The following is a 144,179-nucleotide window of genomic DNA, read 5'->3' on the forward strand; positions in this document are numbered from 1 at the left end:
GGCCACGCGGTCTTTTGACATCCCGTGGAATCCAGTCGGTAAGAGATCTAGTCCAGCGGTAGTCTTTAAATCTCATTACGTGATCAGCCGATCTGATTTTTGACACCTTGGCAAACGAGACAGCTTCCCTGATTCTTGATGGTCGACAGATGTCGGAACTCAGGAATCTTTCTCTCATTTGAGTGAAACGTGATATTCCAAGCAGAGCTCTTTCAATTCCTCTTTGGGAGACCTGAATAGCGTTCTCATTCTGTTTGCGTAGGGCCCAGGTCTCTGAGGCATATGTTAATGCAGGAAGAACAGTGGAATCAAAGAGATGTGCCCAGAGCCGGAGGTTATTCGTCGTCTTAGCTATTTCTTCGACGTTCTTGAAGGCGTTCCAAGCCGCTCTCTTCCTCCTGCGCAGCTCGGGTGCCAGGTCATTTGTCATGTTGACTTCTCGACCTAGGTACACATAGCTGTTTCATTCAGAGATGGTTGTTCTATTGAGAGCGAATGGGGCATCAGGAACGAGGCTGTTTCTCATAAACATTGTCTTCGTAAGATTCAGCTGTAGTCCTACCTTTCCACACTCACGGTCAAAGTCGGCCAGCATTTGTGCCGCTTGGCTGATGCTTGGTGTTATTAAAACAATGTCATCAGCAAAGCAGAGGTGGTGTAATTGCCGACCATCTATCTTCACTTCCATTCCTTCCCATTCTAGTTGTCACAGGATGTTCTCGAGGGTGGCACTGAAGAGTTATGGTGGAATGGTATCACCCTGCCGAACCCCTCTCTTGACATCAATGATTACTTCTTTGTAGAATGGTGAGATCCTGGTAGTGAATCCGCAATACAACTCACGGAGGATCTTGATGTATTGGGCTTGAATGCCCTGATTGGCTAGGGCTTCGATGACTGCTTCCATCTCAACAGAATCAAAGGCCTTCTTTAAACAGAAAGTTAAACAGAGCGGCATCTTGAACTCCCGAGAAACCTCAATGAGCTTGGTTATCGTGTGGATATGGTCGATGGTGCTGAATCCTTTGCAGAACCCGGCTTGCTCGCATGGTTGTCCTTCATCTAGTGTTCTGCCAATCCTATTTAGGATGACTCAAGTGAACAACTTGTAGATGAAAGACAATAGGCAGATAGGGCGATAGTTGCCAATGTCATGGATGTCTCCCTTCTTGAACAGTAGTACGGTCCTGCTGGTTTTCCATTGGGACAGAACCTTGCATTCAGACAGGTAGCGTGTGAAGAGCCGAGCCAGTGTATTGATAAGTACTGAAGGCAGGTTCTTCAGGTGTTCGGGTCTGACCTTGTCTGGGCCGGGTGCTGTTCATTTCTTTATGGACGAAATGGAGTGTCGGATTTCTGAAGGGAGAACATTGGGAACAACATATCCATCCTGTGGAATTTGGTATGTCGGCAAGTGGACATGGCTATTGAAGAGATTTCAGTAGAAGTCATGGATAATCTTCTCCATTGCCGTTCTGGAGGATGTGATGGATCCATCAGGATGTCGAAGGGCAGTCATCTTGGTCTTGTACTTGGCAAATGTCTGGTGGGCGTTATGAGTACTTTTCCCGGCTTCTGTCGCATCTACCAGCACTTCTGCTCTTCTCTCTTTGAGGTCTTCCTTGATCACATCTCTGCACTGCTTTGCGAGCTCGGACGTTAGCTTGCGGTTTCCAGAGGCATGCACCAAACCACGCTGGTGAATAAGCTCAAGAGTTTTCAAAGACAGGCGTTTTTTGTGTGTGGCTAACTCTCTCTTGGCGTTCCTCGCACATTCATGGAGGTGCTGTACCAGTCGATCGTATTCCTCATCAATGTCGTCAACAATGGCATATTCCCATGTTGCCGCAATAGTGCCAAAGAGCTCCCAGTTGGTGGTCGTTCTGGGAGTTCTCTTTTAAATTTTCTTTTACTGATGTATTTTTGATAATTCCATTAGCTATTTGGCTGTAACAAACAATTTAAAACAAATTAGTTTATTCCTGATAAGAGGGCAGGCTTCCAGGGTGTTTATGAAAATGAGTGGTGGAGGTGGTAGAGGTAAGGTCACTGGTGATGAGATTGGTGTTGGAATATGTAGAGCCCATAAAACTATATTATGAACAACTTTGTATGCCACAGTGCTTACATAAAGTATTTTATTAAAAAAATTTTCCACACTGACATTATGTTTGCAAAGAAAGGTAGAATGATCCTCGAGACAGATGATCAGATGAAGGGTCTACAAGTCTTTCATAGTAGAGGTCCTAGTATTAGCACTAAGAACACCTGCCTTCTATTGTGCCGTTATCTAACAATTAATACTTGAGAATTCAATTATACTAGACCCGGGGTTAGACACAATATATAACTTCTGGTCCAAAATTAAATTGAGTCTAATGGAGACAGAAAATACAATATTTGTAACAACAGGGATGGAGACTACCAAAATGATTGGGTTACTGGGGAATTAGAACGAACAAAAATGATCTTGTAATCAAGAGATAGATAAACAGACTGAATGTACACTCTGCATGCAGGAGGCCAGAGTTTCACTCTATCACCATGTGGTGTCCAAACATTGCTAGGTGTTACCTCTAAGCACAGAACCAGAACTAGCTATCATGCACTGCTGTGTGTGCCCCCAAACCTCAGAGTTGAGTTGAGACTCTGAGGATAAGATAGTTAACTTTCTTAAGCAGTAGAAATAAAGAGATGGTTTTGGATAGAAGTAGAATAATAGTAAAAATATTCATAAAATTCTTAGTTTCTTCTAATACATCATATAGTATCTATTACTCACATTTTAAAATCAAATGTATAAAACTCTATATACTAAAAATTAAATAGAACTATTATATGTTCACTAAACATAGAACCATTTAAATGATAAATGGCAAATGGTTCATGCAAAGTAAAATTTTTGTCATTTGAAACAACTTTGAAATGCATTTTTATAAAACTTTCCCCAAAGTGACCCTTCTTCCTCCCCTGGGAAAAGCAGATGCATGGAAAGTTTTAGATTTTAAATTTACTCAGTCTTGGAGTTATTCATGTGCAAAAATAATCTTAAATGGTTTTTAAGGCATAAACTGAGGGTCAGCTTCTTTTTCTTCTTCTTCTTTTTTAACTGCCTAAGTGTCAGAAACAGCTGAACAGATGTTTCTCTCAATAGTCAACAACCAAAAACCTCACCTTTGGGATGAAATCAAGCATGAAAATATAAAACCCAAAGGATACTTTTTAAACAAGTTCCAAACAAGTGAAACAAGTTTTGGAGGCCAAACTCTGAAAGCTCAAGTATACGATCCCTCTTTGGAAAGAACTTGATGATTAATCCAGGTCAAGTCACTAGTTATTCAGTATGTACAATGTCTATGTGATAAAAATGGTCCCTATGCCCTGGACTTCTGGCTTCTAATAAACAACTGAGCAGTAAAATCATTTGGTAAAGGCAAATTTCTATGTGCTTTACTTCAATATTTTTGATTTTTGAGTAGTTATATGCAGATGTGTAAGTTATAACTCCTGATCAGAAATATTTAGAAAGCAGGGTCAAGAAGGCTCTGCAGAAACTGAAGAATATTCAAGGTAGTACCATGTAGTAAGCATGACTTGATGGATATAAAGTATAAGTTGAAGGGTGATTGAGAATTGTACTATGCATGAGATACATTGTTCTGTTTCTGGGTGTTTCTGTGAGGGTGTTTTGGAAGAGTAATGTATTAATTGCTAAAGCATATTGGACTCCCTAATGTGGGTGAGCCTCATCCTATAAACTGAATGCTTGAATAGAACAAAAAGACCAATCCAATCCAAAGTAAAAAAGTATTCTCCAAAAGACTGCCTTTAGATTTTATCAGCAACATTGGCTTTTTCTGCTTGATATATACACACCACACATATATTCTATCAGTTCTGTTTCTCTGAAGAACTATAATAATGATGTTAAAGAAATACATGTATTTTGAGCAAAAGTTAAAGGCTATCTTCGCATCATGTTCTTCTTTCTCTTGACTATCTCCATACCTTCAAATGATTTCCAAAATCAATTCAACTACCATGAATATTCCACAATTAATGATCCTTGGGCTATAAAATTAGGGCGCATCTAACACAGTAAAGAAGAGTAAAGCAAGTAAAAAACAGGTATTACTGCCAATATTTGCTTGTGTTTGTTTTCTTCCAAATTTCTATTTGAAATATCATAAACCATGAACAAAACAAAACCCCAGGGAAATATCTAAATGCAACAGAAATAGGTAACTTACTAAAAAAAGTGTTCGAAATGGTGTTTATTAAAATAAATCACACATCAAAGGGAAAAAATGGTAACTACAATAGAATAGAGAAAATATGGGAAAGGTGGAAATAATAGAGCTAAAGAACACAAAAGGCATACAGAAAAATACAATAAAGGGGCTTAACAGTAGGCAAGTAGCAATAGTTGATATAATCAGCCAACTGGGACAATGAAAAATACCCAAACTGACCTGTATTTGTTTATAAAAGAAAATAATTTAAAAAATAAAACAGCATAAGAGCTTTACAGATTTTGTTCAAAGGGAGTGAATTCTATACCATAGGTTCCAGAAAAAGAGGAGTTGAAGGGGGTTGAAATCTCATCTAGGAATGAGGGGAAACAAAGGACAAAAATATATGAGTATGGAGTGCAGTGCTGCTAGCAGGTCAACCTGTACATGTGGAAGAAGTGTATCAGCATCCTTATAGTTCCTTCAGGCTTCCTTATACCTCAAAATTGCTGTTGTGCCTTTAGCTAAACTCCAACAACTTGGGACCAACTTTCCCAAGAAACTAAATGGTCAAAACTTAGGTATATGGGAGCCACATCCACAAACCACTTCTGGTTTACCTATACAATCTCATTTATCAGCCTTGCTTCAGAGACCCACAAGTAACTCTCGAAAGAGATGAAACATCTCAGTTAATTTTGGACCCATTCAAGACTCAAGAGACCAGGATAAAATGGAGGTGGGCAGGTCAACCTGGTGCCTGCCCAAGCAGAGCCCCTGGCAGCTGCTTGCTCCCACAATCCAAAATCATGGCCACGCCCCCAGCCAAACACCACTATCTCAGGATGGACTTGAGATGCAAACTGCTCAAATTCGGGTGTGCAGATTTCGTGACTTAAATCTCCAGGTTCACTCGAGCTCAGGATAGGCTACCTCTCCCCACTTCCCTGTATTTCTCAAAGCCTCAGTAGTCATTTCCATACCCCAGAGCTGCCACCCAATTAAAAAAGCTACTCCATGGCTTGGAGGCCAACCACACATACTAGGGGAAAAGGGAGCTCAGATAGAGAAGGGAGCACCAAATAAAGGGTGTTGGGATGATCCTCCCAGGATGGGAGAAGCATGCTGAAAGTAGACTATAGCCCAAACATGATTGTCACCCATTGCCTCTTTCGCAAACCACAACACCCAATAACAGAGAGAGAACAAAAGGGAATGACCTGCCACAGAGGCAGGGTGGGTTGGGGGGATAGGGGTGTAGGAGGGATACTGGGATCCGTGGTGGTGGGAAATGGACACTGATGGAGGGATGGGTATTTGATCATTGTATGATTGAAACCCAAGCACAAAAATTTGTAATTCTACAACTGTACCTCATGATGTCTCACTAATAAAAATTTTAAAAAAGCTACTCCAGTCTTACCCTCCCAATAAAATTACTGAACACCCTGAACAAACACAATGACCTTTAAGTACCTGAACTGCAAACTATAATGCACAAAAGGAGAGAGAGAGAGAGAGAGAGAGAGAGAGAGAGAAGATCCTGCCATACTGCCATAGAGCATAGAGGCAGGCTATATGTGTGTGAGGGGAGGGGTAGAGATGGTGGGAGGGTACAGGGACATTGATGGCGGAAAATTTACACTGGCAGAGGATTGAGTGATTGGTCATTGTATGACTGAAACCCAATCATGAGGAGCTTTGTAATGGTCTATACCACAAATTAAATATTTAATTTTAAAAATATTTAAAGTAATAATGCCAGCTTCAGTCAGCTTAATCAGCTGAAAAAGTAGCAGTACTCCTACATTAAAAATATATATATATGAGTAAACATTATTAGAACTGAGCTTACCAGAAGACAGGACAACAAGAGTATGTAAATTATGGTTTATATTGTTTTTATTAGTGCTATTTTAATTTTAATAACAATATATTCCCAGAAAATATTGCACTATTGGGGAAAAAAGAAATGTGGAGCTATACTCCTAAAACTTACATGGTACTGTAAACCAATGTTACTGCCAGTGGAAAATGAAAATGAAAGAATTTTCTCTTAATACGAAAACTGCAGAGACTCAGAGTCAATCCTGGAAGACAGAAGCTCACCGAAGATCTCTCAGACAATGTGTGGAGACAATTTCACCAGGGACCTCAGATGGAGCAGGTGTTCCAGCTCTGCCCACTCAGATGGACCTCTGGTGGCCACAAACTTTCAGAAGAAAAACCCAGGTACATGGGAACATGGTCTGAAGATACCAGGCCACATGGTGGCGGAAACAGGCAGTCCCGTCCCTTCACTCCTCCTTCCTGTTCAGGGTGCTGGCTGTAAAGCCCACAAACTGCGTCCAGGCCATATTTTAGTGTATCACCGGCCTTGATCAAGAGACTCACAAATGAATCTCAAAAATGGACTAGCTTCCTATAGAGATGTCTCTAGACCCCAATCATTTACATATTTAGAATTTCAGGAGTATGCGGCCACTTTCATGGCTGTGTGACCTCACATGATATTCATAATAAGCAACAGAAAATAAATTATCTACAAAATGCGTGTGGCAGGCAGGCTTGAACATGTGAGAAAATTCGAAATGGTGGTCGGAAGGTGTAATGGTGGTGGGATTGGTGTTGAAATACTGAATGTAATCAATTAATGTGAACAACCTTAAAGGTAAAGGTAAAGGCCCTCCTGTTGATCGTCGATTTGCTCAAGCGGGCCCAGTAACGTCTCCATTGGAGACTTTGTTGTTACTGTGTCTGGCATATTGAATATGAAAATAAAATTAAAAAATATATACAAAAACTGCAGAAGACACAGTTCAGGTACATGAATACAAATTCAATAATTCAAATACACAATTCTATTGTCATGGCCCAGTAGAGAGGCTTCCGCAAGGAGCAAGGACAGTTCTTGGAGATCAGAAACTTTAAGGAGGAAGCTGTTTAGGGCTGGAGAAATAGTATCGTGGGTAAGGCATTTGCCTTGCATATGCCCAATCTGGGTTCAATCCCTGGCACCCTGTAAGGTCCCTCAAGCATTACCAGGAGTGATTCCTGAGTGCAGAGCCAGAAGTAACCCTGTCTGTGAAGATGTAATGGAGGCATGACTGGCCTGGAAGGGGAATGGACTGAAAACCACTGTCACAGATTCCTAATAAGCCAGAGGGATCCTGAGAGAGTAGGTACTGGCACCACACAGAATGGTATTAGCTACATGGGGTATAATGTTTTATGTGAAGGTCAGGCCAAGGAAGTTTAGAGGAGATCACATTGAAAGAAAATAGGATTGTGATGATGATTTCAGAAGCATAAAAACTGAAGAATCTTGCTTTCCGTACAGCAATGTTCATGCACATAAAAGGGGTAAAAATTTCGAGTTTTCCCCATTTTTATTGAGTGAAGTATTGTGATTCACAATGTCGCTAAATGATACTTTTGTGCGTACATCATACCAACACCACATGTACCAACAATGCCTGCTTTCTATCCTCAGTGTTCCAAGGACCCCTGCCCCTACACAACCAGCCTCCTAAATCACTCCAAGCTGCAGTTCTATAGATAAAAGCTCTGGTTCTGTTGCCTTTGGCCATTTGTTGCTCCCTTACTGTTTCTCAAATTTCTTGTTTTTCTTTAATAGGTATAAACATATTTGTTGCATTTTGTGAGGTTTTTGCTTTCTATTACTTTATTTTTATTGTGATTTACTATGTGGTTGACAATATAATTTCAGACAATATAATTTCAATGTTCCCACCTTCAGTTCTACCATCAATGACCACCCAGACACACATATTTCAGACATACAATATTCCATCAATCTCCAACCTATCTCCTTGATGGACATTTTTACATTTTAATAATTGTAGTCAGTACTCATCAATACACTGGCTCGGCTCTTCACACGCTACCTGTCTGAATGCAAGGTTCCATCCCAATGGAAAACCAGCAGGACCGTACTACTGTTCAAGAAGGGAGACATCCATGACATTGGCAACTATCACCTGATCTGCCTATTGTCTGTCATCTACAAGTTGTTCACTCGAGTCATCCTAAATAGGATTGGCAGAACACTAGATGAAGGACAACCATGCAAGCAAGCCGGGTTCTGCAAAGGATTCAGCACTATCGACCATAACCACACGATAACCAAGCTCATTGAGGTTTCTCGGGAGTTCAAGATACCGCTCTGTTTAACGTTCATTGATTTAAAGAAGGCCTTTGATTCTGTTGAGACGGAAGCAGTCATTGAAGCCCTAGCCAATCAGGGCATTCAAGCCCAATACATCAAGATCCTCCGTGAGCTGTATTGCAGATTCACTACCAGGATCTCACCATTCTACAAAGAAGTAAGCATTGATGTCAAGAGAGGGGTTCAGCAGGGTGATACCATTTCACCAAAACTCTTCAGTGCCACCCTCGAGAACATCATGCGATGACTGGAATGGGAAGGAATGGGAGTGAAGATAGATGGTCGGCAACTACACCACCTCCGCTTTGCTGATGACATTGTTTTAATAACACCAAACATCAGCCAAGCGGCACAAATGCTGGCCGACTTTGACCGTGAGTGTGGAAAGGTAGGACTACAGCTGAATCTTACGAAGACAATGTTTATGAGAAACAGCCTCGTTCTTGATGCCCCATTCGCTCTCAATGGAACGACCATCTCCGAATGCAACAGCTATGTGTACCTAGGTCGAGAAGTCAACATGACAAATGACCTGGCACCCGCGCTGCACAGGAGGAAGAGAGCGGCTTGGAACGCCTTCAAGAACGTCGAAGAAATAGCTAAGAGGCCGAAGAACCTTTGGCTCTGGGCACATCTCTTTGATTCCACTGTTCTTCCTGCATTAACATATGCCTCAGAGACCTGGGCCCTACACAAACAGGATGAGAACGCTATTCAGGTCTCCCAAAGAAGAATTGAAAGAGCTATGCTTGGAATATCACGTTTCACTCAAATGAGAGAAAGAATCCGGAGTTCCGACATCTGTCGACGATCAAGAATCAGGGAAGCTGTCTCGTTTGCCAAGGTGTCAAAAATCAGATGGGCTGGTCACGTAATGAGATTTAAAGACGACCACTGGACTAGAGCTGTTACGGACTGGATTCCACGGGATGTCAAAAGACCGCGTGGCCGCCTACCTACCAGATGGTCAGACTTCTTCATCAAGATCATGAACAATTGGTTTGAGGCTCTTCATGTTCCCAGAGCGAACAAATGCCTTTGGGCTACACTAGCACGCGTCAAGGACAAATGGAGATGTTACTGGTGCCCGCTCGAGCAAATCGACGACTAACAGGAAGTTAAGTGATTAATTGATTAAGTGAATTATTGTAGTTTGGGTGACATGCTTCCAGTAGTATGGTCTAGTGATTTAGGTGCATAGAGAACCCTGGCTTGCCTCTGTTGCACAGGTGAGCCAAAGATGCTGAGTCTTGCCCTTATGTTACTTCTGGACTTCTTCTCATTTCCCCCTCATCATTTACCTTCTTCCCTAGCACTTTTGTTTCTGTAATCTAGAGCCAATGTTTTGTTCATATTTAATAGCTTCCATTCCCTAAACATATTATCTATATACCACAGAACATTGAGAACATCCAGCATCCATCTTTGTCTTTCTGGTTAACTTAATTTAACATGCTTTTTCACAGAAAATATTCACCTATAAAATTGCTTCCCATCCTTTGACTTTGAGCCTGTGTTAATTTTGGCTGTTCGGATATGTCTCTTATAGACAAGAAAAAGTTGGGTTTAGTTTTCTGGTCCATCCTGTCACTTTGTGTCTCTTGCTCTTTGGGTCACACCCGGCGATACACAGGGGTTACTCCTGAATCTGCACTCAGGAATTACTCCTGGCGGTGCTCAGGGGACCATTTGGGATGGTGGGAATCGAACCCAGGTCAGCCACGTGCAAGGCAAATGTCCTACCAGCTGTGCTATCACTCCAGTGCTATTTTGTGTCCCTTGATTGATAATTTTAGGTCATAGATGCTGAGTGAGATTATTGAGATAAAGGAATTTTTTGCTACAATTTTATAAATGTTATATATTTCTGTGGTTTGTCATATCTTTTTAAAGAGTTCCTTCATTTCTTGCAAAATTCATTTCAATGTTATAAACTACTTAAACTGTTGTTTGTCCATGGAAACCAATTTTTTAATTCGTATTATTCATTCATATATAAATAATAATTTAGGTGGATAGAGTATTCTTGATGAGATGTTCATTTTGTTGAGTCATTTTTTTTTATTTTTTGTTTTTTATTATATCCCACCATTCTCTCTGGCCTACAGAATCTTTTTTGATACACCTGCTATTAATCTTATGTGATTCCCTTTGTATGTAATTTCCTTCTTTGATCTTGATGTTTCAAATTTTCTGTCTTTGACTGTCTTTTTCATTTTAATTACAATGTGTCTTAACAATACATTTTTCTATTTGGATCCATTTCAACTGAGATACTTTGCACCTCTTAAATATGGGTACATGCACTCCTCAGCTCTATTTTTTAAAATTAGTGTTTCTTCATTGAATTTGCCTTCCTATGGCTCAGTTACTCTGATGATTCTTAGATTGTTCCCCTTGAACTCAACCCATAGTTCTCTGATGTGCTCTTCATTTCTTTTCATAACTTTTCCTGTCTTCTGCTATTTTCTAGAAAGTTCCTAAATATCATCTCTGAGGCTCACCACATTTTTCCTTGGCTGTTTTTACTCTGTTGCTAAGGCCTTCCACTAAATTTTTTTCCCGCCAGCCATACTATTTAGTTCTATCACTTCCAACTGTAGTTTTCCATTTCCATTCTTATACTTTCTCCTGCTTTATTGACTACTTTTACCATTATTTCTTTGAGTTCATTAAACACCCTGCTGAGGATGAGTCTCTACAGTGACTGAGAATTTATAGAGCTGGTTGATACTGGTAGAGTCTTCTATGCTATTATCTTAGCTCATTTAGCTTAGTGCCCTTCTATGTGACTTCCCAACTTTGTTTATTGTGCAGTTAGGGTGAATCTTTACATTTGCCCCTGTAGGTACTCACTGAGGGATTAGGCTGAGTGTTGCTCTTTTCTTTTCCTACTGGTCTTCACTTAGTGACAGTGGCAGTGTGTGCAGCAGGAGGTATAACAACAGAGGTTGCGCACAAGCAGGGTATAAGCAATCACAGGGACAGACAAGGATCTGCTTTTTGTTCCACAAAGACCCTGGAATTATCTAGGATGTTAAACTCACCTAGGAACAAGAAGGCATAGGGTCCAGGTTGTGGATTTGGGCCTGCAGAGACAGCAGAGATGCAGAAATTTAGCAATTTGACTGACAAACCAGACTTCAGAGTCTCACCCAATGACAGGGAAACAGGAAGTAGAAAAAAAGAAGATGAGAATCTTCTTTTATTGAAAGAGAAGACATTCCACATAGAGATGTTCTCCTCTTGTATGAAGGGGAAAATATGAGACAAAAAGGAAGTCTTGCATATGCATGGGCAGGCCACCAGGCAGGCAACCCCATGAACTATGTTAGTCACCAGAATTTCAGGCTTAGATGTACTTCTGAAAGAGAGGTGGCTGGACCCTCTTGGAGGAAAGCTCCACCCTGGTATAAAAGGCCATGCAAAGAATATCGAAGAAGATCAACAATAGTTCCAAGCTCATCTCCTTGGTAATCACCCAGGCAAAGGTCTGGGGTGGAGGGAGTTCATTTTTGAAAACTGTATATAAACTAATTTGTACTGGAAAAGTGACCTTGTCTCATTTGCTAACATTTGCCTGAAATGTGTACTTTCTTTCTTTAGGGAGCATTTCCCCATTAGAGGTACTGATTATCAGAGTACTGATAAATTTACTTATGTATAAAAAGCTATAAAAATCAGTGGGCAACTAGTTCAGTTTCCTAATTTTGTCTACTCAGGGACTTTTTATCTGAAAAATTTTTATTTGACCCTGGGTATAGCACAGCGGGTAGGGCGTTTGCCTTGCAAGCGGCCAACATGGCTGACCCGAGTTCGATTCCTCCGCCCCTCTCGGAGAGCCTGGCAAGCTACCGAGAGTATCTCGCCCACACGGCAGAGCCTGGCAAGCTCCCCGTGACGTATTCGATATGCCAGACACAGTAACAACAAAGTCTCCAATGGAGACGTTACTGGGCCCGCTCGAGCAAATCGATGATCAACGGGAGGGCCTTTACTTTTACCTTTACCTTGGGTATATAGGCAAATAAAATAGGTATAGAGACAAATTAAAAATTCATTGACAATAAATCATAAAGTTCATTTTAAAACAAATCATTGAGCTTCTTCCTGCCCCACTGAGGCTAAGAGTTGGCCCCCACGAGCGTCTATCTGGCACAGCCATGGCCCCAGAGGCACACGGACCTAATTTGGAGCCCAGCAGCCATTGGCAGAAATGTGAATGGACTATACAATGAACTATGGCGCTTTGCCCCCTAGGGAGGGAAAGGGTGTCTGTTTCTTCCTTCCTCCCTCCCCAGAGTGTGGTGGCCGCTGCCTCAGAGCTTATTGGACAGCCAGGTATGAGCTGGCAGTGAGGGGGCAACTACGGCCTCATGGGATGGAGGGTGGAACCGGCACATCCTTCCTGCCCTGCCAAGGCCAAGAGTTGCCCCCTATGAGCGGCTCTCCAAAATGGCCATGGTCCCATAGGCACACAAACCAATCTTGTAACTATGCGGCTTTTGGCAGAAATCCCTCCAGACTTAATTTGTAAAATATCGGAAATCCAAAATCATTAGCGGCTGCGCTAGATCATTTGGCCTTCATAACCAGCAATAGAAAACAAATTGTTTCACAATGCTTTTTCAGTAGGTCTCATTGTTGGGGGGGTGGGGGGGGGGAATTCCAAATAATAATGGTGCATCTTTTGTTGAAATAATGAATGTAATCTATTTCGTTGTGAACTGTCCACCTGGAGACTCCCATGTCCAACATTTAGATTCAGCCTTCTGGAATCTTGAGTTACCATGAATGGTCTTGGTCGACATGATGAACTCAGTCTCTCACCCTGTTCGTTCCATTCTAGGTCATGGGTCCCGATGTGGAGTTCTTCAGCTGATCTTCTTGGTCCTATCTGGGCATTTAAATCACCCACAATGATCTTGTAGAATGTGTGGTCTTCTTTATAGAACTTCTCCAGCTCCACGTAGAACTTCTCAATTTCTCAATCTAAACGTTGGACATGGGAGTCTCCCGGTGGACGGTTCCACAACAAAATAGACCACATCATATTCAATCGATGGTTTTGCCTGACCGATGTCGCTGTTGTCCCAAAATTCCAAACAGGATCAGACCACCGTCTCCTTCGTGCAAAATTCTACTTCACAGAGCAGGGAGAAAGGGCTGAAAAGTTTGAGAAGAGAACTCCCAGAACGACCACCAACTGGGAGCTCTTTGGCACTACTGCTGCAACATGGGAAGATGCCATTGTTGACAACATTGACGAGGAATATGATTGACTGGTTCAGCACCTCCATGATTGTGCGAGGAACGCCAAGAGAGAGATAGCCACAAAAAATGCCTGTCTTCGGAAACTCTTGAGCTTATTCACCAACGTGGTTTGGCGCATGCCTCAGGCAACCACAAGTGAATGTCTGAGCTCACAAAGCTGTGCAGAGATGTGATTAAGGACGACCTCAAAGAGAGAAGAGCAGAAGTGCTGGTAGATGGGGCAGAAGCCGGGAAAAGTATTCATAATGCCTGCCTGTCCTTCGCCAATTACAAGACCAAGATGACTGCTCTTCAACGTCCTGATGGATCTATCACATCTTCCAGAAGGGCAATGGAGAAGATTATCCATGACTCAGATCTCTTCGATAGCCATGTCCACCTGCCCACATACTAAATTCCCCAGGATGGATATGTCATTCCCAATGTTCTCCCTTCTGAAATCCGACATGCCATTTCATCAGTAAAGAAACGAAGAGCACCCGGCCCAGACAAGGTCAGACCAGAACACCTGAAGAACCTGCTGTGAGTACTCATCAATATGCTGGCTCGGCTCTTCACACGCTACTTGTCTGAATGCAAGGTTCCGTCCCAATGGAAAACCAGCAGGACTGTACTACTGTTCAAGAAGGGAGACATCCATGACATAGGCAACTATCACCTGATCTGCCTATTGTCTGTCATCTATAAGTTGTTCACTCGAGTCATCCTGAATTGGATTTGCAGAACACTTGAGAGCAAGCCGGGTTCCACAAAGGATTCAGCACCATCGACCATATCCACATGATAACCAAGCTCATTGAGGTTTCTTGGGAGTTCAAGATGCCACTCTGTCTAACGTTCATTGATATAAAGAAGGCCTTTGATTCTGTTGAGACGGAAGCAGTCGTTGAAGCCCTAGCCAATCAGCGCATTCAAACTCAATACATCAGGATCCTCCGTGAGCTGTATTACAGATTCACTACTAAGATCTCACCATTCTAGAAAGAAGTATTCATAGATGTCAAGAGAGGGGTTCGGTAGGGTGATACCATTTCATCGAAACTCTTCAGTGCCACCCTTGAGAACATCATACGATGACTGGAATGGGAAGGAATGGGAGTGAAGATAGATGGACGGCAACTACACTACCTTCGCTTTGCTGATGATATTGTTTTAATAACACCAAACATTAGCCAAGTGACACAAATGCTGGCCGACTTCGACCGTGAGTGTGGAAATGTCGGACTACAGCTGCATCTTACCAAGACAATGTTTATGAGAAACAACCTCGTTCCTGACACGCCATTCACTCTCAATGGAACGACCATCTCCGAATGGAACAGTTATGTGTACCTAGGTCGAGATTTCAACAGGACAAATGACCTGGCACCCGAGCTGCGCAGGAGGAAGAGAGCGGCTTGGAACGCCTTCAAGAGCGTCGAAGAAATAGCTAAGAGGACGAAGAACCTCCGACTCCAGGCACATCTCTTTGATTCCACTGTTCTTCCTGCATTAACATACACCTCAGAGACCTGGGCCCTATGCAAACAGGATGAGAACGCTATTCAGGTCTCCCAAAGAGGAATTAAAAGAGCTATGCTTGGAGTATCACGCTTCACTCAAATGAGAGAGAAAATCCGGAGTTTCTACCTCCGTCAACGATCAAGAGTCAGGGATGCTGTCTCGTTTGCCAAGGTGTCAAAAATCAGATGGGCTGGTCACATAATGAGATTTAGAGACGACCGCTGGACTAGAGCTGTTACTAACTGAATTCCACGGGATGTCCAAAGACCGCGTGGCCGCCCACCTACCAGATGGTCAGACTTCTTCATCAAGATCATGAGCGATCGGTTTGAGGCTCTTCATGTTCCTAGAACGAACAGACGCCATTGGGCTACACTATCACACGACAGGGACAAATGGAGACGTTATTGGTGCCCGCTTGAGCAAATCGACAATTAATGGGAAGTCAAGTGATCATGAGATCAATTAATGTAATCAAAGTAGAGAGAGAAAGTTAAGTGGAAATCATCTGCGTCACAGGCATCGAGAGAGGTGGGATGGGGGATATATTGGGGTTCTTTGTGGTGGAAAATATGCACTGGTGAAAGGATGGGTGTTTGATCATTGTTTGATGGAGACATAAACCTGAAAGCTTTATAACTTTTCTTACGGTGATTCAATAAATAAATTTTTAAAAAGTTCTCTATTTATGTGCCCCAAATGTTTATAGTCACAGGAGCTAAGATTGGGAAAGCACATATCAACAGGTGAGTGTGCAAAGGAGGTGCAGTTTTTCAGGCCCTGTGGATAAAATAAATAAATAAACAAAAATTAAAAAATAAAACAAATCTTTGAAAAGTTACATGATCAATAGAGCTATGAATCACAGTTTAGGAACTAGAATCTTGCATAAGAACCAAGCTGTACTAGTCAGACTTAGAGTGAAAAAAAGACAAAATTTATTAACAAAGGCACATTATCTCTAGCATTGTTTATTCTTTGCTTTTTATGGTAGAGAATTCTTAGGCATAATCTTGAGAAGTAAAAAAAAATTCTGGGAAAAGTTTTGTATGAGTTTTGTGGCAAAATCTGGGGTTTTCCCCTTGCCTTGGATCCCAGTCACTTCTTCTACCCCTCTGCAGAATCTGCCATGGCACACTGAAAAATCACTCCTCTCCTGGAGTAAAAATGTCAAAGAGATGGTTCTTTTCTTGGTTTTGTTTTGTTTTGTTTCCAAATTCTATGCTGGACTTGGTAGTTTACAGACCAACCTGTGTTTTATGTCCTCAATAGAAAAATAACACTAGACAAACCCCTGCTGCCATGCCTTCAGGCAATTCTTAGAGAATAAATTAGGTACTATGAGCTAAGTTTCTAAGAGAAGAAAGCAGGAAGGGGATATGAGTGGGCAACCTAAAAGCCAGATTTTGACAGTGCCAAAGCACAGGCAGCCTGAGTAAAGCGTGCTGCCCCATACCCCTCGGGCAATCTCCTCGAGAACAGAGTTTGTTTGTACATTCAATATGGGACAGGACGTTTTCAGATACAAAGGATGAGTTAAGAATGTGATTTATCTGAGGATGGAAAGAAAAATATGGGTGATGTGTAAACTCACACAACTTGGGGGGCACGGCACCCACACGGCGGCGGCTCTATCTCTCCCACCACCCGCGTTCGGTAGTCTCACCCTTCTACCACCCCGGAGAGGTCGATGGCGATGGTCAGGCGGAGGAAGGAACGAGGGCCAGGCTGGTTGGTATTAGTCGTAGTTTATTCTGATTCTCTCCTCATCTCTCCTTCTGTCTCTCCTTCTCTCTCTCTGCTCCCATCTCTCTCTGTTTCTCCTCATCTCTCCTGTCTCTGCTCCCATGCTACTTCATTCTCCTTCCCCATCCCCCTTCATCCTCCTCTTCCTTCTGATCCTCTCTGAACTTCTGCTTCTTCCTTCTGCCCCTCTCTGAACTCTCTTCTTCCTTCTCCTGCCCCTCTCTGAACTCTCTTCTTCCTTCTCCTGCCCCTGTCTCCCTCCTACAGTACAGTTAAATCCTCTCTCCTGAGGAATTGGGGGAACAATTACACATAGGTGTGGTCACAATCAATAGGGGTGGAGATGAACAGGGGTAGAAATCTTAGCCTCAGGGAAGACCGCTCCTAGGACAGATCCTTCCTTAGCAGGAGGACCCACCCTAGAGCAGAATTCCATGGGCGTGCCTCTCCTCTCCTTGTCCAACAAGCATATAAAATATTATATAAATCATTTTGTATGGATACAGTAAGAAATATCTTAAACTTATAGAATTGCTCTCCTAGGGCCATCTCGATCTCAGACTACGGTGCTCAGGCCAGATAGTCTTTCCCACCCCTAGCAGGATCCTAGTCTTGTCGTTACCTTTGGATCATGACAGCATTTGTCTATGATCAAACTCTTAACTTATAGTTAAGAATCGTGGCACTTTGGCCTGGCCCATTTCGCTGCCAGGGTAGCTCACTGCTTGCCCTGGGTCCATTCAGTCCCTCGTCGGGACCCTGCTTTTGGGGTGTTAGGAACTATGGGCAACTGAGGCTTAAGTCGAGAAAGATGCCCAGGAGTGAATAATATTCAAGGCCAATCAAATCCTAAGTTACAAAGCATAATGTCAACGTTCTTTCTGTATCTATACAAAAGGATATTACTTTAAAGTAAACTGTTCATAAGGCATAAGGAGAGGAGAAAGGCAATATTTCACTCATACATATAAAATCATAGATTTCTGGGAAACTGATCTTACAAATTAACAAAGTCTGATTAAGGGGAAAGCTGATTAACTGGGTAGGAAGGAGAGCATAGGAAAGACTGTTTACATGTTTACATGTAAACACAATGGAAGTGGAAGTGCCTCTGGAGCACTGTGGTGGGTGTAACCAGATAAAACCTAAGCTTCTTGAAGGACAAAGCAATGTTACCCAACAGGTGAAATAGCTTTTGAAAGATCAACTCTTCTATATGACATAAACTCAGTGCTTTCTCAAGCTGAGGAGTGCAATTTAATTGTTCTGAACTATATTGACTTGTCAGAGCAAACAAGCTTCACCCAAGACAGCCATCTGCTTTCCTGAGGTGTTTGGTATCACAAGGAGTGACCTCTGTCATGTGATTCCTCATTTCACAAACTTTTATTTTTCTGATTTGCTGACAAATCATCTCATATAATGAGTCTTCCACCCTCCTCTCTACTTCATACATTTTCCACCCAGAAACATCTTCCTTATTGCTTGAGAGTTAGGGTATGATTTTTGTATTTTAACTTATTCAAAATCACTGAAAATAAAACTCAATAACTAAAGTCATGCAACTGCCTCTGAATACAATATATCCTCTTCACATTGAATCATGGTTTTTTGGAAACTTTAACTTTTGGCTTTCCTTTCTCAGAAAAGCATCTAAGGTAAGGTAAAGGCCCTCCCGTTGATCATCGATTTGCTCGAGCGGGCCCAGTAACGTCTCCATTGGAGACTTTGTTGTTACTGTGTTTGGCATATCGAATACTCTCGGTAGCTTGCCGGGCTCTCCGAGAGGGGCGGAGGAATCGAACTCGGGTCGGCCATGTTGGCCGCTTGTAAGGAGAACACCCTACCGCTGTGCTATCGCTCCAGTCAGAGAAATTTGCAAGCCCACATAAGTTATTCTAAAAGTATATCTTTCAAACTAAAGTCCTTGTGTATGTACTTACCATTCTTAATCCTCTAACTCTATCCTGTGAATTCCATCTTCAAACTTATAGTTTGATAAGAGAAGGTAGTCTGGCATCTACTTGTTTTCAGAAATAAAATAATATTGGAAAATAACTATTTTCATTTGTTTATGCAATGTTACGGGTTTCATTAATACAAAAAGGGTAGGGTTGATTAGTTAGAAAAAAGACTGCCTGACTTTCAGAGACAAACATTTACTATCTGGCAGCAGGCCAAATCCTATATCCAAATGTAGGATGACTGGAAAACTTCTTAACCTCGACATATCAGAAATTTAAATCTTTCCCTTTTTCTCAATTTTCCATTGCTTCTGAATTCATGAAATGTCATTGCCATCAACCCAGTGATCTACACATAAACACTGGAAACTGAGAAACTGAGAAACTGAGATACTCTCAGTTCTCTTATCCTCAATACATTCACCCACTAAGTCCTGGCCAAATCATTCCCCCACTCTGATACTAGAATGATCCATCCAAAACATAACTGTAATCATGTCACCTCTTCACGTAAAATATGTCAAGGCTATTCATTCTTATTGGCCATAAAGACATTTCAGTATTAATGGCCTAATTTATTGAAAGTAAAACATGATTTGGTTCTTGATTCTGGTTCCAATTCTCCTTCCTACCAGTCTTCTTCATATCTATCAGTTCCTTGGGTATCTCATTCAGGTTCTCTATAACATATGAGATCTCTAGATCACCATTGGCTTACTTAGAACTATCAGTGCTTTGCAAAAACACTTTCTCAATTATTCTAAGAATCCAGATAAAAATCCATTCTTTAAGGTACAATTTTCCTTACAAGATTAACTCTTTGAATGCTCCCTTTGTTACACTATAATTCTTTTATTATAATCTTCAAAATACCTCACAAATGCCTATTGTCTTATTAGCTACACTGAAGTCTATTGACACCATGTACCTTCTCTGTATCATATATCACCAGAGTGCTTAGAAACAGAAAGTTTAGTAAATATAAACTTACAGAATGAGTAAATATATCTTTAAAAAATTAACCTGTCCAGACAGAGAAGCTAGAAAGAGTAAAAGGAATACAGTAATAGTTACACAGGAAACTCAGAGAGGTTTTCCTCCCCGCTTGTAACACCTTTCCACAGAGAATAGACTACAAAGCTGAGTAAACAAGTGTATGCTCGAACAAAGAAGTGAACCAAAAACATATCATCCTCATCCTCGGTAGGGTTTAAAAAAAAGGATGCTGGACTGGGCTCAGCCATAGTACAACAGCTTTGGCATTTGTCTTGCATGCAGCTGATCAGGGTTCAATCCCCAGAACCCCAGATGATCCCCTGAGGACAGACATGAGTGATCCCTGAATATAGAGCCAGGAGTAAGTCCTAAGAATACTAGGCAGGCCCAAACCCCTCTCCAAAAAAAAAAAGGAAGACTACAGAAATAAAAATAAAAAATTCTCAATACTATATTGGCCAGGGGACGTGAGTAATATTTTCAGTGATGGCAGTATTATTGTTATCTTTCATAAATTTAAGGTTAGATAATTTATAAACAAAAAAGATGACTTTAAATATAAATTTATTTTAATTTGTAATTTTCTCAGCTAAATTTAATTAAAATAGAATTAAAGTATAAACTTGAACTTTTAGTACAGGAAGGGTGTCAGCTAATTGTGCTTGCAGTATCCAATGTACTGCTAAAAATCCTAGTTTGTCATAGGATTGTCATGCTAGAACTATACTTGGGAAAACTATACTTGGGAGAACTATACTTGGACTGGAGCGATAGCACAGCGGTAGGGTGTTTGCCTTGCACGCAGCCAACATGGCCAACCCGAGTTCGATTCCTCCGCCCCTCTCGGAGAGCCCAGCAAGCTACCGAGAGTATCTCGCCTGCACGGCAGAGCCTGGCAAGCTCCCCATGACGTATTTGATATGCCAAACACAGTAACAACAAAGTCTCCAATGGAGACGTTACTGGGCCCGCTCGAGCAAATCGATGATCAACGGGAGGGCCATTACTTTACTTTACTTTTATACTTGGGAGTTAAAGTTATTTTCCAGGGAATATAGGTAGGAGTAATTCTGATCTATTCACTTAATCATTTATACCTACATCACTTTAGACTTTTAGTTTAACAGAGTAAACGAATTATTTTTTGCTTTTTGGGTCACATCCAGCATTACATAGGGGTTACTCCTGGCTCATGCACTCAGGAATTACTCCTGGAAGTGCCCGGAGGACCACATGGGATGTTGGGAGTTGAACCCCGGTCGGCCGCATGCTATCGCTCCAGCCACAAGTAAAAGAATTTTTAAAAAAAAAAACAAGACAAATCAAATCAAACAAACAAGTAATGGATATACAATTTTGATTAAGCAGCAGTGGAAAAAATAATTATCTGAAATAGAACTGTACCTTTTAGAGTGAGTAATCAGGATACAAATAGAAGATTCATATATTAAACAATAGTGGTATGTATAAGCATGTCATTTAAAGATATTGAAATCACTTCTAAAACTAAAAGGTCTCAGTAAGATGTTTTGCTTTATAAAGAAACTGTATAATTAAATAATAGGAAAAGCATAAAGTTCTTCTTCCTGGTTCTCAATTCCTAATATACAAACACAATAATACAAGGGCATTTAGAAAAGAATAATTTTATATCTCTATTCATTCATAGATAGGGTTGGGATAGAACCCAAAATGGTAAAATGGTGATCTGAGTTTCCAATAATCAAGTCTTCATCACAAAAATCCTGAGATCCACAAATTCAAATATCCTAAAGAACCACAAAGGATGAAATTCACTTCAGGACAGAGGAACTGTACTGTTACTAATGAACAGAATGAAAGATCCTCTGAACAGTTTATCCTAACAGGGAAGATTTTTGAGTTTCTTTTTGTGGGACATGGGTTTTGTCACAGTCACTCCATTTATTTGGGTCTATTTGATATGCAGGCAAGTTTTTCTAAAACTCTTTATGAGTCATAATACTTTATATCACTGGTTTTCAACCTATTTACACCTGCAGAACAGCACTGATCTATAAAAAGGTGGTTGAAAACCACTGGTCTAGATGAAACAGGAACATTTTCAGGACAATGTTACACATATATATGAAACACATATATGTATATATCTTTATACATACATACACATTCCTTCAAACCCTGTGTTTAGACTCTGAGCACTAATCTGTGTGATCAAGTGGAGCAGAAGAGGCCATCCTAGTGTGTTAACTCTTCAACAAAGACTCCTACACTTCTATCTCACCTATTTTCATCAATTCTATGTCTTAGATAAACTCTTGGCAAAAGTAGCTTTGTCAGATTGTTCCCCTAATTAATCGTGGCCCAGACCAATATAGCAATTTTTCAATTCTTGACTTTTCTTAAAAATGTTAATGTTGGTTAAAGAATCTTTGGTACATCTACACAATGGAGTACTATGTAGCTGTTAGAAAAGATGAAGTCATGAAATTTACATACAAGTGGTACAACATGGAAAGTATCATGCTAAGCGAAATAAGTCAGAAAGAGAGGGATAGACATAGAAAGATTGCATTCATCTGGGGGATATAAAGTAACAAAATATGAGATTAATACCCAAGAATAGCTGAGATCAGCACCAGGAGGATTACTCCATAGCTTACAGGCCAGCTGGGCATTTTAGGGGAAAGGGCAGTTCAGATAGAGAAGGAAGCACCAAATAAAGGGTGTTTGGAGGATCCTCCCAGGAGGGGAGATGCATGTTGAAAGTAGACTATGGACTGAACATGTTTGCCACTCAATGCCTCTTTTGCAGACCACAACACCCAAAAGGAGAGAGAGAACACAGGGTATTGCCCTGCCACAGAGGCAGGGTGGGATGGGGAGGATGGGGGTCGGAGGGATATTATCCATGGTGGTGGAAAATGGGCACTGGTGGAGGGATGGGTATTTGATCATTGTATAATAGAAACCCAAGCACAAAAAATTGTAAATCTACAACTGTACCTCATGGTGTTTCACTAATAAAAATTTTAAAAAATGTTAATGTTGGGACTCACTCATAAATCCCATGTGATCTGACAGAAACCAGGATGAATTAGAGATTCTTAGGTGTCATAGCCTCTCAAAGTATCTCTCTCTAGAGAGCTACTAGAGCTTAATCAAGGAGGCTGAAGAATATCTGCATTGCAAAAAGCAGAAATATAAAGATACCCAAATGGGTTCTCCCAAGTAGGAACAGGAGTGATGCAGAGCCAGGAGCACAGCCAGGTGTGGCCCATTTCCTGCCCCTGCCCCCAAAGATATCTAAATGTAAATGGAAAACTCTAAATATAAAGAGGCTTTACTTTCCTAACTATTCAGGAAGCATAACTTCCATTTATTCAAGAAAATTATTTTTCAAATTGGGAACATAATCTGTTTGTGGGTCATGATTTGGAAGATCTAAGTGAGCTTGTATATTGTAGCTTATTTTGCTTTCTCCTTTTAAGGATGTTTCTATGTCAATATATATTAGATTTAAATTACCTGTTTTATTTTTACTTATTTTATACATTTTCAGCTACCACAGCTGGAGTGATAGCACAGCGGTAGGGCGTTTGCCTTGCATGCAGCCAACATGGACGACCCGAGTTCGATTCCTCTGTCCCTCTCGGAGAGCCTGGCAAGCTACCGAGAGTATCTCACCCGCATGGCAGAGCCTGGCAAGCTGCCGTGATGTATTCGATATGCCAAACACAGTAACAACAAAGTCTCCAATGGAGACGTTACTGGGCCCGCTCCAGCAAATCGATGAACAACTGGAGGACAGTGGCAGTGACAGACGATATACATGTATATTCATATATATGTGTGTGAGTGTATATATGTGTGTATATTAGGTTCTACCATAAAACACAATGATTTGAGATAATTCAACTAAGCTGTTAGATTATACATTAAATTATAGTGGATCCATCTAGCCACTAGGATCATGATCAAAGAAAGTTGACTTGATATACTTTTTAAGTGTGGCTGAAAACTCCTGCTTCCTAAAACTTCAATGTCTTAGTTAGAATTATTATGGAGGGCATAATGCTAATGTCACTAGATCAAGGAGTGGAGAGATGTTCTCAGTGGAAGAGGGGAAGAAAACAAGGGAACACCAGCAAGTTATCTCGCTAGGATTTGGTCATCTCAGGTGGCCCTGAGACATCTGTGGGGAGAACACTGGAACATATGTAAGGAGCATTGTATGGTAAATCCTATTTAAGTCCTCGAGTGATTGGAATGAGAATTTTGGGGGGTGTTTTAAGTGATCACTGTAGAGCTAACAGAATGCTATTTATGGTTAATTATTCCTTTTTTGAATGAGAATCCAAGGTTCCGACCTCCGTCCATGGTCAAGAATCAGGGACGCTTTCTTGTTTGCCAAGGTGTTGAAAGTCAGATGGGCTGGACATGTAATGAGATTTGGAGATGACTGATGGACTAGAGCTGTTACCGACTGGATTCCATAGGACATCAACAGATCATGTGGCTGCCCACCTACAAGATGGTCAGACTTCTTTGATCAACACCCTGAATGATCAATTTGAGGCTCTTCAGATTCCTAGAACAAGCAGAAGCCATTGGGCTACACTAGCACGTGACAGAGATGAATGAAGATGTTACTGATGCCCACTCAAGCAAATTGATGAGTAACGGGATGTCAAGTGTCAAGTGATATAGATTGAATATAAGAGAAAACAAATAACTCATGGATGAAGCTAGTATGTTTGAGTGAATCTTTAGATGTGGTGATGAGGACCACCACTATGGTCTCTTTCCATTTCCCCTGGAAATTCCAAAATCCTCAAATTCCATCTGGGAATCCAATGGACATATGTGCTTCCTATTATTTTTCCATGCAATGAAAGAAAATTGGGAATGAAACTCAGGAAAGAATACAATGACCTCTAGGTTATCGGTTGGATGAGCAGTATCAAAAAGTAAGAATCATTTTTTATTACCTGAATTTGTTTTCACTCATTTGCTTTCTTTCCACACTCCATTTTCACTGACAGAATTATTTACAAGGAAGGATTTTCAAAAGCATAAACATTTTGTACATAATTTAAGAGCATTTTTAACATATGTCTTTGATTTCATTCCAAAACACCCATTGGCATCGTAGTTTGAAACAAGTATACATAATCATAGCCATACCATATTATCATTGAATTTTAATGTTCCTAGAAAGATCACATCTACTTACTTGCAAAAACTATGACATGTTTTTCTAATTACATAATGACTCTATAAAGATTTTCTTACTTGTGTCTAGGAAATTTGTCTTGGAAGGATTATTATTTGCTACAAGCCCTTCCTTATGTGCTATTTGATATAAAACCATATATACATATATATTACTTTTAATAATGAAAAAAGCCCAAAATTTTAATTCTATCTTAATTCAAATAATGAAAATTTAACCATGTATTTTCTTTAACTGGACATCTAAACAATAATTTTTACATTTCTATGTAACCATATAATTGGAATTTAAATCTTGCATTATTTTAAGGAAATAAAATTTTTATATTATTTTTGATGTGTCACTTTCTCTTGATATGTAGAGATATCACTCTATATATTATGTACATAATCTTTTCTTTACCAAACTTTGACTTTTATATACTAATTTCAAAATTTCCTGTGACTCTTCCAGAAGACTAGAGCAATAGAATCAATCAGTCCATAACATACCTTACCATCTGCACAGCAGGTAGGGCGTTTGCCTTGCATGAGGCCAATCCAGGTTCAATTCCTCCGCCCCTCTTGGAGAGACCGGCAAGCTACTGAGAGTATCCCACCCACATGGCAAAGCCTGGTAAGCTATCGTGACGTATTCAATATGCCAAAAACAGCAACAAGTCTCACAATGAGACGTTACTGGTGCCCACTTGAGCAAATGATGAACAAAGGGGGGACAGTGCCACTCTGCTTATATATGTCACCTAGTGGTCAACAGGTACCAAATTCTCCAGGTAGTAGCAGGTGGACAACATTAAGGTCAAAAATGGTCCTGATGAAAATATTGATAGTGTCATATCCATAACCATAAATGTCTGGGAATCCAATGGACATAGGTGCTTCCTATTATTTTCTATGCAATGAAAGAAAATTGGGAATGAAACTCAGGAAAGAATACAGTGACCTCTAGGTTATCAGTTGGATAAACAGTACCAATAAAAATAATATCTAGTCACTAATTTTAACAAAACACTCTCTAGGAAAATGTCAAATATTCTAGATATCATCAATCAAAATATACAATACCTCATTAAATTTTATATCTCAAAAATAGTTGTTTTATTGCTGTGATCGAAGGTAAAGGTGTCAGTGAGGGCCGTTGTAGGAAGTGGATGAACACAATCACAAAACTGAAATCCTTTAAAGTGGTTTCAAGAAACATTTATTTATTTATTCATTTATTTTTTTGTTTTATTAATGAAACACCATGAGGTACAGTTGTAGACTTATAAGTTGTTGTGCTTGGGTTCCAGTTATACAATGATCGAGTACCCATCCCACCACCTGTGCCCATTCTCTAACCTCACCAATCCCAGTATCCCTCCCACCCCCCAACCCCCATCTCACCCTGCCTTTGTGGCAGGGCACTTCCTTTTGTTCTATCTCTCCTTTTGGGTGCTGTGGTCTGCAGAAGAGACTTTGGGTGGCATTTATGTTCTGTCTATAGACGACTTTCAGCATGCATCTCCCATCCTGGGCGGATCTTCCCAGCACCCTTTATTTGGTGCTCCCTTCTCTATCTGAGCTGCCTTTGCCCCTACAGTGTGCGGCTGGCTTCTAAGTCATGGAGTGAACAACCTGGTATTTATCACAGCTGCTCTTGGGTGTTAGTCTCTTATTTTGTAACTTTATGTTACCCAGATCAGTGCAATCTTTCTATTTCTGTCCCTGTCTTTCTGACTCATTTCACTTAGCATGATATTTTCCATGTAGTACCACTTGTATGTAAATTTCATTACTTCATTTTTTCTAACTGCTACATAGTACTCCATTGTGTAGATGTACCAAAATTGAAAAATTTATTTATTTTTAATTCCTTATTAGGCATTACATAATTATTAAATAAATTTATATCCATTCATTTAGCAACTATATTTAGAGTAAGTACCCTGTGACAGGCATTCTACAAGATGGTGTTCAGACAGAAAATGGGGTGTCTAAAAGATATTCTCTCGATCATTATTTCAGTGCAGGAATACAATAAAAAAGGCAGATGATAATTTATAAAATATTTTTATAAGGGGATAGATCTTATCAATCAAATAAGGCTGGGTATAGCAGGATAGAGGATAATGGTGGGAGAAGAGGGAACTCTAAATTAAATCCGGTGAGCTAGTGAGGATTTATGAGAGATGGATTTAAGCGATTGTCATGTAAAACAGCACAGAAAAACTACATAGAGAAGGGGCATTTTAATGGTAAGAAAATTACTTAAGCTGTAAAGTAGTAGACTAGATCAGCTGCTGATCTAGTCAGCAGTCTGTCTAACTGGATGGAGAGCAAACTTCAAAGAGAGGAAGAGGCTCTGATTTTATGCCCAGCAGAACTAGTATGACTTAATAGTATATGCATATTCTAAAACTTTTTTTTTTTCAGGAAACTCAGGCAGGAGGAAAAAGATAAACATGTGCATTCAGGAATTTACAATGGGCATAGATTGCTCTCACAGAAAATGGCAGAGAAACATTATCGTGGGTTTTAGTTTATCCTATACAAGAGAGAAGGTGGCTGGACATCAAGAAGTCCCCCGCTATGTAGTCTCCACTGTCTGGGGACCCTACCAGTACAGAAGTGTTACTAGTTTCTGTTTCCATCCAGTGAAGGACAAGAGAATATAATGAGGTAGCTCGGAAGGGCATGTCACCCCCTCTAAAACAAGCCTCAGAACAGCCTCATTTTGATTTCTCAAACCCCAGAGTAACGTCTCCATTGGAGACTTTGTTGTTACTGTGTCTGGCATATCAAATACTCTCGGTAGCTTGCCGGGCTCTCCGAGAGGGGCGGAGGAATCGAACTCGGGGCGGCCATGTTGGCCGCTTGTAAGGCGAACGCCCTACCCGCTGTGCTATCGCTCCAGCCCAGAGAACGCTAAGGTAAAGAAGAAAGGATAAAGCTCCAAAAACTGTATTCAAGATAAAACCAAGAAACAGAATCATGTGAGTAGGGATTGATAATATCTCTCTCTTTTCTGAAAAATCACTTTGACCATTTTGTGCTGATGGGAAGAGAGAGACAGTATTTGCGGCATCAGGGACATCAGTAAGGAGCTCACTGATGTTGCAGAAGTATTTAAAGATATTCATGGTTAGAAATGGGATCCCAAGGGGGTATTGTGCCACCAGCAGGTCAATCTGAGCCTGTGAGGCGAGTGCATCAGCAGCCTGATGGCACCATCAGACTTTCAGATACCCCAAAATTGCTATTGTACCTTTGGCCAGACCCCAAAAACTTGGAGCAAAGTTTAGCAAGAAAGTAAACGGCCAAAAGTTAGGTATGTGGGAGACACACCCACAAGCCAACTCCGGCTCAGCTTTATAATTGGAGGCATGGCTTCTCTGGTTCCTGATCGAACTGCTTAACGGCCATGATCCCAGAGACTCAGAAATGAATCTCGGAATCCAAAGGCTTTGGGCAGAAATGCGTCCTGTTCCTGCAGTAGGTTACTGGCGCTGGGCCACTCCAGGTGGGAATAGGTTTTGTGCCTTGGCCTGTTCCCCCTGGCGGCCTGGTGATTGCCATCCTCCAGAGGTCACTGGACAGTCAGGTTTGGGCCTGCAGTGATAAGACACGCGGGGCCTCACCAAATGAGGGTGGAACTGGCCCTTTCCACTCCATCCCAACGAGACCCTGAGTTGCTGCCTACAAATAGCCTCTCTGGCTCCTGAACAAGCTGATTAGCGACCAATGATCCCAGAGACTCAGAAACAAATCTCAAAACCTAGTGGCTTTTGGCAGAAATGCATCTGGACTGCATACAGGGTGGCCACTGCCTCAGACCTCATTGGAAAGCCAGGAATGAGCCGGCAGTGATGGGGCAACTGAAGTCTCACGGGGAAAAGGGTGGTATTGGCTCATCCCTCATGCCCTACCGAGGTCATGAGTTGCCCCCCACGAGTGGCTCTCCAGCACAGCCATGGCTCCAGAGGCAAAAGGACTTAGTCCAGAGCCCGGAAGCTTGTGGTAGAAAAGTGAATGCACCATGTTTTAAACTACGGCACCATGCCTCCCCAGGAGGGAAAGTGTGTTGCTCCCTTCCGCCTTTTTCCCGCACCCAGCAGCAAGGTGGCCGCTGCCTCAGAACTTATAGGAAAGCCATGTATGAGCCGGCGGTGACAGGGGACAACTGCAGTCTCATGGGAAGGGAGGTGGTACTGGCTCATCCTTCACATCCTACTGAGGTCACAAGTTGTCCCCCATGAGCAGCTCTCTGGCACAGCCATAGGACCAGATGCACAGAAACCAATCTCGTAATTATCTGTCTCTTTGCAGAAATTGTCACCGTGTGACATTATATGATTCTCATAACCAGCTATAGAAAACAAAGTATTTCACAATGCCTTTTCAGCAATTCTGATTGTTGGGGGGGTATTCTAAACAATAATGGTACATCTTTTGTCGAAATAATGAATGTGATCAATGTAAAGAAGAGTTAAGTAGAAATCATCTGTCTCACAAGAATTGGGAGGGGTGGGAGGAGGGTATATTGGTGGTTCTTGGTGGTGGAAAATGAGTACTGGTGAAGGGAAAGGTATTTGATCATTGTATGACTGAGACTTAAACCTGAAAGCTTTGTAACTTTTCCCACAGTGATTCAATAAATAAATATCACTTGATACCCCGTTACTCATCGATTTTCTTGAGCGGGTGCCAATAACGTCTCCATTCATCCCTGTTGCGTGCTAGCATAGCCCAGTGGCATATGCTCGCTCTAGGAACATGAAGAGCCTCAAACTGATCATTCAGGGTCTTGATGAAGAAGTCTGACCATCTTGTAGGTGGGCGTCCAGGCAATCTTTTGACGTCCCGTGGAATCCATTCAGTAATGGCTCTAGTCTAGCAGTTGTCTCTAAACCTTGGCAAATGAGACAGCGTCCCTGATTCTTGAGCATTGACGGAGATCAAAACTCCGAATTCTATCTCTCATTTGAGTGAAGTGTGATACTCCAAGCATAGCTCTTTCAATTCCTCTTTGAGAGACCCGAATAGTGTTCTCATCCTGTTTGTATAGGACCCAGATCTCTGAGGCATATGTTAATGCAGGAAGAACAGTGGAATCGAAGAGATGTGCTCAGAGCTGGAGGTTCTTTGTCCTCTTAGTTATTTCTTCAATGCTTTTGAAGGCATTCCAAGCTGCTCTCTTCTTCCTGCGTAACTCAGGTGCCAGGTCATTTGTCATGTTGATTTCTTGACCTAGGTATATATAGCTGTTGCATTCGGAGGTGGTCGTTCCATTGAGAGTGAATGGAACATCAGGAACAAGACTGTTTCTCATGAACATTGTGTTTGTGAGATTCAGTTGTAATCCGACCTTTCCACACTCACGGTCGAAGTTGGTTAGCATTTGTGCCACTTGGCTGATGTTTGGTGTTATTAGAACGATGTCATCAGCAAAGCAGAGGTGGTGTAGTTGCCAACCATCTATCTTCACTCCCATTCCTTCCCATTCCAGTCATCGCATGATGTTCTCGAGGGTGGCACTGAAGAGTTTTGGTGAAATGGTATCACCCTGCCGAACGCCTCTCTTGACATGGATGATTATTTATTTGTAGATTGGTGAGATCCTGGTAATGAATCTGTAATACAGCTTATGGAGAAATCTGATGTATTGAGTTTGAATGCCCTGATTGGCTAGGGCTTCGATGACTGCTTCCGTCTCAACAGAATCAAAGGCCTTCTTTAAATCAATGAACGTTAGACAGAGCGACATCTTGAACTGAGAAACCTCAATGAGCTTGGTTATCGTGTGGATTTGGTCGATGGTGCTGAATCCTTGTCAGAGCCCGACTTGCTCGCATGGTTGTCCTTTTTCTAGTTTTCTGCAAATCCTATTTATTTATTTATTAATCCTATTTATTCGATTTGATTCAATAAATACATATAAGAAGAAAAATAAATAAATAAAATTGCACAGCGGTAGGGCGTTCGCCTTACAAGCGGCCAACATGGCCGACCTGAGTTCGATTCCTCCGCCCCTCTTGGAGAGCCCGGCAAGCTACCGAGAGTATTTGATATGCCAAACACAGTAACAACAAAGTCTCCAATGGAGACGTTACTGGGCCCGCTCGAGCAAATCGACGATCAACGGGAGGGCCTTTACCTTTTTACCTTTTTATGAAAAGAAAAAAAAAGTAGGTTGGATTTCATGCTCAATTCAATCAGCTAATCAGTGGCTGAATAAATAGCAGTACACCTACATTAAAAAAAAAGAAAGAACGAAAGAAAGAAAGAAAGAAAGAAAGAAAGAAAATGGGATCACAGAAGAGAGTATGGAAAGAGTCAGATTCCAGAGGTACTTTTAAGATAATACCAGTATAGCTCCAGCCTGGAGCGATAGCACAGCAGGTAGGGTGCTTGCCTTGCAAGCAGCCAACATGACCGACCCGAGATCGATTCCTCCGCCCCTTTCGGAGAGCCCGGCAAGCTACCGAGAGTATCTCGCCCGCGCGGCAGAGCCTGGCAAGCTACCCATGATGTATTCTATATGCCAAACACAGTAACAACAAAGTCTCATGATGGAGACGTTACTAGGCCCGCTCGATAAAATCGATGAACAACGGGAGGACAGTGACAGTGACAGTGACCAGTATAGCTTAATGAAAGACTAAATTTGGTAAAGGAGAGAAGAAAAGGAGCCAAATTTGACAAAATTTAATCCATTAAGAGGGATTGCTAAAGGAACAGAGTATTGAATAGAGAATAAGGGGAAAGGTTTCAAAAGTTCCAATTAGCCATGCAAAGTTTCAAGGACTTACTAAAACCCTTTCTCACCAACTACTATAACGATCCTATAACTAGTGAGTGAAATAAAAAAAAAAACAAGTTTTTACTTCTTCAGATTACTTCTACTCTCCTGCTGTACTAAAGAATGCCACATTGTATAGAATTATAGAAGTGTCCTCCTCTCCACTAGCATTTATCAAGACTTCTATTAAGCTGATGACACAGAAACAATAGAGAACAGTTTATCCTCTCATACAGGAAATAGATACAAGTCAGATGATCTCACAACTGTTCAAGTAACATCTGTTACATGAAAGAAAATATGACAGCTTCTGATCTGATTTGGAAGACTAGGAGAGGTGTTCTCAAGTAAGAGATGTTTGAGCTGCCATCAAAGTACAAGTCACCCTATAAAAAAAGCTAAGGGAAGAGAAGCAGAATCAGGGAAAGGAATACAGTATAGATCTTTCTGGGGAAACTGACAAAAATGAATGTGACTAGAATGTTTAGCGATGTTATTTAAAGTAACAGACTGGGCAGAGACCAGAGCATACTTAGCCCTAGAATAAATTGAACCATTTTCTTAAGGAGAGTAGGAAAATAAAAACAAGATCAATTCTTGATTTAAAAACATTATTTTGATACATTATAAAATATAGATTAGAAGTAGGGCCAGAATCATGCTTTTACAAGCACAACTTCCTAAAGTAATAAAAACAACTCCAAAACTGACTTCCTCCAACACAAACACAAGCACACCATGCTGCAGTGCAAAATGAAATAAACCTTATGTAAGAGATCTCACATAACTGAAAGAATAAAGCTTTCACATGATTCAGTGATTCCCCACTTCTTGATATCTACCCCCCAAACTCAAAAATGATAGAAAGATTTATGTCCATTGTATTGCTTAATACAAAATCCAGGATACGAAAGCAAATGCCCAGAAACAGATGGATAAATAAAGAAATTGTGGTATATAAACACAATTAAATACTATGACAGTGAGATAAAAGATGAAGTCTAGCCATTTGCTGTGACTTGGACGGTACTGGAGAGTGTCATGTTAATGAAAATAAGTAGAGGATGACAGATAAGTACTATGGGGCCTCACTCATTTGTGGAATATATAGAAATAAAACAAGGTGATAGTATTAAACAATGACGGACCTTTGGCTTTGGATTCAAAAACATACGACGTCAAATAGAACAAGAAGAAAATAGAAGGCATCTGAGGTGAACTAGAAATGACATTGTATCATCACTGGTAAGTCCTGGGCACCTTGATGGTGTTGATGGGTGATATCAAGATACATTAAGATCACAAATACTACTGCCAAAATATTATATACTTAAGATAATAAAAACAGTAAAAATAAAATATTTTTAATATTTTCCAAAAAGTCTTGGTTTCCTGGATAAGACATTATATAATAAAAGAAGCAAAATAATAAAAAGATTTACTTCATCTATAACATTTATAAAATGTTAATCTTTCAACGATCTAATTATACATGGATGATATTAATAATATCAGACTTTATTTGGGTGTGGGGTCGCACCCCGCAGTGTTCAGGGTTTACTCCTAGCTCTGTGCTCAGGGATCACTCCTATCAGTGCTTGGGGAACTATATGTGGTACTTGGGATAGAATAGGAGACAACTATGTGCGGCATGCACCTTAATCCTTGTACTATCCCTCTGGCTCTAAAGTTACACTTTATTTTAATGCCTTTTTCATTCTCACTTGTATGTTTATGTGATTAGGGAAGAACATGTCCACAACTTATTGGTACACTAAGCACATGTTTAGTGCACCTGTGGGTAATGCATTGTTTAAAAAAAAAAAAAGAAACATGCTCAGGAGGGAGATACTGTTGAATCCAGATGATGATGGCAGTCATAAACTATGATATAAGTAGTTCTTTGGTGATGAATTGCTAATGGGAGGAAGAGGATAAGAGGAGAACAAGAAGGACCCTTAAGAGAATGGACTGGGGAATGGATAAATTAATGTCATTCAGTGAAACAGTGAAGAGAGAGGAAGCTATATTTAGGAAGGGCTGTTTGTCTGGTGTAAATTTTAAAAAATGGAAGGTTTAGAGAACATTTCTTACTCATGACAGATACTGACTGGTAGTGACCACAACAAGGGACCTTTGTGGCTGTCTTATTAGGCTTATTTATCATTAGGATCAAATATATACCCCTCAGAAGGTAAATGAATCAAGACCTAAGATTAAAAAAATAGAAACACTTCCACAAATAAACATTTTGAATGAAGGCATAATTTAAATCACCTTTGTAAATTAAAATTGTAATGAAAACATTTACTCCAAATGCTGAGTTATTTCCTTGTATCTCTAATTTAAGAAACTTGCCAGATTCAAGCAATTATGAAAACAATAAGAAATAGATATTAGATGAAAGGAACTGTGTGAGTCAAAAAAAAGATGTAAATGAATAGTTTTCTGCTCCCATTTGATACTGGAAGATTTTCTAAGACAGTATTTTGGTCCGTTACTTTGAAGACTGAAAGGGTTGAGTTTCAAAGAGGTGACACTTCTGGCTCTAGGTTTCAAGGCTTGTGAGCAGAGGCAAAAATCAGTGTCTCCTGATTCCCAGACCATCCCCTTTTCTCTGAACAGACAAATGCACAGACAAACCCTTACAAGAAGACAAATACAAAAACCTTGGGAACAGTTGATTGAGTGAATTTGACAAAATTCTTATCAATTTCTATTTTTAAATGCCTGTAAGGTGATATTATTTGAACAAAAATTTTTCTTCATTCTTTTTATTACCCTAAATACCAAAACCCCAAATCAATACCTTCATGTCCAGTGTAATGAAATAAGAGGGTAACAAGATTTGTTCCTTCATCTTCTTATAGTTTCTAAGAATGGAGGAATATAAAAAATAATGGATAAGAATAAAACTCCACTTAAATATTTAATATTCATGTGTCCAAACTTACCAGAGATAAATTAGAGGAGATTACTCATATAATACCAGACTTTCTTATAGGTTTGCTTTTAATAGCTCCATTAGAACTTTCTAAATATTTATAGATCATTAAGTATTTGACATGAAGATTGGGGGTGGAGGCAGAGAGCCTTAAAATTAGAGTGTTAAAATATTCAACTGATGCAGAGGAATTTTAAAAATAAAAATCTCTTTCATTACCTTGTAAAACAATGGAAAATATAATCTCAGGCATCAAAATAATCCCATATGAACTAAAAATGCCGGTTCCATGGGAGAGAGGTGGATGGAAAATTGATCATATGATCCTTGCTTTATGCCCCTCATCATTCAATGAGTTTAAACTTTGCTTAGGAGAGCTCTGGAGTGTCAGAAATTTATTGACGTGGTCTTCGTGTTCACTTTTGGAAACTCAGCTTTATCCTGATTATTTCAAAATTAGGAGATAAACTTTCTTCAAATACAGTTATATTTGACACAGAATGTGGTGATTTGATTAGACAGTTTACTAAGATTCCCTCTGTAGTGTTATAGATACTCACTCTAACTCACACTCAAAACTATTCATAGCATATTTGGTCTTCAAATTAAATTCTTTGCTTTTAGTTTTGTTGAACTCAACACAGCTTTTAGGCAAAAGATATAAATCATCTTTGGTATGTATTAGAGTTTAATAAGTTGTATAACTAAGCCAGAGGTCATGTAGGCCTGAACTAATGCTTTGTAAACAGGAGGCCCAGGTTTAGTTTTCATCAATTAAAATCCCTAGGAGGGAGCCTTGAGCACCAAGCAGAAATAGACCCTAAGCACCAATGGGTGTGGGCCCCAAACAAACAGAAAATTGGTTTATAACAAAAAGTTATGGAGGATCAACACAAAAACAAAAACCTGACCTTGACTTTCTGATGCATGTTTTCGCTAGTGGTTTCTAAACATTTGAAAGAAATTTCAAGAAACAAGAAAGAAAAAGTGGATCATCTTCAGAAGGAAGAAAACTTGAACTTTAGGAATACCTGTAGTTTGTATTTCATTGTGAAAGATTTCAAATTACTTGGAGGCAAGAAAGGGACAGAAGAGGATTAAGAGGTCTAAAGGGCTAGAACAATATAGTACAGTGGGGAGGGTGTACTGGCCAACTGGGTTTAATTCCTGGCACCCCATCTGGTCCTGAGCCCACCAGCGGTGATTCTTGCATTGCTGGGTGTGGCCCAAAAAGTGAAAAAAGAAAAGGGGATAAGAACTCTAAGTTAGATGAAAACTAGCTTAGATGGGAGAGAAAGTCAATATTTGTGGATATTAATGTTCAAAGCAAGGAACAAGTCATGAAAAATAAATATAAAAAAATCTTGAAATAGAGCCCTAAAGAGAGAAAGAGACTGAAAACAACACATAATTATTAGGCTAAGTCCCAGGATCTATAATTCAACCACATAAGTGCTAGAATCAATCAGCAAGTTACAGACCAAGTCCAAAGAGAGAAGACAGATATCTCAGCTCTAGAATCATAGGCCAGAAGAAAATTCTGTCTTGTTCAGTATTTTGTCCTATTTAAGACTTTAGTGGATTAGAGAAGACCTGTCCACATTTGGAGAGTACAATTTCAGATACTACTAATGCAAATATTAATCTCATCCATAAAAATGCTCCCAGACACACCCAGAATAATATGTAATCAAATGTTATACTCCAATCATGTTGACATATCCATTGAACCTCCACAAAACATTCAGAATTAAAACTTTTCCTAGTACTAAATTCTAAAGCTTTCATTCAGGAAGCACTGAATATCCCAGAGGAAACATCCTAAATAAGACTTCTTCTATAGATAAGAGTTAGAGATTTGATTTGGCTTAAAAATAATATGCTGTCTTCTGACAAAAGGTATAGGATTGCCATTAAAAAGAAAAGTCACCGAGTTATAATTCTGAAAGCAGCTAAGGTAAAATGAGTTCAGCCATGTATGGTTCTGAGAATAACTTGATCCAAGAATAGAACCTGTACTATCTCGAGAAGTAAATGAACAGCGTATCCTTTGAAAATTCTTCACAGACACCACTTCTCTTAAGAGGGCTCTGTGAAATATCAAGAGGCAGGTAATTAAAGACTGTTCCCTCTGTCCAAGGCCCAGAATGCAGATGTTCTGGTCTTCTTCTGCAAAGTGGAACTTTATGTTTAGGAATAAGGCCAGGATAAGAGTAATTATCTCCTTAAATTTCAGGCCCTAGGTGCCCGTATTTAATACCAATTCTGTTAAGGAAAAGCAAATGGTCAAAAAATCTTAGGACCAGAGCAATAATAGTACAGTGAATAGGACATTTTCCTTGTCCATGGCTACACCTGAGTTCTATCCCGGCACCCGATATGGTCCCCTGAGCACCAGTAGGAGTAATTTCTAAGTTCAGAGCCACAAGTAATTTCTGATCATCACAAGGTGTGACGCCAACCTGCAACCCTCTCCAAAAAAAAAAAAAGAATCAGAACCCATAACATGTTTTAGGTATAGTTCCATAATTTATGTATGTGGAAGTTTTAGAAAAGTACACAATGACCCTCCACCAAAACAAAACTTACTAAGAGAGCAGATGGTGGATCAAGAAAATCAACCTGCATTTAATGAGTGCATTACAGTGATAACTCATTTCCCTATCAAAAATACAAGTGCTCTCTAACTAATTATCATTATATTTATTTTTGTTAGTATGTGTGTGTGCATGTGTGTGTGCGCACGTGCGCACGCACACACATATGCACACATGCACTCTGGCACACAGTGTTGCTCAGGAACCATAGCAGTTGTTGGGGGACCATGCTGGTGATCCAACAGGGATCCTATATGCAAAGCATGCACTCCAGTCTTTTGAGTCATCTCCTAGCCCATTGTCACTTTTCTTCACAAGAGCTCAGAAGATCTAACATGTTGCTTGTGAAGAAAACTGTCTGAAACCACACATATCACACATTGGTAAGTTGCTTCAAAGTCAGCATTCTGTGTAAGGAAAGCAACTGTACAACCTTACAGCCCTGGAGATCCCTCCCCATCTGGAACTCTGAAGCAGAGGCTTACGGCTATCCTAACTACCATCTTGCCTAACACACATGTTTCATTGAAGAGGGGAGTGAGAGGGGAGCAACATGGAAACACTGTTAGGTTATCTGAACTATCCGACAAGCTTGCTTTGCAGAGTCTAGCAGGGGAAGTGCATGCTACTTAAGCCTATCTCCCTTTTCCAGGGCCTGCATCCAAGATGCACAGGTTTTCCAGATGGTGAAGCAGCACTCCTGTGGGAAAAAAGTTCTGATTTGTGATTTTGAGGTCCTAATGGAAAATAAGAAAAGGAATTCAGCTTTTCACATCTTTGAAAGACTTTTGTCAAAATTCAGAGCTTTAAACCTTTGGTGCAACATACACTGGGATGTTGTAAATGTGGTATCATAAATACCTTTATATTTATTCCAGATTGCTTTAGGGAGAATTTTAATGGTACAAAGAAATGCTATTGCCCTCATATTTGTCCTAGATGGCAATAAGGAACCAGCGATTTGAGTTATAGTTTCCATAGATTAGCTTTTTAGCTAGAAATTGTATGAGAGTGTATGTGTCTTTATGTGCTTGTTTGCTTTCATTTATTCAGATCATTTCTAAATATTGCCATATGGTAATTGAGTTGTAATGTTGCAGCCTCTCTGAATGGAAGACTGAGTATGAAACAGGTCTCTGAACAATTCCGCCTAGCCAGCACAGGCCATAAAGGGGAGGGAAGGGGAGGGAAGCAGTCTATTTACCATCTCTCCCCTTGGAAAAATGCCCTTTTTAGGGAGGTCAGAGTCCTACACTCCAGTGCCAGTCAAAATGAGAACAATCTATTCAAATGTCCTTTATGAGCCCAGAACAACTGTTGAAGCTCTATAGAAATTGTGTGGATCAGCATGTATTTGAAATAAAACAGCTGTGCCTGGTGGTTGCTTGACTCAGTTAACACCATTAATGGCTCAAAAACACAAAAAATCCACGAACCTAGGAAATACCTTCCTTATTTGAAAGCCTCCTCCAGGCTGCAGTTGTGAAGTAGTCCTGTGTTCGCACAGGTGTAGCCCATGGTTACCAGGGGCAGGAATGTGCTGTTCCCCTGGACTGGAGAGTTGGTGCTTGTTTCCGTGGACTGGAGAGTTGGTGCATGTTTTGCTGTGTTTCTCACTTGTTATATTCTTATTCTCACTCACCTCCCTGCAAAATCAGAGAAACGTGGTGCTTTTTATTTAGCAGAAAATGCTGGCAGAGAGAGAGAGAGAGAGAGAGAGAGAGAGAGAGAGAGAGAGAGAGAGAGAGAAATAACATTGTAAAATAATGCTTTTTTTCTTTTCTAGTACATTCCTTGTATCTCACAGTGGAACCACCAACTTCCTCCCAAAGGCTGACTGGTTTCAAAAGTTCCTGTCAGCTTAAGACTTAAGAATACAAAAGGCAGAGCAGTTTTGATACTTTTGAAACAGCAACCACCACCAAGCAGCAAGACCGACATAAAAACAGCAGCTGGGGTGAGGAGAGGCATGGAGAGCTGGGGTAGGTCAGGATATAGGTTCCAGAAAGATTTTCCGAGGAGTCCTGTTGTACATATACCAATGTTTCTGAGTGATAAAATGCAAGCTGCAATAAAAGGCACTCTCCCGTGCTTTCTGCATGCTAATGAGTTTCTGATCTACATTCTCTAAAATCTGAAGGAAACTCCCCACACCCAGGCTGATTCTTCTCAGTAGCTGCTGACAAATATTTCAACTGGTAGATTTGATTAAGTAGTCATTGCTAACGGGCTCTGAAAGCCTTAATGTGGCTTCTACAAACAAACAGGAAACTAGAAAGCTCCTTGATTGCCAAAGCAGAAGACACTCCCCTCCGCATTAGACAGGTCACCTAAGAGGACACTGCAGATTTGACAGCTGTCCTTAATGATTTTCTTCCCATGACCTTTGGAACAAACCTCCACAAAGTGAATGAAAGAACTCAGCAAACTTACTCATTTGTGGAGTATAGTACTAGAGCAATGTAGCACTGTTGTCCTCTTGTTCATGCATTTGCTCAAGTGGGCACCAGTAACGTCTCCATTGTGAGACCTATTACTGTATGCCATGGCGAGCTTGCCAGGCTCTGCCGTGCAGGTGGGATACTCTCCATAGCTTGCCAGACTCTCCAAGAGGGACAGAGGAATTGAACACGGGTCAGGTGCGTGCAAGGAAAACGCCCTACCCGCTGTGCTATTGCCACAGTATAAGGTAACATAATAGGAGACTAATACCTAAGGATAGTAGAGGTAAGGGCCAGGAGGATTGCACCACAACTTGGAAGCTAGCCTCACATGATGGGGGGAAAGGCAGCTGGGATAGAAAATGGACCACTAAGTAAATGATGCTTGGAGGGATAGCTTGGGATGGGAGATGCATGCTGAAATCAGACTATGGACCAAACATGATGGCCTCTTAGTACCTGTATTACAAACCATAACACCCAAAAGGAGAGAGAGAGAGGGAGAAAGAGGGAATGTGTCTGCTGCAGAAGCAGGGGGTGGGGAGGGGTGGGGTGACGGGAGGGATATTGGGAACATTGGTGGTGGAGAATGGGCACTGGTGGATGGATGGTTGCTTGATCATTGAATGACTGAAGCATAATCATGAAAGTTTGTAAGTCTGTAACTGTATCTCACAGTGATTCAATTAAAAAAATCAGAAAATTGGCCCCTAGTCCTGTCATTTGTACAAGGGCAACAAGGATCAAAAAAGTACTAATCCTCCAAGCAAAGTCATTTGGACAGGTGTCTGTCAATTTATATAGAAAACCGGAGTTACATAAGAGCAAATAAAAAGGCCATAAGGGGAAATAAAATGAGTGACAAAAGCACACATCTTTTCTTCCTCTGACCAAATGTATTTTTAGCAAAAATCAACATCTACCCACTCACATTCAAATATATTAACCTTGAAATCTGTGGCCTCATGTTTTCTCTTGGAAATTAAAATAAGGGATGTTTGGGAGAGTCCGCTGTGTCCAGTTCTGTTTCCACTTGTTTCTCTTTTCTGTCCCTGCCATTACTTTTATTCCTTCTTTTTCTTTCTGTTTTTTTTTTCTTTTTTTTTTTTTATTTTGTTTTGAACCATACCTTCCAGCGCTCAGAACTTACTCCTGGATTTGTGCTCAGGGATCACTCCTGGCCATGTTCAGGAGAATATACATGATACTAGGGATCAAAGAAGGGTAGGTGGCTTGCAGGCATGTGTGTTAACCACTTACACTATCTTTCCAGACCTTTTTCCTGTATCTTTTTCTCTCTAGATCATTCTTGCTGGGGCGTGTACTTAATAAGAACTTGAGCTTTCAGATATTCTTAAAGCTAGGGACTGTTTGTTTGCAGGAACTAAGGTCAATCATCAAAATGGACTTGTACAATTTGAAATTTTTTTTCAACACTGTGTTTATTAAAGGCATATAAATTAAAAGCAAAATGAGATACATAGCTCTCAAGTATGCAAAAATCTTTAAAGATTGATCATACTATAAGTTTATTTTTAATGACTAAAGGTAATAAAATGACTACAGAATTAAATTGTTACTAAAGTTGGTCTAGGAAGATGAGAACATGTGGTAATCAGTATCAAGCAATCAGTATTTAATTATACTGAGCCCACCCTCTCTTCCTCTTGAGTTTCTCTTCCACTTGGGTGCAAGTGGGTCTAAGCTGAAATCCTTCTAGTTATTTTAGTCTTATACTTTTCATTTTCTACATCTAGATGTTTAACAGAATAAATTCTGCCTTCAAACTATTTCATGGTGATCCTACTGCATCATCTCCATAGTAGAGTCAACTATAAGAGTTACATATGGGACAGGGCTGGAGTGATAGTACAGTGAGGAGGGCATTTATCTTGCACCTGGCAGACCCGGGTTAGATTCCCAGCATCCCATATGGTCCCCCAAGCACTGGCAGGAGTAATTTCTGAGTGCATGAGCCAGGAATAACTCCTGTGCATCTCTGGGTGTGACCCAAAAATTTTTTTTTAATTTTTTTTATTAAAAAAATTTTTAATAGTGAGACATCATGAGGTACAGTTGCAGACTTACACATTTTGTGCTTGGGTTTCAATTATACAATGATCAAACACCCATCCCTCCACCAGTGCCCATTTCCCACCACCACGGATCCCAGTATCCCTCCCACCCCCCATCACCTCCCATCCCACCCTGTCTCTGTGGCAGGGCATTCCCCTCTGTTCTCTCTCTCCTTTTGGGTGTTGTGGTATGCAAAAGAAACATTGAGTGGCAATTATCTTTGGTCTACAGTCTACTTTCAGCATGCTTCTCCCATCCTGGGAGTATCCTCCCAACACCTTTGTTTGGTGTTCCCCTCTTTATCTGAGCTCCCTTTTCCCCTAGTATGTGTGGTTGGCCTCCAGGTCATGGAATAAAATAATCTCAGCCATTCTTGGGTGTTAGTTTCCTATTTTGTTACTTTATGTTCCCCAGATGAATGCAATATTTCTATGTCTATCCCTTTCTTTCTGAGTCATTTCACTTAACATGATACTTTCCATGTAGTACCACTTGTATGTAAATTTCGTGACTTCATCTTTTCTAACAGCTACATAGTACTCCATTGTGTAAATGTACCAAAGTTTCTTTAACCAGTCATCTGTTCTCGGGCACTCAGGTTTTTTCCAGATTCTGGCTATTGTAAAGAGTGCTACAATGAACAGACAATTGCAGATGTCACTTCGACTATACTTTTTTGCCTCTCTGGGATATATTCCCAGGAGTGGTATTGCTGGACCAAATGGGAGCTCAATTTCTAATTTTTTGATTATCATCTATACTGTTTTCCAAAAGGGCTGAACCAGTCAGCATTCCCACCAACAGTGAAGGAGTGTCCCTTTCTCACCACATCCGCGTCAGCACCGGTTGCTTTTGTTCTTTTGGATATGGGCAGTCTCTGTGGTGTGAAGTGATATCTCATTGTGGTTTTGATCTGCATCTCCCTGATGATTAATGATGTGGAACATTTTCTCATGTGCCTTTTATCCTACTGCATCATCTCCATAGGAGAGTCAACTATAAGAGTTACATATGGGAAATGGCTGGACTGATAGTACAGTGAGCAGGGCATTTGTCTTGCACCTGGTCGATCTGGGTTAGATTCCCAGCATCCCATATGGTCACCCAAGCACTGGCAGGAGTAATTCCTGAGTGCATGAGTCAGGAATAACCCCTGTGCATCACTAGGTGTGACCCAAAAAATTTTTTTAAAAATTGAAAAAAGAGTTACATTTGGGGCAGACCTACCTGAAGTCATTGGCTACCCTATTGAGCAGTTGCTACTTGTTCAGTGTTTAAAAGCTTCTTAATCATTTTGTGTTACCATGACATCATAACATAGAGCAAAAAACTCATATAACATACAACTCTAGTGGCAAAAGTTAAAGGTGTCGGTCGGTACAGTGAGGTTCTTCCTGAAATCAGATGTTGAGTTTACAGGTGGTTGCTGTCTTCTCTCCTAGTATCTCTTTAAGTCATGAAGAGAGAGAAAGAAACAGAAAGAAATCTTTCTCTTTGATAAAAACAGCAATCCTGTTATCTTTTACACTCACAATCTAAATACATCCCAAAGCCTTCCACTTCCAAGTACCATCACATCATGGTATGGACAAAAGTATTTTGAAGGACAGTGGACAAATATTCAGTTTACAGCAATAGAAAGCTATTAAAAAATGAAATAACTTTAAAATGAAATAATATCTTAATCTTATCAAAACCCGTAATAATTTTCTAAGGTCACCACAACAAATTACCATAGACTAGACTGCTTAAAGGAGACAGATTTAATTTTTTGCAGTTATTAAGGCTACAGTCTGATCCCAGGTGCTTTCCTTCTAGGCCTCTATCCCTACATTGTGTATGACCATATTCTCCCTATGCCTTTCTTCTCTGTCTTAATTTCCAATTGTTCTAAGGATACTGAACATACTGTATTAGGATATCCCTTGTGAGTTCATTTTAACTGAATCATCTCTTGATAGTCCTCCAAACAGTAACATACTGAGGTATTGGAGGTCAGAACTTCAACATGTAAATAGAAAGGGACATAACTATGCTCTTAACAAATTTCTTTCATATTTACTTACTTACTGTCTTTAATTTTTGTTCGCAAATGTCTTCAGGATGATTTCCAAAATCCAAGCAAAAATTAATATTGGACTGATTAGAAAACTGAAACTCAGAAAGGTGGAATGATTTCCAAAGTCACCAGGGCATTCCTTCTCAGAGCCTAAATTTGACCTTTCTTTATCAAACAATGCCTTCTTTCTCCATCACAGAATAAAAATCTGTTGTTATAACTTCACACAATTGACTACATTAAACTCTATTTCTTGCTTCAAGCATCCCTGCTATCTTTCTAATTGTGATTCTTGAATTAGTCCTCAGTCCTTTTCTATGAATTTCACTGCTTTTCCATTTAACGTACTTGAACTATCCACCCTCTCTCATATCAAATTTCAAATAGAGCATAAAGTCAGCATCATTTTATCTGTTGTTCTGCTTCTGTGGTGTTATTGTTGGGAAAGCAGCTTATAATCATAGTGTGTTACCTATTGAGAGAGCCTACAGCCTACATGCTTAATCAAGTTGTATTCAATTTCCCCATTAATCCTCCCAACTCCTGGAGGAGGAGGAGCTGACATGCATTATGAATCCTATTTTCTGAATGGAAAAGCAGATCAAGAAATTTTATCTAATTTACCTAAAACTATGGCTCACAGCCAAGGTGTCAATCTGCTTAGGGGTGAAGGTAGGGCATAATATTTTTGTTAATAGTGTGTACAATGGCCAAGGATTCTTTCAGCTCTTTTTGTATAGAAATTTGGAGGTGAAACTGATACTTTTTCAGCAGAGATTGGCTGATCCTCGCATAATTTGAATAGAAAGACAATAGGAAAATAACTGTAAAAAAACTCACCGAATAACTGACTAATACAGGAAGCATAATAGATTATTGTGTAGTTATTATCTGAGTTAGGCAAGGTACTAAACATTTTATTTCTTTCTAACCCCTGTAATACTCTGATAAGGTTGACTACTATCGTTTAATTGTACAATTATTTTACAAGAATATAAACTGGTAAAAATGCAGGACTATTTAGTTTTTTTCACTACCTTAGAGATCCTTCTGCTCTAGACCACTATCAGCTTTACATTGTCTCAGGATCTTGTACAAAATAGAATGAATAAATTTAGAGCTTATAAAATATTAATAGAAGTATAGTACCCACAATCAGACTAACACTAGGGTTAGGAAACTATCTTCAGATAATTGCTTAGATAAAACCCCTATACTTAGAAATGCCTGATCCACCATAGGTGATGAACAAATTTTTAATCACTACTGTGAACAAGTGAGCAAATCCCTACTTGTTTTTCATTTGTTTGCTTTCAGAGGGTTTTGTTTGGGGTTTTTTGTTTTGTTTTGTTTTTTGGACTATACCCAGCAGTTCTCAGGGCTTACTCCTGGCTCTGCAATCAGGAATTACTCCTGGAGGAGCTTGGAGGACCATATGAGGTACCTAGGATTGACCTGGGTTGACCATGTGTAAGGCAAGCACCCTACCTTATCTTTCAGCCCTCCAGATCCTATTTAGTCTAGACTGATAAGCAATAAGACATCATCTCTGTGCATGTGGAAAGTAGACTATAGGCCAATGGCCATTCAATACTTGCATTGCAGACCATAACACCCTAAAGGAGAGAGAGAGAGTAAAAGGTAATGTACCTGTCACAGAGGCGAGGGGTGAGGTGGGGGAGAGCGGGAGGTAATGGGGGAGTTAGGAGGGATACTGGGAATTTTGGTGGTGGAGAATGGGCACTGGTGGAGGGATGGGCATTTGATCATTGTATGACTGAAACATAAGTGGGAAAATTTGTAAGTCTGTAACTGTACCCCATAGTGATCCATTAAAAATAAAATTAATTAAAAAAATTCATCATCTCTGTTAAAATCCCATATACTGATACAGGAAATATGGTGATTATTGCCTTTAGGAGAGATAGCACAGTTGTAGGGTGTTTGCCTTACATGCGGCTGATCCAACTGACCCAGGTTCAATTCTTCCTCCCTTCTCGGAGAACTCGGCAAGCTACTGAGAGTATCCTGCCCGCCTGGCAAAGCCTGGCAAGCTACCTGTGACAAGTTCGATATGCCAAACACAGTAACAACAAGTCTCACGATGGAGATGTTACTGGGCTGCTCGAGCAAATCGATGAACAACGGGAGGACAGTGATAATGACAGTGATTGCCCTTAGAGGCAAAGGCAAAGTAAAGATTTTAATTTACATGCCTTAATTTTTACCCCCAAATCTTTTTTCATTTCTAATAATCACATTTTAAAACTATCATATATAAAGACAGAAAATTTACAATGACATTTAGAAAGATTCAGAAACTGATTAGAGAAAAGTTTTTGTGGCTGAATTTTGCATTAAAAAAAGCAAACTACTCATTCAATCTACTTTCTGCTCAGCCAAGAAAGATCATTTTCCAAAGTAAGAGCTAATCACTGATCCCTGCACAATTAGTTCTGCACCAAGAATCCTCAGGAAAATAAGAGAGTTTCAAAAATATTTCTAAAACTTTCTGGCTTGATATAGAACGTCTCAAGAAAAATTAACATGGCAGTGATAAAATCTTAAGTGTAGCATTCCTTTGAGAACAGAGCAAGTAGAACACTGCTTGCAGTTAAATAAAATGAAAAAAATTTAAGTTCCCTGTGTGCACAGAGAAATGAATAGCTCAAGATGGGTAAGCATGCTAGGAACAAAGTCAAATGCTAAGCCAGCATCTCTCCATTCATTTGTTTTCTTGAACAAGATCATGTAACTCAGAAATAATATGCCACATCTTCAACAATTATACTGCATGAATAATAAGCAATCAGATGTCGCTCTGTCCATATGCAAAACAACAATCTTTCATTTATAAGCATTTTGATTGAATAAGAGACACTTGAGGAAACTGCTTCCAGCTGTTCCTCTTCTTGATTCCACTTCTAGGTCTAACTTTTGGTTCCACAGGTCACTTGGTTAAGTCAGGGAGTTTCCTATTTTGATGAGCATTGATCTGGAGTTAGAAAATCTGGATCTTATGAGTTCTCTATCTTTAGGAAAAGAATTTCATTATTCTTTGATTCACTTCCCACTTTAGTAAAACAATATTGAGTCAACATTTTCTAACACGAGTGTTACAGACAATTAATAATTGCTTGTGGTGTAAGGAAGGTCTGCACATGTCAGGAAGTGTAACATCTATGGATTCTGGACATTATATCATTTCTTGGTCATGGTGATGACCCAAAATTACTCTCAAAATCTCATTTGATGTGGAAAACTGAAACCTATGTCTTTAAGGCCTTTGCCAGCACTAACTTTACAATAGTTCTTAAATGTACAACAACAGATTTCAAGTCTGTTTTATGTTGGTTATGTTCTTCACTTGTTCTCCAAAGTCTCCAAAATGGTTCTATTTCTCTAAAGAACCCTTACTACCTCTAACCCTAACACAACAAAAAACCTAGTATTAAATTGTCTGCCCCATCTGTGAACATTGATAAGTCACTTGAACCTGTCAACTGAAGTTGCCCTGTCTATGAAATGGAGATATGAAAACATCTATGTTTCAAGATTGCTGTTAGACTTGAGACCACACACACACACACACACACACACACACACACACACACACACACACACAATTTGTGCGTTTCCAAGGTTTACTCCATCTTATTCCTTGTATCACATCCACCTTTAGTCACTGGACACAATCACTTGAAGTCTTATCATGTGGAAAGTGCATGAAGACTGACACCACTCTTGAGGATGAATTTAGATCAAACATTCAGACCTTACCAAGTATTCATCTCCTGGGATAGTTTCTGTTTTTCAGTTGAAAATTACTTAAGAAAACAATTACTGGGAACCAAAAGAAAATAAATAAAAGAAAAAGACAAAATAAACAAGCAAAAAATCACTGAAACAACAACAGGCATTTCTCTGCCAAACCATAAGTATTGACATTTTTTCCAATCGATGGAAATAGTCCAAGAATTTGAAAAACAAATCCCAATGAAAACTGACAACATCAAATTGGCAATTTCTTCTTTTAGATTTTTTAAAGATACTTTAAACTAGAAGATGCATTTTTTAAGTGAAATTCTCATCTTTCAGCAGGAGCTATTATTTTAGTAAGACAATGCTTACTGCTAAAAAGAGAAAGCTTAATGGATGAATATTGTGGTAAAAATGAATGTCCCTCTAAATAGATTTTTAAGAGAAAATTACAATTCAGTAAATTCTTTTTCCTCTTGTGTACTTTTTGCATTTCTATTCTTTACTGTCACCAACTCTATAAGACACATTTCCATTCCATTTATTATTGTGTTCATCTTTATAACATGGATGTCTTTTTTACTCATGAGACTTTATTTTGTAGGAATAGAGGTTTCTAGACCCTAGGTTTAAAGTCTAATTTGAGTGCAATTTGGAGCCTTCCTATGTCAAATTAATCTATCTCTAAAAGTACAATGTAATAAAATAGTATAGATATTATTAAATCTCAATAACCCAGAGCTATACAAATGTATAAGAAGGGGCAAAGTTTTTCCCTGAGGCTGATTGTTCTGAAACAATAATACTTTTTTTTTTATTAAAGTCAGTAAGTCAATACAGAAAAAACCCTGTATTTCAAAGAAAGCATACCTCTAGGGGATGTTTATCAAACACTATTCATAGAATTGTAGCAATTACCATAATTGATTTCACCCATGTAAAGTGAAAAAAAATCAAAGAGCTTTTAGAATAGCATTCCCTAAACTAAACTACATGCTGCATGTTGTTACATAATAGATGTTTTAAAAAATATTAATAGGTACTGGCATTATCTCTGAAAAATACTAATTGCATTTTGAAGGATTATATTTCATATGTCACATTAAGAGTCTGGAGCAATAGCACAATGGGTAGGGCATTTGCCTTGCACACAGCCGACCCGGGTTCGATTCCTCTGTCCCTCTCGGATATCCTGGCAAGCTACCAAGTGTATCCCACTTGCACAGCAAAGCCTGGCAAGCTAGCCATGATGTATTCAACATGCCAAAAATAGTAACAAGTCTCACAATAGAGACATTACTGGTGCCAATTTGAGCAAATCGATGAACAACAGGAGGACAGTGCTATAGTGCTATATCATATTAAAGGAACTTTGAAGACCTGTGTAAAGTAGTCTAACTTTATTACAACAATGTTTGTTAAAATCATAGTATGGGACCTAAATCTACTTGTTAGCTACCTCATCCTGGTGCACACACACATGCTAGTCCACATGCATACACACACACACAAACACAAACACACACACTCACACACATCAAGATCACTCATTTTATAAGTACAATGTACACTTTCTAGTACAGCTTTCTAAAGGAAGCTTCTCATACCATTAAAACATTTTAACTCTATCTTTACAACCTGGAGTCACTATTATCTGAGAAGAGGCAACTTACCACCTACTTGGAAATATCAGCTACTTTCTGAGTTTCCATACTCAACTATCTGGCCCCTAACAACGCCCCCACCCCTTTCTTTTCTTTGCCAGGCTTTAATGAATAATGCACATCACCAGATTATGTTTTTTACCCTATGTGCTTTCCCATAATAACATGCCCCATACTGCAATTTTATCTCTCTCTGGAGCCTCACTAAGGTGACCGAATCTGCATATTTTCCATTCTTTCTCTGACTTTTGCCACCGAACATATTGGTTTCTTTGTTAATAAGTGACTGGTATAAGAATCCTCAAACCTCCAATCTCATCCTCACATACATACACTTTACACATACATCTCTCACATATAAGTCGTACCACCCTCATGGTAGGAACACCTTTGCTTTTGTGAACAAATTTTTATAAGTTAGGCCAGCAGGGAGCTCAGAATCAGATTTAAATGGATTCAAGAAAACATAACTTTTATTTGTTAGTACAAAGCCACCAAGGTATGAGGATTTTCATTTCTGAGGCTGCAGCTTAGAGAACTAAAGTAACTTTCCCATAGCCACACAACCAGGAAATGACATGACTAGGGTCCAATTCCTAGATTTTGTAACTTTTAAACAACTCCCTTTGGATTTTCATAATATCATCCTATCTTAATTAGATATCATGCCAATCAAAAATAGAACACTCACAAAAAAAATTGAAATACAGCTATATCCAGACAATATGGTATGTATCGGTGCCAGCAGATCAATGCCATCTATCTAGATAAGAAAGATGAGGCTACAGATAAAACTGTATATCTATCAGGATGTGGTCATATAAAACACAGAAATTCTCTGTCCCATGATGCCCTTTCAATGTGACATTTCACAGCCCTGGAAAAAGCTCAGACTCTGACTCAGTCAACCTTCAGTTCAAATCACTGCTGTCTCTTTAGTTTTGTATGATTGTCAGTCAACTGCCATTCCAAACCTCAACATTCTATCTATAAAGTAGGAACAGAGTACTATTTCTTTAAGGGTAGAGGAGAATCCAGTGACTTAAAACATATAAAACTGCTTCCACATATCTCGGGAACCCAAATGATATTCCTTTTGTTCCCCTACTTCAGGACCCATTGTTTCTGATGAAAGAGCTATCTTCTTAAGCAATGCCTAAGTTTCTGGATGGGGAATATCCCTGTTGCTTGATGCTCGCATAGGGACTAATTCTGGCTAACAATGACCTTAAGAAAAGGTAGAAGGTTGACAGGAGATGGTAGCCTATCCTTCCTCCAATCTGGTTTTGAACTCATGGGCCAGAGATAACAATGAGCTTTGTGCAGAGAGAATGCATGTGGTCTAATGTGGGCTAGAGCCAGACCATGGAGTCGAAGGGGCCTCCAAGATGTGAAACTCAACTCCTTTTACCATCCCCAGAAATATGCTGGTAGCTGTGTGGTCCTGGACAGCTATCATTAAAGTATTTATCTCTCTCTGCCCCCAGAGCTCCCAAAGTCAGCTAAAAAACCAAACTTCCTGGCAAGGCTCAAATAGAACATTAAGATAGGGCCCATAATTTGGAAATGTGAGGTTTGGTAAAGACCCAAAAAGGGAACAAATGGGAGCCTCATTCATTTAATGTTCTTTCCACTAAAGGGATATCTTCGCTGCCACAGTTCTCTGGAGCAACCTAATAAAGCCTCTGTAAAGTAATCTGACTCCACACATTGAATGCATATTGATTTCATCAGTAATTATTTAAAAGATTCAATTAAAGGTGAAAAGGAAAGCAAGGCGAAATTGTATGAAAATACTAGGAAACCTCAGATCGAAACACTACAAAACTGGAATTTTCAACCTTCCTCAAGTGTGATATGTATCAGAATGTATAAGAGCCTATCAATAATGTCCTTAAGAAAGTTCAACAAGAATAAAAAGAAAATAAGGTTTTATTGAGAAATGTAAGAAAAACAATATGCAATAAAAATGGTGCTTTCTCGGTTCTTTAAAAAATATTTTCCCCCTTAATGTTCATATATATTAAATTTTTTAAAAAGCTACAGATACCAATAAACTGGATTTTATGATTCCTTTATTTATTTAAGGCAGTTGCTTATATATTCAGTCTTAGGTCTTATGCTGAGCTACAAAAAAGAGAATAATGAACAACAGTAGATATCCTGCTATCAGAAAGCTTAAGGCTTTTCTTTTTTCTTTCTTTGTGTGAGTGCATTACCAGAGATCTAACCCAGGGCCTCACACATGTAAGGCAAGTGTACCCTATCATTGAGTTATATCCCTAGCCAAGAAAGTTTGAATTCTGGAGCTGGAGAGATAGTACAGTAGTTAAGCCTTGCACACGACCGACCTAAGTTTAATTCCCAGCACCCTGAATGATCCTCTAAAAGTGATCCTGAATGCATAGACAGCATTAAGCCCTGATCACCATTGGGTATAGCCTAAGTCTGCATGTGTGTGTGTGTATATGTACACATACACACACATACACACGCATACACACAAAGTTTCAAATTCTTATTGCAAAGAAATATAACAATCAAACTATAATTTCTGTAAATCTTTTATTATAGATATGTGAGTGTTATGAGTAAAGAGGACTTGATGAGGGGATGAGGGGATATTGACCAATATGAGACCAATATGAGAATCAAAGCTTTGTGTAGGCCCAGGGATGTGACTAATGTGCATGAAGGAGACCTTAGTGACAATGCTAAGTAACAACAACAATAATAACAAAAGTAATGATAGTGTAGAAATGAGAAAAAATCTACAGTATCTCTGATTATCAGGGAAATACAAATGAAAAAAATTAATTTTACCTCAGACTGCTGAGAATGGCACATATATGTGTGTGTATATGTATAGATATATATTTGCTTTTTTGGGTCACATCTGGTGATGTACAGGGGTTGCTTCTGCCTCTGCACTCAAGAATCACTTCTGGCAGTGCTGAGGGAACCATATGGGATGCTGGGAATTGAACCTGGGTCAGCCACGTGCAAGGCAAATGCTCTACCCGCTGTGCTATCACTCCAGTCCCTGGCCTTTATTTTAAAAGCCAGGAACAACCAGCCATGCCTGACTTCTGCATATCAGCAGGCCTATTTGCACATCTCCCAAACATGTGCTTGGCTCTTCCACCCACCCAGGTAAGATTAATCTCCTGACTGACATCTCCACAGCCATTTTGGAACCATGGTTAGGTCATGGCAGCCTCTGCGCCAGACCTGTGTCAAAGCAGCAGGCCCAGCTCCACATTTCAGCATCCACAGCTCTTCTCATCAAACATCACAGTGCTTCCAGTTACACATCCTTTCACTAGTGATGATGGGCAAGGAAGAAGCAACTCCCAGACTAACCCTTAGAAACTCGCAGGGGTCTAATATAAAAATCCACCCTCAGAACAGCAGGAACACAGCAATCCCAGTTGGGAAGATTAATACAAAGAGTTCAACCAGCACTAACCAACTGTGAATTCTCGGAGAATGACTTTAGTGACACCATGGTGAGGATGTTCTCAAAGAAACAAAGGCATAAGCAGTCAGCCAAGATGCAAAAATGCCAAATGAAAAAATTCAGGAATGACAAAAATGAACAGTTTAGTAGGTGATATAATAAACTCAATAGAAAATCCGAGAGGAGAAAAACAAGAGCTGAGTTAAAGATCAAGGAGCTCCAAGGTTAGATGGAAGAACCCTTGAGAAAACAACAAAAGACGGAGAAAAGAAAATAAATGAAAGACATACTAGAGAACTACAGATGAGTTCAAGAGGAATGTAAGAATCACTGGAGTCTCTATAGAACAGAAGGGCAAATTCAGTGAAGTAACAATAGTTGATAAATCACAAATAACAAGTTCATAGAGTTGAGGAATACAGGCACCCAGATACAAGAGGCCTAAAGTATCCCAGAAAAAAATAGACTCAAGTAGGAAAAAACTCCTATAAATAGTGTACTCAGGATGACAAAAGAAAGACACAGAGAAAGAACACTGAAAGCAGCAAGATAAAAGAAACTCACGTACAAAGGAAAGTCCATAAGATTCACAACATATCTATCAAATGAGACTCTAACTTTCCACATAGCCACGCAGAATTCAATTTCTGGCATCAAGCCCCACAATCTCTGAACTTATAGTCAGGAGTGTGCGCTGAGCACTGCCGGTGTGACCCCAAAACAAAACAAAACAAAAATTAACCCAATATAGGAAAAATTTCTCAGCACTTGGCATTGAGTATGGTACTTATGTTTCCCCTGTACTAGATGAGAAAGGTTTATTATTCCAAGCTTGTTAAGAGATTTTATACATTTTCAATAATGAATAAATTTTCATACTTAAAGCATGTAATCCAATATTTTATAATATAAAGCCAACATTCCCTTTTGTATGGCAAAAAATTTTTATAAGTATAAAAAGCTATTATGGAGGGTGGCTGCGCAACACACCATAAGACACTCCCTACCCATTTTTCATAATTACCATACCATATTCGTTGGGGTTCAAACAGTAGGTAGCAAATTATATATATATGTATATATATATATATATATATGAGCCTGGCAAGCTACCAAGAGTATCCCGCCCACACGGCAAAGCCTAGCAAGCTGCCTGTGGTGTATTCAATATGCCGAAAATAGTAAGAATAACAGGTCTCATTACCCTGACATTGAAAGAGCCTCCAATATAAGATGAGTAAGGAGAGGCTGCTAAAATCTCAGGGCTGGGACAAATGGAGACATTACTAATGACCGCTCGAATAAATCAGTGAACAATGAATGACAGTGACAGTGACAGTGACAGTGATTAAAAACTATTCATATTTCCCCTTTTCATTTCATTTCATTTCATCATCCTGTTATTCGTCGATTGTCTCGAGCAGGCCCCAGTAACGTCTCTTTCATCCTAGCCCTGAGATTATATTCAAGGCTATTTAGGAGAGTGAGACCCATCATTGTTACTGGTATTTGGCATATTTGGTACGCCACGGGGAGTTTGCCAGACTCTGCCCTGTGGGCAGGCTACATTCGATAGCCTGCAAGATTGTCCAAAGTAGAAATAAGACAATAAGATGTCATAAAAAAAGTTCTCTTAAGATGTCTCTTAAGATGCTCGACTCCAATTTGAGTAGGCTTGGAGGTCTCGGCCCCAGAACCCGCGTGGCTTTGTCCCTCTGCCAGTACCTTCATGTGTGCGGAGAGTGGTCTCAGCATGGTGGTGGCTGGTCCTGGAGGTCTTCGGCTGCCGTAGCCCTGGTCGGGGCAGGGAGGAAAGCTCAACCCGCTCCCCTCCAAGGGACTCCGGGAAGGAACACCCAGGCGCGGGGGCAGAGATTGCACTGTTCTCATCCGGGATCTGGATTTTATAGTCTCTGAGTCTTGGCCGCTGATGGGATTACACGGCGCCAGGGGGCCAGGTGGTGGGTGTGACCCCGCCTACTGGAATTTGGAGGATCTGGGTGGAAGATGCTCGACTCTAATTCGAGTAGGCTTGGAGGTCTCGGCCCCGGAACCCGCGTGGCTTTGTCCCTCTGCCAGTACCTTCATGTGTGCGGAGAGTGGTCTCAGCATGGTGGTGGCTGGTCCTGGAGGTCTTCGGCTGCCGTAGCCCTGGTTGGGGCGGGGAGAAAAGCTCAACCCGCTCCCCTCCAAGGGACTCCGGGAAGGAACACCCAGATTTTCCCCTAATATTTTTAATTCTCTTGACTCTTGGGACCCGGGGCTGGAATCTCCAAGCCTGCACGGTTTGGGACTGGACCTGCCAGTAGCTAGACAGTTACACCCACCAACTGCCGTGTAACCCCAACAATGGCCAGGATCCAGAGATTATCACACTCAGCTCCCGGGAGAGAACAAGGCAGAGTCTCCTACCCTGTGCCTGACTGTCCCCACCAGGGCCCAACAGCTGAAGACCTCCAGGCCCCAGTCAAGGCCATACTGGGACCACTCTCCACACACTTGGATGAGCCTCACGCATAAAAGAACTAGCAGAGGAACCCAGGTGTGTGGGACCCGGGGCTGAGATCTCCAAGCCTGCATGGTTTGGGACTGGACCTGCCAGTAGCTAGACAGTTACACCCACCAACTGCCGTGTAACCCCAACAACGGCCAGGATCCAGAGATTATCACACTCAGCTCCCAGAAGCGCGACATTTGCAGCCGCGCGACATCTTATCATCTCATTCCTACTTTGGACAAACTGGCAGGCTACCAAATGTAACCTGCCCACACAGCAGAGTCTGGCAAACTCCCCGTGGTATACCCAATATGCCAAATACCAGTAACAATGATGGGTCTCATTCTCCTAACCCTGAAAGAGCCTTGAATATGGCACTTTTTAAAAAAATCTCAGGGCTAGGACGAAGGAGACGTTACTGGGGCCTGCTCGAGGAAATCGACAAACAACAGGATGGTCGTGATCGTGATCGTGACTCTTATTAAAATTTGCATTTTTAGAATCTATTTAATACAAACTTAAAATACATGAACACAAAATTATTTAATTTTTTAAATTTATATACCTGGATAAATATATAGTTGAAAATATATTTTATCCACTTATCATTGATTTACAATTTTATGTAATTTCAGGAGTTTAGATGTATTTCCCTATATGTGTGTAGTGTCACTCCACAATAAATTTTTTAAAAAGAGAGAGATCTCTTTCATATGTGGGATAAAAGAAACAGTATGAGAAGTAAACAAGTAGACAAAATCATTAGAACTCAAGATTTTGTCTAAGAACTGAAGTTACACTGGAGTTGTGAGGTGTGTTCTCGGGACACTGATGGAACAAAGGGGGCTTCATGGTAATGGGTATGGTGTTGGAATGGCATGTGCATGAAAAGTATAATTAACTGTAACGTAAATCTCAGTACCCCAATAAGAATGTCTTAGTTTGTGTTTTTGAAAGTCCAGAAATAACCAAAAACCTCAGGGATAAGGAGAAAAAGGACTCCTTATTAATTGATTGAAAAAATGGGAATTGGTTTAGTTTCTGAGGAAACAGTATGAAGAACTTCTTTAAAAACTAAAAATGACATGATCCACCAATTTTACATCTAGGTTTCTATCCAAAGAATACAAAAATATTAATTTGAAAAGATACATACACAACTATGCCCGTTAAGCACTATTTACAATAGCCAAGATCCAAAAACAACACAAGTGCCAAGTGTCAAATAAGCATATCAAGAATATGTGATATATAAACATAATAGAATAGTGCTGGGCTATCTATAAGGAAAAATAAAATCTTGCCTTTTACTATAATATGGATAGAACTGGAATGGGGTCAACACAAGTGTAAGAAGTCAGAAGCAGGGGCAAATACTAGATGATCTCCCACATATGGAGCATATGAAAAAACAAAGCAAAAACTGAAATAACCAAGTTATCATAAGAGACCCAGTGGATTCTGGTGTTGGAATATTTGTACTTTGTTGGTGTCTATAATGTGGTAATATTGTAATTTTAAAACATAAACTTTTATATGCTTGTAAATGCTATCCTAATAAATATTTTTAAAGAGAAGTGACTCATGAGCTGACATTAAAACCATAAGCATATTATTAAAAGTATACTAAAAGAAACAGGTATTACAATAACCCATCAAATTGACAGAAGAGTGAAGGAGAATTTTCTGAAAATATGGGAAATCAAGTGAAGTTAGCAACAAAAATGCTTGGAGTTAAAGCCACCTTTGTTGAATGACACTCCACTGAATTCACCCGCTAAGTCTTACTGTCCCTTTGTCTTTTTGTTACTAATTACAGTTTCAAAGTCTGGTGTGAGAATCAAAACAAAAAACACTGTCCTCCCGTTGTTCATCAATTTTCTCGAGCGGGCCTCGTAACGTCTCCATTGTGAGACTTCTTGTTACTGTGTTTGACATATTGAATACTCTCAGTAGCTTGCCAGGCTCTCCGAGAGGGGCGGAGAAATCGAACCCGGCTCGGCCCGGCTGGCTGCACTCAAGGCAAACGCCCTCCCGCTGTGCTATCACTCACCTGTGTGAGAATCACAGAGAGTCACAGATGAAAAAACTTAGACCAGTTTTCCAAAAAGGAGGCTCCTCTTCTATTGCTTCATACAATGAGAGTCTCCAAACTTGGAAGTGTAGAGGGAGATAGAAAAAAAATACTATTTTTAAATTATGTCTAACAGAGAGAAATGGACTAGAGCACTGCTGAGAATAAGAACCAAATGTACAGTGTCCCTGTGCCTGAAGGACTGTGCATCTCAGAGTCCTCATTAATACTGAGGCATCACTGCACCAGTTATAAGAGTATTGGTTGTTGACAAGTTATAATAAAGCTGCTCTCTGAGACTAGCAATGAGGCAAGGAGGTGGTCACAGCTTAGGTTATTTCCTCAGACAGCTGCTATCAAAAAAGTTATCAATTGTGAAACAAATTCTTCCATTTGTGGGGGCCTCTGCAAAGTTATCTTATCTGTAGACCTCCCTTTTGTATCAATGGGGCCTTTCTTTTGGCAACATCACAAACGATCCTCTTCCTTCAATCCTGTTATTCAGACTCATAGGTAAGTAATCTCCAGGACACTCCTCCATAATCCTCATACACATAAAATCCACCTCAAAGTTTGCTTCTCTGGGAATTCAACTCAACTCAGCTGGGCAATACAAAGGATACAGGAGTCTAACAATGGAAAATACTAGCTGCATCCATAGTGATGCTGGATGTTGGAGAGACAGGTGTAAATCATTTTAAAGACTAATGTTCCCAGAATAACCATGAAAGCACAGGCCTTTTTCAGAGACAACGAAACAAATTCACTAATCCCTTCCTGTAGGTAAAGGTAAAGGTAAAGGCCCTCCCATTGATCATCGATGTGCTCGAGCGGGCCCAGTAACGTCTCCATTGGAGACTTTGTTGTTACTGTGTCTGGCATGTTGAATACTCTCGGTAGCTTGCCGGGCTCTCCGAGAGGGGCGGAGGAATCGAACTCGGGTCGGCCATGTTGGCTGCTTATAAGGCGAACGCCCTACCGCTGTGCTGTAGAATACTTCCAATTTATCTAGTGTTATAAAGGAAGTCATTCTTTAGCATACTGGTACCCAGTAAAATTGAAAACTGTGTTCTTATTTCAACAATCACCACTGCCCCTACTGCAGCTACCATCAGTACAGAGCATGAATTCCTGTGAATGGCTGCATCCAGATTCCAGACTCATAACTAGAGAAGATGCCTTAGCTCAATTTTCCTGTTTGATTCTTTGTGGCCATATCACTAAATTTCCACAAGTGGATTCATTTTATGGCCTGTCCCCTAACCCTACTCCCTCCCACTCTCCTTTGGAAGCTGCTGTCTCCCGCTGAAACTGCCAAGAAGCTTGATTCCAAGAGTGGAGCTTTTCAAAGGTGACAGATGAGATGATGTCATGGCACTACGGTAAAAAAGCTCTTTTTCCGAGAGAGTGGTTTAACTAATAAAATTAATTTGCCCGTTTAAAATTTAAAATAAAGACAAGATGTCTCGATTTTTCAATAAAAACTTGGCAGGAACAAAAAGAGTTATTTGCATGTTGATAGGGATGGTTGGGAGCCAAAGTGCAGGCAGGGCTTCCTGACACCACTAGGAACGACTTGCTTTCCTCCCTCCTCGACTGGTAGCAGAGGGAGCTTCTGGGATGCTTATCTTTCAGGAGAAGAATGGACAAGGCAGTGTGCAAACCGGTAGGAGTTTCCTGTACTGGGCACTTGCCTTCTTGGATAGTTAATGAAAGTCATCAAATCATATCCATCCTCAGTAAGGATCTGGCAGGGACATAACTGAGTCCCAACTCTCTTTTTTTCTTAAACTTTACAGGGTTTTTTTTTTAATTTCTTTTTTTTACTAGTTGAAACACCATAAGGTACAGTTGTAGACTTAACAAACTTTCGTGTTTGTGTTTCAGTTACACAATGATTAAGTAAGTATCCATTCCTCCACCAGTGCCCGTTCTGCACCACCAATGAACCCAGTAGCCCTCCCACTCCTCCCCCCCACCCTAACCCACCTCTATGGCAGGGCATTCCCTTTTGCTCTCTCTTTCCTTTAGGGTGTTGTGGTTTGCAATAGAGATACTGAGTGGCTATCGTGTTCGGTCTATAGTCTACTCTCAGCATGCATCTTGCATCCCGAGCGAGTTCTCCAAACACCCTTTACTTGGTGCTCCCTTCTCTGAGCTGCATTTTCCCCAGCATGTGCTGCCAGTTTCCAAGCCATGGAGCAGCCCTCCTGGTACTTATCTCAACTATTTTTGGGTGTTCGTCTCCCATTTCACTTAGCATGGTACTTTCATTTCACTTAGCATGACTTGTTTGCAAATTTCATGACTTCATCCTTTCTAACTGCTGCATAGTATTCCACTGCGTAGATGTACCAGTTTCTTTAACCAGTCATCTGTTCTCGGGCACTCGGGTTTTTTTTCCAGGTTTTGGCTATTGTGAACAGTGCAACAATGAATATACAAGTGCAGATGTCATTTCAACTGTACTTTTTTGCCTCTCCGGGATATATTCCCAGGAATGGTACTGCTGGGTCAAATGGGAGCTCAATTTCTAATTTTTTAAGAATTGTCCATACTGTTTTCCAAATGGACTAAGCCAGTCGGCATTCCCACCAGCAGTGAGGGGAGTCCCTTTCTCCCCACATCCACACCAATACTGGTTGTCATTGTGGCAACCATTCAACAGAGGAACTTGTCTAAGCCTCATGCATGCTTCTTTGACAGTTGCTCTACAGAGTTCTCTATCTCTAACTTTTTCTTCTCAACTGACTCCTTGACATTTCCACTACAGCCACCATGGCAGAGCTGGGTTGCGAAGAGAGGCATTCCTGTTCCCCACCAATTAGCCTCTCCCACAGCTCACTTTCGAAGTGATGGCTATACATTTCTCCCAAACAATGATGATGACAATAAATGTTCATACAAGTCACAGAACCATGAAAAACCCAGAGATGTGTAAAGGCTTAGCAAAGGCAGTGTTTCCCATAATATTCCACTTATCACAGTGGGTAGGGTGTTTGCCTTGCATGCAGCCGACTCAGGTTCGATTCTTCTACCCCTCTCGGAGAGCCCGACAAGCTGCCGAGAGTATCCTGCCCACACAACAGAACCTGGCAAGCTCCCTGTGGCATATTTGATATGCCAAAAACAGTAACAACAAGTCTCACAATGGAGACATTACTGGTGCCCGCTACAGCAAATCGATGAACAATGGGAGGACACTGCTACAGTGCTACATCTACAGAATACTCTTGAAAGTTTTATGACATATTTGACTTCCAGATTCATTTCACAGGGATTTCACATTCACTAGTTTATGTGATGTACATATTTTTGTCCCATTTTATAGATGAGAAAATTGATAACCACAAGGAAGTTGAAGATGAAACTATCAACTATTTTTTAAAAGCAATCTACATATTAGAAACTGTGTGGAATTTTTTCTATATTATCTTTAGATCTACAGAGTAACCCCAAGACATAGGAAATTTAGTTCCATTTCATAATTCATAAAAGAATCTTGACATTGACAAGTCCAGTGAACTCACAAAATTGGCCTCAGAGCTGTACTTAGAAGATCAGGTTGCCTTCAAACTCTTACACTTTATGCCTGAGGGTTTACTTAATTTGTCCTGCAAATGACTGTTGCATTTTGGTTCAATTACTCCTAAACTGCCCTTCCAAATTTGAGTGCCTAACAAATTCTCTCTAAAAGTATATTTCTTTTGCCCCTGTCATAACCACAGCATATCTTTAAAACACCAAGAAAGAAAAGGTACCAGAGTTCACATTTTCATTTGGCATCAAAACAGGGAAAAAGTCCAATACTGTTATGACCATCATTGCCATCTTTATTACTCTGCCATTATGATCATCATCATTATCTTCATCAAATCCTGTCTTTGGGGCTCCCTCAAGCACTTCTCCTTCCTCAGTGGGCATTTTTCATATGCCGAAATAGATACGGTCTTTGCTTTTGAGTTACATTTTGTGGTGATGTTCATTAAGAATTTGGTCTCGAGAGTTAGTTGATATTAACATTTAGAATGAGAGACAGGAAAATTCAGTGGTTGAACCAAAGTAATAAGAATCTGTTTACAAGACAACCTTCAAAAATAGCATAAAATGAATACGTTGCTCCCTCCCCAAAAGAAATTAATATTCAAGTATTGAATCTACCTATTCACTAAACATCCTTACAAATGGTCTGTGGGATGGACATTTGTCCCTGTTCTTTTGGTTTTCATCACTAATTATAGGAGTTAGAGAGAAAGATACTTACCACTTAGTCAAAACTTAGTAAAGTCCTATCAGAAATTGACCGATATAAGGGCTGCTATGGACAACATAGACAAACATAGGGCACTTGTCTTGGCTGTCCTGGGTTTGATCCCTGGCATCGCTTATGGTCCCCTTAGTACAGCCAGGAGTAATTTCTGAGTATAGACTGAGGAGCAACCCGTGAGCATTGGTAGGTGTGCCCCTCCCCCAAGAAAAGAATGTTATCAACACATAACTGAATATAACCCTTTCTTTATTTTGCAGGACAGATGGTCTCTCAAAAAATACTTATAATTATCTTGCATTCATAACAAGACTGTGTTCTAGCATCTGGATAATATCTTGCTGTCTTCCTTCTATCTGGGACACATGTAATAAGTAAATGTTGAGTTAATTATATACTTATTAAACTCACCTATTCTGATTACTCTCTGCAAACATTTATCATTTTTTCTAATTTCTACTATTTTCCCTGAAAACGAGCTTCAAATATGTAATGAAGAAATAGTATATCACTATTTCATTTTCAATCATTTTACTGTTTTATATTTATAAAAATAGAGACAATAACTTAGATTTGTTCCACTTCATCAAACACCCAAGAGATGTTTTATTTTCCCTCCAGTGCCACAAGTTACTCTGTTCCTCTGATAACATTAATAAAAGGGAGACTACAACATAGTAGAACTCTAGATACTTGTGTCTAGGATTATGTAATGTGTCTTTGTGGACTATTCTTTTGGGGAAGTGTGTGAAGCCTCCTAATTAGTGTTCAAAGGACCCACGAGCCACTTCCTGAGATACTCCATCTACTGGGCCAAGCCAGAATTCACTACTAGGGCCTGCGGATATGGTCATGTGGAATAGTGTGGAATCCTGCTCAGATAGTGCAGGGACTACCAGGGTCATCCCAGAAGTAGTAGGGAATATCCAAGGACGCATACTCAGAACTGCTGGAGAATCATCAGGGTTATATCCAGAGGTAGCTAGGAATACACATGGGTGTCTAACCCAAACATAAGTGGTCTAATCATTGTACTCTTTCCTGGATCCCAGCCTATTTATTAATGGAATTAAAAATGCTTGTTAACTGGAGAGACAAAAGTGGGACATTCTTTATTGTGGGTATTTGAGAGGCAGTCCTTCCCAGAAATAGGAATGGCCTCAATGTCTATACACTGATCTGATCTGCCCAAGAATCTACTCCTCCAACCAGCAGAGTCAAGAATGAGGAAGTCAAGTCTGCAATCCAGTTTTGCAGACTGTAAAGATGTAAGGGGTAACCCTGTAAGCTGAGTTAACTGGGCCCACATCTCAGTATGAATTTTTAAATTGGGGGAGGGAGGAATATAAAAATAAGGCCATCAAGAGGCCCTGTGGTTTTGTGGGGAATAGTGAGGTCTGGAAGGCAGGCAGGGGAACTGATCAGCACCATTTGCCTTACATTCAGAAACCCACCGGAGTTCTTTATAAGGAACCAAGTTCTCCCTGGCCAAATTAATTTGTTTCCCAGGTTAGACTTTGTGGTGGGTATCTGTGCACACATGTGCAGCAATAACTGGGAGCCTTTTACCTTTATGCTGCAGGGTCATGAAATAAGTGCCTGGGACTCATTACATGTCTGAAAATCAAAAGCAGCTGGAAATTCATGGGGCAAAAAGACAGATGCCATTACCAGAAACATTAGAGACATGGTCCATTGGGAGGTAAATTGAATGATGATAAATTTATAGAATTATTTGCCCTTTGACCTTGTCGACCACCCTCTTAGATAAAAAGCATTCTCGTTTTCTGGCATCTACTACCCTAATATCTATTGGTTTTCTTCTTGTCATTTGGCTCCCTCTTTGCTCAAATCACAGTTCTAGATCTACCTCACCTACCTTAATACTGTAAATGCAGTGCAAATTTACATGATCAAACATCCATCCTCCACCAGTGAACATTTTCCACCACCAATGTTCCCAGTATCCACCTCCACCCCCATCTCAGTCCTCACTCTGCCTCTTCATTTCATTTCATTTCATCATCCTGTTAATCGTCGATTGCCTCGAGCAGGCCCCAGTAACGTCTCTTTCATCCTAGCCCTGAGATTATATTCACGGCTCTTTAGGAGAATGAGACCCATCATTGTTACTGGTATTTGGCATATTTGGTAGGCCACGGGGAGTTTGCCAGACTCTGCCCTGTGGGCAGGCTACATTCGATAGCCTGCAAGTTTGTTCAAAGTAGGAATGAGGTAATAAGATGTCTTCGGGTGCCGGAGCCCCGGTCGGGGCGGGGAGGAAAGCTCGACCTGCTCCCCTCCAAGGGGTCCCGGCGAGGGACACCCAGGCGCGGGGTCAAAAGACTGCACTGTTCTCGTCCGGGATCTGGATTTTATAGTCTCTGAGTCTTGGCCGCTGATGGGATTACACGGCGCCAGGGGGCCAGGTGGTGGGTGTGACCCCCGCCTACTGGAATTTGGAGGATCTGGGTGGAGGATGCTCGACTCCAATTCGAGTAGGCTTGGAGGTCTCGGCCCCGGAACCCGTGTGGCTTTGTCCCTCTGCCAGTACCTTCATGTGTGCGGAGAGTGGTCTCAGCATGGTGGTGGCTGGTCCTGGAGGTCTTCGGCTGCCGGAGCCCCGGTCGGGGCAGAGAGGAAAGCTCGACCCGCCCCCCTCCAAGGGGTCCCGGCGAGGAACACCCAGCATGGGGGCAGAAGACTGCACTGTTCTCGTCCGGGATCTGGATTTTATAGTCTCACTCTGCCTCTATAGCAGACAATTTTCCCAGTACTCTCTCTACTTTGGGGCATTATGTTTTCCCCGAATTTCCCCACCACCATTAAAGCCTGCCTGCCAGGGGCAGATGCTAGATAATTTATTTTCCATTGCTTATTTTGAATATGAGAGTTTGCACAGCCACAAAGCAGCCACACACTTCTGGAATCCTAGGTTGTAGATGGTTGGGTTCCAGAGACATCTCTTGTAGGGCACTAAACCATTTTGGGATTCAAATGGGAGTCTCTGGACCAGGGCTGTTGTTGTGTCAAGATGGTAGTTGGTGGAAACTTATGGACATGTCAGCTAGGCCATGGAGCAGACAGAGAACCAGGGAGTGACCACCCAGTGACTCTGCCACCACGAAGCCTGGAGATTTAGTCCTGGTATCCACGTAGCTGGGCCTTGCTTGTGGAATCTTTTGGGTGCCAGGATTCTATCTGGAGTAGGCAGGGAGACTGCACCTGCTCTATGGGGTGCCCCGGCAAAATTGCTCAGTATGGGGCCCAGAGGGATCTCCAGTGTTGTGGTGAGCCTCCTCCCCTGTGCTGATAGCTGACAGGACTAGGAGAATTCCTTTCTGGTGAGACCCGGGAGGGCTTCCAGGAGGAGGTGTGGAGGGAAAGAACAGTGGGGGCGGGAGGGGAGAGTAGCAGCTGATGAAGGGTTTAGGGCCAGAGGGATAGGAGAGAAGGAAAGGCGCTGGACTTGCACATGGCCCACCTGAGATCGCCCCACCAGGAGCTTATTCCTGAGAACAGAGCCCTGAGCACAGTGGGGTATGGTCCAAAAGACAAGAAATGCTTTGCAGGGGAGAGGGCAGCAGGGAGGCATTTACTGCCTTGTATGCAGCCGCCCTGAGGTCCATCTGCAGCATCCCATAGGCTACTCCAAGCCTGGCAGGAATGATTTCCTGGGTGCAGAATTAGGAGTAACCACTGAGCATTTCCAGGTGTCACACAAAGAGTCAAAAAAAGAAAAAAGAAAAAAAAAGAAATTCTGAGTTGACTGGGGGGCCATGGGGAGGGGCAAAGGGAACCCCCCTCCCTCCACACAAGGACGAATTTTTCAAATTACATCTCTGACCTCCTTCGAGGGTGCAAGATCAACATACAAGCTCCTAAACACATTCTTCCTCCTCTATTTTTTTTTATCATTCAATGGCACCAGCATGCATTCAGTCTCCGGAGAATCCTCTCCCTTTCCTCTTGCAATCCTGATCTATGATCATGTGAAATTTACTATTATGAATAACGGTTTTCTCTTTAACATGCTCCTCAGATACAAGATACTCATTTAAGGCTTACAACCATGTAAAGAAGACACTAAAACTATCATCATTTCGGAGGTAAGAAAATTGTCCTATCAAGAGAGTAAGCAATTAGTCCGAGGTCATAGAGATCAAAGATACCAATTGGTCCCAGCATCCCTGCTCTTGAAACATAGGTTGTTGTCACTCTACTGTTAATTTCATGACTAGGTAATTGTCCCTCAATTAATAGCCATCTCTTTATTCCTAGATCTACAAAAATTTTGCTTTCTAAATTACAAACATCTGTTCTAGTATATTTGATCTAATATGATTGAACTATAATATTACTAACTAAAATCTAAATTTCCCAGAACATGCAAGATCCTGGATAGTCTACTTCAACAGAATTTTTATCTCCTACCTTGTGCCTTTTTTCCCCACACATTGTTTGCCCCAACAAATAGTGGGGCAAAATAATAATATTTTATAAGGATTATTTTATATTTACATAGTATAGAATATAGTGTTTTTACTTTAATATTAATTATTCTGTGAATCATATGTTAAAAATAAATAATTTTATGTCTTGGTAGTACGCACATTTATTTTTCTCATAAATCAGCATAACAATCTTTAATGTAGGTATTATTATCATCTCCTCTCACCAAGAAAAGGCTTGGACTCTGAAAAATCAAAACTTTCCCTAGATCACTTTGGAAAAAAAATAGGGAGTCAGGATTTCAACACCCTTAAGTCAAAATCCACATTTTTTCTAATAAACAAATGTATTTAAAACATCTAAATAAATTCTAGAAGTATTCTCTAGGTTGTGAACTTGTCTTTGACAATGTCGCTGAAGGCTCACTTGGGGAAAATGTTATTCAGCATTCCACAGGGTATCGATAAAGCTGATGGCAATGATAAAGGGACAGGAGAGCCAAAAACGAAAGGCTGAGTTAGGGTTGACCAGAACACAGATGACTCTGCTTCTGCAATTTGGTAGCATTCAAGTGGCCAGATAATCAAGAACTCCAATTCCAAGTAAGCACCCAGTGAATCTAAAACACCAACCAAGCACATGGCATCTGAAAATCTGGGCTTTGTATCATAAATCAAAACAGGAAATACCTGTTGAACTATTAGCTCAGTAGCCAGAATATAAATCAAAATTCATTGTTGGAGGTTTCCTGTGTTTCTCGCTGTGTAAAAGAGTGTGTGTGTGTGTGTGTGTGTGTGTGTGTGTGTGTGTGTACGGGGGGGGGGGGCGGTGCAGGGAGGAACCCAGGTTCTCAACAATTATGCAAAACAACTCTGCAATGTGAAAGTACACTTCTTTCAAGAAAGTGTAGCTGGGGCATCTGTCCCTCCTTCTTCCCACCCTCTCCCAAGGTCTCAACCTCAATATGAAAGGACTCACTACCTTCCAGTGGCCAAATGCTTATGGCTAGTCTCCCAGGGTTAGGGTTCTAGATCCTCACGTTAAGTTTCCTGAAGGTCTCATTCACCACACTGACCCTGATTTTTATTTTTCTACTGATAGTCTTTAAGATAAAGAATAAGGCATAAGGTTTAAAGTGGAAAGGGGGTTTGGAAACTTTTTCCTTGCCAAGTATAAAAAATAAATGTTTTTTTTTTCTTCAACTAACACATCTTCGCTTACTCGAATTCCAACTCCCATAAAGGGATCAACAGAACAGCTTCATGTTATGAAAAGTTCACCTCAGGAGTCTGAATTGTGATCCTGAAACTCAAAATTCTGTTCTCCCTACTTCCAAAGTCGACCTTTAGATAAATCTTGTCAAATCTCTTCTTACCCTGAATATAAACTAAAACTGACCTTAATAAACAATGAGAATAGGTGAAGAAATGAAATTTCACAGGATGTTATGTGCTAAGTTGGTTATTTGGAGTGTTTATGCCTTGTACACTTATCCTCTCAAGGAAGTTGATGCTAAGACACTATTTTTCCGATAATTAAAGTGAAGCACTGGCAAATTAAGAAACATGCTTGAATGTGAATGACAACAGCAATTCAAATAAAGAAATACTTTCAAAGGCAAATCTTAGATCAAGATGTGGCAAACTATGACTTGTGTGGACAAATCAGGACAAACACTTCTTTGTTTTAATTGTTTTAGTTTAGGTGACAGGCCTTAAAATTGTACATCAAACTGGTGAAGGGACAACTTTCAGACTTTATGTTACTGAAACCCAATCATGAACAACTTTGTAACTATGTATCTCACTGTGATTCAATTTAAACAAATAAATTTCAAAAAATAAAAAACATTTCAGATCCATTTTTTTTGAAATCGGTATGAGTACATACCTGGCCCTTTTAATTTAGAGATATGAAATAGGATTTTATGTCAGTTTCATAATCACTGTCACTGTCACTGTCTTCCCGTAGTTCATTGATTTGCTTGAGCAGGCCCAGTAACGTCTCCATTGTGAGACTTATTGTTACTGTGTTTGGCATATTGAATATGTCATGGGTAGCTTGCCAGGCTTTGCTGTGTGGGTGAAATACTCTCAGTAGCTTGCCAGGATCTCCAAGAGGGGCGGAGAAATCGAACTCAGGTCGACCATGTTGGCTGCATGCAAGGCAAACACTCTACCCGCTGTGCTATCGCTCCAGTCCAGTTTCATGATCAATACATATTAACATAAAATGCTCTACATCACTAATCATTAGGGAGATGCAAATCAAAACAACAATGAGGTATTATCTTATATCATAGAAACTGACACACATTGATAAAACAAGAACAACCAGTGTTGGCACAGATGCAGGAAGAAAGAGACTTTTATTCATTGTTGGTGGGAATGCCGGTTGGTCTAGCCTTTTTGGAAAACAATATGGACACTCTTCCAAAAACTAGAAATTTATTCTCCATATTACCCAGCAATACCATGTTCACGGTCCTCCAGCTATTCATTGATTTACTCAAGCGGGCCCAGTAACGTCTCCATCGTGAAACTTGTTACTGTGTTTGGCATATTAAATATGTCACGGGTAGTTTTCCAGGCTTTGCCTGCGGGCAAAATATTCTCAGTAGCTTGCCGGGCTCTCCAAGAGGGGCGGAGGAATCGAACCCAGCTTGGCCGGGCTGGCTGCGTACAAGGCAAATGCTCTACTGCTGTGCTATCGCTCCAGCCCACCCAGAAATACCACTCCTGGGAATATATCACAGAGATGCAAAAAAAGTATAGAAATGATATCTGCACTAGTATGTTTATTGCAGCACTATTTACAATAGCCAGAATCTGGAAAGAACCCAAGTGTTCGAGAACAGATGACTGGTTGAAGAAACCCTAGCACATCTACACAGTAGAATACTATGCAGCTGTTAGAAGAGATGAAATCGTGAAATTCACATATAAGTGTATGGTCATGGGGAGTATCATGCTAAGTGAAATTTGTCAGATAGAGGACAGACATAGAATGACTGCACTAATTTGTGGAATATAAAGTAGCATAATATGAGACTAACACCTAAGGACGTAGAGATGAGAGTCAGGAGGATCACACCATGGTTTGGAAGCCAGCCCCGTGTGCTGGGGAAAAAGGCAGTTGGGACAGGAGAAGGAACCACTAAGTAAATGATGATTGGAGAGATCTCCCAGGATGGAAGATGTGTGCTGAAAGTAGACTAAGGACCAAACACGATGACCTCTTAGTATCTGTATTGCAAATCATTAATGCCCCAAATTAGAGGGAGAGTCAGAAGGATTGTATCTGCCACAAAGGTAGGGAAGGGGTGAGGTGAGGGTGGCGGGTGGAAACAATGGTGGTAGAAAATGTGCACTGGTGGAGGGATGGGTACTCTAGTATTTTGACTGAAACACAATCATGCAAATTTGTAAGTTTATCTCACGGTGATCCAATAAAACTTCTTAAAAATAAATAAAATAAAAGCATTAATGCTAAAATCACTGTCACTGTCCTCCCATTGTTCATTGATTTGCTCAAGTGGGCCCAGAAACATTGTGTGACTTGTAACTGTGTTTGGCATATAGAATACATCACAGGTAGCTTTCCAGGCTTTGCCATGTGGGCAAGATATTCTTGGTAGCTTGTCGGGCTTTCTGAGAGGGGCTGAGGAATCGAACTCGGGTGAACCATGTTGGCTGCATGCAAGGCAAACGTCCGTCCCACCTGCTGTGCTATCACTCCAGCCCGAATGCTAAAATATATACATTAATATAATAATGTATATTAATATAATAATGTATAATAAGGGGCTGGAGTGATAGCATAGCGGTAGGGCGTTTGCCTTGCACGCAGCCAACATGGCCAACCCGAGTTCGATTCCTCCGCCCCTCTCGGAGAGCCGGGCAAGCTACTGAGAGTCTCTTGCCTGCACGGCAGAGCCTGGCAAGCTCCCCGTGACGTATTCAATATGCCAGACACAGTAACAACAAAGTCTCCAATGGAGACATTACTGGGCCCGCTCGAGCAAATCGATGATCAACGGGAGGGCCTTTACTTTTACTTTACTTAATATAATAATAGGTCCAAGTGGTTTGAAGAGAAAGATTCGGGGTTGTGGGAGATTCATTTCAAAGTGACTCATCAGAACAAGTGGTGGGAAAGGTTCTGAATTGCATCACCTACCATGCAAATGCACTGGGCTCCAAGCAACCTTGCTTGAAGATCAAACTCAATTAAGCACACAGCATAGTGGAACTCTCCTTTTCATCATATAAGCATGTCACCATAAGTTACTGAATTTTCCAGGAGCACATTCAGTGGAATTCTGGTTCCTGTAACTACGTCACTATTTAGGAGCATCAGTTTCATCAGTAATGAAAACCTAATAAAGAACTACAGGACTCTGCTCCACCCACATCTCAATAGTTTTTCTCAGCAGTTGGAATATACTTTTAGACAGGATTAACAACTCTGGAATTTCCCCAAACTGAGCTGGTAGGTTTCATGCTCAAGGAGTGAAGCAGCAAGAAGTTACCAATATTATTCTGAGCATACATTTGCAGAAATTACTGCAAACATTTGAGAATAGGGGAAATCTTAAGATTCAAACTCCTTGAGATTTGGAAACTCAGTGCCACTGAAACTAGGATTTTACTGTTAACATAACTATGTATGCCACAAACTAAATTAAATTAACCCAATATATGTTAGTTACATAGCTCTCAGCTGAGGCAATGAGATTTATAACTACACCCACACCTCAAGTGCAAGAAAAAAAATTCTTTTCAAGGCATTGATCATTATTTTTCTCCATAAAATTATTTTGAAGGTTAGGTTATGCATCACTCCACTCACCTTGTATCTTATAAATTTAGGAATCCTAATTCTCTGTTGTCCTATCAACAATGAGAAACAACTCATACTTTTGTAAGTCAAATTGGTCTCTCTTCAACATCACATGTTCTTTCTTGTTATGGCACAGAATCTATAGGTAGGCTCGGGATGGTCTAGAAGGTAAAAAGAAACTGGCTACTCCCTATCTTGACATTCCCATTGGTTAGGTCCATAGCTATTACAAAGGCAATTGTGGTGACAGTGATGATATGACAACTATTTGTAAGTCATTTTCCACATACATATCATTATGGTGTTCACTCTCTAAATGGTGTCATAGCTATGTTAATATTGGTGTTAGGCATACATACACACATATATGTATGATAACTCTTCTTATAAGATAAATTAATCCTGGAGTGGCTCTCCAGCACGGCCATAGCTCCAGAGACACAAGGACTTAATGCAGAGCCCGGCAGCTTGCAGCAGAAAAGTGAATGGACTATGCGTTAATCTACAATACCATGCCTTCCCAGGAGGGAAAGGGTGTTGCTCCCTTCCACCTTCTCCCCCCACCAACCCTCCCAGCAGCAAGGTGGCTGCTGCCTCAGAGCTTATTGGAAAGCCAGGTTTGAGATGGCGGTGACAGGGCAACTGCAACCTCATGGGAAGGGGGGCATTACTGGCACACTCTGTTGAGGTCACAAGTTGCCCCCCACGAGTGGCTCTCTGGAAAGGCCATGGCTACAGAACCACAAAAACCAACCTCATAATTATCTGGCTCTTGGAAGAATCCCACCAGACTTAATAAGTAAAATATTAGAAATCCAAAATTGCATGGCCACTCTTGCGGCCGCGGGACACTATATGGTTCTCATAACCAGCTATAGAAAACAAAGTATTTCACAATGCCTTTTCAACAGTTTTTATTTTTTTGGTGTAAACTTAAATAATAATGGTGCATCTTTTGTTGAAATAATGATTGTAAGAAAAATAGAGAGTTAAGTAGAAATCATCTGCCTCACAGGCGTTGGGAGGGGTGGGAGAGGGGTATATTGGGTTTCTTGGTGATGAAAAATAAGTACTGGTGAAGGGAAAGGTGTTTGACCATTGTATGACCAAGACTTAAACCTGAAAGCTTTGTAACATTTCCCACAGTGATTCAATAAATAAATATAACAAAAGGTAAAGGTAAAGGTAAAGGCCCTCCCGTTGATCGTCGATTTGCTCGAGCGGGCCCAGTAATGTGTCCATTGGAGACTTTGTTGTTACTGTGTCTGGCATATCGAATACTCTCGATAGCTTGCCGGGCTCTCCGAGAGGGGTGGAGGAATCGAACTCGGGTCGGCCATCTTGGCCACTTGTAAGGCGAACGCCCTACCGCTGTGCTATCACTCCAGCCCTGTGCTATCACTCAAAAAAAGAGATAAATTAATACACTATAGCTTTGTGTAGCTATTTATATGCTTACTTCAGAAAGGGACACTAAAATTGACTTGCCCACTATATCATAAATAGCTGAGACTTAAATTCCCTTCTGACTACAATCTATATTTCACTATTTTCTCTTTGTAACACCACTCTCTTAGATATAGATCTACTACATATTTCTTACCCCTGTCATTCATATTCCTTCGTTATTTCTTTATATTCATTTCATTTCTTTCTTCAAAAAGAATAATAATTTTTTATTACCTCCTTATTTCTTTTGCTCACTTTCATTTCCTCCAAAGAACATTTTGAGAAATAATTTTTAATGATACCAAATCATTTTTTATTGGCACTCTGCAAAAATGATAGTGGTGTCACACCAGGCACTCTGAACGACTGGCATATTATAGAAGGAAACTGTTCAAACTGCAGCCTCATGCTGTGGTGCTGCTCACAACTGTTTCTTAATCTGAAACCCTGGGGTTATGAATGGCAGCCCATAAAAGTTCTCAGAAACTTGAAACTAGAGGAAAATAGATCCGATTGCTTATTTATTCGCTTAACTGGTACCTATTAAATTTTTGTTATGTTTCAGACTCTGTACTGGGCTCTCAGATAAAATGATCTAGATATGGTATTTTCCCTCAGGAATTATTTTACCTAGTTTAGGAGTGCTGGAAAAATATAGGTTGTTAATTCAAATATAATACATCGACTGTCTTGATAGATTAGTTCAAGGTACTTTGGGAGAAGAAAAGAAATGTCTCAGATACAAAAAGGACTAAAGGATCTGGGTGGGGCATAATCTCTTAGAATATAAGCCGAAATAAAAAATATACTTTTATTAGCAAGGATTCCTGGATATCTTTCACTTGCTCTTTGTTCTGAGTGACAAATTTAGTAGCTTAGTACAACAGTGCCCATTTACCAAGATAAACGTTCTACAATTTAGACAGAGAATAATTGCAAATAATACTTCTTTTGCTCTTTTTGGTGTCAACTGGAGTGGTTCAATTAAAAGCTGAAAGACTTCCTACCTATATAGTAAGGTGGGTAACATTCCTACTGTCATTTCTGGAAACTTTTATTAACTGTGCTCCTCTAAAAGCCAGTGTTCAAATTACACTTAGAGCTTGCTTACAGAAGGCTAATTATCCTATGATTTCCTAGAAGTTTGACTAGAGAGGACATTAACAAGAGATTGAAATGATGGAGTGAATTCAGTATATTTATTTGCCCGTCTTTTTGTGAACAGCTTCACTTTGACCAACTATAGCCTGTCAACTAAAGTCTCTCCAGGTTATGATACTCTTTTTTCTTGCCCTTTCAGATTTAGAGTTGGTGACTGATGCTCTCAGTTACTAGTTGAGGAGACTACATTAACCCTGTGCTTCCCTATTCCTTGATGTTAATATTCCAATCACACCCATCTAATTAAGTTATGCCTTTTAAAAAAGTTGTTCTTAATTATCTAATTTAAGCACACCATATGATTTTGTTGTTGCTATTTGGGTTTTTGGTTTTCTCCCCCTAGGTTTCAAACAATAAAGGCATTACTCAACAAATACAATTCATTTCACTGTTTTGAGACAAAATGCTGCTACTCAACGATAAACTCTGCCTCTGCAATATTTTGGAATGTAAAAAATGGTACTCAGGCCAACTTTATATTAAGTCATAGCAATAGGAAAACAAAGAGATAATTAAAACATTTGTCTGATCATAAACTACTCCAAGAAAAATAACTATGAGATTAAAAGCTGCACCAATGTTCCAATTAAATATCCTCAAATAAAAATTTGGTTATATAAAAATACTATTTTAAAATTAAGAGCAAAACAAATTTCATAATGAAATTTAAGAAACAGGAATAAAATTCAGAAATAAAACTACAAGGTATCAAAGGAAAAAATTGTTATAAGGGACAAAGAATAAAGACAATAAAACTAAAAGGTTAACATCAGTGGCTCTGTGCTATCTTTGGGGAATTGACTCCATTAACAAGGAAAACAAAAGCAAAAATAAACAATTTGGGGTACATAAAGCTAAAAAGGTTTTGTCCAGCAAAAGGAATTATCATTACAACAAAAGGACATCCTTTTTAGAATAAGTGTTTTTGTCTCTTAGGGGTAAATACCAAGCAGTGAGATCATTGGGTCATATAAAAGCCCTATTCTTAGTTTTTTGAGGATTCTATGTTGTTTTCCATAGGGGCTGAACCAAACAACATTCCCACCAGCAAGATATACAAAGAACTAAAAAGCTTAACACTGGAAAACAACAACAGATCATCAAAAGTAGAAGAACTGCAGAGACATGTTAGCAGAAATACATGTAGGTGGCAATAGAAAATTATTTTAAAAGCTCATTATCATCGAGTACCAGTCAAAATAAGAATGAAGTATCGCCTTATACAACATAAAAGCTAGAAATAATTGCTGGCAGGAATATGGAGGAAATAGAAAACTCTTTCACTACAATGAGGATATAAACTGATCAAGGTTCTCTATGAAACAGCATGGGGCTGTTTCAAAATGTTTAAAAATAGAAACCAGAAGGGCTTGCCTTGCACACAGCTAACCCCAGTTTAATTCTCAGCACCATAAATGTCCTCTGAGCATTGCCAGGAGTGATCCTTCCGAGCACAGAGTCACAAATAAGCCCTAAACACAGCTGCATATGGCATCCATTCTGTGCCTTCTCCCCACCCCCTCAAAAAGAAAAAAAGCTAAAAACTGAATTGCTATATGATTTAGCAATTCTATCCCTGGTGTCTATCCAAAGAATACAAAAATACCGATGTAAAAAGATAAGTGAACACTTAAGTTTATTTTTGCACTACTTATAATATCTAATACTTAAACTTATATCCTCAACAACAGATGAGTGTGTGAAGAAAATATTACTGGTATACATAATACATTATTACTCAGCCATCAGAAAAGATGACACTTTGCCTTTTATTATCACATGAAGAGGACAAGAAGAGGTAAAACTATGTGAGAAGTCAGAAAAAGGAAGATAAATCCCAGGCAATAATTTTAACATGGAAAAAAATAAGAGAATAAAAAATAAGAGAAGAAAACATTGAAGGAAAACAAACAAATTATGATCATGCAACTGAGATTATCAAGGAGGGTACAGAGTCCAATAAAATAAATTTAAAGGCCGAAAAGTTCCAATAAACCATGACAGAGTAATACTAGCACTCTTCAGTGGGCTTTGTATGGTAACACTGAATTTGGAAAACATATAAAGATGTACTTTCTTGTAAACTGATGTTAATTCCCTGCCTCAAAATACGATTTCTTAAAACAACAAAAAACTAGCAAAAAGATAATAATAATAATAATAATAATAATAATAATAAACAATGAGAATAAAAGAAGGAAGCCAGAAAAGGTCAGTGAGAAAAATAACTAAAAAGGAAAAAGACAAAAATCCAACCTATGTATAATTGGAGTCACTAGTTAAAAGACAACACTATATGTTAAAAATCATTAAATATAATATACATACCTACATGATCTGAGAAACCATTTCAGAAAAAGGGGAACTTTATATACTGAAGGAATCATACATGTACCACAGTTAGGAGCAGCCGACTGAGATAACATTTCATGAAGTAGAAGACTTTAGAGAGAAACTATTTTTTCTTCAGTGCCTCCAGCAAAAGTAAATTATTATAAGTGTAGAGTAATTATTCAAGTAGCAAATTTCTCATGAGAATCAAAGAGTCAAAGGCAATAAACAAAAGAAAAGCAAGTAGGAACCAACTATTTATATCTAGCTAAGTTCACCTTCAAGCAGCAAAGCTTTAGAAAAACAATTTAAAATATTCAAAAATTTGTGCAATGTGCTTCTAAGAGCATGTCCTGAGATTCCTCTAATTCAAGACACACATCTTAGAAAAGTTGGCAACAGGGTTAATAGTGAAACTTTAATATATTCAAAGACTTTCCACTGAAACAGAAGTGGCAGCATGGATGAAATAATAGTATATATTTTGTGTTATGTAAAGTAAAAAATGTTACTTAATAAGAAAACAAAAAATTAAAATCTAATTATTGTTATGTAAAAGAAATGTGTGGAAATAAAAAAGATACCAGTTAAAATCTGCAAACTTTAAAAATGGATAGGAAAAAAAGAATTTTGGGGGGGATAAAAATACAGAACCATTAGAATAAAAATATAAATCTAAGTGGTAAAAAATCTTCAGAAATGAATAATGAATCACACAAACTGTTACATAATAATGACAACGTTGAGACCAAACATATCAGTCATATCAACAAGTGTACTTAGTCTTAACTTGGCAATTACCAAAAAATATGTATTTTCAAAGTGGCTCAAAAGAAAAATCCAACTCTTTATCTAACAGACACAACTAAAATATGATTCAAAAAGGTTTAAAATAATTGGATAGGAAAACATAAGTTTAATTAAAATTAAAAAGAGGAAAAGGCTGAAATCTTAATAAGAGAAAAAAATTAAAAAAATAGGTAAGAGGCTGCAGGACACCTTGACATTCCTCAACACTGACATCCTAGTAGCATCACACCAAATCATACGGGAAATTGTAGCCAGCTAAGCACAAAAGCAAAATCAGTATCATAGAAGGCTCAACTATCAACAAACAGATTAGTAAACCCTCAGAAAATGACTTATGACCCCATTGTGAGCTATAATAATTTTCACAAATTTTATTTTGCAGAAGTATTTTTTAACCATTCTATTAACCATTTAGTTTTAACAAGCAATGTAAAGTATATTGTGAATGCTAAGGAGGCAGGCTTGGGGGATGGACAGAAAACTGGCGGCAATGGTGGAGGGAAGTTTTAACATACAGTGTTGAATTTGGGTTGGAACACTGAATGCCCCAAACAACTCTTCTTCAAAAATATTTTGTAAACCAGAGTGTTTAAATAAAGTATTAAAAATATATATCTGTCATGACTGGTTTAAGAAACTTTGGTACATTTACACAATGGAGTACTATGTAGCTGTTAGAAAAGATGAAGTCATAAAATTTATATACAAGTGGTACTACATGGAAAGTAACATGTTAAGTGAAATGAGTCAGAAAGAAAGGGATAGACATAGAAAGATGGCATTCATCTGGGGAACATAAAGTAACAAAATAGAAGACTAACACCCAAGAATGGCCGAGATTAGTACCAGGAATTTTACTCCATGGCTTGGAGGCCAGTCACACATGCTAGGGGAAAAGGGAGCTCAGATAGAGAAGGGAACACCAAATAAAGGGTGTTGGGCAGATCCTCCCAGGATGGGAGAAGCATGCTGAAAGTACACTATAGACCAAACATGATTGTCACCCATTGCCTCTTTTGCAGACCACAACACCCAATAAGAGAGAGAGAACAAAAGGGAATGCCCTGCCACAGAGGCAGGGTGGGATGGGGGGATGGTGAGTGGGAGGGATACTGGGATCCGTGGTGGTGGAAAATGGGCACTGGTGGAGGGATGGGTACTTGATCATTGTATAATTGGAACCCAGGCACAAAAATTTGTAAGTCTACAACTGTACCTCATGGTGTCTCACTAATAAAAATTTTAAAAAATAATAAAATAAATAAAATAAAAAATACTTAAAACATAAATATATATATATATATCTGTCAAAAAGTAGAGTGGGTGGTAGGAGGGAAACTGGAAACAGTGGTTGGAGTTCACAGTGGACTGGCATTGGTAGTAGAGCATTGTATGCCTGAAACTCAACTATGAATAACTATATTTTTAATATAAAAAAATAAAATTTTTAAAAGATTAAGGCTAGTCACTATTTTAGTCTATCTGATACTGGATATATGAGCCATACAACTACAAAATAGAAAATAATTCGTGGCATATGGACTACAAAAGAAATAAAACTCTATTTGCAGATTACTTATATACTAAAAATAAAGTGTATAGAATAATGATAAAACTAATTCCAGCAAAGAAAAATACTCATCTACCAATCAGACTTAAGAATCAGTATTGAAAAGCAATACCCTTACATGTGCAAATAATTACCTAATAAAAGATATAATGGGAAAATCCCATTTATAATAAAAATAAATAAAATTTAAATAGGAAGTTTACAAAATCTAGTAAAGGAAAGTACCTCAAAAGGAAAAAAAGCCCAGAGAGAAAAAAGTCAATTTGAATGAAGAGGACGTTTCTTGTTTAGGGATACGATACACAACTTTTTTATAACCACAGCTGATGACACATAGAGTAAAAACATCACTTTCCCATAATGTCCTAATCAAGTTGAATATTTTGCTAGATCTTGGACTCCAAATACCATTCCTCACTTCTCATTTAAAGAAACTATGGTTCCAGGGAGAAATGACTGATTTCTGGGCTGAAGCAAGAAGAGTACAAAAACAAACTCTTTTGCCAGAAAACAGAATGAAAAATTAAAAAAGGATAGTAGAAATAATAGAAGTATGTCAAAAGGACAATACAGCAGACAGCTTGAAAGAACCCCAATGAATAAATTTAGGAAATTTGGATACAGAAAAGAAAAGTGCAGCTGTAGATTAAAGACCATTAGAAAAAAAGAGAATCCAACAATCAGAGAGAGAAAATAGAGAAAAATAAGAAATATACTTAGAGAATTGTAATTTTGTTACCTCGCGTCTAAAAAAATGATCTAGGCAAAAAACATCAGCAGATGATTAATTTATAGCAGAATCTGGTGGAAAACAGGATATCTCTTTACAATTATTTATAAACCACAAAAGGAGGGACTGGAGAAATAGCACAGTTACTAGGGTGGTAGCTTTCCTTGCACACAGCTGACCCAGGTTTAATTCCTGACACCCCAGATGGTTTCTGAAGTCCTTCCAGGTGTATTCCCTAAACACAAAACCAGAATAAACACTGAGCACTTCTAGGTGTGGCCAAAAAAGGAAAACAACAAATAACCTAAATAACAAACTACAAAGGAAAAATGAAGTCTACACAGTGGAGTAACTGGTCAATTCCATTAATCAAGTGATCAAAACGAAAAACTAAGTGGCAAACAGATGCAATGTCACCTCAGTAATACCCTAGGGATAATATAGTGTAATTTATAGACAAGTGCTTCCAAAATGCAAATCATGACTCTAATCAGAAGGCAACATTAGAGAAAACAAAGACAGGGACATATTCAACAAAATGTCTTTTTTAAAAAAGTATCAATGGTATAAAAGACAAAGGATTGCACTTTCCTAGTGCATGAAGACTGAAATGCCATAATAACTAAGTGCAATACCTGATTCTGAACTAAAACTCAAGAGGAATAAAATGCTATAAAAGGCATTAATGGAAAAATTGAAAAAATGGAGAATGAACTATAAAGTTATCACTGTTAAATTTCCTGAAATTAATCATGTCCAAGATAATGGCGGTCATTTCTATTATCAGAATAGACAAGATCTCTCTTGCCAAAGCCATTAAATCCTAATTGAGAAAACCAGAACCAGAACAAAGTAATACCCCAAATTAAAAAAGAAAAAGATGGTAAAATAGCAAAATAGAAATATGAGCTTCAATTGTCTCGGAAGTCTCCAAGGGAAGATGGATTATAAATGAGAACTGCAACATAAAGCATGAAAGGGAGTGAAAAGCTTCTCTATGCAGAGGCGCCATGGATGGTACAAGGAGGTAGAGATGGGAATGAACATAACTCAAAAAAGCACTCTGCAGATCTGGGTAGAAAGTCAGAAACGGGGAACAATATTAAAAGCTACTTGGTATGTACGTGGAAAGCTTTTAAACTTTCCAAATATCTGTTTCACCCAAAAAATAAAATTATATAAACACGTCACTTTAATTCTATAGTGGAGGACCATTCACATATTTTGCTTAAGTCTTTTTCTCCTGAGTAATATCTTTTCTTCCTTTCTTTTTGGTCTTTGGGCAATACCCAGTGGAGCTCCTGACTCTGCACTCGGGAATCACTCAGGAGCTCAAGGGACCACAGGGGGTGCTGAGAATCAAAGCCTAGTTAACTATGTGCCTAGCAAGTGCCCTACCCACTGAGCTATCTCTCTGCCCTTCCTGGGTCTTTTCTTATAGGAGAGCCTCTATCTACTTACTTTCAAATGTACTTTCTGGGTGATAAATATTTTATAACTATTATATATTTTCTACATTCTAATGTTCTAATATTGGTTTTAGGAGGCAAGATGGCACCCAGGCCAGTTGAACCCCTCACTCTCTCCCAGACCCGGCTCACCATCTTGCTCTGGATGACTTGCTACTCAGCAAGCCATGCATGGAATCCTGCATGTGATCCCTGCTGAAACAGCGCGTGATTCCTGCTGGACACTACTGGCTGCTTTGCCGGATTGAGACAGAATGGAGTCGACGGGGTGAAGAAAGACCTCGGTGGTGGCCACAGCATCACGGCCTGCCCCAAATGGGCTGAGTCACAACTCCACCGAGCATGGAATAGCGACACGGTAGCCCGCAAAATGACTTGTCCACTGCAGGACGCTGTCTGCCAATCACGGAGTGACTTGGGACTCAGCACAGGTGTTCAAGGTGGTGCAGACCCTATGCGATGGGCTCTTGCTCTGCCAGCTGTTCAACGGCCTCCAGGCACACTCCATCCACCTCAAGGAGATCAACTTAGGGCTGCAGATGCCCCAGGCACTGCCCAGAGACGCAGGCAGGTACGTGTTGTGTGTTGTCAGCGTACAAATTGTTACAGCAGGCCAGTCACCAGGAGCTTACATTTGGTAGACTGGGAATACCTTCAGGGACGATTAGAGTTCCCCAAAGCCTCTGTTCCCCACTCCCCCATCCCCTGGAGAGCCCGATAAGCTACCGAGGGCATCCCACCCACAGGGCAAGCCACCCATGATGTACCAAATATGCCAACAACAGTAGCTAAAATGGGTCTCATTTCCCTAACCCTGAAGTAGTCTCCAGCTCAGCTGGGAAGAAGAGAGGGCTTGTACTAAGCAGACAGCGTGCAAGTCAATAGTTAGGAAGGCGCTTGCCAGAGCACACCAGCCACTGGTGGTGTGAAGCCACCAGCCCAACACTGGCGCTATGGGAGATCCGCCAGCTGCCGTTGCAGTGGCTGGTGCATGAGACCGCATAGGACTTAAAGACCAACCTGCGCTCCCAGAGCTTGGCTGTCATGGCACTGCAGGAAGCCTGCGAGGCCTACCTGGTGGGGCTCTTCGAGGACACCAACCTCTGCACATTCCCCGCCAAGCCCATCACCATTATGCCCAAGGACATCCAGCTGGCATACTGCATCCACAGAGAGAGCATTAAGTTTATGATGCTAAAATATCAGGGCTGGTACAAATGGAGACGCTACTGGCGTCTGCTCCAGAAATAGATGATTATCGGGGATGACAGTGAAGTGACAGTGAATATTCCACATTTCATAAATGTTCTATGTTCTGTATCTATGATATTTAACACAGTCACCACACATGGCTAGTAAAATGTGGCTAGAATAACTGAAGAAGAATGGAACGTTTAAGATTTCGTTTTTATTAGCTGAAATTTAAATAATCACAATGACTATTGTTAAAACTGTATCAACATGCAAATGCCCACGTCTTCAGAGTTGTATACATGGCAAAGATGCATGCCTTTATTTCACTTAAAAATCTCTCACACATAGATATAGCTTCAGCATTTTTTTAAAAATCTTTATTTTTGTAAAGGCAGCAGAATATTACACTAGATATGAGCAGTACAGTGTACTCACAAAGTAATTAAGTCCAAGTTTCTTTCCTAAAATGCAAAAGGTCACCCTGAAGGATTATGAATATTGAAGCTCCATGAAACCTAAGCAAATATTTGGAATTCCAGCTTTTCCCCTCCTTTCCGTAAGCGCATCCTTCCTTTTGCTATAATGAAGTCTGCAGCTTAAGTGATCAAAAACTTGAAGCAGCCTCCACTTCAGCCTCCCACCCAGGAAGGACATGTTGGGTTAGGGTGCTGGAAGCCCTTTTGCTGTAATCTCAGTCCCATAAAGCCCATAAAGGAGAGGCAAATGAAGCTGCCCTTCTAAAAATTCAGCTCCCACAATTTTGGCACATTTAGACTTTTCCTTGAGTATAAAAATCCTTCAGGCCCTTATGCTCAAGAATGTACATTTTCTCTCCTAAAAATAAGTGAGCAGCAGGTGCCATACCAAACAAATCTTAAATGATTTAAGCTGCAGTTGGGAGGTCTCCATAATGTAATTCATTCCAGTTACTGCTCATTTGGAGCTGGGGAAGGCTTTTGATCTAGCTGCACGAATTCAGATTATTTCTATTGGACAGTTGTATTCGAATCAGTCTTTGCAAGTTGTACTTGGAGTCCATTTAGAATAATGAGCAATCACAAGCACACACACATTCCAATCAAAGGTTAACATTCATTCAATGTTGCTAAGAATAGGTAATATGTGATATTTAAGGGTTACTTCTAATTCCTTTCCAGCATTCTTTATGTTGTTTTATGCCCTGGCTCTATTTTATCACTGCTAGAAAAATTCCATAAATAATTGGCTTGGGATGGGCAAGAAAATGTTTATAGCCCCTTCTCTGATTACAAAATCATGTCAAGTGTTTGTACAAAAGGCACAGGAAACATTTTCCTAAGTTTTAGATACAGTCAAATTTTAAATTCTTTTGTCCATTTGTTTCCATTAAAACTAGAAATGCCCGTGCTAAATTATAAAAGTAGATTATTGCATCTGAAACATATTTAAATATTCCAAAGAAGGACCAAATAGGATAAATGATCACAGACCGACCAAATTTTGTGGTTATTACTGAAAACATGCCCATGCTAGTTCTAGTACATAAATGTTATATATTAGTGTATCTGACCTTATGTATTATCTGTACTAAAACACAAACAACATATAAGAGGTGAAGAAGACAGTGGACTTCTAGCAAGAAGCTATCAAATAGGAAGGTTAATTGGTACAGCTCAGGGAGGCCTCACAGTCTAATGACACTGATGATCCCATGAATAAGAAGGAAGTTACTCTGAGAAAAGATTCAGTAAGGACATTTAGTTAATGAACACAAGCTTCCAAAAACTTGCAATGGATTCATTAAATAAATAAATAAAAATTTAAAAAAAGCTTTCAATGGTGGCAAAAAAAAGAATATAGAAACCAGTAGAATCTTACAGGAGCAAGGCAACAAGGATTACTTCTATTTCTTTGAGCACTAATCCTTTAGTGATGACCTTAAACCTATTTTTTCTTTTTTTTTATAATTGAGTCACTGTGAGATACAAAGTTACAAAGCTGATTATGGTTGGGTCTCAGTCATATATTGTTCCAACACCTCTCCCCTCTTTCCCCTTTTCCCCCTTTCCCCCTTTCTCTCTCTCTCTCTCTCTCTCTCTCTCTCTCTCTCTCTCTCTCTCTCTCTCTCTCTCTCCTCTCTCTCTCTCTCTCTCTCTCTCTCTCTCCCTCCTTTTCTCTTTGGGATATTATGGTTTGCAATAGAGGTACTGAGAGGTTATCATGTTTTGTTCCTTTACCTGTTTTCAGCAAGCAGTTTGTATCCAGAGTGTTCCTTTCTAACTATCTTTGTCATGGTGGCCCCTCTCTATCCCAACTGCCTTCTTTCCCCCAGAATTTGAGGTAGGCTTCCAACTATGGACCAATCCTCCTGCTTAAACCTACTTCTTTCCAGGCTCTTTCTATTCTGGAAAAGTCTATGTTCTCTCTTGAACATGTAACACACTTTCCTCTCTAAATTTCTTTTAATAAAGGTATTTTGCTTCACTAAAAAAAAAAAACTTTATTTCTTCCCAGTTCAAATTCATGTTATTCTCAAAAATACCTTTCTCTGTGCCCTGAAAATGACTGAAAAGAGCCAAAATATTGGTATAAAATAAATGTATACTAAGGTTACTAGTTATATAACATAAAAATAAAAAATAAGCGATTTCATCACTATCCTCCTCCAAAACTGGAGAAAATAACTTTCTTTTTCTAATTTTTCTAATGGGGCAATGAAGGTCTAATGATATGGATATCATTAGTTGAGAGATTTCTTCTCCAATGGACATTTTTTCCTGATTGCAAATTTAGCCACATAGATTCTCCTTCAAGGTGGTGGAAACTTAATACCACAGACAATTGGGAAAAAAATTACATACAAACTAAATTATGGTCTACATCATTTGAAATCAGAGGTCTGAAAAACACTGTTAAGCTATAGTGGATTGCACTATGCCTCCTAATTATTCCCTTCTTCCAGGACCCATGTTCCCTGATATCTGACTTTTCAGTTTCCACCATTAAAGGGTAAGAGAGTATTTCTCCAACCCTTAAACTTTGAGTTCAGACAATTCAGTTGATTGTTCAATACAATAAGGGGGAAATGACATTGCATTAATTCCAAGGTCCTGCTCTAAGAAATTAGATATGATTCCTCTGTCCCCTTATGCCTCCTGACACTGCCATGAGGGGATCCCTTCCCTTCGTACGCATAACCTAAGGGAGTGTGTGTGTGTGTGTGTGTGTGTGTGTGTGTGTGTGTGTGTGTGTGTGTGTGTAACAATCCTGAACTCTCAGTGCAAGTTAAGGAAGTCTCCCTAGCTAACTTGGACAACTGCCATTCTTAGAGACATCCAGCTGAGTCTCGATGAGTCAAACCTGGTAGTACTGCAAGGATCTGAGGAATTCTGACTGCTGATATAAGTACCATTTTTCTCTGTTTGACATTTATGTGCTGAGTACACTTAAGATCTACAGATCTAGTCTTGTAGATTTTAAGTAGAAAATATAGTATAATTAACTCTTCTAGGAAATAATGGGGCACTGCTGGTCAAATGGTACAAAGTTTAAACTAAAAAAAAAAGGGCCCTCCCATTGATCATCGATTTGCTCGAGCAGGCCCAGTAATGTCACCATTGGAGACTTTGTTGTTTTGCTCAAGCAGAAAACTAAACCAATGTATTTTATAGTGATCTATTATAAAATATTATTTTAAAACAGAAACCAACACTGACCTCCACAGGATTCTCATAAGTGGAAAAGGGGTATCCACAATTCTTAGAAATCTCAACCATCTCCTTTATTCTCTTCTACCTCCTACCAAGATGAGGTCATTCCTCTTCCTCTACACAAGCATTGAATTTTGCCGTCACTTACGCACAATGAATTCAAAATTAATTCCCTGAGGAGCTAGATCTTTGTCCACGTGTTTTGGTTAGCTTATCTACTTCCCCAAACCTTTGTTCTTACTTCACACATTAGGCTAATTGTAAGAAGTTCCCAATATTCTTAAATTAAATGAGATAGGACTCAAGATATAGTATAGGGATTAAGATGCTTGCCTTCCCGTGGCTCATTTAGTACCACATGGTTCCCCGAGCACAGAGAGATGAGCAGCCTCTAAGAGCCACTGGTGTGACCCTACTCCAAAACCCCTCAAAGTAAGGGAGGTTAAAGCATGCAGAGTGCCTAAAAATCCTACATACATAGTTGGAACTCAAAATAGAGTAAACACAGTTATCCTCTTTTGATAATCACTTGTGTTATAACGATTCACTCTAAGACTCGTAGATAAGAAAATCCCTTTGATAAAATCATATAAAGATAGTTACTATACAAATAATGACTGACTCATCCCATTTTAATTGTATAATACTTAACATAAGACTTGAAAATATTTTCAATGCTTGATGCTCAAGTAATATTGAAGTTTGGTAATTTTTTTTAAAAACCCACCTAATAAACATTCTATTCTCCTTGAAAGAATGCTACTCTTGATCAATCTGAAAATTTGAGACTCACTTTTAAATGATCAATTAGCATTTACACATTCGTTGAATTAATATTTATTTGCTAAAACCTATTATACACCAAATACCGTACTAAATTCTGCATGACATTAAAGCATAAAGTAATTTCTTTTCTTGGCAAATTATGAAATGTTAGGAAGTTGCAGTGTTGATGCAATAACAACTATCCAAGATAGCACAGCTGAATCAGTTGTGAGAAAAATATACATTATAACTAGAGAAGAAATTAGGTATAAAGTATATATAACATACGTATTTGTATAAATGAGAAGAGATTAACAAAAGAACTCTTCAGAGTTGAGATGAGGGTACAGAAACCCCAAGCAACATGTGTTATTCCTCAGGCAGTAACAGTGGAGACACCACCAACCCAAGTGATATGGGTGAGAGAAGGAAACATTTACCTGACCAAGTGAGAAAAAGCCATGTACAGAAGGGCCATATCACAGATCCAGTGTCTTGATGAGGAATCCAGCCAGGCACATGGAAAGGGGACCTGTTGATGTTATCCATCTTGTCAGGCTCCCAGAACAGAGAGTAAGATAGAAATTGGAAAGAGTAACCAGAGTATATCTAGTACACCAAATCACAGGAACTAGATTTCCAAAAAATAGTGTCTTCGTCTAGTGATAGTGAGATGCTTCTGCAAGAAATGGCAAACCTTGTAGGTGAAAACTCTATCCTCCTAGACTCTCCCAGGAATTTGAAGTTAAAATCAGGTCAGAGTTAGTAGATTATTCCTACAACTCTCGAAGGCATTAGAAAAGGTAAACTTTGGAAAGGTTGTAGTAAGCTGAAAAATAAACTATAAAAGAGGAATTTTGGGCTTTTTCCATAACTTTCTCAAAGGGGAAAACATAGGTAATGGTACTCAAATTATTTCCCCTCTAGCTTTCCTTGTTTATGGTCAGAAGACATTTTGCCAAAACACCCCATAAAAGAAAGAAAATGGAAATGATGAGAAATTCTTTTTAGCTATTCTGCTATGTAGTTTTAAACATCTTCAAACTGGACATTTTCATGCTAATTAAAATGGTTGACAGAGGCTAGTTTTCATAACCCTGTTGCTCTAAATCTTTGCCCCCAGGTTTTCCTGGTCAGAGGTGAAGTTCAAAGCTTCTGGTGGGACCTTAAATTTCCTGCCAAAGTAATTGTGGGTAGTGGGGCCATTTGGAAATAACTATCATCTTTTTGTTCCGCATAGCTCAGAATAGACAGTGATAGCTTGGCATTTTCAGTTCCTTGCTTGCAAAATGCATTAACCAGTATGCATAGTTGCTTTCCAATTCAAAATGATGCTTTTGTTTTGAATCCAAATAAGTTTTCCATTCTTGCCTACAACCTCCGAATGATTTCATTGCCACTATTTTCTTAATGTTGTCTGTGCATGAGAATGCAAACAAAATTTCAAATCCTCCCTGGCATCTCTGATTCTCTGAAGGTTTTATTTATACTAGCAAAATAAGGATTGATTGTACTATAGAATAAACAACCTTCAGCTGATGTAGGAATGTTTTCAACATCCCATTTTCCATTCACACATGTTCTCAATAAGTAACCCATCAACTAAGCCTTATTTTCTTTTCTATACTCACCTCAGGGCATGTTCTTTATCGTGATACTGCAAGGTAGTAGCGAATATTGTCATAGTTAGAATTCCACAGGCACAACATTATAACTTTCTCATCTCTTGTGCCCATAATGAAAATCTATATGGCAGTAAACATTTTCCAAAGGACTGTCTTCTAATCAAGTGATAAGCTTTTCGTGGAAATTTATCTTCTGCTGAATCTTGCTGAAATATTTTGATGGTATCTAGTCTCCAATAGAAGAAATACGAACATCTTCACTATGCCATTTATACATTTTACAAATATTGATTGTGCACCAGCTCTATGAGAGATATTGTTATACTGCAGAGAGTATCAGAAATACCGTTCACACTGAGTTGTTATGCTCTGCCTTGTCACCTTGCTTGCTTTAATTCTAATTTTCTCAATCTTTTCTCTCTTTGCTGTCTACCCATAACACATTGCCCCTAACTCTGTCCCACTTTCTTGCAAATTTCTTCTAAAGAATACTTCTAAGCAATACCTACTGCAAGCATAGTCCCCAAATTCCTCTGCATGAGACTGGCACTCCTTCCAAAAGAAAAACAGAGTTCTTTCATTTTTATTATGGACCTTGTAACATTTGCTGATACTGTGCGTGTGTTTGTTTTTCTCCTTCCTGTGAGTTCAGAGAGAAAAAGTTGAGATACTATTTATTCTTAGGTTCCTTGCATAGTATATACGCTTAAAGATTGGCTGAAAGAGTAAATAAATGAAACCAATAAGCTTTCAGTGATAGCACAGTGGTAGGGCGTTTGCCTTGCACGCAGCCAACATGGCCGACCCGAGTTCGATTCCTCTGCCCCTCTCGGAGAGCCCGGCAAGCTACCGAGAGTATTCGATATGCCAAACACAGTAACAACAAAGTCTCCAATGGAGACGTTACTGGGCCCGCTCGAACAAATCGATGATCAACGGGAGGGCCTTTACTTTACTTTACTAGTAAGTAGAAAACAAAGTGTTAGTTGAAGTCCTGAGGATAAGTTCTCAAAGTTAAGAATTAGTAAGATGAGGGTCTAATAGATGACATGTTTCTGTATAGTTGGCATAGGCAATTACACATTGAGTTGTATAACTGAAAGTTTTACAGGAATAAAACTGAAGTGTTCTCATACACCAAAGAGGTAAGTATGTGGATGGGAGAAAGCATTCATTAACTCAGTGGAAGAAACCCTTTTAGAACATATATGCATATTTTTTAATTATTTAGTTTATTTTTTAATTTTTATTTATTTTTATGTAGGAGTACTGCTTTTTATTCAGCCACTGATTAGCTGATTGATTTGGGCATGAACTCCGCCTTACTTTTTTTTTTTCAGTTTAGTTATTTATTTACTTTTCTTCTTATATTTATTTATTGGGAAAAGTTACCAAGCTTTCAGGTTTAAGTCTCGGTCATACAATGATCAAACACCTTTCCCTCCACCAGTACTCATTTTTCACCACCAAGAACCCCAACATACCCCCCTCCCACCCCTCCTAATGCCTGTGAGGCAGATGATTTCCACTTAACTCTTCTCTACATTGATTACATTCATTATTTTGACAAAAGATGCACCATTATTGTTTAGTACCCCCCCCCCCCAATAATCAGAATTGCTGAAAAGGCGTTGTGAAATACTTTGTCTTCTATAGCTGGTTATGAGAGAGAATCATGTAATGATTTTGGATTTCTGCGAAGAGCCAGATAATTACGAGATTGGTTTCTGTACATCTGGTGTTATGGCTGTACCGGAGAGTCACTCGTAGGGGAGCAACTTGTGACCTCGGTAGGGCATGAAGGATGAGCCGGTACTGTCCCCCTTCCCATGAGACTGCAGTTGCCCTGTCACCACTTTCCCTGTTACCACTGGCTCATACTTGACTTTCCTATAATCTCTGAGGCAGCAGCCACCTTGCTGTGGTGGGGGGGGGGGGGGGAGCAACACCCTCTTTCTCCCAAGGAGGCATGGCACTGTAGTTTAACGCATGGTCCATTCACTTTTCTGCCACAAGCTGCCAGGCTCTGGACTAAGTCCTTTGGCCTCTGGAGCCATGGCTCTGCCGGAGAGTCGCTTGTGGGGGACAACTCATGACCTCGGTAAGGCATGAAAGACACTCCAGTACTGTCCCCCTTCCCATGAGACTGCAGTTGTCCCATCACCACTGGCTCATACCTGGCTTTCCAATAAGCTCTGAGGTGGCGGGCACCTTGTATGTGATCCAGATGCATTTCTGCCAAAAGCTGCTGGGTTTCAAGATTTGTTTCTGAGTCTCTGGGTTCATGGCGGTTAAGCCGATTGATCAGGAGCCAGAGAGGCCGTTTGTAGGTGGCGACTTGGGTTCTCACTGGGTTGGGGAGGAAAGGGCCAGTTCCACCCCCATCTGGTGAGGTCCCGCGTGTCTCGTCACCTGCAGGCCCAAACCTGACTGTCCAGTGGCCTCTGGAGGATGGTGGTCACCGGACCACCAAGGGGAACAGGTCAAGGCACAAAACCTATTCCAACCTGGAGTGGCCCAGCCCCAGTAACCTACCGCAGGAACAGGACGCATTTCTGCCAAAAGCCTTTGGGTTCCGAGATTTGTTTCTGAGTCTCTGGGATCATGGCCGTTAAGCAGTTCGATTAGGAACCAGAGAGGCCATGCCTCCAATTATATAGCTGAGCCGGAGGTGGTTTTTGGGTACGTCTCCCACATACCTAACTTTTGGCCGTTTACTTTCTTAGTAAACTTTGCTCCAAGTTTTTGGGGTCTGGCCAAAGGCACAGCAGCAATTTTGGGGTATCTGACAGTCTGATGGTGCCATCAGGCTGCTGATGCACTCGCCTCACAGGTACAGATTGACCTGCTGGTGGCAACATACCCCCAAACATATATGCATATCAATTCATCACACTAAACACTTAAAATATCTAATGCTGGAAAGCTTTATTCATTTATTTAAAAAAATAATTACTGAGTTGGAATAAAAGCCATCATGGAGGCCAGTCACCAGTTATTTGGAGACTTTCAGTACCAGGTGGCAGCTCCCATGCTAGGTCTGGAGGGAATCACTTACTCTGGTGTGAATACCATTACTTGTTCCAGACCTTTCCTCTACCCAGCTCAACAATCAAACAAGCAATGTATCCTAGGTAGTTATCCAACAGAGCAGGACCTCGAAGTTGAATCATAACCTCGAAAAGTCTCTGAATCATAACCTGCTTGATACACATGTTCTATGCCATTGTCTTGGTAGGTTTTACCAAGAGAAGAGATTATTGTAGGATAGCATTGTTTTATCCTTTCTGCCTTGCCACAGTGAGCTTACTGGGTTACTCCCATCACAGTGCTCCTATTCCTCTGTGTTTATTTGTAACCTCTTTCTTTGTGCTCTATTAACTTGTAAATATTGTTTTTCTCTTCTCCTTAAGTCCTTCTCATAGTTAATTCAGAGCAATGTGCTTTTTGTGTGGACACAGGAAGACAGTTAATGCTATGCTTTTGTAACTTGGAAGTTAATTGACTCCAAAAGATATTCACTCTGAGGCATCTGTTCTCTCAACTTAAGTCTCTGTTGCCCTTATTTCCTAGCACCCCAAAAGCAGGGTCCCAATGAGGGACTGGATGGACCCAGGGCGAGCTGTGAGTTATGTGCTATGCTAGCATCCAAATGGGCCTGGCCAAAGTGCCATAATACTTAACTATAATTTAAGAGCATGGTCATGGACAAATTCTGTCATGATTAAAATGTACTAACTAGATTCAAACCCTACTAAGGTTAGGAAAGATTAATGTCTGAGCACTGTATTCTGAGTCTGTGGGAAGGTGTCTCCAGGACAGTCACCCTACAAGTTCAATGTATCTCTTACTGTGTCCATAAAAAATAACTAATATTAAGAAGTAGAATTAAGATGTTAATCAAGATGTTAATTAGGTTATTGCACAAAAGAGAGGAGAAACACCCCTAGGTGATATTTCCCTCCCTTGAGCCTGATGGGTGATCAGGAAGGGCTTTTGAAATATTGGTTGTGCTACCAGATGGGGTGTGGGCGCTACCCCTGACGTGAGGAGTTAGAGAGACGAGAGAGAGCAGGGCAGCAAGATGGAGCGTGGAGAGACTAGCAAGGGGGACAGAGGGAGAAGAATGTAGGGGAAGATTGCAGGAGCAGGAGGGTGGAGAGATGTCACTGTGAGACGGAGCGTGGAGAGATGAGCAGAAGAGGCAGGAGGAGAGGGGAATGAGGGGCAGTGTGAGACGAGAATGGGGAGGTTAGTGAGACTGGAACAGGCACGGGGGAGAATGGAAAAAACAGCAACTGATCATCAACCACCTTGGCCCTCTGTTTCCCTCTTTGTTTGCCCATGACATGGGCCACCCAGGTGGGGGAATGGCTCGAGTCCACCGAACCTGGGTGGTGAGGGAGAGAGCCACCAGGGCTTTCCCTAGTCACCTGGGAGATTACACAGATTTTATCTTCAATTTCTGTGTTTCACTTTCCCCAAACTGAACACTTAGCTTATGCCTAAGAGAATCCTTTAAGAAAGACAACGTATCTGAAAGTAAGGAATGTGAGGCTGTGCTAGATCAGGAATATCAGCTGTTAGAACAAATACACCCCCAAACTTCAGTGTGTTATCACAGTAGTGTTTTTTTTCTCGTTGAATTATAGTCTCTGAGGGTCTGCAAATGACCACATAGCATTCCTCAAGTAATGAAAAAGAGACTGACTTCCTTTTTATGACACCACCAGCAAGGGCCTTAGCAGTGTCATCTTTCTAGTGGAAAGAGTACGAAAACCCCAAGAAAGCACAGCCATGCTCAAAGCCTGGATCCAAATGGCATATGTCATTTCTGTTTCCATTCTACTAATGAAGGTTAGTAGCATAACCACTTTAAAAGAAAGAAAGAAAGAAAGAAAGAAAGAAAGAAAGAAAGAAAGAAAGAAAGAAAGAAAGCAGCTCTGAGTTGCAGTCCTAGGTGGGAAGTCTTTTCCTTGTAACAACTCTGGACACTAGGAGAGGGAATCCCAATTTTCTCTTCAATGAAAATTTTCTGGTAGAGGTTTTCTTGAAAAAATTGGTCCCATTTCCCCCTAAATGAGGCTTATTGTGACCATAAGATACAATTCCCGACTCGTCCATCATATTCACATAACCCAAGCTTAATACCATTTATGCTGTTTAAGTTCTTAGAATCTCTATAGCATCAGAACTTTTCCATGGGCTTAGTGCAAATTTCTCAGGCAGGAAGCCCAGGTTCAACCCCACATAACCCGCATCCCCCCCATCCCCCCTGCACCCAGCACCATCAGGAGTAATGCTCCCATCCCAAGCTGGAAGGAGACAAAAATATATGAATAGATATTTTATTTAGATTTGAGAAATGTGCTCTTTTCATAAAGATTATTATGGATAAGGTACATCTCTATAACTGTTCACTAGTATATTGATATACCCACGTGGATTTTTTTTTCAATTGAGATGGAGAAATTCAGCATACCATACTTGATATTTTCTAATGCATAGTAACACAAATATTTTGCGAATATAGTAAAGAAATATTTATTAACCCTATTCAAACAGTCCATTTATTAACTCTCAAAAGTAGGTAAAAGGATAATATATGGTAGGAAAGATGGTAGAAGGGATAAGGGCCTTCATGTGGTCAACCCTGTTGCAATCCCTGGCACTACATATTGTTCCTCGAGCACCACAGGAATGATCCCTGAGCACAGAAAGAGCCAGTTGTAAGACCTAAGGACTTTCAGAGTATCCCAAAAGCCAAAGCAAGAAAACATAACAAAGTAACACAAAAGAGGATAAAATAATGAAAGTAAGAACTTTTAATTGAAACTTTAAGTGTATAAAGCACTAAACATTCGTATTAAATAATAACCAGATCAATGATATAGGTATTATTTCTCTCTTAAAGATGAAGAAACTTGATGTAAAATCGACAGTAGAGTAAATAGGGCACTTGCCATGCATACAGCTGACCTGGGTTTGATCCCCGGCTATCTATACCATCCCCCAAGCACTACCAGGAGTAATTTCTGAGTACATTGCCAAGAGTAACCCCTGAACACAGTGGCAAAAAACAAACAGAAAAGATGAAGAAAGTTTGTTTCAAAGAGTTTAAGTATCAAATTTCCACAATTCAAATGTAACCTCCCTGATTGCAAATGACCTAGAGATAATGTATTTGTGTGTTTGTAGAGACATCATCTATTAAAATAACATAAATGATGCCTAAGTCCCAGTTTAATGTTAAATACAGGTGGAACTTTAGCAAAGATTTTCAAGGCCAGTCTAGCAAAATTAACTTGCACCTATCTAATGAGCTCTACTGTCAGCTTTTTAATCAGGCTTCACTGATTTGTGAGCTCAGAATGAGAAAAAAGAAAAACAGGGAGATCTGGAGTCCTGAAAACAGAATTTCCCACAGAAAGAAGTTTCTCCCTGTGAGACCAATAAGTTCTAGTTCTCGAGAAGTTTTAGAATTATATGGGAACTGAATGTCTACCAACAACCTTACTAGGTAATGATAACACCTCATTAAGTTGTATAGGCCCACTATTAAATTGCTCAGCTATTCACTAGGGGAGCCCAAAGAATAGATGTGCTGTTCCCATTTACCACACCTGTCTTCTAGAAGTGCCTGGATTTCCTAAAACTATGATTATGTCATTTCCAACTCCATATTCATTTTGGGAAAGAAACAGGATTAGAAAAGAGAATTTGATGAGGTAACACGAGATCTGACCCCTGTCTCATTATACCAATAACATCTGTTTAATTGAGCAGGTCTCATGTTTACAACAATTATTATTATTAAGTTTTGTATAAACTTATTATTTTAATATCATGTATGGATACTGATCATGCATATGCCATTTGAACAAAGTTTACTGTGCTATAATACTTACATATAATCGTTACTTGCATAGCTAGACCACCACTCTTACCTTTCACCGTTTAAAAAATTGCTTTCATTCAGACATAGGACAGAAGCATGTCTCAAGCAACTTCCTAGAATACACCTACCATATCAAATAATTTAAATCTAGGTGCTATCTTAAATAAAGACTATTTTGAGGCTCTTCATTTTCCCAATAATTTCAGAGCCATTTCTTATTAACAATGAGTTCTTGATCCTTCAAGTTAAAAATCATCATGTTGTCTTAAAGTACATATTGTATAGAATTTATATTTAATTTCTTTTCCTGTTTAATCACATCATGGGAACTTATTCATTTGTTCAAAACTTTTTATGTTTGCTAATGTTGACCACACTAGCTCAGCATTTTAAAAGAATCATCTAATTTTTATCATACAACTATAATGCAGTCCAGGGGAAAAGTCTATTTTACATGTAAAAAACTGAAAATTTGAGTAGTGAAATGGTGTATTCTAAGTACCACAGTGAATATATAGGTAACAGAATAAGGAAGAATTTCTAGTCTTAAATTATAATAAAGGTTTATACTGAATAAACTTTCAAAGCTCTAGAAGAAGCTTTCAAGTCTTCTCTTGAAACTTCAATAGAAAAACCCATATTAAAGGGGCATTACTTTTCTTTGCACAACCGAACATATAAAACATAGGAAAACAGAATAGAAAATGTGCAATAAGTATATGCAGTACCCTTTTGGGAGCTGTTATTAATCATTTCAAGCAATTTAACTACTGGGAAAGCTTTCATTTAATAAGAACATTGCCACTTTTGGCTTTATAAATGCGTAGGTTGAAAAGAAAACTGTCTTTGTCTTATGAATATTATTTATGCAACTGAGAAAATTACCTAACAAAACAGAACCCCTATCTACTTTTGTTGTCATTCTAGACAACCTGAAATTAAGAGAAGTTTAGTTTGCGGAACAAGGGGCAAGGTCGAGGCTTTACTGACCCAAGGAAGCTTGGTCTTCACATGCAAAGTATCCTTAGAATGATACTGTTTAAAGTTACCAAAAACAGGACTAGGGAGATGGGACAGCAAATAGAGCTGAGAATGAACCAGGTTTGATACCTGGCACCCCATAAGGTCCCCTAAGCCCACCAAGAGTGATTTCTGAAGAAAAAACCCAGGACGAACCCCTGAGCACTGTCCAGTATGGCCCCCAAACTGTATCACTGTATCACTGTCATCTTGTTCATCCTGCCCCTGCGCCTGGCTGTCCTCACCAGGGGCCCCTGGAAGGGGGCAGGTTGAGTTTCCCTCTCCGTCCCGAGAAGACCCCCGGCAGCCAAAGACCTCCGGAACAAGCCACAGCCATGCTTAAGACCACTCTCCACGTATTCTCACTCACGAAAGAACCAGCAGAGGAACCCAGGCATGCGGGACCCAGGGCTGAGATCTCCAAGCCTGCTCTAATAGGGACTGGGCCTCCTTCATCCAGATCCCCTATCTAGGTAGGCGTTATACCCACCAACTGCCCCCCAGCGCCGTGTTATCTCATCAATGGCCAAGACCCAGAGACTATAAAACCCAGCTCCCGGAAGAGAATGTCACAGAGTCTCCTGCCTCTGTGCTGGCTGTCCTCACCTGGGCCCCCTGGAGATGGGGGACAGGTTGAGTCTCCCTGGCCCAAAAACAAAAACAAAAAAAGCTACCCCAAAACAATTATACACAGAATTATAGAGGTAGACAATTGTAAACGTAACTAGTAGGAAACAGGAAAGGTCTTAGGATATGGAACTGGGAGGTCTGAAATTTAATTCTGCTTATTTCGTTTTTTTCATTGAGGTCTGCTGCTACTCAGATAAATGCTCTGAATTTATTTATTTATTTATTTATTTATTTATTCCAGAGAGTTTGAGATGCGGGTAAGGGGGAGTAGGCGGGAGAGGCAGTGTGGGGGTGCTGGGTCAAATCCTGCTCTATTCTGTACTTATTTCCTGGCTCTGTGCTCAGGAACCACACCTGGTGATGCTGAGGGAACATATATAGTGTCAGGGATCGAACTAGAGCACTCTTGCAAAAGAAAAGCCCCTTGACCCTGTTCTGTTTCTAGCCCCAAATGTTCTGAGTTTTTAAACGGCACTACTTACGGTGGAGCAATAATACAGCAGGTAGGGCTCTTGTCTTACACAGAGACAATCTGGGTTCAATCTCCAGCACAGATCCGGAAATAAGACCTGAGTATTGTCAGATGTGGTTCAAACATAAAACAAAACAATACAAACAAGGCACTCTTGGGGCTGGAGCAAAAGTACAGCAGGTAGGGCACTTCCTTGCACGCGGCTGACCCGGGTTCGATTCCCAGAATCCCATATGGTCCTCCGAGCACCACCAGGAGTAATTCCTGAGTGCAGAGCCAGGAGTAACCCCTGAGCATTGCTAGGTGTGACCCTCCCAAAAAAAGGGGAGGAAGGCACTCTTACTGCTCTCTTATGCAAACTAATAGTCCTGGATCTTCTAACTGACACATCTCGTGTTTTTTTTATGTTTGTTTGTTTTTGTTTTTTACCCATTTAATCAATTTTATGGTAATCTTAAGGAAGAAATAAACAGTATATTGAGGAAATGTTCAGCTGGTACGTTTTTTGAAATGTGGTAGAAACACTACTCAGAGCAAATAAATAATGCGAACTCTGGCAAATATGTATAGTGAAAATCTAATTTAGGAGAGAAATGCAAGATATTTCCCTAGGAAGCAATAATCTAAAATACCAATGAACGGATGAAGTGGAATGAACCTGGTCATAAAACCAAGACATACAATTTGGAAAATGAAAGCATATTTGCCATCACCAATAACTAAAGAAGCCGCAAAACTATTCTATGTTGGGGAGAGTTTAATATCTTTTAATACTACCTCATGATTCAGAAGTCTGAAGAGAAATTCACTAGTAACGTAAAAAATGACTTTCTGCCTAAGAGACAAGACTAGATTATAATAGAGTAGGGGATAGTAAATATAGTGGCAACATATTTATCATCATCATATCAACATCAATCGCCATTGTCAAATCTTTTTTTTATTTGTAATGTACTGTTTTCAACACATTTTTTTATTGAGTCACCATGAGATACAGCTACCAGCTTTCATGTTTGAGTTTTAATTATACAATGATCCAACATCCATGCCTCCACCAGTGCACATTCTTCACCACAAATGTTCCCAGTATACCTCCCCTTTCCCACCCTCCCCCTGCCTCCATGGCAGACAATTTCCCCCATACTCTACTTTTAGGCATTATGGTATGCAATACAGATACTGAGAGGTTATCATGTTTGGTCCTTTATCTACTTTCAGCACCTCCCATCCTGAATGATTCCTCCAACCATCATTGACTTAGCGATCCCTTCTCTATTCCAGCTGCCTTCTCCCTCAGCTCATGAGACAGGCATCCAACTATGGGGCAATATTACTGGCCCTTGTGTCTACTGTCCTTGGGAGTCAGTCTCATATTGTGTTATTTTATATTCCACAAATGAGTGTCGTCCTTCTATGTCTGTCCCTCTCTTTCTGACTCATTTCATTTAGCTTGATACTCTCCATGTCCATCCACTTATAAGCAAATTGCATGACTTCATCTCTCCTAACAGCTGCATAGTATTCCATTGTGTAGATGTACCAAAGTTTCTTTAACCAGTAATCTGTTCTCGGGCACACAGGTTGTTTCCAGATTCTGGCTATTGTGAACAGTGCTGCAATGGACATATACGTGCAGGTGTCACATGCTTTTTTGCACCCTAAGGATATATTCCCAAACGTGGTATTGTAGGGTCACATGGAAGCTCAATTTCTAGTTTTTGAAGGACTAGAAATTGTTTTCCATATTGTTTTCCAGAAAAGCTGGACCAGTCAGCACTCCCACCAACAGTGAAAGAGCATCCCTTTTTCTGCATATCTACACCAGTACTGGTTGCTTTTGTTCTTTTGAAAGTGCGCCAGTCTTTTTTTGTGCCTTTTGACAATTTGTATTTCTTTTTTGAGGAAACTTCTGTTCATTTTTTCTCCCCATTTCTAATGGGGTTGTAGGGTTTTTTTTCTGGTACAATTCTACTAGTGTCTTGTATATCCTGGATATTAGCCCCTTATCAGATGTGTATTGGGTAAATATTCTCTTCCATTCTGTGGGGTCTCACTGTATTTTGGTCACTGTTTCTTTTGAAGTGTAGAAGCTTCTTAGTTTGATGTAGTCCCTTTGTTTATGCTTGCTTCCACTTGCATGGTCAGTGCTGTTTCATCCTTAAAGATGATTTTAGCTTCAATGTCGTGGAGGGTTCTGCGACATTTTCCTCCAGGTACCTATGGCTTCATGTCTGATATTGAGGTCTTTAATCCACTTTGATCTGACTTTTGTGCTTAGCATTACACATAGGTCGGAGTTCATATTTTTGCAGGTAGCTATCCAGTTTTCCCAGTACCACTTGTTGAAGCCTTGTTGAAGAGGCTTTCCTTGTTCCACTTCACATTTCTTGCTCCTTTGTCAAAGATTAAGTGGTCATATATTTGATAGTCTTTGACAGAATATTCAACTTTGTTCCATTGGTCTGCAGGTCTGTCTCTAGCCCAATACTATGCAGTTTTAATTACTAGTGCTTTGGAGTACAGTTTGAACTTGGGGAATATGATGCCACCCATATACTTTTCCCCGAGGATTGCTTTAGCTATTCGTGGGGGATTATTGTTCCATATTAATTTCAGGAGTGTTCTGTCTATTTCTTTGAAAAATGTCATGGGTATCCTGATAGAGACCACATTAAATCTGTAAGTGCTTTGGGGAGTATTGCCATCTCAATACATTTTTAAATGGCCTCATTTGACCCTAATACCACTTTATTTTGGAAAAGTAAAAAAGAGAATCATAATTCACAATTTAGGAGAAAAAAATTGGAAGTTAGGTCAGAGGACAAATTTTTTAAGTTATTTAACTCAGAAAGTGAATAACATCATAGAATTTCAGTACATAATTGTTCCTTAAAAACATGTACCTCATGGTGTCTCACTAATAAAAATTTAAAAAATTGAAAAAAAATCTAATCCAGAACCAGAGAGGCAGTACCATAGAGAAGCAATTTGCTTTGCACAGGCCTGACCTAGGTTTAATCGCCATCAGCCCATATGGTTTCTGGAGCCCACCAGGAGTGATCCCTGAGCAAAGTTGGGTGTGGTTCCCAAAACAAAAAGTAAAACAAAACAACCTGCCCCACACACCACATATAATCCAATTCCCCTTTTTACTTATTAAAAGCCTGAAGAGGGAAGGTAAATTTCTCCAGGAGAACACAGAAAAGTATTTGCAAAACAAGGGTTTGAAACCCAAAGCTTAGTACAATGATATTTTTACTGGACTCTGGTGCTTCCTTGATATTTAAACAAATGGATGATTAAATAGACCTACTTTAGTTTTAGAATTTCGAAGGAAGAGTCAAACACTACCTTAAAAGCTGAATGAGAATGAAAGATTTTCAGTAAAATATTGCAATGGAATAAATTAATGCATTTTTGAACACCTCTGAATCAAATATCTATATATAATATATATATATATCAAATAGAAGAAGAGCAAAAATGATGCCAACAATGTGAGCACTGATTAATGAAGAGTCTCAAAGATTAAAAGTGCTAAATATGCATGACTTGGTTAATGACTGGGGGAAGAAAAGAAAGGCTATAAATATTTGAAAGATACAAATGCTAGAGAGGAAGTGAAATGATTTGAAAAGCAAAAGGAGAGTCAAAATCCAACACTTTTAGGATTAATGGAGCCCAATAAAGAAGTAAAAAGTAAAGTTGAACATAAAGAAAATATTTAAAAATGAAATTTATTATTTTCTAGATTTGTCTTTGAAGAGTAGAGGTGGAGTTTGTCACTTGGGACATTTAAAATATGATAAGATCAAAAATGCCTAGATCAATGGAATCTATGTTCCAAGGATACACAGATGTTGAAATTATGTACTTGAACCCACCATGACATTCTAAGCAACATTTGTAAAACCCCAACAATAACAGATAATGATATAATGATAGTGAAGCATTCAGAGATTTTCCCCACCTTTCATTTTTTGAGCCCCTGGAACCACATATCACTTTGCTTTTCCTTCACTTTGACTGTCTAGTGGACTCGGGTGTTTATGACTCTTCTGTTCAGTGCAGGGCCCTAAGAAAAGTTTGTCAACTCAACCTGATAAAAAAAAGATCATAACTGACTTTATAAAACAGCATCCCACAGAGATGGGATAATTAGAAATAGCAGCCTTGTGATGGAATAGATGTTCTGCTTTTATTCAATTCTACCCACATCCCTGGCCCTTATAAAGGAGAGTTGGATTAGCTCTCGAACCACCAAAAAGCGTATAAAAGTCACCCTAGGAGAGGCAACCGTTGTATCATAACCACCATCTCCCACTCATATTTTATATGTTTCCTAGACTGCAACTCTAAGTTCGTAGTTCTTAATTTGTCATGCCCATCAGTATCTGAAATACCTACTTGGTCTAGTCCTACATTATCTTATTCTCAAGTACTATACCCTCTGGATGCTGATTCTGTAGTCAGCTGTGTCTGCTCTGTCACCTACCACTAATGCAGCTTGATACTGAAACACAGCTTATAAAATGATCATGGTAATACAAACAAAAGAACTGAGAACTCACTGGTGGAAGGACAGGTATTTGATCATTGTATAATTGAAACCCAAGCACAAAAAGTTGTAAGTCTACAACTGTACCTCATGGTGTCTCACTAATAAAAAAAAATAAAAATATATAAAAGAAAAACTGAGAACTGACAATATGCATGTTAAAAGAGAAAAAAAAAAAACAGTTCAACCTATTAAAGACCTGCATATGCTCAGCTTCAAATACCTTTGTCTCTGTTGCCTAGGGATCTGATTCCAGCTTCCTGCTTCCTCTTTCCTTCCCAGAGGCAAGTTTTATATTTTTCATCCCCAATATCTATAAAGAGCCACATGTGGCAAAATGAGTGCTTAATAGATATTTGTTGAATTAAAAAAATGAATGAACCTAGACTGCTTAGTTAGCTAAGGTTTAACCATCATTGTTTTCATAACATGAGATTTTTTCTTCCTTGCTCATATTCCCATCCACTAGAAGCAATCTTGCTGGACTCCTAAAATATTGACAAAGAATAGTCTGTAAATAGCATTATTTCCCCTAAATCCTAGCAGTTAAGCCCTACTTTACCACACTAGCTTTCATAAAACCTCAGCTTATAGCATTATGCTAGACTGTGTGCTTTGGGAATTTGGTCACATCCAAGAATCTGTGTGGATTAATAGTTCAGGGATGGTCGCTTTCCCTTTCCCCAAATAGGTGGGATATCACCCTCTCTCCCACCAATACCCAGATTTCCCATGAAAACACAATACTGCCTCACTAAATCACTTTTCTTCTTCTTCTAGAGACCTGTTTTTATTCTCAAAATAAATGAATCACTGAGACTTTCGTGAGAATTCTGGTTGCCATCAGGTTTTAGACCATTCATTAACAGAGTTCTGTATGGAAAACTACTGAAGATCATTACTGTTATAGTCAGAAGCCAGTGTGCCAGCATAATGAAAAACAATTCTGCAGTTCCCCATGCTCTGTTAGTTGTGTTTGTCATAAATGAGTTGTGGAGATTTGGAGTGAATGATCCATATCATATTGAACTGTCCTTTTTTTTATTGCTGACAATTGAAGGTGACAGAGAAGCAGGGCCAGTGTCAGACTGTTTCTAATTGGAAGCCTCTCATTAATGTCTGATGTTGACTTGTATTACTTGATGAAATTAGGAGAACAGTGGAATGGATTTTATTATACAGAATGAGCTAGTTGAGCTCTCTTCCATTTCAGTATTGTTGTTGGCTTTTTTGTTAATCTCACTCACCCCTTCCCTATTTCTTTGGCAGGAGGGCCCCAGTAGAGCAAGAATTTTGAATGAGGCAGATCTGTGCATAAACAAAGCAAAAAATAGTAATGTAATGAAGTAAATTAAAACCATATGGACTTATATGCCACATATATTTATGCAACTTCTTGGGTACTGTTGTGGAATCAGAAGACCCAAGTAACCTCTGGGAAGTCACCTAGCTCCCAGGATTTTAGTCAAACTACCCCTAATAAAGGCCAGGCAGAAGAGAACTTACATTGTATTCAAAAACCATATAAAAAGAATGACCACATCCTCTCACTATTATTTCCCAATCATTTGGCTGTCTAGATGAAATATAAACCTAGAATTTTAATTAACATTTTGGGTCTTTACCTGAGGTATTAATTCTAAGAGATAAGAATTTGAGTCAAGGAATAAGAATTATTCTTCTCTACAGGAATCTAGGATAGAGGAGGGAAAATATAAAAAATAATATTCCTAACTCATGAAACAACAGAAATACCTCAGGCCCTCCAAAAGCAACAACCAAAAAAAATTACAAGAAAACAAACTTTACTTGAATTACAAAATGTTGCTAATGTGCACGGTCAATTTTTAAGAAACAAGCCCTGCCAAAGAAGTTAAAGTTTTGCAATCTTTCTGGAAACCCAAGAGTCTACTTTACTTTGTTTTATTTTTGTTTTCCTAGGTCTGAAAGTTTGTATTGATAACAATGACCTACTTTCTAAACTATTAAGTATTTTACAAATATGAAAATGTTTAACAAAACATTTCAAAATATTTAACAACATTTAGGAAATTCAGAAATTTCATTTGGAAAGAAGTGCCATAGACAAATTTTTTAATCATTGTTCAAAGTACAACCCAATAATATCATAGAAATATGTCATTTTAGAATCAATATTTTATTTCTTCAGATATATGCTGTCATCTTAAATGGTGTGGAGCAATAGATGATATAAGGTCCTTTTAATTTTAATATTCAACTAGTACCCAAATCTGTTATGCTGTTTGATTCTTCTGAGCCTGAGATCCTATGATCCAACAGAATTTAAGAGTGAGAGGAATCTTGCTCTTGACAAAATTGAGAAAGCAATAGTTGTCCTTAGTGCCCCTTCATTCTCTTTCCATGTTCTCTTCTTGTCCTTTTTATACCTCCTCACCCTATGTCAGCAGCAATTCAAACTCGGTGCCATTACATTGATTATATCTGACCCATCACCTTCTGGGTTTCAGCAAACTACAATTTATTAGAGTTTGAGAAATCTTACAAGCTTCAGCTATATTTCATTACTTTTCAGGTCAAGAAACAGAAACCTAGAGAGTTAAGCTGATGCTCAAAGAGTCAATGAATGAATTATTGTTAATTCTTCTAACTCCAATATAGTGCCTCTTGTACCATAGCAAACTTCCAACTTCACTCTACACAGTTACAGATTATAAATGTTTTGCTCAATGTTATCAAGAAACTTACTCTAGGTTCATGAGAGTTCCCAGATTAAATAGAAGACTATATAAAGGCTACAGCCATGCTAATAAGAAGTTTATCCCTTTATACCTCAATTTGAAAATGTCTAAATTACAGTGAAATAGCTATGTGGTCAGTGTAGAAGGAAAATCCACTGGAGAGACAATTCTATTCAAGAAAATATGCCTAGACATCATGCTCATGCTTATAGATAATTTCATTGTTACCATCAGTACAAGAATCTCTGCCAAGGATAATTTTGTAGGAAAGGGAATCAAACAAGACTGGAATGCCATTGATGTGTAGTTGGTAAAAAACAGGAAAAATAATACAGTAAGAAAAGTAAGCAGGATCCCATCTAAGAACCATACACACACACAAACGTGTGTGTGTGTGTGTATATATATATATATATTAGATATATATATATCAGAATAACTTTCTATAAACTAGACATGATGGGGCCACTGGAGAATGCCTTGCTAAAGAGTCTACTCATATACTGTGTCTCATTGATACCAAACATCTGGCTGGAGAGAAAACCATTTAGTCAATCAACCAAATGTTTAGTCTACCCGCTGCCAAACATCTGGGCCATTGATGGGATCATTTCCTTTTCATTAGGGATCTTAGCCACAGAGACCCAGAGGTACAATCACAGCATGAGAACACAGCATGAGAATGAATGATATCTTGACCCCCCAGGATCCCTGTAGTGGGACATTTTTTCAGGTTTGTGTGGGTCAATTCAACATCACTTTAGTTTGAGGTTTGTTGGCTGTTTATTGTTCTGAACACTTTGATGCCAGCACATTTTTTAGACCCTGCTTCATAAAGAGCACAGGCCCTGAGTTGAAAAGGAACACCTGATTGACATTCAAGTGTAGGAGGCCATTGGCTGAAAGCTACAGTGGTTTCCTCCCAAATTGTCATTTAGTGACCTTCCTCTGCTGTTTCAGCTGCTGCGAGGAAAAAAAGGTGCAGACGTTTTGTTGGCACTGGCCTGGAGATTCATAATGAGTATAGAACTTGGCTCCATTATAAAACATAATCCATCTGACAAAGGGAAATTATTTAATGGGCACTCTTTAATTACAATAATTTGGAAGAGGGAGAAGTTGAGGACAACAGCAGAAAGCATAACAAGGTCACTTAATTAGAATTTTGTCTTTGGACTCTCTTCTGGATTACCAGCATCCCCAAGGGTTGGAGAGGAAAATCAATGTTTACTAATATTTTCCTCATTCTAATCAATGGAAAGGTAAATTTCTTTTAAAAGCTCATACTATCTTATACTATACTGCAACCGTAACCAATTCTTTAAATTTACCAAGATAAAATAAAAGTCCTTCACAATAGCACTCGTAAGCTAATTTAATGTAACGAGTAAATAAAGACAAGTAAAAAATGAAGATATAAAGGACTTCACTATCCAGTATATTGAGGACTAGAATGACAGCTAAAACAACTAAAATTTATTGTATTATTCTCTTGGGGAATTGTCATGTAGGTGCCATGAGAACTCTCTGGATGAATATTATAGCAGTCAACCACAGGTCCTGTCTCAGAAACATTGAAGGATCTGATCAAAAAATCTTCATAAAGTCTGATCTACACCTTTGCTGATTAAGCTCATAATGAAACTATCCCTCAAATAGATAGCTATCTTAGTTTGTCTTCCATGATTATAATAACAATAGTAATGGTTTACAGATGTTCAGACATTTTTCGTTTTAAAAAAATTTTCCCTGTAGATCACATATTTTGATCTTTGTAATTTAAAGTCTAAGTTTAAATAAAATAAGGACAAATACACTAAAAATACACTAATTTTTACTCTATACTTTTACTTTTCTAAACATTTTTATGTGTGATTGTATTCAGTCTACACAATCTATTTATATAACGTATTTGAATTATTTACCTCCTTTTAAAAAAAATGTTGTGAATAGAACCCAGGTTCTCAGATAGGCAAGATATGCATTCTACCACTGAACCATATCCCATGCCACCTCTCAACTGAGAGGATTGGGCTCAGAAAGACGATTGGCCTACACACCCAGCCAATAATGGGCTGGATTAGAATTTGAACCAAATTTCTTTCAAAAGCCCACACTATCTTATACTATATTGCAACCATAATCAGTTCTTTAAATTCACCAAGATAAAATAAAAGTCCTTCACAATAGCATTCATTTTTCATTCATTCATTCATCATCCTGTTATTCGTCGATTGCTTCGAGCAGGCCCCAGTAACGTCTCTTTCATCCTAGCCCTGAGATTATATTCAAGGCTCTTTAGGAGAATGAGACCCATCATTGTTACTGGTATTTGGCATATTTGGTACGCCACGGGGAGTTTGCCAGACTCTGCCCTGTGGGCAGGCTATATTCGATAGCCTGCAAGTTTGACCAGAGTAGGAATGAGATAATAAGATATCATAAAAAGATGTCTTGATAAGATGTCGCGGCCGCGCGGTTCCGGGAGCTGGATGTTATAGTCTCTGAGTCTTGGCCGTTGATGGGATTACACGGCGCCAGGGGGCCAGGTGGTGGGTGTGCTTTTGGCTAAGATCAAGTGTAGTATAGCATTCATAAGCTAATTTAATGTAATTTAAGAACATAAAATCACCATACAGGGGCTGAAGCGATAGCACAGCGGGTAGGGCATTTGCCTTGTATGCGGCCGACCTGGGTTTGATTCCCAGCATTTCATATGGTCCCCAGAGCACCGCCAGGAGTAATTCCTGAGTGCACAGCCAGGAGTAAGCCCTGTGCATCACCGGGTATAACCCAAAAAGAAAAAAAAGACACCAAATCACCATACATATTATTTATTGCTGGTTTTGTTCAAGTTACTAAAAGATGCTACCCACCTGAATATCAGACCAGCTCTGGTAAGTCTGAATAAAACCAAAGACACCTTTAAAATCAAATGAGTGTCTCAAAACACTCATTTAGTCAGTCATGTAGAATCTGTAGAAGAACCATCATATAGTTGGCAATAATTTCTAATTGTTAAGAATAAAAAAGAAATATGAGATCTTTCATCAAAGAGCATATTATTTGTTAAGAGAGACAAATAACCTGAACATAAATACATAGTAGATATAAAATAGTTAATACTCAAATCCTGTAATTTGACATAATAGAGTACTGCCAGGAATGTTGCCCAAATCCCAAATCAAAAACAGAAAAATAAAGTCTACCATGAGAAAATAAGAAAGAATTTACATTTTAAATTGTGAATATAATTATTGCTCTAAAAATTATTCTAGGTATGGATAGTTACTACAGAGGATAAGGTGCTTGCCTCACATGTAATAGCCCCAAGTTTGATTCCTGGTCACATAGTCCCCTGAGCACCACTTATCACTTAAATCACTTAACTTCCCGTTAGTCGTCGATTTGCTCGAGCGGGCGCCAGTAACGTCTCCATTTGTCCCTGTCGCGTGCTAGTGTAGCCCAATGGCATCTCTTCACTCCGGGAACATGGAGGGCCTCAAACCGATCGTTCATGACCTTGACAAAGAAGTCTGACCATCTGGTAGGTGGGCGGCCACGCGGTCTCTTGACATCCCGTGGAATCCAATCAGTAACAGCTCTAGTCCAACGGTCGTCTTTAAATCTCATTACGTGACCAGCCCATCTGATTTTCGACACCTTGGCAAATGAGACAGCGTCCCTGATCCTTGATCGTCGACGGATGTCAGAACTCCGGATTCGTTCTCTCATTTGAGTGAAACGTGATATTCCAAGCATAGCTCTTTCTATTCTTCTTTGGGAGACCTGAATGGCGTTCTCATCTTGTTTGCGTAGGGCCCAGGTCTCTGAGGCATATGTTAATGCAGGAAGAACAGTGGAATCAAAGAGATGTGCCCGGAGCCGGAGGTTCTTCGTCCTCTTAGCTATTGCTTCGACGTTCTTGAAGGCGTTCCAAGCCGCTCTCTTCCTCCTGCGCAGCTCGGGTGCCAGGTCATTTGTCATGTTGACCTCTCGACCTAGGTACACATAGCTGTTGCATTCAGAGATGGTCGTTCCATTGAGAGCGAATGGGGCGTCAGGAACAAGGCTGTTTCTCATAAACATTGTCTTCGTAAGATTCAGCTGTAGTCCTACCTTTCCACACTCACGGTCAAAGTCGGCCAGCATTTGTGCCGCTTGGCTGATGTTTGGTGTTATTAAAACAATGTCATCAGCAAAGCGGAGGTGGTGTAGTTGCCGACCATCTATCTTCACTCCCATTCCTTCCCATTCCAGTCGTCGCATGATGTTCTCGAGGGTGGCACTGAAGAGTTTTGGTGAAATGGTATCACCCTGCCGCACCCCTCTCTTGACATCAACGATCACTTCTTTGTAGAATGGTGAGATCCTGGTAGTGAATCCGCAATACAGCTCACGGAGGATCCTGATGTATTGGGCTTGAATGCCCTGATTGGCTAGGGCTTCAATGACCGCTTCCGTCTCAACAGAATCAAAGGCCTTCTTTAAATCAATGAACGTTAAGCAGAGCGGCATCTTGAACTCCCGAGAAACCTCAATGAGTTTGGTTATCGTGTGGATATGGTCGATGGTGCTGAATCCTTTGCGGAACCCTGCTTGCTCACATGGTTGTCCTTCATCTAGTGTTCTGCCAATCCTATTCAGGATGACTCGAGTGAACAACTTGTAGATGACAGACAATAGGCAGATCGGGCGATAGTTGCCAATGTCATGGATGTCTCCCTTCTTGAACAGTAGTACAGTCCTGCTGGTTTTCCATTGAGATGGAACCTTGCATTCAGACAGGTAGCGAGTGAAGAGCCGAGCCAGTGTATTGATGAGTACTGACGGCAGGTTCTTCAGGTGTTCAGGTCTGACCTTGTCTGGGCCGGGTGCTGTTTGCTTCTTTACTGACGAAATGGCGTGTCGGATTTCGGAAGGGAGAACGTTGGGAACGACATACCCATCCTGTGGAATTTGGTATGTCGGCAAGTGGACATGGCTATCGAAGAGATTTGAGTAGAAGTCATGGATAATCTTCTCCATTGCCGTTCTGGAGGATGTGATGGATCCATCAGGACGTCGGAGGGCAGTCATCTTGGTCTTATAGTTGGCGAAGGACAGGCGGGCGTTACGAATACTTTTCCCGGCTTCTGCCGCATCTACCAGTACTTCTGCTCTTCTCTCTTTGAGGTCTTCCTTGATCGCATCTCTGCACTGCTTTGCAAGCTCGGACGTTAGCTTGCGGTTGCCTGAGGCATGCGCCAAACCACGCTGGCGAATTAGCTCAAGAGTTTTTGAATATAGGCGACTTTTTGTGGCTATCTCTCTCTTGGCGTTCCTCGCACATTCATGGAGGTGCTGAACCAGTCGATCGTATTCCTCATCAATGTTGTCAACAATGGCATCTTCCCATGTTGCCGCAATAGTAGCAAAGAGTTCCCAGTTGGTGGTCGTTCTGGGAGTTCTCTTTTTGAACTTTGCAGCCCTTTCTCCCCGCTCTGTGAAGTAGAATTTTGCACGAAGGAGACGGTGGTCCGATCCCGTTCGAAATTTTGGGACAACAGCGACATCAGTCAGGCAAAACCGTCGATTGAATATGATGTGATCTATTTCGTTGTGGAATCGTCCACCGGGAGACTCCCATGTCCATCGTTTAGATTCTGCCTTCTGGAACTGTGAGTTACCATGGATGGTCTTGGTCGACATGATGAACTCTGACAGTCTCTCACCCTGTTCGTTCCATTCTAGGCCATGGGTTCCGATGTGAAGTTCTTCAGCTGATCTTCTCGGTCCTATCTTGGCATTAAAATCACCCACAATGATCTTGTAGAAGGTGTGGTCTTCTTTATAGAATTTCTCTAGCTCCATGTAGAACTTCTCGATTTCTCTTTCATCATAATGAGATGTTGGTGCGTAGACAACGAAGATAGAAACTGCAGGCAGTGAGCCACATCTATTCAAATGTAAACGTCCGATTCGGGTTGTTAGGCATTCGAATGAATCAATGCTCTTGGCCAAGTTTGTGTTGATAAGGACACCGACGCCTCCAACACCTCTTTTATCGCATGTTCCGAGGAACAATTCTTCTCCAGTGTCGAAAACGGCATGGTGAGATTCGTGTCTTCTTGTCTCGGTCAGACCAATGATGTCGTACTTGATCATTCGCGCTTGTACCATCAGGTCCTCGATGGATGCATCTGATGCTAGCGTACGTGCATTGAAAGTACAGACGATCATTTTTGTCTTCCTTCGTTGTGGCAGCCTAGGTCGGCCTTGAGATTTTGTCGGCCTCTCCTTTCTCATCCTTCTCAGTGCTGCCATGTCGGTGAAGCCTTCAGGGTCAGGTGAATGAGACCAGTTGTAGTTACTGGTTTTGGCATATCGAATACACAGCGGATAGCTTGCCAGGCTCTTCCGTGCGGGCGGAATACTCTCGGTAGCTTGCCAGTCTTTGCCAGTATGGATAGTTACTACAGAGGATAAGGTGCTTGCCTCACATGTAATAGCCCCAAGTTTGATTCCTGGTCACATAGTCCCCTGAGCACCATCAAAAATAATTCCTGAGCATTGCTGTGACCCCAAAACAAAACACCCAAAATTACTCCATATGTAAAATAAGATTTAGGAAGAAGAAAAATATTTAAGTATTATCCTATCTGAGAAAGTTTCTAAGACAAAATTAGAAGGTGACCGTTACAGGTCAAGTTTTAGGGTCTATAATTACTCACAGCAACACTGTGAAGGCACTGTTACTATACTTATTTTTCAGAAAAGGAAAGTGAGGCATGAGCAAAAACCAATAACCTGAAAGCAAAACTCAGGCTCTTTCACATAAATTTATAAAGTATAGATCTGCGTTACTTTGGACAACCTGGCAGGCTACCGAATGTAACCTGCCCACACGGCAGAGTCTGGCAAACTCCCTGTAGTGTACCCAATATGCCAAATATCAGTAACAATGATGGGTCTTATTCTCCTAACCCTGAAAGAGCCTTGAATATGGCACTTTTTAAAATCTCAGGGCTAGGGCGAAGGAGACGTTACTGGGACCTGCTCAAGGCAATCGACGAACAACAGGATGATCGTGATCGTGATAGATCTGCAAAAGATAAAAAGAAACAGGAAGTATATTTTGAGTAAGCTTATAAAATTAGGAAATGAGACTGTATAAAAGTTATCTGCATTCTCATGTTTATTTCAATACTATTCATATTACCTAAGATATGGGAAACAATCTAGAACTCATCAACAATACATATTAAAATAACCTAAAAGGAAGAGACAAGGAAATTTGAAATATGTGTACAGGGTGTGGTTAGGGTTAGCGTTAACATTTGTGTAATATACATATGTGGTACTACTTAGCCATGAGAATAAAGGGAATTAAAGAAACTCATTTGCAGCAAGGTAGGTAAAATTTGAAGGCAATATATGATGTGAAATAAATCAGATAAGAGACAAACTATATGATCTTATATGTGGACTCTAAGAACCCATTAAAAATGGATTTGTGGTTAGCAGGGGATGAAGGGGGTTGGGATTTTGAGATCTTGGTCAAAGGGTATAAGCTTTGAATTAAAGTGAAAGAGTTCTAGGGATCAATGTCCTGGGTAGTGACTCTATTTCATCAAACTATACATTTGAAAGACTACTAGAGGATTGACTAACCTTACTGTGGTTATATTATTTTCCAAAATGTATGTTAATCAGGGCTGGAGCGATAGCACAGCAAGTAGGGTGTTTGCCTTGCACGCAGCCGACCCAGGTTCGATTCCCAGCATCCCATATGGTCTCCTGAGCACCGCCAGGAGTAATTCCTGAGTGCATGAGCCAGGAATAACCCCTGTGCATCGCCGGGTGTGACCCCAAAAGCAAAAAAAAAAGTATGTTAATCAAGTAACTGTCTTAAAAATCAATCATCTTAAACATAAACATTATTCATCAGTTTTATCCCAATAATTCTGGAGGAAACACACATGGTAAAATGGTAGCATTTTACTTTCTTGGAGATTTCAGAGCAGCCTTCAGAGGTGACTTCAGGTCCTCTGTTGGAGGAAAAGACAGAGTTGAGACCCAGTTTGGTCACCAGTGCTGACACTGACAGGACGTGCAACCGAGGGCACTGACCTTCACAGAACCAAACAGTCAGCTTCAACATTAGAAAATAAAATATTGTGCTCTAGCTCACAGAGTTATAGCCAGAATTAAGTAATATCAAATAAATGAAGTATCCTGACATATCTGAATTTTATATATATTTGTTAAAATACTGAGATGTTCCTCAGTGCTGCTCCAAGTGCCACTTGCTCCACTTGGTGGAGATGACGCTTCTTCTTCTTTGATTTTTTTGGGAGAGGAGGGTCACACCCAGAAATGCACAGTGGTTACTCCTGGCTCATGCACTCAGGAATTACTCCTGGTGGTGCTTGGGAGACCATATGGGATGCTGGGAATCAAACCCGATTGGCTGCGTGCAAGGCAAACGCCCTACCCACTGTGCTATTGCTCCAGCCCCTGATGCTTCTTCTTATGAGTTCCCTTTTCCCCCAACACTAAAGTGGTTCCCATAGAAATATAAAAAATAAACAGGTTATGAGGGACCAGATTGGAAAGGATGAGATGATAATGCATAAAGAAGAATGTAGCATGGAGTATGTCAAAATCTGTGTCTGTGAACTGTCTATCTGGAAAGGTCCAATCCTAGGAGACATGGCTGGAGGTCTCCTTTTTTTCTCCTTTCCATAATTCTATTCCATACTAGGGTCACACGGGGCTGCCATAAATACCATTTTCTGATGACATCTATGATGCTATGTCTCTTGCCCCTAGGAGCAAAGGAACAAGCTTCCTCAGACATGTCTGACTTCATCTGAGACAAAGCAGTGCAGCTACTATGCTGTCACACATAGAAGGTGGGTGAGGACAGAGGGAACAAAGCTCTTAGTAGCATTCCCACCTGCAGAACATCTCTGTGTCTCTGGAAAGGAAGTTCTGCACTCTGGGGGGATCAGCCACAGGCCAAGGCAGAGGAAAGCAAGACGTTGAGGGTTCTCACTGGACTGGTGACTAGTCCAGGACTCTAGAGGTGGAAAGGAAGAGATTTGCTTACAGAATTCCACAATATACAGGCTTAGTTAGTCCAAGACTCTTCTACAATGTGTTTGAATATCCTAATATTACTGATTTATGGCCTAAAGAAATAAAAAAGGAAAACATAAGTGAATTTTGTCAGACTACACCAAACTGACTAGTTCCAGGATAACATGCATCACTGGCTATTTCCACACATGCATTATTCACCAAACTCTTAGGACAGTTCAGAGAGCTAGTGGTGTGCTATTTGGGACTCAGAGAAGTTAAGAGACTTGCCAGAGTAATACAGTTAATTCATGCTTTTCCACTCACCTTTGCTATTTAAGAAATTCAGGTTGCTAGAGATCCTTATTGCTATAAGGTGTGTGCTGCTCAGAACAGAATATTTTGCCTTTTGGTACAGGCATTTTGGGTGAACCCTAAGCATGTTCACTATGGAACGCTTGATGATCAACTCAAAATGACATCATGAGTAGATTAATATGCATAAGTGCTGAGTAGCTGACTCAGTTTATATTCTGGGCACCATCACTGAATACAAGAAATGAAGAAGAACCTGTTCCTAGGTAAGGGACAAATTTGGGGTGTGGAAAAGACAACTGTAAATATCCCATCAAAAGATATTATAAACTGGCAAAACCTATTTGAGAAAATCTATTAAGTATAAACTGTAGCCTTCTAGCATTATTAATTCTAGCAGGGTGGAGGGAAATGCTCAACCTACAATTTCCTTGATACATAGACCCTGGAGGAAGTTCACATACCTACATAAGATATTACTTTTATTGACTAAAATATACACTAAATAGTTTGATAGTGAAAAAGTCCATCTGAATGTGAATGAAAGTCCTCATTGGTATGAATGGATGAACAGGGCCAGCACCTCTCCAGTAGTGCTCATGCAGGCATTTTAAGAAGTGACTCCAAAGTCCAGAGTCACTTCTGAAAATTCTTAGTCAATCTAAGAATGGTTCAAATGGTTCAAATGAGGGCTCAAGAATGTGGAGCTGCTCAGATTCTGGTAGAACTGGAGACTACCAGGGTAGTACTAGGAAGGTCATGAAGTAGCAGGAAGTGCTATCCTATCCCCCCATCTTCTGTGATGGTCTCCAAAGTCTTCTCCTCCCCCCTGCCTCCAATTCCCCAGTTTTATTTTAGGTTCCCTAACCAACTACCCTTTGCACTAGGTGCATCTTCATTGGCATTCCACTGCCCTTAATATCAGTGCTGCCAGGCACATCTGTTTGTGGTGGCAAAAATCACAGAGGTCAAAACCACAGAGGTACTGGTAATCTTGGCCTGAACCCTACAAGGAAAAGAAGCTTCATCAAGTTACTTCTTACCCTCTGAATTTCAGTCCCCTTACTGTAGGAAAGATATTTCTCAAAAATGAAATTATTTAACATAAGAAATATGTCAATATAACAGTAGATAATATGAACACAACTGCTTAAAAAATAATCAGCTATTACACTTCATTGGTAATTGTTTCTTCTTTAATTCTAAAATCTCATAAACAATTAAATGCTGAGCTGACTAAAAAAAAATAAAGATGGGAAATTAGGGGTAATAAAAATGGGAAGGCCGGGTTGGAGTGATAGTGCAGCAGATAGGACATTTGACCTGCACACGGCCAACCCATGTTTAATCCGCAGCATCCCATATGGTCACCTGAACACCATCAGGAGGGATTCCTGAGTGCAGATCCAGGAGTAACCTTAAACATTGTTTGGTATGACCCGAAAAGCCAAAAAAAAAAAAATGGAATGACTTCCCAGGCTCTTGCCTACTCTGGATGAAAATAAACACCTACCTTGGCTTTGAAGATGTTGACCCAGAATTGAGTTTGCAGGTACCCACTAACATAACTATGGCAATGTATCAAGAACCCACGGATATGCAATCTGGGGAAAAGGAACAGGGGAAGGAAGGAAAGGAAGAAAATGTAGAATAATGTATAGATCAGCTAGTATACAGATCATATTTTGGCTACCGTGGCAGTACAATTCCTTGTGCTCACTATTAAGTGAGGGTCAAGACGCATCTATAAAAAGAATGTGGTATTGTCATCATAATAGCTTTTATTCAACATTTTTAGTCTTATCCAAGGTACTAAAAAACCTGTAGAACCTCAATCCTTTTAAATACCACATAAGAGTGTACCACATGGAAGTACTGGAAGAAAAAGGAAATGAAAGATGTGGTAGGAACACGCCTGCCTCCTAGGCAGATTTAAATTAGGAAGAATTTCTGGATCAGCATTCATACAATGAATGACTTACCTCATGAGCTACAATATTTCTCCTATGAAATTAAAAAGCTTACACAGAGGGTAGGGCGTTTGCCTTGCACACAGCCGACCAAGGTTCAATTCCTCTGCCCCTCTCAGAGAGCCCGGCAAGATACAGAGAGTATCTCACCCGCAGAGCAAAGCCTGGTAAGCTACCTGTGATGTATTCAATAGGCCAAAAACAATAACAACAAGTCTCACAATTTGTTGTGAGACATTACTGGAACCCATTCAAGCAAATCAATGAACAATGTAGGACAGTACTATAGTGCTACAGTGCTACTTCAATATTCTGTCCACTGTCACTGTCCTCCCATTGTTCATCAATTTGCTCGAGTGGGCCCAGTAATGTCTCCATTTTTGAGACTTCTTGTTACTGTGTTTGGCAAATATAATCTATATCTTTGATCCATTCTATTTTAATTAAGTATAAATTCTGAAGTTTCTGAACCTTTGGGATGACTACCTGAAACCTGAAAATAATGATCTCACTGTGGCAAAAACATGATATATATGAGATATATTTCAAGTATGAGATATATCATATGAAGAGAATGGCAGTGACAGGCTGAGATGGCAGTGGTATCAACTGGCCAGCCACTTGATTTGCACTATGTGTAGAGGTGTTCCATGCTTCAGGCCTTCCATAAGGATCTGGTTCCAGCAAAATTTAGATAGACATGGCAACAACATAGTGTAGGGGTAAAATCGTTTTCCTGCCTTCAGCTGGTCCTGCTCCAATGCCTGGCGCAAAGTATGGCATTTGAGCACCACCAAGAGTGATGATCCCTGAGCATAGAGCCAAGAGTAATTCCTGCCCCCTCCCCAAATTTAGAGCGATATGAGTCTTTTTGGTCATGATGCATCAGGTTGTTCTTTCGTAGTGTGAAGCCGCTAAAATGCACACACACACATACACACACACACACACACACGCACACACACAAATTGCTCTAACCCTGACTTAAATCACTGTCTTTTAGTACTAATTTTCCAAAATTGTGTACATCCTTTTGTGGCTCCTCAGCATTGTTTGCTGTAGTGCCCAAGAAAGACCTCCTCTCTCTACTAATATCGCTCATTAACTAATCTTTGTCCCTTAAAATTGGGTCTACATCATGGATCTTCTCAACCACATCACTATATAGCCTATAACTGCAGTTGTTGTGTAGAACAGTTCTCCCAGGTTAAAGGGATGACCCACAACCAAAACCAAATCTACACTTACCCTAAGTCTGCAATCCAGGCGTCTAGTGAAAGCCAGGCTCTGGAAGCCAAAAGAAAAATTCAACAACTAGCCAAGTAAAATGCACTAGCCTGAAAAATAAATCCAGGAGCTTAGTTGCCAAACCAATACCGTCTTTAAAGAAAGTGGTGGTCAACAGTTGATTGGAAAGTTCAAATCAACATGGACAGCACAGCTCAATGAGAAAGAGCAGCCGAAAGAACAGGAGTCATTTTGAAGTTGTCCTGTGCTTAGCTGCTCCAAGATCTCTCCCATATGTGGTATAAAAAAAGAAACATAGTAACAGAATAACAAATGGTCAAAGTCATCAGAACTGAAGATTTTGTCTTCAGAGAAGTTAAATTACATGGGGTGAGAGGGAAAGCCATAGGATTCCTTTGGACACTGGTAGAGGGAAGCTCTCTGGTGATGGGTATGCTGTTGGAATGATGCATGCATAAAAAATATGATTAATGGTATTGTAAATTCTGAAAATTCAATAACAATGGTTATAATTAATTTAAAATATACATTATGCATATACATGTTGGTGGCAGGGTACTAATAGAGATGTCTATGTATTTTTTCTTAGTTTTGCTGTAAACCTAATAGTATTCTAAATACTAAAATCTATTTAAAAAAAGACATTGTCTCAGACATGAGATTAGAAGGATGTACTTATGATATTCACACACACACACACAACCAAAATTATTGTCTTTTTAGAAGAGAATTTCTTCATAGCACACGCCTGATTCTCAGTCCAATTGATGGATAGAAGTGTTTCTTTTTCTCACTCACAAATATGCACAGACTCTTTGCCCATGCCACTTAGCTTCAGAGGAAGCAGCCATTCCTCAGTAAGACCCTTTTGAGATTTCACAAAAGCTTAGATGCCATAAATCAAACATTGGTGGCATTAGTGGAGTTGAGGAATAGTGCTGCAGGTAACATTTTCCCGACCTTGCTGACGGAGAGTCAAGTCTAGAGTTTAATGGAATGAAATCTCTTCATGGTGAACTCAAATAAAGCTGCCTGAGCTGTTCTTTCTTGAAGTGACTTTTAACTGGCTTGTGAGAAGATTTAAGCCCACCCCCAAATCCAGAGGCAGACACAGATTTTCTCCCTCACCCACGGTCATAGCCATTAAAAAAAGCAGTTTTCTGAGCCCAGAGCTCTGTGTAAAGCTGACTAAAGCTAAGACATCTTGAAGGAATTGAAAGAAAATGAAGCAAACAAATGAACTAGCGAATGCAAGAAGAACCAAACTCACTTATGTCTCTTGGGCAGCCCTTTTTCTCCATGGGGAAAGTGAAAATCCATGGTTGGCAACAGACTGAGAGAGTAGATCATGGTCTGTCTCTCATACTCTGATTTTAAAGTTGACTTCTTTCAAAGCCACAGATGATTTAAGTTAAAAGTGAAAAGACATCATAGCTATGTATACAGTGCAATTGTCTGGTGGAATTCCTCAGAATACTCCAATACGGTCACTGAGCTGACATTGAATTTCTAAACTATTATCAAAAATGATTGTTTTTGAATTTACAATTTTGGCCCTGAGTTAAGTAAAGTAAAGGCCCTCCCGTTGATCATTGATTTGCTCGAGCGGGCCCAGTAACGTCTCCATTACTTTGTTGTTACTGTGTCTGGCATATCGAATACTCTCGGTAGCTTGCCGGGCTCTCCGAGAGGGGCGGAGGAATCGAACTCGGGTCGGCCATGTTGGCTGCATGCAAGGCAGACGCCCTACCAGCTGTGCTATCGCTCCAGCCGTGAGTTATTAATAATAAACGAGATACAAAGGCAAATAATACTTCTATTTTTAAAACAACTTATTTGTTTTTTCTGGATATCTGGATGACAATATACAAAGCATGAGACAAAGAACTTGTCTAATCTCTTGGCACTTCCACTAGTAAGGAAAGGAATTCTCATCCTTTCAGCATCCTGTCCATCTAAGGGTTATTGGTCTGGTCCAAAAGATTCTACTGCACTTATTAAGATTTCTAAATTCAAAATAGGCTACTCGATATTTACTCCAACTTTGTAGCACCCTTCCAGGTATATCCCTGAACCCAATGTATCTGATACAAAGAATTCCAAATACTGAACTGGTTGCAGGTAGGAGGTCCCTATCTGTCATTAGCTTTGAATCAACTTTTTGACCTAACACAATTCTTAGTAACCTTCACAGATCATTTTTAATGTGTGTTCTCTCAACTCTTAACACAATTAATTTCTTTATTATTGTATATAACTATAGAACTTTATATCAACTTAAAGTCATCGGTGTCAATTGAAATTCCTCCTAAGATATTCTTATGCCAGTGATATAAATGCTATTGATTTTGCTAAAGACTTCTGAAGAAATATGGAGAAGATACATCATGTGACTGATTGGTTTTGGGTTTTTTTTTTTTTTGCTCATTATGCTTGACTTCTCTCCCTTCTATCTTTCAAATCTCCTTCCTTCTTTGTTGTACCTATGGATGTGTACTTCATGGATGTGCCTCCCATCCAGAATATTCTTATACATGCTGCCTTTTAACATCATTCATTTCGCCCACCCCAAAAAGAAATTTTCATTCTACTTCTAAAACGACAAAAAGTTCTTCATGATATTACTGATTTACTTTTCTTCCCAATTGATGGAACTTTCTGTAGAAAAGGAAAAAGATGAAAACCCCACTTCAGCAATTTGAGGTACAATTTGTGCCTGAAAACTTCTAATTTTCTACTCATCAACCTTACCACAATTTCCAAAATCATAAAATTCTGAACTATTGCAAAAGAAAATACACCTAGACCAAAGGAAATCATGACACATCTGATGTTTAGGGCAATAAAAAAAAATAATATTCAACAGTAAAAAAAAAAAAAAAACCAAGTGTGTGATTTATGACATAGAGGCTTCACTAAGATTTTTTTAACCCTAGAGTCTAGGACACAGCAGTATGTTTTGCTTTAGGGTTTGGATTCAGTTCACAAAAAATCAGGAATGGCTGCTAAACATTTTGAAAAGTTCTGTTTATTTACTTTTCTCTTGCATTAAGCCAGTGGAATTGAATATATAGAGTGGAAATTGACTACAGGATTGGCCCACGTCCATTTTTGTTTCCTGCAGCAATGTTAACCTGATTTCCCCAGGAGGAATTCACCTCTCCTCCCACTTTGTGCCATTGTTATTTTGAAATGACTAAGTCCTAATTGTTCTGAGCCAATTTGAATAACCTCTTGGTCACAGGAATTAATTGAAAGATTAACACATAATGCAGTCAGAACCAGAGATCTTGCTCCAGCCACTGGGGAAAAATAATACTCTCTTCCTCTGGACTTAATAGAATAAAGGTGGCCATTCCTGTGCCCATTCGGCACTGGGAGCAAGTCAGGCTGCAAGTGAAAGCAGGGGAAGCTGAGCTGAAGGGTGGTATTTCCAGGCCATGTTTTTTTTTGCTTTTTTTTTTTCTTTATTGCGGGTCCCACCTAGCGACGAACTAGGGTTACTCCAGGCTCTTCACTCTGGTGGTGCTCAGGGGACCATATGGGATGCTGAGAATCTAACCTAGGTCGGCCTCATGCAAGGCGAACGCCCTACCTGCTGTAGTATCACTACAGCCCCCCAGCCATGGTTTTGAACCCCAAATCACACTGCTTATGAAATCAGCCTTCCCCACACTTTTCAGTTATACAAGTCATTTTAACTTAAACAAACTTTAATTGCTGTTGCAGAGCAAGAGATCAAACCCATGGCCTCATAGAAGCAAAGCAAATACTTTACCGCTTAGTTCCAATACTGCCCAACCTCTGAATATCTCTTGCTTACAGAACAGAGTCCTAACTGATACAATGTATGTCCATAGCTTATAAGGAAAAAATGCATCTAGTATTTATTTTCTTATTCAATGACTTAAAATCAATTATGAAGTACTTCTAAAAGTACCAGGTACTGAGAACTGAATAATGAATAATAGTTATCCAGACGAAATGGATGTAGGCATGTCATAATGTACTACGAGTATGGTGATAAGGTACTATGTGATGGTGGACAATTAAGAGACTAATTCAGCCAAGGAGAATCAATAAAGAATATAGCCTGGCAAGCTACTGAGAGTGTTCAATATGCCAAACACAGTAACAAGAAGTCTCACAATGGAGACGTTACTGGGCCCGCTCGAGCAAATCAATGAGCAATGGGAGGACAGGCTATATCGGGCAAGAAAGAGACATTCTAGAAGGAGCAAATAACATGTATCCATTGGCATGAAGCAGTATTGCTTCTCTGACAGTCACCAAGAAAAAATATCCAGTAACTTATCGGTAACCAAATCAAGCATAGATATATGTGATTGGAAGGGAAGGTTAAAATCCTATTATGAAAGACTTTATCCATATGGTCACCAGTAACTTAAAGCACAGTGAATCTCACCATCAGACCTAAAAGATGCAGGCAACTTGCACACAGGGCAGCCTGATTGGGCTTCCTTTATTCCATCTCCTAAAGCTGCCTGATTCCTAAGGCTCTTGGTTCCAGCCAGAGTTACCCGGGTAAGGAAGCCTCTTCTGATTTCCCCACTCTGCTGCAAAGAGGGATTATAAGGTTGCTGCTGACAGACTTCTGCGTTATTGTGCATTTCAGATACTCATCTGTGCTCTGGAAAATGGCTTGAAATTCTCCATGGAGAGTGCAGACAGAAAGGTCAACAATTATGCAAAATGAATAATGTGCCTGGAGCAATCAGGCCATGCAGCTGCTCCAATGAATTCTCTGAAACCCGACTGCCAGGTGTCCGCAGCCCTACCCAATGGGCCAGCTTGGCATCTGCAGCCAAGTCCTTAGTTAACCAGTATTCCTAGACAGCTGGGGGGATCCAACTGGGAACAGAGCATCCATAAAGGCCACTGCTCTCAGCAGGAGACAGATCTTGGGGCTTCTTTTGAAGCATAGTGAGTGGTGTGCTCTAGAAGTAAAGGTTTAAGGAGGAACCAAGAGTTTAAAATCCCCACTAGGCTTGAGTACACAGTCTTCAATGCTTGGGACAGTCTTTTGTTCGGGGAGTGGGGGGGTGCTGGCAGGGAGCAGGCATCACCATACAGTCAGTACTTTCCCTGGAGCAGAAATACCAAAACATCATGAAGAAGATGTTATGAGAAAGGAACTCAAGGAAAAATTGCACCTTGGAAAACAGAGGAAAACAGCCAATATGTACCAAACGAGGCTGAGAGAACGGAGTGTTTTGAGGAAAAGGAATATTATGCGAACATGACATCCTTTATAATAAAGAGCAACTGGGGAGGAAACTGAGGACCAATGATGCAAATGGCAAGGACAGCCTGATAGGACCTATACCAGCATAATTTCTACAGTATACTTCTTTGCATTTGGCTACAGAACAGAAGAAGCCAGAGACTTGAGTAGTAAAAGCTCGACTAAAGGTTCCCTGACACAAAAAAGTTGTCTGTCTTTCTATCTACTTTACTAGGAAACTAGGAGCCTAGGAAATTTGTGGATCATTTTTTTTCATCAAAAGAAATTCCATTTTCTTTCGCTTTTGATGTAAATTAATAATTCATTTTTATGAGGAAAAAGTGGATCTTTTGGTGATGCTCTGAAGACTGCACAGACCTTCCCTTAGAGAAGCTGCAATGGCATCATCGTGAAGGTGTTCACATCAGGAAACTGGAGCGTAAGTTCTGGAAAAGCAGGCACTTGTCATGTTTCTTCTTTTTCTCTTCATTCCCAGATGGAATAATGGCTCCCACAGTCCCTATGCCTGCATCTGATGTCACTTCTTGTCAGTTTACCAAAGCCCTGTCCACACATTAGAGTCATTCAGGCTGATTTCATGAGTGCGATCTATGGAGTCACACAGAGCCCTGTACTCAGGTTGAAAATGTCCTTGGTTTGACTGCACTCATTTGTGGAGTATAAAACAACATAACATGAAGCTGACTCCTAAGGACAGTAGGTACATGGGACAGATAGATCACTCCATAGTTGGAAGCCTGCCTCATGAGCAAAGGGGAGAACGCAGCTGGAATAGAGAAGGGATTTCTAAGAAAATGATGGCTGGAGGAATCTGCCAGAATGGGAGATGTGTGCAGAAAGCACATAGAGGACCAAACATGAAAACCTCTCAGTGTCTGTATTGCAAAACATTATGTCCAAAAGTAGAGAGAGATTATGGGGAATCATATCTTTCATGGAGGCAGAGGTAGGGTGGGAAAGGGGGGGTTATACCGGGGATATTGGTGGTAGGAAATGTGCACTGGTGGAGGGATGGTTGTTTGATCATTGTGTGATTGTAATCCAAACATGAAAGATTATATCTCGTTGTGATTCAATAAAATTAATTAAAAAAATAAAGATCACAAATATTTATTCTTCCTGGACAAAAAAAAAATGTCCTTGGTTTAATTCTCTTAACTCACAATATTTTTTTAACATAGACCCCACATTTTCATTTTGCACTGGGCCCCATAAACAATGTAGCTTCTCTCTTGATCCTATTTTTAAACGTCCTTTACATTGCCATCTGTTTCCTGCCAGGAATCTGGCCCATGCACCTTCCAGTGCAGGGAGAAAGATGTTGCCAGCATAATTTATTGTTCAGGGATGAGTGAAGTGCTGTTTCTAAAAGGACAAGACATTTTCCCTCAGAGAATAGAGACAGATGTTTACATACAGTCAAGTTGCTCATGAGCTGGACACCCAGATCAAACCAGAGAAGGCATCAAAGCTGAGGGCCAGCCCAGGCTTTAAGACGTGGACATCTGAATATGACATGACAACATAGGAGATCTGTAACCCTCAGCAGTCACTCAACCACTCCTAAGAATTCAAGTTTCCTCATTTATATAAGATGCTGCCTAACTCAAAGCACAACTAAAAAGTAAAAATTTGGGTGTTAATGTTTGTTCATTAGTGATCATTTTGTTACATGATAGGAATCTTTTGTGTGGGGGAAGGTATCTTGCATCTAGATTCAAAAAAAATGGTGCTGGGAAAATAGAGACTAAAGGCAATAATTCACCATGTGGCCTTTGTCTCGGTGATTACTGACACCCAAGTGTTCCCTGCTGCAAGTGTGTCTGATCAAATGTGACAGCCATGAGGACTGTGGCAGGTGCTTCAAATTCCAAAGTTCATGCCCTCAGTGAGCCCAGGCTAGAAGGGTCACTAGGAGAACGTCAGAGCAAACAAAGGGCCCAAGGAGTATGATTCTCTTCCACAGTCTCCACTTCGATAAGAAATTCTAGCACTGTGACCAAATTTCTCAGCCACATCTAGATTATAAGAAATAATTCTTTGTAATCCAGATATTCACTAATTTATGGCATTAGAGCACTCTGAGTCTCTACAAAATCAAGGTTTTTGCTTCCCAAGAACTTAATCCAAATTAGCATTTATAGACCACATACTATATGCTGGCATAGCACTATAGTCTTTCACTATATTGCTTAAACCAGGAAATGCTAACATTTCCTTAAAGGGCTGTTTAGGATTTGCACACCAGTTGGACTCTGGCTCTAGTACTGAACTCTGGCATTGTTACAAAAAATCAACCACAGACAATACAGAAATGGATGAACCTATCTGTGTTCCAATAAACCTTATTGACAAAACAGGTGGTTACTGTAGTTTGCCAACCCCTGGGCTAAAGCACTGATTTCTAATGTTGAGCTTAGAGCATCAATTCCCTGGAGAGGAATTAAAGCACAGATTGCTGGGTCCTTCTCCTGAATTTCTGATTCAGAAAATCTGGGTTAGATAGAGAGTGCACATTTCTGAACTATTCCTCTGGCATTACTGATGGTGCTGGTCCAGGGACCACACTTTGAGAACAACGGCCTACACACTATACTGGATATTTAAGAACATGTCTTGAGGAAGATAAATGGCCCAAGAGGCTGGTGTACATGCATTGAATGCAGGAGGCTTAAATTTGGTCTTGGGTATGCATGTTCTCCGGAGGACCACCAGCAGTGACCCCTGAACACTACAGCAGGCATAGTTCCTGAGTATTACTGGGTATGGACCAAACTAACAAATTAAAGGAACACCTCTCTAGAAATTTTACCAGTATTTGGTGGAAAGTTGACTTTCAGTGATAACTGTGATGTACTATATGGTATAGTAATATTAAAATACAAAACTGTATACCTAAGCATACTATGGAATATCATTTTTAAGAGCATATTTCTGAAGCCAAATAGACCGGGTGAATTTTATCTCTTTTACCTTCTACCTGAAAACCTTGGATAGTTTATGTTTCTTTATATTTCTGGGCCTCAGTGTAACAATGTCACGTGTCTGTCCTAAGTGAGTTAATGCATGCAAAGTGCTTAGAACAGTGCCAGGCACATATTCAGCCTTCGCAAAACCTTCAGTGTATGTTGCTTCTTCTAATTGTAAAAAAAAATTCGATGACATACATTGGTTGGCTACTTTATAAATGAGTAAATGGGGCCTGAGAGGGTAAATGCAGAGCACAGGAGGACTTAAACCCTGGGACACCTTTTCCTTCTGCAGCATCCTCCCTCCCCAGCACCCAGAGCAAGAACAAGTACACTGCCTCAGGATGCTCCCAGCATTTCAGGCTCTTGTGAGGTAGGAACTCGTTTAGCCTAAAACTCCATTGCTTTTCCAGTTCTTTGTCTGGACTCTAGCAGGAACCGTGTTCTGACTCCAACATGCTCCTATTTGAGAAGCCCTTAGTCAGCATATGACCACCCTGTACTAGTTTAGAGGTCTTATAACATCTGTTAGCTAGATATAATGATTTCAACTAACAAGTAGTACTATTATACACATCCAACAAATGAGATTACTAAGATGTGATGTCAAGTATTTTGATTCTCCACACTTGACAAGTGGGGAAAGTGAGGTATAATGAAAGCTGCCCTAAGTAGTACAGCTACTATGATGCCAAGGCAGAAGCAGATTTGAATGCTTCTAAAGTATTTTTATTTCCACTTGCATATCTTACTTTCTTAAAAGGGTATGAGAAGTAAAAGACAATTCAAGGAATAGAAGAACCAGAAATTAAGGTTTTTGCACATAAGCCTTACTTGAAACGCTCGAAATTTAGTTTTATCTCTTTCGCAATTTTTCATTAATTCATCTAAAACTATGAGTAAGTTTAAGTGGATCCCACACCATTCATGTAAGAATGCATCTGCTGCCAATTTTAAACAGGAAAAAGCGATGTGAGCCTTGCTCTCACGTGGGTCACTTTTATGAGAAAAGTAGGGAGACTTTTATGAGAAGAAAGAGTTGGAGTAGCTTTGACCCCTTCTCCTTAAAAATGAAAAGGAAGAATAATCAAATGTATGCTGAAAATATAACAGCAAACAAGCTCTGAGGTGACATTTGGGCTATGTGGTTTTCTTCCACTATGTGACAATGAGTGCCTGTTCAGCTGGCTTTTCCCAATGCCAGGGAAAGGTCTCTTAGCTAAAATGTCACAATGCATCTTATTTTCCATTTTCAGCATGTGTTCCAAGGGGAGATTGACACTTCATCCTGCCCTCACGCACCACTTTGAAAATAACAACAGCAAAATACAAAGAATGTTAGGAAGGAAGGGAACAATTTGGAGCTGGCTTGCGATCTCTGACTTTCAGAGAGCATTTGCAGAGGGTGAAGGCTCCAGGTGAAAAGGCAGAGAAGTCTAGGGAACAGCTGTGTTGTAATCCCAAAATGCACACTCCTGAGAAATCACAGCAAAAACAAATGATCTATTTTGCCCGACCATGTGATACTCTACAAAGTTATAAAATTTCATTTAAAATTTAGAAAAATTGTACTGGCACATTTAGTATTGCTTCGTTTTTACTAAAGATCTTTGATCCAAAGAACCATTCGGTGACCTGAAGATTTTAACCCTACTTCAAAGAAAGTCATTGCCTTCCTTTTGTTTCTAACTAGGCCCATCATTTGGACCCAAGGTCACATACTGTGTCCCCTGCAAACATCTCCAATTTTCTCACTAGTTATTCCCTCTTGACTTTGTTCTCTGCAGTGCATCTTGCCATTTCATTTGTCTCCCCAGAAGTTCTACACCCATGTTCCTTCTTCCTAGAATATTTATAAACATCCCCACCCACCTTGCTTTCATTTCTTTAAGTGCTACTCATCTATCACACCATAAATCTGGGCCATGTTGTCCAATCTCATGTGTATTTATGGTTATAGGCACAGAATATATTACTCAATTTATTCATCTGTGCTACACTCTGACACTCTTACTGTATTCCTGCAGATTTATCACAATGGTCAACCAAACGGTGAACCCAGGGTCAGCTTTCTTTATTTTATTCTACACACCATGCTGTCATTAGAATGATCTTTATAAACACATTTTTGTCACTTTTGCTCATTCCCACTGTAAATTTTATCTTCCAACTACAAAAAACAAAATTCAATACCCAGACATGCAACCCTTGTCTATGTGCCTTTGTTGTTTGCTCTTATTTATTTATTTATTTATTTATTTTTATTAGTGAAACACCATGAGGTACAATTGTAGACTTACAAATTTTTGTGTCTGGGTTTCAGATATACAATGATTGAGTACCCATCCCTCCACCAGTGGCCATTCTCCACCACTAATAATGCCAGTATCCCTCCCACCCCAATCCCTCCCATCAACCCCGCCTCCATGGCAGGGCATTCTCTTTTTTTCTCTCTCTCCTTTTGGGCGCTGATGTTTGCAAAACCGGCATTGAGTGGCAATCATATTCCATCTATAGTCTACTTTCAGTGTGCATCTCCCATACTGAGAGGATCCTCACAACACCCTTTATTTGGTGCTCCCTTCTCTATCTGAGCTGCCTTTCCCCCTAGTATGTGCGGCTGCCCTCAAAGCCATGGAGTAAACCTCCGGGTTCTTATCTCGGATATTCTTAGATGTCAGTCTTCTATTTTGTTACTTTATATTCCCCAGATGAATGCAATCTTTCTATGTCTGTTCCTCTCTTTCAGATTCATTTCAATTAGCATGATAGTTTCCATGTAATACCACTTGTATGTAAATTTCATGACTTCATCTTTTCTAACAGTTACATAGTACTCCATTGTGTAGACGTACCAAAGTTTCTTTAGCCAGTCATCTGTTCTCAGGCACTTGGGTATTTTCCAGATTTTGGCTATTGTGAATAGTGCAGCGATGAACATAGAAGTGCAGATGTCATTTCGACTGTACTTTTTTGCATCTCCAGGATATATTCCCAGGAATGATATTGCTGGGTCAAATGGGAGCTCAATTACTAAGTTTTTGAGAATTGTCCATACTGTTTTCCAAAAGTTCTGAAACAATCGGCATTCCCACCAGCAGTGAAGGAGGATCCCTTCCTCACCACATCCACGCCAACACTGGTTACTTTTGCTCTTTTGGATGTGGGCTAATCTCTGTGATGTGAGATGATATCTCATTGTTGTTTTGATCTGCATCTGCCTGATGATGAGTGATGTAGAGCATTTTCTCATGTGCCTTTTAGCCATTCAGATTTCTTCTTTGAGAAATTTTCTGCTCATTTGTTCATCACCCCATTTGTTTGATGGGGTTGGATGTTTTCTTCTTGTGGAGTTCAACCAGTGTTTTGTATATCCTTGATATCAACCCCTTGTTGGATGCGTACTGGGCAAATATCCTTTCCCATTCTGTAGACTGTCTTTGTATTTTTGTCACTGTGTCTTTTGAGGTGCAGAAGCCTCTTAGTTTAAGTTAGTTCCATTTGTCTATCTCTGTTTTCACTTACTTGGCCAGTGGCATGTCATCTTTGAAGATAACGTTAGCTTCGATGTTGTGAAGGGTTTTGCCAACCTTGTCGTCAGTGTGCCTTATGGATTCCAGTCGAATGTTGAGGTCTTTAATGCATTTTGATCTTACTTTTTTACATGGTTTTAGGCAGAATCTGAGCCCATGTTTTTGCATGGAGCTGTCTAGTTTATCCAGCACAATTTGTTAAAGAGGCTTTCCTTGCTCCGCTTCACAGTTCTTGTTCCTTTATCAAAGATTAGATGATCATATGTTTGGGAGGAGATTTCAGTATATTCAACCCTGTTCCATTGGTCTGTAGCTCTGCCATTGTTCCAGTACCATGCTGTTTTAATTATTACTGCTTCGTAGTAGAGTTAGAAGTTAGGGAGGTTGATTCCTCCCATTTTCTGTTTTCCCAAGAATTGCTTTAGCTATTCATGGGGGCTTATTGTTCCATATGAATTTCAGTAGTGTTTGCTCCATTCCTTTGAAGAACGTCATGGGTATCCTTATAGGGATCACATTGAATTTGTACAAAGCTTTGGGGAGAATTGCCATTTTGAAAATGTTAATTCTCCCGATCCATGAACAAGGGTTATCTTTCCATTTCCTCATGTCCTCTTTTATTTCCTGAAGTAGCATTTTGTAGTTTTCTTTGTACAGGTCTTTTACTTTCTTAGTTAAGCTGGTTCCTAGGTACTTGATTTTCTGGGGCATAATTGTGAAGGGGATTTTTTTTTCATGTCACTTTCTTCTCTCTCACTATTTGCATAGAGAAAAGCCATGGACTTTTGGGTATTGATTTTATAGCCTGCAACTTTACTGTACAAGTCTATTGTTTCTAGGAGTTTTTTGGTAGAGCTTTCAGGATTCTCTAAGTATAGTATCATATCATCTGCGAATAGTGAGAGCTTGATTTCTTCCTTTCCTACCTGAATGACCTTAATATCTTTTTCATGCCTAACTGCTATTGCAAGTACTTCCAGTATTACATTGAACAGCAGTGGAGAGAGTGGGCATTCTTGTCTCATCCCAGATCTTAGATGATCATTTTTTCCCTATTGAGAATGATGCTTGCTGTAGGTTTGTGGTAGATGTCTTTTACTATATTGAGGAAAGTCCCCTCTATACCCATTTTGGCGAGGGTTTTCATCATAAACGGGTGCTGGTTCTTGTCAAATGCTTTCTCTGCATCTCTTGATATGATCATATGGCTTTTTTCTTTTCTTTTGTTGATATGATTTATTTTGTTGATTGATTTCCGAATGTTAAACGATCCTTGCATCCCCGGATGAATCCCACGTGGTCCAAGGTGTATGATCTTTTTGATTAGTTGTTGAATTCTATTTGCTAGTATTTTGTTGAGAATCTTTGCATCCATGTTCATCAGGGATATTGGCCTGTAGTTTTCTTTTCTTGTGGTGTCTTTGTTTCCTTTTGGTATTAGACAGCTATGGGCTTCATAGAAACTGTTTGGAAGTTTTTCTGTTTTTTCAGTTTCCTGGAAAAGCTTGAGAAGAACTGGCAATAGGTCCTCTTTAAATGTTTGGAAAAATTCTCTAGTGAATCATCTGGACCTGGGCTTTTGTTTTTGGGAAGACTTTTGATTACAGTTTCAATTTTCTTAATGTTAATAGGACTATTCAGGTACTCTAGATCTTCTTGATTCAGCCTTGGGAGATTATAGGAATCCAGGAATTTATCCATTTCTTCTAGTTTCTCTTGTTTCGTGGCATACAGACTTTCAAAGTAGTCTCTGATGATCTTTTGAACTTTTTTGGTTTCTGTTGTGATATCCCCTTCTCATGTCTGATTCGGTTTATTAGGGTTTTCTCTCTCTCTTTGTGAGTGTTGCTAGTGGTTTATCTATCTTGTTTGTTTTCTTGAAGAACCAGCTCTTGGTTTCATTGATCTTTCAGATTGGGTATTTTTTTTTTTGGTTTCCATGTCATGGATTTCTGCTCTAAGTTTTATGATCTCTTTCCTTCTGCCTGGTTTGGGATCCTTTTGTTGGTCCTTTTCTAAGATCTTGAGCTGTGAAATCAAGTTGTTTATGTGGGCCCTTTCTTCCTTCCTGAGAAATGCTTGCAGAGCTATAAATTTTCCCTTTAATACATCTTTAGCTGCATCCCATAGGTTCTGGTAGCTGGTGTCTTCATTTTCATTTGTTTCCAGGTATCTTTTGATTTCGTCTTTGACTTCCTCCCTGACCCACTCATTGTTAAACATTGAGTTGTTTAATTTCCAGGTGTTTGATTGGTTCCCCGTATCTGTGTGTAATTAACTTCTATCTTCAGTGCATCATGGTCTGAAAAGATTATTGATTCTATTTCTATCTTCCTGATTCTATTGAGTCATGTTGTGGCCTAGCATGTGGTCTATTTTGAAAAATGTTCCTGTGCACTGGAGAAGGATGTGTATTCTTTCTTTTGGGGGTGTAAAGCCCTGTATAGGTCTAGAAGCCCTCTCTCTTCTATTTCTTCCAATGTTTCCTTGCTGAGTTTTGTTCTTCTTTATCTATCCAGAGGTGATAAGGCAACGTTGAAGTCTCCGCTACTATTATGTTGCTAGCAATGTCCTCCTTAAGATCTGTTAGCAGTTGTTTTAAATATTTAGCTGTTCCCTCATTATGTGCATAAACATTTAAGAGTGTGATTTCTTTCTTTTTTACGTATCCCTTGATTAATAGAAAACGGCCTTTGCTGTCCCTTCTAATCTTTTTCAACCTGAAATTTATGTTCTTAGATACTAGTATGGCCACCTCAGCTTTTTTGAGGGAGCTGTTTGCTTGCAGAATTGTTTTCCATCCTTTAATTTTGAATCTGTGTTTGCTCTGATTGTTCAGATGAGTTTCTTGTAGGTAGCAGAATGTTGGGTTCTGTCTCTGAATTCATTTCGCCACTCTGTGTCTCTTAATTGGTGAATTTAGATGATTGACGTTGAGAGACATTATTGTTATAGGGTTTTGTGTCATCTTTCTGTAAGGGTCTGTTGTGCTTGTACGCTTTGTCTTGTCTTATAGTAGCCCCTTTAACCCTTCTTTTAGGTTTAGTTTTGAGTATATGAAGTTCCTGAGCTGCTGTTTATCTAGAAAATAGTGTACCGTTCCTTGGAGTTTGAGTGAGAGTTTAGCCAGATACAGTATTCTTGGTGAAATGTTCATTTCAGTGAGTTTTTTCACTATATCCCCCCATTACCTTTGGGCTTGGAGGGTTTCCTCTGATAGGTCTGCTGTGAATCTAAGGGGTGCTCTTTTGTATGTGATTTCCTTCTTTGTCCTTGCTGCTTGCAGTATTGTGTCTGTATCTGCGGCATCCCTCATTCTAACTATGATATGTCTTGGACTGTTTTTGTTAGAGTCTCTTTTAGCTGGCACCCTTCGGGCTCCTCAAATCTGAATGGCTACATTGTCCAGCTCTGGGACCTTTTCAGCAATGATTTGTTTAACTGTGGCTTTTTCATTGGGATTGTTTCCCTGACCTTCTGGTACTCCAATGATTCTAATGTTGTTCCTCTTGGTATCATCTCCTAGGACCCTGATTCGCTCTCGAGCTATTTTGAGATCTCTTGCCATTGTTTGTTGTTGCCTGTAGGCTTGGTGCAGCTGATCTTCCAGCTCACTGATTCTGTCTTCAGCTGTGGCCAATCAACTGTTGAGGGCACAGACTGAGTTTCTTATTTCATCTATGGAAACTTTTATTCGTGACATTTCTTTGTGTAGCTTTCCAATTTCTGCTCTCATTTCTTCCCGTAATTTCTCGATTTTTTCTTTCATGTCCTCCTTTGATTTCTGGATATCTGCCTCACGGTTTCATTGAGTTCATTGAACATCTTCATCACTTCATATCTGAATTATTTCTCAGAGACGTTCCTTAGGTGAGTAGCACCTACTGAGGCTCTGGACTCTTTTCATTATCCTCCCCTCGTGGTGGGGATTTGTGTTGTTTCTTCATGTTGGTGTGGAGGAATGTAAACTAAGATGTTGCATGAGATTGCTGGGTATGGGTAAACTACCTTCAGCCCCGTGAGCGTTGGCTGGCCCCAAATTAGGCCACGCCCACTTCTACACAGGTCACGCCTACTTCTGAAGAGGCCACGCTCATGCAGGTACCTGGTGTTTGAGGGTGGTGCAACCTGGGGGAGGAAGAAGACCGGGCAAAGCATGGGGAATGAACAGGAAGAGGCTCAGGGATTGTGAGTGTCCCAGGTTCCTAGAGGACACCTGGGGAACGTACGCAGAGAAACTCTAGTCCTGGGTTCAAGCACTGACTGACCTGGGGGAGGAAGAAGACTGGGCACCTGTTTCTTTTTTAAATCTATCATACTTAATTTGTTTTCAATGGTGGTTAATATTTATGGTCTTGGTGTATACAGTTACCTCACTTCACTACCACCAAAGGGTTTATGACTCCCACCATTGCCCCCGTGTAACCTCCAGTCCACCTACACTCCACTTCAATCTGCTGTTCTCAGTTTGTAGTCCACTACCAAATGTTTTTCAATATTTATAATCTCCACCTTTGCTCTGTCTCCCCATATACCACAGATTAGTGAGACAATCAAGTGGCTCTCCATCTGGCTTAGTTTGCTCAGCATGATAGTATTTGTTATTTTCTCACTTAGATTACCATTGTCTTTTTAGCCTATCCAAACCCTAATCACCTCTAAAAACCAAATATATAGCTTCTTGCTCTCTTCTTTCAACTTCAGGTACTTTTCTCTTCTTCCTGTCATCTTATTTTAAGGGGATTGTAGTATAATTCACATTATTACAATTTATCTGTATGCCTCCCCTCTTTCACAAGAGGATGAATTTCTTCAATCAGGGTTTTTTCTTACACCATTTTCTTATTTCTCAAAAGAACTTCATCTCTGGGTCTATAGCAGAGTTGCATCATAGGTGCTTATGATGCAATCAATAAATTTAACTTTGTAAAACATTTTCTATTTGACAGTATTCTCATATACATATATCTAACTTTATCTTCCTAACAGATTTTTGACATCCTGATTTTAGGATGAGGCATTGAGGCTTACAGATGTCAGTGACTAGATTAAGGTGACACCACTCATGAGTGGCTGATCTAGACATGAAGCCGAGTCTCTTATATTTTCTTACAGGTCTTCCTAACAACTAGGATTCTATAATACTCTATTTATAGTCCCATATAAAAAAGAAGAGAATTACTGTTATTAAAATTCTGAAGAGGAAAAATAAGACTGGCAAATGTTCTTCTCTTATTTGCAAAGCTGTATTATGCCCCATTGGAAATGAACATTAAAAACATTAGCTTCAGCACTGTAACATAACAGCAGCTTCTTTTATTATCATTGTTTAAACATTTGGGTAGTAAGCAGGTACACCTCATCCAACATATGTTCTCAGCCAAATGTATATCTTCTATGCAAATTTTATGGGGCTATCTTCAATTTGGTGTTATTTATTCTAAAGGTAAAGGAGCCAAGGTGCAGAAAATAGTGAATAATATTGGACTGCAGAAAAGCAAATTAACTGTGTAGGTCAAAGGGTCCTTAACCAAATAACCACAGAGGCTTAGAAGAATTCAAAATTCATTTTACAGAATTGAGGGGGTGAGCCAGGATTGGAATTTCCATATATCACTTTCTGAAATATTAAAATAAAACCATTGAAAGTGACTTTTGCAAAGTCCCTAAAACAGCTGAAATTTTTTTTCTGTGGTTTAAGAGCATCAAAATAAGAACAATAAAAAACAAATTAAAGTTGGGGGAAAATAGTTTTTTTTGTTTGGTTTGGTTTTTTAATAAAATATGAACCTTCATTTAAAACTCATTTTTGCTACTTAAGATTTGACCAGGAAACAATTCAGCTCCATCTTTGTGTCTTTTCATTCTTATCTATAAACAATATTGAATGGCATGCGTATTTATTATAGAGAAAATTAACTATCAAAGCAAATTAGTAAGATAACTTGGTACATAGTACATACTCATTCAGTTAATATATATTATCCTCACATTATATGTTCAGGAATTAGAATACTCTCCTAAACATGTCTTTCCAAAAGAAGTTGTGGGTAAATCAGAGAAAAATTTAAAGGTATTTCTATCCTCTATTTCTATTCTAGACCTAAAAATTCTCTTCCTAAAACACCCTTTCAATTTAATTTTCTTGGCTTTTTAAGAATAAATACACAAGGGCCATAGTGGTAGTAAAGAGGGTAGGGTACTTGTACATCTCCAATTCCATCATCATTTGTGGCCCCCAGAGCCTGCCAGGAGTGATCCTTCAGTACAGAGCCAGGACTAAGACCTGAGAACCTCCAGGAGAGCCCCAGAATAAAACTAAACTAAAACAAGAGATACATCATCCCTGAGCACTTACTTCAGATGTATTAAGAACATAGATAATTAAGATAAGTAGGAAGAAGAGTAGAGGAAAATTCCAAAAGATCAAAAGCAAATACATTTATCAAGAGATTTTCTTTCTCTGCTCTTCCTCTTTGCAACCCTTCAAATTTAAGTTTTATCTAACTGAACCGATGTTTCTCAACTAAAAGTGATTTTGTTAAAGAGACGGGATCATTTGACAATGCCCGGAGACATTTTCTTGTCCCACTATGCGTGAATGGGGTAGAGGGGTACTGTTGAAATCTAGTGAGTTGAGGTCATAGAAGGTGCTAGAAGTATGACAAGTTGCCCATAATAAAGAATCATTTGATCCAACTTGGCATTAATGTAGAAGGTAAATCATCCTGAAATGAAGTATGATGAAAGTAGACAAGGGGTGTGTTTCAGCCCCAGCAATATACTGTGTTGTTCTAGTTTAAAGCACTATCTTTCTTTCTAGATCAAGACATTAATTTCACCTAAAATTAAGTTCACAGGAACTCCTTTGTTATAATAAACAGTAACTATTTATGTCAGAGATAATTTGTAAAATCTAGAGGTTTTATGGAGTAATTAAAAGAAGCCATTATATGCAAATTGCCAGGTTCACTGAGCTAGAAGAAATTTCTGGGTAAAGCTTCCTAGAGGGAAAACTTTTCACTGTGCTTTAAGTCTAAATTGGTAAGTTAGCTGCTTCTAATCGGGTACTTGAAGACCATGCTTAGTTGTGGCTTTTTTTTTTTCATATAACTTTGGTCATCTATATATCTTCTTTGATGAAGTTGCTATTTATCTCTTCCCCTCATTTTTTGAGAGAGTTGTTTGGGTTTTTTTTTTGTAAAGTTTTACCAGTTCTTTAAATAGCTACTCTTTATCAGATGAATGGTGATAAAATATTCTTTCATAATCTGTGGATGTCTTTTTATTTGTTTATCTTTGCCTCCAGTAGCATGACTAAAGGCATTGAACCATAGATTCCTCTAGATTCAATGTCATGAAGTGTTCTACATGTTTTCCTCAATATAATTTATAGTTTCGGGTCTAATGTCAAAATATTTGATCCATTTTGATTTTACTTTTGTGGATGGTGTTGGAAAGAGCTCTGAGATCATATTTTTTTGCATGTGACAACCAGTTTTCCCAACACCATTTGAAGAGGCTCTCCTTGTTCTACTTCATATTTTTCCCCTTTAATATTTACTATTCTAGAGGTATGATGCCTTCAATAGATCAAGCTGTATCTATTGGGTGAGTGCATCAGGAGCCTAATGGTGTCTTCAGGCTTCCTGACACCCCCAAAATTGCTGCTGTGTCTTTGGTCAGACCCCAGCAACATGGGACAAATTTTACCAAGAAATTAAACAGCCAAAAGTTAGGTATCTCGGAGCCATGCCCACACACCACCTCTGGCTCAGCTATACAAGCTCATTTATTGGCCTTATCTCATAGACCCTTAGATAAATCTTGGAAGAGATCAAAAGCCACAGTTAATCTTGGATCTGCGCATTGCTGAACAGACTGGGATAAATCAGAGGGGGGCAGGTTGGCCTGTGCCTGCCCAAGTAGAGCCCCCAGCAGCTGCTTGCTTCCATAATACAAAGTACCCGCCATACCCCCAACCTAACTTTACCAACTCAGGACAGATCTCACCAAGATATAATCTGCTCAAAATTCGGGTATGCAGGTTTTATGACTGAAATCTCCAGGCTTTCATGGAGTTGGGGTGTGCCACCTCCCCCAACTTCCCAATTCACATGGAATCACTGGCAGTCACCCTCACGAACCAACTACATCACCACCCTGTAAACTCTATTACTGGCCTTGTTTCAGAGACCCATAAATAAATCTTGAAAGAGATCAAAAGCCAGAGACACAGCAGAGAGTCCTGGAAGACACCACAGAGCCAGAGATCTCTCCAGGCCCCATACCAAGCCAGTTTCACCAGGCACCCAAGATGGGGTAAGTGCACTCTCCTCTCTACTCTAATTGAACCCCGGTGACCAAGAGCTTCCACAAGCAAGGCCCAGGTATGTGGTTTCCAGGACTAAACCTTTATGCTGCATGAAAGGAGAGGTACTAGGATGTCCTTCCCTGGCTCCCAACCTGCTTGTTGGCCTCATTGTCACACCCACAATGTGCCTTGTGTGCCATCTTAGCACACCAACAGCCCTGGTCCAGAGATGCCAAATTGAATCCCAAATAGATTAGTGTCCCAAGGAAATGTCATTGGAACCCAACCATTTACAACCATTTACCTATTCACTTATTCTTTTATTATTTAAAAGGACCTACCAAGTTTACTTCGAGTCACTTAATCACTTAATCACTTAACTTCCCGTTAGTCGTCGATTTGCTCGAGCGGGCGCCAGTAACGTCTCCATTTGTCCCTGTCGCGTGCTAGTGTAGCCCAATGGCATCTCTTCGCTCCGGGAACATGGAGGGCCTCAAACCGATCGTTCATGATCTTGACAAAGAAGTCTGACCATCTGGTAGGTGGGTGGCCACGTGGTCTCTTGACATCCCGTGGAATCCAATCAGTAACAGCTCTAGTCCAGCGGTCGTCTTTAAATCTCATTACGTGACCAGCCCATCTGATTTTCGACACCTTGGCAAATGAGACAGCGTCCCTGATCCTTGATCGTCGACGGATGTCAGAACTCCGGATTCGTTCTCTCATTTGAGTGAAACGTGATATTCCAAGCATAGCTCTTTCTATTCTTCTTTGGGAGACCTGAATGGCGTTCTCATCTTGTTTGCGTAGGGCCTAGGTCTCTGAGGCATATGTTAATGCAGGAAGAACAGTGGAATCAAAGAGATGTGCCCGGAGCCGGAGGTTCTTCGTCCTCTTAGCTATTTCTTCGACGTTCTTGAAGGCGTTCCAAGCCGCTCTCTTCCTCCTGCGCAGCTCGGGTGCCAGGTCATTTGTCATGTTGACCTCTCGACCTAGGTAGACATAGCTGTTGCATTCGGAGATGGTCGTTCCATTGAGAGCGAATGGGGCGTCAGGAACAAGGCTGTTTCTCATAAACATTGTCTTCGTAAGATTCAGCTGTAGTCCTACCTTTCCACACTCACGGTCAAAGTCGGCCAGCATTTGTGCCGCTTGGCTGATGTTTGGTGTTATTAAAACAATGTCATCAGCAAAGCGGAGGTGGTGTAGTTGCCGACCATCTATCTTCACTCCCATTCCTTCCCATTCCAGTCGTCGCATGATGTTCTCGAGGGTGGCACTGAAGAGTTTTGGTGAAATGGTATCACCCTGCCGCACCCCTCTCTTGACATCAACGATCACTTCTTTGTAGAATGGTGAGATCCTGGTAGTGAATCCGCAATACAGCTCACGGAGGATCCTGATGTATTGGGCTTGAATGCCCTGATTGGCTAGGGCTTCAATGACCGCTTCCGTCTCAACAGAATCAAAGGCCTTCTTTAAATCAATGAACGTTAAGCAGAGCGGCATCTTGAACTCCCGAGAAACCTCAATGAGCTTGGTTATCGTGTGGATATGGTCGATGGTGCTGAATCCTTTGCGGAACCCTGCTTGCTCACATGGTTGTCCTTCATCTAGTGTTCTGCCAATCCTATTCAGGATGACTCGAGTGAACAACTTGTAGATGACAGACAATAGGCAGATCGGGCGATAGTTGCCAATGTCATGGATGTCTCCCTTCTTGAACAGTAGTACAGTCCTGCTGGTTTTCCATTGAGATGGAACCTTGCATTCAGACAGGTAGCGAGTGAAGAGCCGAGCCAGTGTATTGATGAGTACTGACGGCAGGTTCTTCAGGTGTTCAGGTCTGACCTTGTCTGGGCCGGGTGCTGTTTGCTTCTTTACTGACGAAATGGCGTGTCGGATTTCGGAAGGGAGAACGTTGGGAACGACATACCCATCCTGTGGAATTTGGTATGTCGGCAAGTGGACATGGCTATCGAAGAGATTTGAGTAGAAGTCATGGATAATCTTCTCCATTGCCGTTCTGGAGGATGTGATGGATCCATAAGGACGTCGGAGGGCAGTCATCTTGGTCTTATAGTTGGCGAAGGACAGGCGGGCGTTACGAATACTTTTCCCGGCTTCTGCTGCATCTACCAGTACTTCTGCTCTTCTCTCTTTGAGGTCTTCCTTGATCGCATCTCTGCACTGCTTTGCAAGCTCGGACGTTAGCTTGCGGTTGCCTGAGGCATGCGCCAAACCACGCTGGCGAATTAGCTCAAGAGTTTTCGAAGATAGGCGACTTTTTGTGGCTATCTCTCTCTTGGCATTCCTCGCACATTCATGGAGGTGCTGAACCAGTCGATCGTATTCCTCGTCAATGTTGTCAACAATGGCATCTTCCCATGTTGCCGCAATAGTACCAAAGAGTTCCCAGTTGGTGATCGTTCTGGGAGTTCTCTTTTTAAACTTTGCAGCCCTTTCTCCCCGCTCTGTTAAGTAGAATTTTGCACGAAGGAGACGGTGGTCCGATCCCGTTCGAAATTTTGGGACAACAGCGACATCAGTCAGGCAAAACCGTCGATTGAATATGATGTGGTCTATTTCGTTGTGGAATCGTCCACCGGGAGACTCCCATGTCCATCGTTTAGATTCTGCCTTCTGGAACTGTGAGTTACCATGAATGGTCTTGGTCGACATGATGAACTCAGACAGTCTCTCACCCTGTTCGTTCCATTCTAGGCCATGGGTTCCGATGTGAAGTTCTTCAGCTGATCTTCTCGGTCCTATCTTGGCATTAAAATCACCCACAATGATCTTGTAGAAGGTGTGATCTTCTTTATAGAACTTCTCTAGCTCCATGTAGAACTTCTCGATTTCTCTTTCATCATAATGAGATGTTCGTGCGTAGACAACGAAGATAGAAACTGCAGGCAGTGAGCCACATCTATTCAAATGTAAACGTCCGATTCGGGTTGTTAGGCATTCGAATGAATCAATGCTCTTGGCCAAGTTTGTGTTGACAAGGACACCAACGCCTCCAACACCTCTTTTATCGCATGTTCCGAGGAACAATTCTTCTCCAGTGTCGAAAACGGCATGGTGAGATTCGTGCCTTCTTGTCTCGGTCAGACCAATGATGTCGTACTTGATCATTCGCGCTTGTACCATCAGGTCCTCGATGGATGCATCTGATGCTAGCGTACGTGCATTGAAAGTACAGACGATCATTTTTGTCTTCCTTCGTTGTGGCAGCCTAGGTCGGCCTTGAGATTTTGTCGGCCTCTCCTTTCTCATCCTTCTCAGTGCTGCCATGTCGGTGAAGCCTTCAGGGTCAGGTGAATGAGACCAGTTGTAGTTACTGGTTTTGGCATATCGAATACACAGCGGATAGCTTGCCAGGCTCTTCCGTGCGGGCGGAATACTCTCGGTAGCTTGCCAGTCTTTCCGAGAGGTATAGAGGCTTTTTTTTTTTTTTACTTCGAGTAAACATCAAAAAAATGTATAACATGATAGCAAAAGTCACAGGCTGGCAACCATGAATCAACAATGTATTTTAAAGAAATCAATCCGTTTTCCCACGTGCACTTCATAAGTCCTAAGTTCACCAATAGGAATTTTTGCCTCAAGTATCACGTACTTCCTGGTTTGAATATAAATTTTTTTCAGAAATGGGCAATTGCTCTAAAAGGCTTCAGGGTAGATGCATACAGAATGGAGGAGGGACATATTCAATTCAGCGATGAATAGCAAATTGGAGATAGAATTCATATCTTTCACTGTCATTTCCCAAAACAAAATCATCAAACTAGACACACATCCCCAAATACATTTTCTTCAATCACAGAACCTTTATTCCTTCATATGCTAGCTTCACGGCAATCACTAAACATACCAACTATTTCTAGTCTAATTTACAAATGTAATTTGTGCTTCTGGTCTCTCCATAATCTATCCAAACCTTCTAGCCATCAAATGCTCTCTGAAGAACTGTAATGATCTAACTCTAACCTGCTGTCTGTTGGTTTCACCATGTCAAATATAACTCTCTTCTTATCTTGTGGAGGAAAGAGTCAGAAAAAGCAGTAGTAGCCTCTGATCTTGCTAAGTATAGTAGGTGATTCAAAGCAGAAATGCAAAAATGAAATGGAAAAACAAGTGAGAGGGAAAAATCTATGGCATTTCTATCAAGGTCGCCAGTATATGTTTGGTGCAGTATCTCCCTAGGTGAAATTATTTTAATTTGACAATTTTCAGAGATAAAAAAGACCCAACTGTGCAAACCACAGTATTCACAGTGGTGTGTGGCACTGATGAGCTGCACCATATGATAATGCAAATTGAGATCAGGCATTGTTAAGGCCATTTGTAAGATGGGGGGAAATCATGTGAAGAGTTATAATACAGTTAATGGCACTTCAAAGTTGATCTCACTAATTTTACAATTCTCATTTATGCATAGGTTATCATACTAATTAGCTACATCTGGAATATTTGTCATTATAATAGAGTGATTTCACATTTCCCTCTACTTTAGTTCTGCAGCCTCCAACCTCCAACCTGAGGTTCCAATACATCTTAGCGCATTAAATGCTCTGGGTGATTTGAAACAAGTCTCTTAGGAGTGGAAAACCCTTGAGGATGGCACGGTGAAAAAGAGTATAGGCTTGGAGATCACATGTGTCAATTATAAAACCAATATAGAAGTTGGCAATTTACTTAATCTCTTTGAAAGTGTTTCATTAAAAATGGAAATACTGAACCTACCTTGCAGGTTTATTGTGAGAATTAAAATAACTTCTCTCACATAAGAGATTACTAGGTAGAAAAATAGTAGAAATTTAAAAGACATTGCTAAGAATAACTTTATATTCCAGAAGCCTCAAAACACTCCATCTTTCTACTTCTTTAGGTAAATCAGAGTTTCTCAAATAATGGCTATGTTTGAGAAACTGCTTCTCAAAGGTATACAGAAAAAGCCAATAATTTTTCACAATCAGGAACTTTTGGTGAAAAAATAAAAATCATAGATATTGGTATTAAGTCCAATAATGTTTGAGTATTTTAATATGACCTGGACACTATAGGGAACCAGCTATCAGACTTATGTTTTAATCATGTACATGTGGATGACATGCATTATGAAAATGACAAAACTTGGAACGTTAACCCATAGATGTGCGTTGTAATATGTACAGTTTTCTTCTATTGTAAGGTATTATTATGGTTGTTGTTTATGTTGTTAAACTATAGGTGGAATCTGTGAAATCTGCCAACAACAACGATTATTATTCCTAAAATACTAAAAACACAGTAGGAAAAAGTGTAAAAAATGTTTCACATAAAATTCATGCCAATTACAGTTACAAATATCTGGAAACTTATCATTTTATTCATAATACTTTCTTTCAGAAATTAAATGTAAGTATCTAATTGGGAAGGAAAGTGACACAATAAAATAAGAGCGAATTTCTTAACATTGGTTCATTATAAACAATCTGAAGTTATGGTCTTTCATCCAAAGAAACATTATCTGCCTCAATGCAAGGCAGATACCCAAAAGTTCTCTTTTTTTATCTTTATTATGTTTCTACCAGACCTTTATTTTTCATTCTTGAAAATGTTGCATGATATCTATTCTGCAAGCCATTTATACATACCTTCTTGAACTTAGATAATAAGCAGAGCGAGAAAATAGGGTCAGAAACATTAGGTAGCAAACTAAAAATGGAATATTCTAGGATAAAAGAGATTAGTTTACATCCTAAGTATGAGGGAATTAAATACTAGACACACAGATCACTATGAGGTCTCATTGCATTAGCCTCACTGCGTCTGTCTCATATATTTAGGGTCTTAGCATTCCTGGAAATATGCTCTATTTTACCTACACACATTTGAATAGACAATTGAGTTCGAGCGATAGCACAGCGGGTAGGGCGTTTGCCTTGCACGCAGCCAACATGGCCGACCCGAGTTCGATTCCTCCGCCCCTCTTGGAGAGCCTGGCAAGCTACCAAGAGTATCTCGCCCGCGGCAAGCTCCCCGTGACGTGTTCCATATGCCAGACACAGTAACAACAAAGTCTCCAATGGAGACGTTACTGGGCCCGCTCGAGCAAATCGATGATCAACGGGAGGGCCTTTACTTACTTTACTCTTTACTTCAACCAAATAATCTATCCATTATTCATGTTTCAGCTTAGTTATTCCTTGAGTACATCTTCCCTAACCTACCCTTTCTGCAACTGGTTTTGATGTTGCTCCTATGTGCTCTCAGAATAATTATCCTAAAGAAACTAAGCACTCTGTTATCACATCTTTTTCTCCTAGATTATAAACTGCTAAGAACAAGGTCTGAGTTTGCTCCACTGTTTTTGTTCCCAGCATATTATTTATAGCAGGGACTCATTAAAAATTAGTTGAATTAATGAGTTTTAAAAATTCCATCTTGAAATTATTCACAACAAATCAGCCGATTCCTCAAGAGTACAAAGCAAATTGTTCATCATCCAGCTAATTTCAATGGTGTCAAATACCTAAATGGGTCATGGGGACTCGAATTGTAGAGTTGGCTTTTGATAAAACATATCAGTCATCTCCTTATCACTATTTTTCTTTGCTCTGTAGACACTGCTCTGACATTATCTTTTTGTGATTTAGTTTCTGATGAAAGTAGCAACAACCAAGATATAAAAGCAGGAATTTGTTTGCTGCTATAACTGAGCAGACACCAACCCCACTCCTACCCCCAACTTTAGTCAGTCCTGTCCTTATGTGTTAGAGGGAGAAAGATGAATGCAGAAATATATAGAGTCAGTGTGATAAAATAGAGGGTTATTGTGAGTATAAGCTGGAATACTCTCATAGCTAATATTTGGTCTCCAACATCATAACCTCTTCAGTTTCTCTCCCCCACTTCCCCTGAACTACTCACATTGGCTTCCATCATTCCCCTGTAGTCCTGAGAGACAACCCAGTTCTCTGATTAGGTTTTACAACCCCATTCACAAACTCCAGCTAACCAAATCCATCAGGTCAGTACCTTTTGAATTCAACTCCTGTACCTCCCCAAACAGGCCAATTAAAAAGCCCACCTGCTATTGACTGTGCTGCCTCCCAGAATACCATCACATATGGCATCTTTAAAGAGGGAGAAAATGATGAATGGCAAAAACACATGTTTGCACTTAAACCTGTTATGCACAAGAGCTTTCAACTCTCAGGTTAGAGAGCTTCAGTGGGGTAATGTGTGTGTCTGCTGCCTTTAAGAATGATTGTCTGTCAAGCGGTTTTGCAGACTCCACAGATTCCCCAAGGGGGCTAAGGGAAAAGCAGAGGGATTGTAACTTGGAAACCAGAACAAGTTGCAGATTCATTCTCACCTTGTGACATCTG

This window comes from Sorex fumeus, unplaced genomic scaffold, assembly GCF_029834395.1.
Source record: "Sorex fumeus unplaced genomic scaffold, SorFum_2.1 ptg000079l, whole genome shotgun sequence".
NCBI lineage: Eukaryota > Metazoa > Chordata > Mammalia > Eulipotyphla > Soricidae > Sorex > Sorex fumeus.